Here is a 119,014-nt window from a genome sequence, read left to right as displayed (position 1 = left end):
GGACTCGAGGCATTTACTCTGAAAGCTCAAACTGCACAAGGTAACAGTAACCTTGATGCTTTCAGAGAGGCTGTTTGCTTACCTGATTGCAGTTAAGAACAATATTTAAAAGTTTCTCTGTTGTCATCAATGACAAGGGTGTAATTTCCACTAGGGATAATCCTAATTTATTTTTCAGGTTTATTTGTTAGTAAAACATCTCTGGGCATTCTTCTCTGACTGTTCAGCTGCATAGTCCAGGTGGGAGAGGATCTAAGCCGCCTTTAGTTATGACCCTGCACTGAAAGCAATAATTAATTAGCAACAGGCAAGCAATAAGCAATAATTTATGGACTTTTTGCCCTGAGATTGCCTGCAGTCTAGGCAGACCTGCCTCATTGGTGACAGCCCAACTCATAAAATATCAATGCTTGGTCAGTGGCTTATGCCGTCTGATACCAATGCACCAAATCATGCGCCATTATTAGATGCTTAGAGCAACTGACGTAGTATAAAGAGCGAGAGAGTCTGTGTTCATATGAGGGTATGCTTGATGGATGGGTCACAGGACTTTCACCCAGGAGACCACTATTGGTGCCTAGTGTGAAACCAAATCATCATTTTAACCCAAATCATGATCTTATATGAAACATATGAAATGGTGGGTTTGGAAGTCATCTGCCCGAAAATTTTGAGCTTCAAATACTAAATTTCTGCCATTCTGGTGCTGTTTTTTTGCATCAATTTACAGTGTAGTGTCTTTAAGTAAAAGTCCTGCACATTTTAAATATTGAAGGGGACATGTCCCTTGCGCAAAGATGTAAATACAACTTTATCAGTCATAAATCAGTCTCTGTCAAGGAATCTAAATGTGATTTTAGGACAGATAAAGGCATTCAAAATATGTTTTTCTTTACTACTACTATTAATGAAAGCACAGAAGACAGTTTAATCATATTGTTGTATTTGCTTGACTGATTTAAATGTAACTGTAAGTAACCATATGGACTTTTTTTGTTACATGCATGTAACATTTGATTTATCTCCCAAACACACACACATTTTTGTAAAAATGCAAAATATACACGTTTTTCTCTTTTTGTTTTACTTTATTTTGTTTTTTTGTGCATGTGCTTCACATGAAATCTTTCATTGTAAATCCAAGTACACTACACTTCTGTGAGCCATGTGCATTAACCATCAGGCCTTAGAGGAGCAAAGGACTGGAGCACACTGATTGATTTGCAGCCTTCCCTCTGAAGTTTGCTGTCTCTGTATCTCTAGCATACTGGCCTCCTGAGACAGAGCCCCCCAGAACTGGTGGATAGTCCCAGGCTGGGCTGCCACTATTTGACTCATTTCTGTATACCATGATGGCACTGAGCGGCAACCAGAATGACCACAACTGTGCCTGACTCACTCTCTGCAACAGGGGAGGAATAAGACAGAGGGGTGTAAAGGTGTAAAGCAGCTTTCTTGGCCATGATGCATGTGCAAATGCACCCCCAGTGGGATTTTCGTTGGTGGCTCACAGGAGAACCATGGCGGCAGTGGATGTTGCATCAGCTGGTGTCCAGATCCATTTTTGCTTTCTTGAACCGAGTCCAGAACTGCCTCACCACCTTGGGGTGAAGCCTCCACTCGTTAGGTAGGAAACTCCCCTTGACATTCAACATTAAATACGGATCCAGATACGGACAGAGCCTTCTGTCCGTGCTCCGTGTTCATTTCAAATGGAGCAGTACCACCGGGAACCATGGGGGCAGTGTTGCTGTCACTACCCGATACGTAGCTCTAGTGAGACACAACACGCATAAATGAGCCTTAAGGCCTCTAGTTTCGCAGACCGGGCGAGGCGGAGGCACGGTGCACCTGCGCTTCGCCAACTGGGTGTGGCCAGGTGTATTTTGCAAGTTTGGCACACCATGCGCGCTGGTGCAGCTACTCGTCTTTCCCACCTCCGTCCCTCCTACAGGCTCATTTATGCTCCCTTTACGTACGAAAATGTATACGTCTGTTTCAAACGATGTTACCGTCACTGCCCACATACTTCCATGCGCCCTTTACGTTGGCATGGATGTTAACCAATATATCCACCAGGGGGCAGCCCAGCGTCAAAAGTTTATGACAACAGCAAACTCAAAAACAAACATGGCGACTGTGGAGGAGATATTGATAATGTACCTCTTGCATAAAAGACAAAAACAGGGGCAGCGTTGCAGGAGGCGGTGGTCAGTGAGGCCGTTAAATACATTGCGACTGGATTGCGATGAAAGAAATTGAATTGTTATTTCTTCTTCGTGTCTCACTAGAGCTACGTATCGGGTAGTGACAGCAACACTGCCCCCACGGTTCCTGGTGGCACTGCTCCGTTTGGCCCGTATCCATAAGCTTTATGGAAACATGCAGAAATACGGACAAAATGAACGCAGAGCACGGACAGAAGGCTCCGTCCGTATCCGGATCCGGATCCGGATCCGTATTTAACGTTGAGCATAAATGAGCCTTACCTGTGCAAGTCGGAAAGAGGGAGGAGAGAAGGCGTGGAGTGGGTTTTACACACATCACACCAATCAAATGAGCCCCTCTCCTCCCCCTTAAATGCGCCGCGCAAAGGCATAATGAGAGTTTACTCAATTTGCCATGGCAGAAGAGAGCAGCAGCATGAGACGGCCAAACTTCTCCCAGGAGGAAACTGATGTTTTGGTCCGGGAGGTCCAAGCTCGCAGTGTACGAATATACGGAACTGTGAGCAGACCTCCACGGGTTTCCAGTACGCGTGCCAAACGTGCCAAACAGTGCCAGTCCCCTTTGATCTGACATCAGATGTGACGGGACAGTCGATATAGAGATACATTTATGTGCTGATTGCAGATAGTTGCATTGAATAGTGTTTTTTTGTGGGTATTTATTGCATTGTTAATGTGCCTGACATTCTGGAAACCGGCCTGTGAGGTTTTGATGACATGTGCGCACTGTCCGCCGGTCAGCCAAACGACACCTCCCCCTGCTGCGCTGCCACACCCATCTCAGTGCACCTTGGTCTGCCAAACTATCAAACTGAGCACGCCTCGGGTTGCGCTGCTTGAAACTAGCTCTGTGCGGGGTTCGCCACCCTGTGCCACCTGCGCTGCGCCAGGAAACTAGAGCCCTATGTGTGCACGTCTGTTTTCCAGTCCTAGAATGTGAAAGCCTTCAGAGACAAAAAATACTCTGAGGCCCACAACCACAGGCTCTATACCATCCTCAACAGAGCAGCGGACTGAACTTCACCCTGCCGTTTAATGTAGGCCACCATGGTGCAGTTGTGGGTCCTTACTAACACGTGCTTTCCCTGTGTCAGGGGCCTGAAGTGTTGGAAGACCAATCAAGATGCAACTGCCAAATTTTAAATCTGCTCTCTCCTCTGCTGCTGTCAGTTGTCATTTCAGGCAGAATTGTCACTCCACCCTGCTCACCTCCAGCCATCATATCCAGAGTCCAGGATAAGCTCAACGAAGACTCATTCCTCTACCTATCCAGATCATCAGCATTCCTCCATCTTCTCCACATCCTCCTCTGATCTCATCTTCACCCCGTCTACCACCACCAGCGTCTAGACCCCGGGGGGGGGTTCCCTATTTGACAATGGATTCATCACCCTCCTTAAATCATACCATCTCGATGTGGTCTAATCGCCAAAGACTTTTCACATTTTTCATTCTTATGTGCACGTCAATAAATATACTTTTTACTATAAAAATGAGTCTCTCCTGATTGAAATGTGTTCATTAGTGATCTTTACAGGCCAGTTTTCTGTATCTTTAGACAGAGCCAGGTTAGCTGTTTGTGCCACTTTCAGTTTTTATAAGCTAAGCAAACCAGCAGCTTCAAATTTAACGTAGCCTACAAATAAAACATGTCATCTCCATGTGATGCACTGCTGAAATACATTGCAACAAGAGGTTTATGTTATGAAATGATAGCAGTTAGGTTTAGGCAACAAAACTACTTGGTTATGTTGTGAAAAAAATATCATGTTTTGGGTTGAACTATGTGTGTTTGTTATATGATATGTAATGTGATATAAACATGTCATGTGACTGACATAAGTGCATGACAACCATTAGTAAATTATGTAACATTAGGTTAAAACGTTAATTTTTGGCTTATGCAGACAACAAACTTAAGTTTCTGGGTGAAAGTCTGTTTTGTTTGACCCATCCACATCCTTTCCTTCCAAACTTCCAAAGCCCAGTGTGTCTCATAAAGACACTGAGGGGTGCCTTTGGCATCGATATCACACACCGAGGGACGTGACAAAATGGCAGTATTTGACACCCTGGGAATGAGAATGTGCTAGCTCACACCAATTACTTCAATGCATGGATGTCAAATTTAGAAAGAGCATTCTTCATTTGTTTTTGTTTTTCATTTTAGTTTTTATCTGACCACTCTGTTTGGCAGCTCAGCTGGAGTTTGCTTCCAGTTTGAGAAACCCTGGTCCACTGCCCATGACATGTCGGTATTCTGCAAATTGTTTACTTTGAATTTAATGGAATAAAACAACACTTGTTGCAGAGTTGGACAAGGAAGTTGGACCCACTGCACTTCCATCTTTCAAACTGGCAAGCACAGAGACTGGGCTGGAGTCTGGAGTGGACACTTGAACTAGGAGGAAATTATCTTCCCCGTAAGCATGAAATGGAGCTTTTAACAGGCACATGAATTTAGTGAAATACATCAAACCATAAAGCAACATCCTTCAAGTTGTATAAGTATTGAAATAGTTTATTTTTTCTTTCTTCTTTTACATAAAACAAAGAATATCAGTAATATACAATTCTCAACTCGTACTGCTAAGGTGACAGTCACACAAGAACATCACTGTTATTATTGGGTTCTGAAAAAAAAAAACATTTAGAGGGAGAATTACTGTAATAGTTGAGTAACAATATGTGCAATAAATGGTAAATTACACTCATCAGTGCTGAGTACAAATACAGGGCATTAGAGTAAATGTTAGAAAAATACAATACTCTTGTGAGAGTGAGGCTCTTCATTATGCGAGCCATTTTAAAAACACAGACGCCATGCTCCATCTACCCGTATCAGTACAGCCAATCTGTTCCCTGATCCATTAACGCCTCTTCTCACTGTATACGCTACATATTTCATTTATTATACCTGCTTGTTGCTATTAGCATGAACTGCACTTTACAAATATTACCTTCAACATATACATGTAGCAAGTGAGTAAAGATTTAAAGAGGAGGTAAATACAGTAAGAAGACAGGACTAATGATATTGTGCAACGTTACAGTGCTCCACAGTTCTACATCACATGAAAGTGTCAACTGTCTCTAATGTTTCAAAAAGAATATGGCTATAGTCACCATGACAAGTCTGATATGTAGTTTTAGTTGCATTCATTTTCTGTATATGTGATTAGCTCAGTGCTTGGCAATACACATTTTGGCAAGTATCTACACATAAAAGGCAGGGAGCTGACAAAGGTGTGAGGGGTAAACATCGCAAAGCGTAATTGTCGGGATGCATTCAAAACACCAAAAACATTACTATAAAGGACACAGTATACGTAATAGAGAGAGAAACTGGTGAGATATTTTACAGTTAAATGTACGGACAGAAACTGACAAGAGGAAAATATTGAGTTCAGGTAATAACCTTAAACCATTACAGTGACATCTGGTGTGTTCACTGGTTGCAATGAAATGGTTTCACATTTTAAAGTTGAGGTTTACCTATTAAATCCACAGCATCTATCAAAGACAATAAATGGTATTTTCCCTGAGCTAGCACAACAATGTCCACAACGCGCCTACTAGGTGCTTTATAACTAGGGTTACATGCAAAACTCACTGCTTTGTCTTGATGTCATAACTGTGGAAATATGTAAAAAGAAAATAATAATACAGAATGCACGTCACATGTAAAGAGTTTCATACCAAGACAAGATGTGCACCATTTTCAAAACATGACACCTATCGACAATACAACACACAATTTCAGATGTCCAAGTGACACTCTGCATGATATTTTAAAAGTGATGCCAGTTTAATGTCATAAATACTGAGCAGTGCATATAATGTTTCACATATTATACGTACGTATAAGTATTTTTCCCATCTTGTGATGAAACTCTTCATATGATGGCTATCGGAATTATATGATGCATCTCTGTGGTTAGAATAAGCCAGAGGGTGGTTGCATGCAAGTTGATATTAACATTGTGACAATAAAAAAAAGTTTACAAGATAGTGCACACTTTAAAGAATCACATTACTCAGCTCATGAATGGCAATCAGTAGTTAGTGCTGTACATAAAATGTTTTCAGGATAGAAGTCTGAAGTAGTTTGTGATCTTGAGTTCAGTAGGTTCCATCTGAAAAATAAATGACTGGGATACATATTGCAGCTGAGATATTTATTAAATCTAAAGCAGGATTAGATCTTCAATTAAACAAATGACCACAGCTGGTGTCATTATGGAGGCCAGGTGGTGAATTCATGCTTGTGCAAAGGTATTTCAATGTTTAAACCTGCACTGATTTTTTTGAAAATGGAAGAAATTACAGTTTCTTCTGGCTCATTGTTTTGATTACACAGGTTGTACAGTCAGATAAAACCACTGTATGCTAACTGATGCTTACCAGATGAAAACATTTAGTGAGTAGTTGGTTGTGTTGGCAAAAAACTAGCAAGCTAAAGACCCACAACTCTTAAGAGTTGGTGAAGACCAAAAGGGAGATTAAAAGAGTATCTTGCATTTTGAATAATAAAGTGGTCAGAAACAGTCAAATAGGATGTTGTTTTATTCTGCTGGATATGAAAGTATGTACGGTAAATGTTTGCTAACATGTTAGCTATAACAGTTTTCTAAAGGTGATAGTATGTTGAGGCTGTGGCTGTGTTCAAAAATACATACCAACATACTGCTTATTACATAGTCTACTCAATCAGTGTGTACTGAATACTGCCTACTTAATTATAATCACATATGCCATTACCGGGCGGCACGGTGGTGTGGTGGTTAGCACTGTCGCCTCACAACAAGAGGGTTCCCGGTTCGATCCCAGGTGTGGGAGCCCTTATGTGCGGAGTTCGCATGTTCTCCCCGTGTCAGCATGGGTTCTCTCTGGGCACTCCGGCTTCCTCCCACAGTCCAAAGACATGCAGATTGGGGACTAGGTTAATTGATAACTCTAAATTGTCCGTAGGTGTGAATGTGAGTGCGAATGGTTGTTTGTCTCTATGTGTCAGCCCTGCGATAGACAGGCGACCTGTCCAGGATGTACCCCGCCTCTCGCCCTGCTGCCATTACCAGCAGACTGTTGACACTGAAGCAATATATCATCTCTTCATCACAACTGTATTAATCACAACATTATCGACTAACATTTGAATGAAAATAGTTTATTACAAATATAAAACAACAGTACCTCTTCCACTAAATTTAATTCTCTCCAGTGTTATTTTAAGGCAAATTAAAATTATTAAATGTTTTAGTGTTGTTTTCTACACTACATTATGTGTGTCCCCGCACTTTTCCTCTTAACTGTACTTCAACATTACTCCATATCTGTGCCTGCTTATCCTGTTAGGGGTCGCAGGGGGGCTGGAGTCTATCCCAGCTGACATTGGACAAGAGACGGGGTACACCCTGGACAGGTCGCCAGACTATCACAGGGCTAACACACAGAGACTCACATTCCCACCTATGGGCAATTTAGAGTCACCAATTAACATAACCTGCATGTCTTTGGATTGTGGGAGAAGCCCCCCAGCCTAGGTTTGAATCGGGAATCCTCTTGCTGTGAGGTGACAATACTAACCACTGTGCCGCCTTGTACTTTAACATCATTAAATTTTGGCCAGTGGTTAATGCTTTAAACAGTTTGCCTCACAGTCCATCATTGGACAGTGTGAAGAGCCATATTGAGTTTCGGGGCAGTTGAGTATGTTGAGTAAAGTCATGTCTCATACTCAGAAATTCTTGCTAATCTAGTATACATCCATCCATTTCTTGCATTCACAAAATCCCATACTATGCAGTTGGAACCAGGCCCCCAAACAGAATTGAAACTCCAGAACCCATCACATGATGCCATTGGGCCCCCCAAAAAAACGTTTTCCCATAGACTTACATTGGGAAAGAGGTGTCTGTAAATGTCTGTAAATGACACACCAGCCAAAAAGATTCGTTTCACAACCAGGATTTGATCCATTCAGTCCGGTACCATTTTTAAAGTCTAGAACTGCTAGATTATTATTATTATTTTTTTTTTTTTTAACCGTTCAAATTAGCGAAGCACTAAAATTAAGTAGCCAGCTCGGCCGGTAGCATGAGTGGCAGTTGAATGTTTTTGGCCTCATGCACCACTGGGCAACTTCCATAGGAATGAATGGGGCCCCACCTCTAATGCTGTATCCAGTTCTCTTAACACATCCATGGTTAGAATGCATTATATACTCATTTTACATCATACTTAGTATGAATAGTATGTTAGTATGCAATGTCAAACACAGCCTCTGTCTGTCATTGTGTTTTGTTTTGTCCCCTAGTGGCCAAATTTAATCGATGCAATTTTAACCACCAGGTTACAAAAGTTGATAAAATAGTTTACTGTTATGTATTTCCATGTGTAGATTATAGATGAGTAGACAAATCCTTGTTGGAGTCCACATAGTATTGACAGTCCTTTCTGTACTGTGGCAAATATTTTGGCTGTAAAAATGAAAAGATTATTCATTTGATTATACTCATCCATTTCTGCGGTATAGCGGCACTCAGTTAGTTGTATGTGAACATAATTTGTTGGTGACAGGGTTGCAATAACATTGCTGTACCCATTACATGGTGTTGGAGTTGCAATGTGAGAAGTATCTTTTTAAAGATGATAGCTGTGTGCTGCAGTGGAAGATCAATTAAGTCAGTTACAGTTATGTAGAGCTAATTCTCTGATTAGTTGTGGGGTTTTTTAGCATTCAGGTTACTGCAACACTGGAAACTGTCTTCCTATTTTTAGTTGTTCTTTTTCTATGCAGTTAGCTTAACTAGCTAACAAGTATGGTTATTACATAGCAGTATAAAAATGCAGCTGTTTAACTAAGAAAATGATGATAACAGGTAGCCATGAAAGTGCTACAGTAGCTAACCTGATACCAAAAAAAAAAAAAAAAAAATCAGTCACGTTTTAGTATGATTACTTCTATTACAGATTCTTACTCTCAAGTTCTCAAATACAGATGTTTGGTCAGTGATCCTGTGCATCAAAATGATGCTCTGGGTGTGGGTATGTCACATGATAAATGTCACGTAGTTAAAATAAGTCAGTGGTGACCTTTGGTTTCACATGGAAGACAAACAGCAGTCTCCTGGGTGAAAGTCCCCTTGCTCTTTATACTGCGTCAGTTTCTCAGAGTGTCTAATAGTGATGCATCACAGTGCAATCTCATATAGATGCTTAAGAGTGCCTTGGTGTGTCAACATCAGACGCCGAGGGCCACTGACCAAGCGTCAGTATTTGATGAGTTTGGAGTAAGAACAAGTTGAAAAAAAAACAAAAAAAAAAAAAACAGGAAAATGTAAATGTCTGTTTACCTCCAGTCCTGTGAGACAGCAGAGAAGTACATTTAGAAATTCAATCAGCTGCACACAGCTGATGCCAATGAGCTGCAGACCACCAACATGGCTGCCAGAAGGTTCATTACTACACCTCAAAGGCTACTCAGTATCTCAACACTACACTGAGCACAGGTGGAAGCCCACAATGCCAAGCTCACTTGTTGTCCAGCTCTGAGCGTTTCATCCTGATACAGAGATGCAGTGTCCAAACTGTGGGATTTCGGTATCCTCCATGTGTGTTAGAGTGATAAATTCAACTGATTGCTTGATTCTTTGCTTCAGGTTGACTCAGTCAGCTTCATAAACTCTGAAATGAGAGACATAGAGTAGAGTGAGATTCTGCAGCACAGTGCCATGCAAACATCCAAAATAAAACCTCTGCCATTTCAAGAAATTTAACACGTACTGTTATAAGTTGGTTCTTATGATACAGTATTTATTTATTTCCCCAGAAATGGTTGAATCACTTATTACAATACAATTCCTCTATATATGTTCCAATAACCTGCACATACACAACCAAGTTTATTCAAAGGGAAGTCAGCAACTCTTTCTACTGACTGCAGAACACCTTAAATTACAGTTTATGGTGATTTCAATTGTTCAACTGTTGTTGGAAGTAAATTTAACATGTATCATTTTCAGTTATACTGCATGAGCAACTACAGTTTAAATGCAAATAGAAACAGTCAACTTGTGATTTGATTGTGTTGGGCAGAGATGATATTTAAAGAAACCTGCTGCCCTGCATGTTGATGTAACGTTGCATCACTCTCCCACATAAGTCAGCTGTCTGAAGCCCCTTTACCACTGAACAAAAAACCCCACTAACACCTGCTAAAATCTGGCTTTTGTATTTAATGGGAAAGGACACAATCAGCATTCACATCCAGGACAATTGACTCTGCAGTAGTCGAAGGTATTTACTGGCTCCAGCTTGGATCGGCTTCGATTGGCAATGATGGAAATACAACTGGATGTGCTACTTTCAGACCCTTTGCCAGCGATATGTAATGACAGAAAATACCGTCCATCTCCATCTAAGCAGCTCGTGACCATCGTTCGAAATATAGTCTGCACAGAGTTTGAAACAGAGACTGAATAAGAAAATAAAAAAGTAAAAAGAAGTAACCGCCGGAACATTTTCACTGGCCTTCATGCTGCTGTCTACTGTTTACTAACCTGTTTTCCCTCCCATCCCTGATATTAAATGCAAAAAAAAAGGTAGAAAAAACAGAAAGGCACACTTGTGTGCAGAGCTGTGTGCAAGGCTCTAGTATACTGACAGTGGGAAAAGAGTCTATCCCCTATTTTTGTGGGTGTTCTGGTGTTTAAAAAGCTGCATACACATGCTAATTTGGGTGAGAAAGGGGTGTAAGTTAAACTGACACAAGGTCTGACTCAGCATACGTAGACCATAACTGTGGGAATTTGTGAATGGCATACGCTTGTACAGAATATTACAGTTGTATGAGTACATTTCTGTGAGTGAAATTGCTTTCATAAAATCATCTGACTCGAAGGAACACAGAATCTTTATGTGCATTTTGTGTATGCATGTGTGTGTGTGTGTGTGTGCAACAAACTTTACTTCTTCAGAGGCCTGTTTGATGGGTAGGACTTGGTTTCAAAATTTAGGTTAGAATAAAGTTTAGATTAGGATAACAGTTGTGGTGAGGCATTTCCCTGTAATGGTTAAAGGACACATATTGTGAAAAGTCAGTTTTCCATGCCTTAAAAGTAAAAGTAAAAGTATTAGAATACTCAAACCACAGAGAAATGTACACAGTTCGTATTCAGAAACTGTGCCTATAAACAAGCTGTTAGGATTTCTATGACTTTGTGATATCATAACTATACTATATAGACCGTTTGAAATATAAACAGTCTAATGGGTCCTTTTGTATCTCTTGTTGGAATGTTTTGCCCTGTATGTGAATGACAACAGCTGACAGAAAGTAAACATGGACCCAAACTGTTGCCGAGCAGTGTAATTCCACTGAAATGGAAACCCAACACACACAGTATGAACCTGAATATGGGCATAATATGGGACCTTTAAGGTTAGGGTCAGGGGATGGGGGTACATTTTGTCAATTAGGGTCCTCACAAAGATAGAGGTACAGGGATGTGTGTGTGTTTATGTGTGTGAGATGGGATGGTGCCTCATGTGCAGTCTAAATCCTGTGGCTGGTTTTTAACACACAGGCATGTCTTGCAATCTACGACACACACACACACACACACACACACACACACACACACACACACGTTGTAAATGCCAACGTTAATGTACTGTAGTAAGATGCAAATGATGTTTGTGTTAGTCATGTGTTTAGTTGCTACCATTAAGCTTGCTTTCTGTTCAATGAGGGTAGAAATGAGTTTTACAGGAAAGTGTAGCATTTAAAGTGTCTTTTCTAGGCAAATACACTGTTTTTACAATGTGAAGAAGTGATTGTTGCACATTTTTCATCTTTACAGCTACCACTTACAGTGTCAGTTTGGGGAGGCAAAATTTGAATATGTCTGACAAGGCTTCAGCAGGCAGATTCTAGATTTATCTTTTCAACTTTCATCACACTTGCCAATATAACCCTTCAGGGTGCAAAAATAATAATACTTATCTTGAGTATCAAACTCTTGAAACAAACTGTGACCCTGTTTGTAGTTCTCAGCAGTCTTTTGAACTCAACAGCTTTCAGTTTCTCATGCGATTTTATATTTTCCAAGGCTGGAGGTCCAAGTTAATCATACAGAAACATGTTTATGTTAATTGTACAGGTCACTTTGACGTTCAGAGGTGATATCGTAAAAGATATTTCTGGAGTTTTTTTATTATCCTAGCAAGAAGGGGCTTCTGTTGCTGGATGATAAAGTTGGAGAATGAAAATGTGTACAACTATAAATACATAAAGATAAGTGGACACAGAATATAACATGGTTTTTGGACAGAAGTGTCTTAAATAAAGCTGTTCACGTGTCTTACAGTTGGCAAGCTGGAGTCTTGTCTGCTCTTTCTGTTGGCTCGGAGTGGCTCTTGTTTTTGATTTGATGTAGGTCAACTTTTTTGGTTCCATTGCACCTGAAAAAAATACAGAATGAAACACATTTCAGAGGTTTTCTCAGCAGTCAGATTTAATTCTCCTTCCAGTCAAGAAGAAGAGTCAAATGTGGAGTTGGGAGAAGAGAGTGACACTGGCAGGCTGACATCTTCAAAGAGAGCAAGATTATCATTCTGAATTCAAAGTGCCAGGAGATCTGAGTGACACTAAAGGAGCAGCAGCTGACATCTTGGATGATGACAAATCTGTAATTCTGACCTTAAAGTGACAACCACCTCACCAAACTAAAACACTGTGCAAATGAAGCAAGAGTTTATTTCGCCAGATATGGAGTGACAGTTTAAGTTGCTTAAATCAAACAGCCAAAAGTATTCACTGGGTGTCAGAAGAAATGTCCCTCGGGAGATAAACATTTAAAGATGCATTTCACACAACAAAAAAAATCAGTCTGATGCAATTTTAGCAATCTGCACTGTCTGTGGGTCCAGAAGGGCTTCAGTGTCAGATCCTATTTTCTCCAAACTAGCCCGACAACTTAGCAAAACATGTAGAATTGATCGTTTGCTAACCATAGCTAGGCACAGCAGGCCTGTCAAGCTTGGGTTTCTCCTCATATTGAAGTGGTGTGCATGTGGCTATAGCATAGACTGTACATAAAGATGGCTAACATGACAGCTCCCCAGAAGTGAAGCCAAATTATCTTGTTTGCTCACTGGTGGCTGGCTGCAGTACAGCTTCCTCAGGCCCTCAGGAAGTGTGCCAAGCTATGAAGCCAATTTTCATGGTGGCCTAACATTTATACTGCAATTTTCAGGGTCAGTCATGTGATACCACTGGGCCCATAGACGCACATTGGCAAAGAAACGTCTATAAATCAGTGGATAATTGTTTTGAGTGCCACAATACCCGCAAAGTGATTCATTCCACTTTCAAGGTACATAATACTTTTTTTTTCTAAAGATGTTTTCTAATACTTAAGTTCTCAGCTCGTTGCTGTATGTTTAAATTGGTTTTAGTGAGTTATTTGTTGCTATAAAAATGAGGTTTGACATCATAACTGACAGCTACAGTATATGAGCCTGTAGCACTAACAAGAGTGATATACATCTTAAGAATTTGTAAGGTTGTGTCTTTGTATTCAGTCATTCCTAAACCAAAAAAAGAGAGGAAAAAGTATAAGGAATTAGGAGTTTTTATCTGCTCTATGTAATATGCAGACGTTTGCATGTCTGACAAACTAGCTTAGTATATAAAGTAGGTGCCATGCATTACTTACAAGGCAAGGAATCACATGGCAGTTTAGGCTAACACTAACAGCTCTTTCTTAGATTTGGTTTAAGTCATACTTAAGCAACCCCAACCAGACAAGATATTAATTGGTTAGTCCTCACCCTACAAGCTTTTTCTCTAGCATTGTTAAAAGTGAGACATACTGTAGTTACTATTTGAAAATATGAAAAATAAATTATTTATATCTTAAGTAACTTTGACAGCCTTCTTTATTGTTCTATTCTTTATGTTATTTATAATCAGCTGGTGATAGTGCTGATTTTTGTTTCTGGGGCATGTAGCTTCAGCCTATAAGTATATTAGTAAGATATCACATGTGTAGCCATTAAGTGCATATTTAAGACAGTCAACAGGAGACAGTGTTTAGAAAATACTTTTGGAGCTAATGTCACTTTAATCAGCTAGCTAGAACTCAAAAAACCTGCCAGTGTCACCTTTGGCCGCTAATAATTGTGAAGCTCCGATAGTCTTAAAAAAAAATGTCCAATTGAAATGAAAGGCCATTTGTATAACAGCACAATATCCTGAAAACAATTGTGCACATGGCAAATTATTATGCAGGATGCTGTCATTGTGAGGCAAATTGTGATTTGTGATATTGGGCTTTATAAATAAAATTGATTGACTGATTGATTGATTGATTGATTGATTGATGAAATGAACCAAAGTACGGACAGGAGGTGCCAGCCAGCTTCATCTTCATGTCTAACGTTGAGCATGATGAGCCATGACCCTAACCAGTCACACTCCTCATGTTTATATTTGGGATAACTGATTCTAGGACAAATGGGCTTTTGGTCCAGTGGTACATACTGTATTTCGAACCACTGGAGCTTTGGAATTATGAGCTGTTGGAAGTACCATTATTTTTGATCCTGCAAAATTGATCATTGACAGGGTAGAGAAGCAGCGGTTTCCATTCTCAAGCTTTTGCAGGCTGTAAAGTTTTTTTTTTTTAGTTTGTTTGTTTTATTGCAGCCACAACATGGCTCATGATGAATTGTGCTGTATATATGCACTTACGCATATATATACACTTCTAAGTAAGATCTGAATGGGAACAGATTGCAAATCAATTTCAAATCATAAAGTCAATGAAGCGAGACACAGCTACTTTAACTGAGCACCAACTTATTTAGTGTATGCATGTTCATCCCACTATCATAGTCCTTCTGAAACTGTGCAAATGAAAATACATATTATGTGTGTGGTGGAGAACCCTTGGGGCTTCAATCTGAAAACATGACTCATTAAGAACCACCCATATGCAAAATACATCTTTCCTCTTGACAGTGAAAATGAGTGTTTCTTTGGCAAATGCTGTGTGATTAGCATACTGAGCAGGCCATGTCTATACTGCGTCCTCCTGCATGAAAGCTATCAGCGTAGTCATGAAGGCGCTGGCTATTGTAATGACACACCAAGATCACTGCTGCTTTCAGTAGTCTATTTTGTGTAGATATATATAGAAATGTGCTCCTTCAATTTCACTAACACACTTTAAACTGAAGCAGAGAACATGGCAGGAGAGGATCTTGCATTTCTTCATGTAAGAATGTAGCTTTAGTATCTTTTTGATGTACTTCTTACTGTGGATAAATAGTAAAATACCCAAATACAACTTTTATTTTATATGTCTTTTTTTTAAAAGGAGAGTCACAGATGGCTGACAGATTTCCCACGTGTTCTATAGCTTATACAGTGCAATTTGTTATATGAAAAAATGTCTATAAAATTACTTTTTTATCCTAATTTTTAATTTTGATTGACGAGCTGAGTTTTGAGTTTAATGGAAAAGCTTTGCATTCACAGAGTTAGTAAACTCCACCTCCAGAGTTGTTTAGAAGCAGCACAGAGGCACCTACAGTAGTAAAGCATTAAAGGGTGAATCAATTTTATGATGTCATATTGATTTCAGCTCATTGTCAAATATCAATCCTTGTCTAGTAACTTCTGTCCTCATCCAACATGATGCAGGTCCTTATCAACCAACAGCCACACAACAATATTGTAAAATGTTACAATATCGTTGGAACCATGTAAATTGGAAACATTTTCTTTAAAAACTATCTAACATGGTGACAAATGTATCTTGTGTAGCCTATACTATGTATCTGGATCAGACTACAAAACTGCCATTTTGACCCTACAACCTAAAATAACATTTATCAGTGCCTACACAGAGAGGAACAGGCAGCCTTACAAGGAGGAGGATAGGATAGGATACTGATATTATGGTAAATTTAATTAATCACATTTATAGTAAATATAATAGTGGCTCTTATGTGAGCTCAAAAACCAAGCTTTCCCATTATTCATAGGCTGAGGGAAAGGACTGTTTTCCCCATCGCCAACTCTGCCCTCGCCACGCCCCCTAACAATGACTAGTAACAGACCATATCTATGTTACAGTAGGGGTGCTAATTACACAAACTCATAAAGAGGTGGTATTATTCACACTGAAACAAGCAATTTACAACACGTTTGTGCAGTTAAGAGTTTGTTGAATCTAACTTGGAATACTACAAGCAAACCTCAGAAAAATAAGAAAGTCCTGTTCTTCAGAACTGGCTAGACTAATTCAACAATTTAGAATCAATAATAATAATAGGCCCACAGCACTTAATGGAGAAAACACGTTGAGCATCGTCTTTACTTCAGTCCATACATCATGATTCTTGCTGGAAAAATCTTTGGCTTTACCATACCTGGTGGTGGTCTGGGTAGCCTGCTCTGGGTATCACACAAACTGGCAGAGGTCACAATGGGTTCAGACTGGGGTTGGATGGGCTGGAGGAAGGCCACAGTGGGGAAAGGCACTGACTGGATATGGGTCATGGAGGAGTCGGAGAGGGAGTTTGGCACCCCTGAATGGCTGCTGTCCTTAAAGCTGGAGGGTATCCTCCACCGGGGTAATGGGGAAGGAGACACATCCTCACTGGAGGAACCAGGGACACTGGGAGGACTGAGGGACTGTTCTGGGGTTGATGAGGATTTGGGGAGAAGGTGCAGGATAGAGGAGAAGAAGGAACAGGATTCAGGAAGGGGGATGGTCCCAATTCCACTGTCCAACGTTCGCATCTTGCAGCCGGAGCCTGCGGCACAAGGAGAACAGTTGAAGTGGCTCAGGGTCCCGGGAAAGAGAGGGAGAACAGGAATGAAACAACAGGGTAACCATGGTTGAAGTGGCACTGAAGAAACCTTTAAAATATATGTGCACTAACATAATAATTGACTGTTGTTCATCATATTATCTGGGCTGTAATTCTGCACCAGTATTTGAAGGAAAGTCTGTGTAAAGCTGTTCCACATGGAAAATAAACTGTTCTTTATTCTGAAGTGCTTGAAATGATAACTGAAGATTTGAATCAGTGAAAGAGCTATCAGTATTGAATGAGGGCAGCTTTATCAATCAATAATAATGGATTGCCTCTGCAGTGTCATATGATTGTTTCCCTTATGCCTCCTTGTTATTCCTGCCACATCATTCTGACTGTTTGAGCACTAAGCAGCTGATTCTAGTGTCGTGTTTTGGTCATTTCAAAGCAGACATGCAACAGATGGTTAGTCTGTTTTTTTTTTCACTCACACTTGGCTCCATGGTTTCCTCTTTAAAGCCAAGTTGAAAAATGGTGGTTCAGTACAATCTAATTACACATAAGTGTGAGACTGGGTAATGACTTTGCTAATTACACCATATGTAGCCCTGCCACAGAGAATGACTCAGCCAATGCAAATCAAGCTCACTTGAACCACTGCTTTTTAATGGGTGCGACTACTGGCATGCATTGATCACACTGTGAATATGAAATGCACAGAATGGGACATGAAATGAAACTTCAATACACTTCAAATATGTGTATTTTATGTGGAACATATCAAGCACAACTGACAAACACACATGTTGTATGTGATGTTTTCATCTTTGAGATGAAAGATGCAGAATTTGCATTGTTTAATCAAAAGTCTGACATTGCCCCTCCAGAATTACACATTATTGTGAGAGGAATAAACCTATGTTGCAGCTTACATTTCGAATATGTGGCGTTTGTATCATTTGCATTGCTGTTCAGCTCTCAGAGTCTTTTAGACTTCAAAACAAAAAGTAGAAATCTAAAACAAAACAAGATGTGTCACAGTAGTCATCCGTCCAGTGTGCACAAAATCCAAATAAGAAAAGATATCCTCTAGCTGTTGTCATGCAGGCTCATGTTTTAATATGTACCCCGTGGCAGGAACCTGCAGGCAATCTCACGCTGGAGCAAAGGCAACAGCTGCTCCCCCTTTATTAATTAAGGCGCACACACATGAGACTTTACACCCCTCTTCTGGGTTTCTACAAGCTCATTTTTCTTCACTTTTTTCTTGTTTCATTTTTAAGCTAGAGTGCTCAAATTAATTTAGTTTTTTTCAGAGTTGTCACATTACAGGAAAATGTGACAAGCATGTGGCGATGCAGCCTTATTAGGCTATGAAAACACAGACACATACAGTACAGGACCATAGGACCAGTTTTATGTGTAATGTTTTTCAGTTGTATAATCAACTAACATCATGTAACAAATGTGTTACAAATGTCAGCATATGAAGCTTTGAGAAAATCTCACTAGCTCAGAAAAGCTGCATTTAGAGCTTGAGTTGGGGACACATCCTAGCAAACACCCTTTATAGTTAAATGATGACTGCAGGTTCCATGTATTAAAAATTTAAGCACCGCTTGAGATGAAAATGGTTATTTTGACCCAGCTGAAAACAAGAAGAAAAAAAAAGAATTGAGAAGACATAGAACAGAGACTTTATTGATTAGTTTGGTCTTTAGTTGGAAGTTAACAAGAACCGGTGTGACACAGTCTTTCCTGGGAAGGCAGACTCACAGAGGCTCAGAATTGATTAGCTTCAAAAAGCCTTTAACATAGGCGGTGAGGTTGTTGTCCTCCTCACATCCCCTCTCTGTTGTACCAAGTTTAATAAATAACTGCTCCATGTCACAAGACAACACTGCAGTAATAATCTTCTGATTTCATTTAAAAAACACATACTATGTGTAAAATGTAATGATGCTAATAATAATAAAATAAGACAAATAAAAATAATAACTAGAAAAGCACTCAGAGAGTGCAGACCTCCACCAAGTAGGTGATATTCCCTCCTCCTCTGCATCAGATTTTGCAGCCTGCATCACAATTAGTTTATTTGCATCACTATCATTATTAGGTTATACATGCCTTCACCGTGGAGACACTGTGGTGTATTTATTTCATTTTTATTTTGTACCAACACAGAATATAAAATGTTTTTTGTATTTTTCACTTTCTTTTTTTCCAACACAGAACATTAATTTCAACTTTAGAATTACAACAATATTTAGCAAGTAGAACAAGACGTGCTTTCCGGCCACCAGATGGCGCTATTTTCACCGTCTTTTTAGAAATTGGAATTGCTGCTGAGGCTGTCAGACGATATACTTTATTTATTATTTTATCCACTCATCAAAATCCATTCATAACTTTTTGAGTTATTTTGCAGACAAACAAACAGATAAACAAACAGACAAACAGACCAACGCCGGCGAAAACATAACCTCCTTGGTGGAGGTAATAATATGTTGTACTTGTAGGATTATGTTGTTTATTAAATAGACTAAGGGTAGTTAAGCGAAGTCGTGTGTGCATAAATTTAAGGAATCCATGTTCTCATCTTCACTTAAAGGGCATCTTGTTAGTAGGGGTGTAACGATCCATCAATCTGGATCGATATATTGATTTAATGATCAACGATCCAATCACATCGATGCAAAGTGAAAACACTGATCCATATCGTCATCTTTAGCATAGGCTTTTATTTTGAAAGTCTGTGTCACTATCAAACAGCAGCAGGCAGATGGCAAGCAGCAAAGAGAAAGACGATGAGCATAAAGTTATTTACTCGGGAATAAATCAGCAAAGCAAAATATTTTGGATTTTGGAGAAAATACAGGATAAGAGACAAAGCACATGGCCTATCTAAACAATGACATTACGAGATAACACAACGTAACATTACCTGCCTTGAGGAGCAGCTCACTCCGCTAGCTTCTTGCTTTAGCAACATTAGCTGCTCTGTTTTAACAACATTCGGCTGAAAAACCGTGCATGCAGGCTGAAATTCAACTGAGGTGTTCTGTCAGGAGATGCACTGACTTTAACCACCGGTGAGTAAGAAAAATAATAACACTGCATGTAATCTGTTAAGCTATGAAAAGAGGAAAATGTCCGCCAGCTGAATGTTGTATTTTGTTGAATGATCTTGGAGAAGTTTGCCTTCAGGGCTTTAAGACAGATATTCCTTAAGTTTTATGAAAAAGATGATGGTTTGGGTTAAAATGAAAAGATTTCTTCCAGAAAGGTCTCTCTGACAGAAAGCTCTGATGGTTAACTTATCCCATTTGCTTTTTTATTTGTGTCAGTGGAGTCAGTTTAAAGTGAACTTTTCTGTATTTATTATTTATCCATCCATCCATCCATTTTCATCCACTTATCCGGGGTCACGCCACAGGGGCAGCAGGCCGAGCAAAGCACCCCAGACATCCCTCTCCCTGGCAATGCTTTCCAGCTCCTCCTGGGGGACCCCAAGGCACTCCCAGGCCAGACGAGATATGTAATCCCTCCAGCGTGCTCTGGGTCTGCCCCGGGGTCTCCTACCAGTGGGACGTGCCCGGGACTCCTCCAGTGGGGGGCGCCCAGGAGGCATCCTAGTCAGATGCCCGAACCACCTCAACTGACCCCATTCGACACGAAGAAGCAGCGGCTCTACTCCGAGCTCTCTCCGGATGTCCGAGCTCCTCTCCCTATCTCTAAGGCTGAGCCCAGCCACCCCACGGAGGAAACTCATTTCCACCGCTTGTAACCGCAATCTCATTCTTTTGGTCACTACCCAGAGTTCATGACCATAGGTGAGGGTTGGGACGGAGATGGACCAGTAAATCGAAAGCTTTGCTTTCCTGGCTCAGCTCCCTCTTCACTACGACGGACCAGCGCAGCGCCCGCATCACTGCAGAAGCCGTACCGACCCGTCGATCCGTCTCACGCTCCATTCTACCCTCACTCCGAGAATCGCTACCTTAACGTGGTGGAGGGGTTTGAGTGTCCCTGTGAATCTGGGAGCTGTTTTGTTCGGGGCTAATAGCCCCTGGTAGGGTCTCCCAAGTCAAAGTGGGCCTGGGGGAGAGACCAGACTAAGAGTGATTCAAAGACCTCGATGAAACAGACTTTTCAGAAGCAGAGTACACGAGTACCTCAGTATGGGGATACCGGGGCCTCCTCCTGGGCCAGACCCGGGGGGAGCTCACCAGCAAGCATCTGGTGGCTGGGCCTTAGGCCATGGGGCCTGTGGGCCCACCAACTGTAGGGACAGAAATTGGGGTTGGGTGCATTGTGTGCTGGGCGGCAGGCAGGGGCGGGGCCCCTGGCGTACTAATCCCTGGCGTTGCAGACGGGCCCTACTTATTATTTATGTGTTGTTTATGTGTTTTATGGCCAAAAGTAAAAAAGAAAGGGGTGGCAGCGTCTTTTGCAATAGACTGTGTTAAATGGGCATTTAGGCTAATATTGCCCAATATTGATCGCAGACCCCTGAATCGATATAATATGGTATTGTGATGAAACTGGTGATTTACACCCCTTCTTGTTAGTGAATATCAGGTTGCAGTGCAAAACAAAAGCAAAATCCTTTATTTCAGTGAAAGAATGTTAATGTAAAGAAATAATTTTTTAATTGCAATTAATCGCAGTGTTTGAACAGTTAATCATGATAAATCACATTTTTTTAACCATGTTTAAAATTCCATTATTTTGCATTTCCAAACAATTTTGAAGTCCATATTTACAAGGTGAAGCAAACATAATTTTTATTTTTATCTATTTATTTTTAGTGTATTGGTTGGGAATTTACTTTATGATCTTGACTTTTAGGTGTATTTCTTTCAAATCAGTGCTGCACTGCTACAACAGTGTGGTCTTTAAACCATGACTTAGAGGTACGAGACAACTTCAAAGTGCTTATTATGTCAAATTCAGTGTTTTTTTGTGTTGTTAATTGTTATTTTCTTTTGAAATGATTAAACAGTTCCACACTGAGAAAGTGCAGTAACTAATTTTGATCACCCACTGACGTCCAATAATCTCCGCTTAATGTGACAACATTTGCACTTTTTCAGGAGTTCCAGTTTAGTTGCTTTCTCTGATTCATACAGGTCCTGTGTGCATGAAACTATTGTTCCCCCGATGGTAAAGTTTATGACTGGTCACATGTCAACCTGAGGACGTCCCCTTAATACACAATATACTTGTACAATGCTGTGTCTGATCTGCAGTTACACCTCCAAAGCTAGTCAGCAGTCAAGTTTCTGTGTGCTGTTATTTGATTGATTCAAAACACACTTAAAACACACATTAAACATGGCTTCATAGAGACACTTTCAAACACAGTTACACAAATCGACTTTGTTAGAACTTGCATGATTCACATATAAAACACTTCTTATTTTGCTGTCTTTTGCTGGACAGATTTTCCCCACAAATACAACAAACTAATATCATTAGCAAAAGCCTATGGCATTTTACATTGTATAAATTAGCCTAGCAACTAGACAAAGTTCTTCTCATCAATTCCTGGAGCTACACCCACATTTCCCATCACGCCTTGTGCTGGACTGAGTAGTTTGTAATTTGCAGCTAGGTTTGCTGTTTTATGTTCCAAAACACAAATGTCACTTTTTGTTAGTGTTTATATGTGTTAAATGTGTCTGTTCTTTTATAACATGGTAGTTTATGCTGTGTTTATTTTATAATTTACACCATTAGTGAGTTGGGTGTACACTTTAACAGTCCAGCTGTAGTTTCTTTTACAGGTATTAAATTGAAATTCTTGTGTCCAATGTACAGAATGTGGTACTAACACAAAAACATTACACTGCATTATATACAGGATTCTGTTTACTCCTTACTCTCCAATGGAGCCACCTGGAGAACTTGAAAATTACATGAGCCACTCAAAAGCCCATATTTTCATCACCATGACAGTGGTAACTTGACTATAAGTGAGGTTACAATGATGGGACAAAACAGTAACACATGGTTAATGCTACTAGAAAAAATTAATGCCTTATGCTCGGACCTTAATCACATCACAATTAATGCATTAATGCTGACAGCCCTTGCAAAAAGTAAACAAGGTAGACATGTTTCTAAATACAAGCTGGACAGAAACCTACAATATGTATTAATTTTTTAAGGACAAAGGAACAAAGAAAGCCAAACAAACAGGACAAAAGAGGGAGAATATGTAAAGCTTTCATCTCTGTTTTGTGGTATGACAACACACCCCTCCTTAAAGTCCACCTGAAAACATGAATTTCGCACCTATTTGTTGTGGGAAAAAAAAAAGTTAGAGTGACCAAGCTACAAGAGATGGCTCCTTATTCTCTAACCCTCTTACTGGGTGGGCAGCGTATGTGCTGATTGACAGCTGAGCTGGTGAGAGCACCGAGGCATAATGTAAACAAACTTGTGCTAGTAAAAGCTTATGACATGGACTGACAGCTCTTGCTAGCTGTCGTGTGAATAAAGATACATCATTAAGCATCCAAACATTTCCTGATAGTTTTTTAAGCTGATCAACGTGCTGACTAGCTCAACCAATGGCCTGTCTGATATTAGCACTTTATTTTGCCGGCTCATTTGGTGAGTCATGGTCCAAAACAACATTTGCATCAATGCTTTTAGTAGATGGAAAGGAGACATTCTGGCTTTTCTCATGCACTGTTCGTACGTTAACCTACGAAAAGTAATGCACCACAAAATGCAACACAACTTGTATATAACATACAGCTACAGCCAAAGATCCACACATGTAGTTTCTCAGTATAGTGTAAAAATACATTATTTTACTGTTGGTTGAACTGTACTTATTTTTGTATTCTGTATTTTTGTTTTTAACCCTAACCCTTGTGTCGCCTTAGTTTCAAGGATCAGGTTGAAAACTGCTCTGTCAACTTTACATGAGGCCCAACAACTTTATGCCAACTCTGGATGGTATAATTCAGCTCACAGCTGAAGGCAAAGTTAATTCACTCAGCAGTGGCTTGGATGAGCTTGCTTAGCTGGTGCAGTGCTGAAATTTTAATGAGGTGATTAACCCCTGAGGGCAGGCGTCTGCCCATATCCAACACGCTTGATATTTGCAGCGCCTTGCTGATGGTGTCACTCTGGCCAATGAAATTTAAGCGGGGTCTGTCACCACCCTCTACCCGAGCAATGTGGAGAGTTTTATCTGCTGCTATTTTTTAATTTTGTAAGCGACCGCAATGAAATAAGGACCAAATAAAGTTTTATTTCCTGTTTAATTTCACCCTCTGTCTTTTTTTTTTTTTTTTTTTTGACTCATTTGCCATATCTAGTTTCAGTTATGGAAACAAGCATGTGTATGGGTTGGAGTGAGCGAGAGATATAACATCTGCAACAAATTGTCATTGAGTGGTCTGTCAACCCAAGCCAAATGGACCTCAAGTGTTTTGACATGTTTGGGATTCTTTCTGGTACAAAGTTTTGGGCAAAATCCAAAACAGACAGGCGGAAAACCTACCCAATCCTGATGTTCATGAATTAATTTTCAAAACATGAGACACAATTCAAATGCACCCAAGGTTATTTGTAACCCATCCAAAAGGGATCCAAGGACAGTCGATCTCTATCTGAAGAGCCCTGATCATTAGATCCAAAAAACTGTTGAAACAAGCAGACCCTAATTTCTCAACATATTCTGTAATTTATAATGTAGAAAAAAAAAGGAAGGAAAAATTATTATTATTTTTTTTTTTTAAACGGATGGATTTCCAGATTGAGCAGACCCTAGCCTGGAGAAAACACCAGTACTGGCAGCAGGATGATACAGGGTCTGTTTTTTTTTTTTTTTTTTTTTTTGGTTGGCATTGCTGTTTGTTATTACCTCTGCTAGGGAGGTAACCAAGCTTGGTGGACGACTGTAGCATGGGTCAAGAAAGAAAACATAACATTTTGGAGTGGATCAGAATCACAGGGCAGATATACAAATTATTTTGCACTTTCATAAACAATGAGAGATAGGTCATCTGGGCCCCTTGGAGGTCTGCACTCTGTGAGTGTCCTTCTAGTTTCATAATGTGATGGAATAATGTGTTTTTCCATTGTATTGTCTAAAAAGGGAACAAGGTGTAAATTACATGTTTTTCCATCTAAGGACCCCATGAGGTCAAACCAGTTTGCGTTTAAACCAATATGCCTGAATCTTTTATCTCTCCATTCACCTAAAAAGAATTTTCTGGCTAACTTAATGGTTAAGAAGCAATTTACCCCAAAGCATGAGGAAATTAAAAGAAAGAAGCTCGAAGAAGCTCAGGAGAGCCAGACTGCATGAGCTAAACTAACTATCATGTACGCTACAAGTAAGCCTTCTATACAGTCTAAGGTCGGCTATGAAGGCCTGTGGAGTGTGTTGCATATTACCAAACACCTGTTGTAATGCCACACTATATAAAACATACTGTACAGAAAAATGAGTGTAGTTGACAAGTGTCAGTCTTATGGCTCTCATTAAATGAGCTCTTTACTAATGATTCCATTCATACTAAAAATGCTTCTAAAGCTTAGCTTGTTAAATTGTTCTACCCCGAAATCTGTAGCAGCAGTACTGTTTGTCCATCTTTTTCAATTTAGTTAATATATATATATATGTATACTGTAAAGTTTGTAAACTTTGACTTAAATTTCAAGATGTAGCACTGTACAAAAGATAATCCCATCCTTACTACACCTCAAAATCACCAGCTCTAAAGTAACAATCCAGTCGATCTTCCTTCACATCAGTTTCTATTAGGCCAGGCCAAAAGGGAGCTTAGGCCCCCACAAGGATGAATAGGTTCATCCCGACTGGATGAGCCTGTGCATGCAAATTTTCAGTGCATGGAGCTGTGAAGATGAGCGGTCAAAGCCATATACAATATCCCCATCAAAGGGCAAAGTCGGCGTGAAATATAACCGTGGTGAAATGGTTTCTGCTTGCCTCAGTTCAAACTGCCACCCGAAACAATAAACAAATGCAAATATAGAACAAATAAAATGAACATAAATATGGAAGAAAAAGCACACACTGAAAAAATTCACCGTTTTGCATGTTTGTTTGACTGCTTATAGCATATTCATCATGTTTATAACTTACACATATTTGTCATATTTGGTCTTCACTTCTTCCTGCAGACTGTAAAATGGTAAGCACAGATAAAACCTTGAGGCTAGCATGCTAGCACAGCTAACATTCCCATAAAGTTAGCTACATTTTGTTTTCAGGTACCAAGATTTTCAACGAGGGGTCTATTACTAATTGCAGTGAATGTAAGTAATTATGGACAGTTCTACACAACAGAGAATAGAAAAATCTGACCTATTACAGCATCCTGGTTGGGGCTCTTCACTGTGGATCCATTTTCACCATCAGGTCTCAGGTTCATCATCTGCATCTTTGTGTTTTTGTAGAAGGACAAAAAAGAGGTTACCTACATATTCTTCCACACTTCTGCATATACATTGTAGGTAGTAATCCCTGTATGGCACTAGCTGACAATGAACACTTTGACCTTGACAGTGTCAGATTCATAAAGTGACAAAGTAATGAATTATTGAATCTCTCAACTGACAGCATGCTATCAACATTCCTTCTTTTGACCAATACATGGCACTGTATTTGCTCGACATCGTCTTCTACAAGCTGTCCTCTGTGGAGACATTTATGGACACAGTTTTACAAATTTTGAACTCAAACTAATAATCAAATATTCAAACTACAACACAGTGTGTCTGACTCTTCAAAACTTGATGGGTTCACTTGTTAAATTATTGATAGATTCTTTGGATGAATAAATTGGGCTCCAATGGTGAAATTATGGACACAGTGATAAATTTAAAGGTCTTAAAATAAAGTTTGGTAATAAAGGCCGAATGATGAAACTGTATGTAAGAGGGTTTGAGGGACAGTTGGTGGAATCAGCCTGAAGTACATCTCACTTGTTAAGACAGTCATGTAGTATTTTTGCTGTTTTCATTTGCTCCCACTGTATTTAAAAAAAGAAACCATTAAAGTACAATTCATTTTTTTTGTTTGTTTGTTTTTTTTGTCTTTTGTTGCCTTTATTAGTCCAGCTGAAGATCAGTCTTTTGTTGTCTTTGTTTTAATCGTATCTTTCTGGTGCACTTACGGTAATGTTATTTTACTTTAACAACCATACTTTACATAAAAATGGGCTTGGTATACACTTCTATCTACAAAGACATCTTTGTGATTAGAACTAAAACTGGCAGCATACCAATAAAATAACTGCCCTTTTGTATTAGGTAATGATTTAATCTACCTTCGGGTCCCCGATGATGTCAGTATGTCCTTGTATCTCATTCAGGGACATTCCTGGGCAGGGCATTGAGATGCATGCCCTCACTGCATCATGAGACTCTCTTCTCCCTACAGAGCTAAAAGAAAACAGTCAACAGATCACTACACACTGAGATCCTCTGATATTGACTCAACATGCCCAGGGTGATTCAGCTGATAAATTACTTTATATCTCTTGAAACCTGTGTATGAAATATGTCTCAAATGGTCTCAGGGCTAGGGAGACTGACAGATGTGTCTAGGAACACTTGATAAAAATGACTGAAGTCATCTGAGGCAATAAACTACTTCACTGGTAATAAGCTATAAAGAACTGTGTTTGAACAAACATTAAAGGTTTAGGCCTCTAGTTTCGCAGACCGGGTGAGGTGGAGGTACAGCGCACCTGCGCTTCACCAACTGGGTGTGGCCAGGCGGATTTTGCACACGGTGCGTGCTGGAGCAGCTACTCCTCTTTCCCACCTCCATCCCTCCTACCTGCGCAAGTCGGAAAGAGGGAGGAGAGAAGGCGTGGAGTGGGTTTTACACACATCACACCAATCAAATGAGCCCCTCTCCTCGCCCTTAAATGTGCCGCGCGAAGGCATAATGAGAGTTTACTCAATTCGCCATGGCAGAAAAGAGCAGCGGCGTCAGACAGCCAAACTTCTCCCAGGAGGAAACTGATGTTTTGGTCTGGGAGGTCCAAGTTCGCAGTTTCCGAATATACAGAACTGCGAGCAGACCTCCACGGGCTGATGATGCAAAGGTATGCTGGGAGAAGGTCACCACAATTGTAAATCAATGTTGCGTTTTTCTTGTGCACACGCGCTCTCTCTTTCTCTCTCGCAGTCTCACTCTGTTTCTTTTCTTTTGACTTTTCTAAGATGACAGTTGCTGAATATATACTCCGTATCTGATGCTGTGGCTGTTTGTGGTTGGCTGAGAGGGATGTGAACTCATTAGTTTGCAGCTGTGTTAATCAAATCAGGTTGGGTTTCCATTACGCGTGCCAAACGGTGCCAAACGGCGCCAATCCCCTTTGATCTGACATCAGATGTGACGGGACAGTCGATATAGAGATACATTTATGTGCTGATTGCAGATAGTTGCATTGAATAGTGGTTTTTGTGAGTATTTATTTTATTGTTAATGTGCCTGATATTCTGGAAACCTGCCTGTGAGGTTTTGGTGACGTGTGCGCACTGTCTGCTGGTCAGCCAAACTTCTACTTACACTGGCTGCGCTCTGCCTGTGCTGACAGTAGACCTGGTTTCAGCTGGCGAGCTTTTAGCGTACCTTTGGCGAAGCCTTTTGGCACGAAACTGTCACTGTGCCAAGCTGGATCTGTCGACACCTCCCCCTGCTGCGCCGCCACACCCATCTTAGTGCACCTCGGTCTGCCAAACTATCAAACTGAGCGCACCTTGGGTTGTGCTGCTCGAAACTAGCTCTGCGCGGGGTTCGCCACCCTGCACTGTGCCGGGAAACTAGAGGCTTCTATGTTAAAAAAAAAAGAAAAAACGTGATGATATCAAAATCACGAGTTAAAAAATGGCATTAATTCTGAATTTCTTACCAGTCTTTTCCATCGCTTTTTCTTCTGTCTCTCTTTTTGTCAGACTTTGTCTGTTTTCCTCCCAGAAGTGATGTAATCTTTTGCTCCCTCTTCTCCTCTTTTACTTTTGGTGGATCAGTCTTTTTGCTACTTGGAGCAGGAAGCTTACTCTTACGAAAACCAAACCAGTTTGCCAAGGTTGAGCCAGATTTTTGCTTCACTTCACTGGTTCTCTCCTGTTCCTGAGACTTGTGTAAGTTCTCCTCTATGCCGAGCATCACTTTCTCTTCGATTGTGGTTATAGTACTTTGTCTTTCTGGTTCTTCTGAAACTGGTTCACCAAAGGCGCTTGAAAACTGTTGCTCAATCTGAAGGCGCCTCGCCTGCTCTCGTTGCTGTTTAAGACTCTGAAGTCTTTCACTGGAGGACCCCAGATGTGAAGGAACTGTCAGACCCTCTTCAATCAAGAAATTGTTTAAAAGGGATCGATTCATTGGACAATGGTAGCTACTGGAGCAACTCAAACTTCCTGGAAGGACGTCACTGAGAGAGTTCAAGGAGCTCCCTGAGTGTGTTTTGATCTGGGTACGGACCTTTCCAGATCTGTTGAAGCTTGGCCTGTCCATGTAGCGTGCACCAAAGCTCTGGCTACGAGCTTTAGCCCCATTCATGCCCATTACTGGCTTAAGGGGAGGTCTAGTTGACACAGAAACAGATCGTTTAAACAACCAACCTTCCTCATCAAATCCCCAATCTAACATCACACCACTGTCTGAGGCAACAGGTTGAACTGAAGGCTCAGAGTCCAGCGAGTTACAGCGGGTCTCAATCTTTCTGCGGGCTTTGTCTTCAGCTCCACATTCATGTACCATCTTGGGATCACAGGTAAAAGTCTGAAAAGTCTGGATACTTTTTGCAGTCGAGTTTGGATCATCTTTGTTATGTCTTCCAAAAACTAGGAAGGTACTGGTGTCTTGTCCAGCGATTGCCTCATGAGATTTAGCATTTAAAGGAAGAGCCATTTTTACAGCTCTTGAGGTGGAACTCTGAGGATTATTGGTAATCCCATGGTAGTAAACATTAGAATATGCCTGAGGCAAGACTTCAGAAAGTTTTGGCTCACTAATGCTTTGTTGGGTTCTTTGTAAGATGTTCTGATTTGGAAAAATTGAGGGCATACCATTTTCATCATGGCATGTTGCAGTTCTGTCCATAGATAGCTGGACGGACTCTAAAGGTTGGGACTCTTGACCTAGGACAGGTGGCATCTTGGATGAGTGCGTATTGTAGAGCTTGGCAGGAATCTCTTTCAGTGGGTTACCTTCAGCACCCATTTGTAGGGCTACATGTTGATTATCCTTTGTTATGTTAGACTGTTGAGACTGTAAAATTGATTGTGGCTTGGTGGTGCTTGATGTTGTAGAACTTTGAGCATGACCTGCAGTTTTATGTGCTTTGGGTAAGCTGTCACAACTGGGCCTAAGGACAAGAGAAGTAGTTCGACCTGGGGGTGGTGGTGGAGATGGGGACCTATGTTCCGAATGGGAAACATCACAGTGTTGGTCTTGGCGCCGTTGTTTTCGCGGAGAGCAGGGTAAGTTGTCATAGATGCTTTCTTCCAAAGACTCATTGCTTGATTGAAGTCTAGTGATCTGCAGTGGTGATTTTGTTGGGCTCTTTGAGCTTTCATTGATCCCTGGAGGCTTAAATGTCTTTGAATGTTTCACAGGGGAAGCAAGGGGAGAGCGTACACTCTTGAGAGACTTGGAACTTGTCGATAGCACAATGTCTTCATTGTTCTCAAGGTTAGATAATGATACCTTGTTTGAACAATGCGTTTTACTGAGATTTGTCCTTTTGCTGGGAACACTGTGCCCAGGAGGGGTTGACTGTCCTTTGGACCTGTGACCCTTGATAAGCTTTTGGTGGAGAGGAGAGTGTGTATGCTTCAGTTGTTCCTTCCCTCCATCTGCACTCTTACTCCGCAGAATGAAAGCCTTTCTTGCTGAGTCACAAGGCTGAGGTTTTGGTTTCCTTTGTGGAGATTCTGAGATGGTGTAGTTCTGGCTTTCACTGCCAGCTTGATTTGTCTGGTCTCTGCAGTGAGGAACTTCCATTGAGGAGCTGCGCTGTCTAGCTACACTCACACAGCTCAGAGCTCTTGTTGCATAATACTGAATAGAAGAGCTCACATCACTTGTCCCTGCTTCAGCTTGCTTGACTGCAAGTCTGCCGTGTTGTCTTTTGACGTGATCAAGTCTAGATTTACGGTCAGTAGATCTCTCCTGATTATTGTTTCTGTCACTTAACTTCGTGCCTGAAGGCTTGTGTTTTTCTAGCGAGTCTTTGTTCTGGTCCTCCAGATGTGTAAGGCTATCTGTTGGGCTTACACCAGGTTTTACTGTGGGGCCCTCCAGAAATAAGAAGTTGTCTGTGACAGGTGAGGGAAAAAGACCAGAATTCCCTGCACGTTTTTCAGGGTCTTCTTGAAAATTGTTGTCATCATCTCTTGTGACATTCAGTGTCTTCAAGCAAACAAGCTCTTTTGTTTGTTGATCACTAGATTCCCTACTTTGCAATTTAGTTGAATCATCATCTGCATCATCAGAGTCTAGGGCAGCAGTCCCTGCTCCTGCCTTGAATGGTTTACTTGTAGGGGCTACTTGCTTGGCTGTACTCCCTTGTTGGCCACACTTAACACCAAGTGAGTATATGCCCTCGTTGGAGGTCATACAATCTTTGCAGTGTGGCACAGATGCAAGTGAGGATGCCTCTTTGGAGCTGCACATTTGGAGACGCTTCAGGCCCTTCAGAATGTGGCCTTCCTTCCATCCCAGTTCTGTCTGCTCGATGGGCGCAGAGTGATTACTGGATACTGAACCTGTACTCATCCTTTTGTCACGGCTTGTGACACACTGTGTAATACAAGACATATTTACTGTTATTAAAATGACATTTACAGATGGGTCAATTGTTTTAACCTGAAATGCCATAAAGACTGGGAATACACCGATTTATCTGCATTTGCCTTGTTGACTGTCATCAGCCTATCAGCAAATAAGATGACATTCACTGATGGCAGTGACCAATTAAATTAATGTACAGGTACAAGAAGAATACAGTGACTGTTTGGCAAATAGGCTCTGTGATCTCACTGTTGTGTAATGAGATGGCAAGTAGCAGCCAGTGTCCCATCTTCCCGAGGACAATAGAAAATGTGTTTGGGACAAATAGAGATCTTCCTGGGATGCCTTTGGGTTGAAAGGACAGAGTAAACTCACTATTGATGCGTCAGGAGATGCACCCTATTGTTTACCTGATAATGCTACTTTGTGAGCACTGAGTCTGTTTTAGAATCAGCAGAGAGCTAGTTAACGCTAGCTGTTAGCTGCTCACAAAGGCTGCCTTAAGTTACATTATGATGCATTCAAGCTCTATTCAGCAGAAATTAATATTGGGGGAAGGAAAATTACGTTCTCATGATGTGTTCAATGTAATTTTGTAAAACATAGGTTTTTTTGTGAGAAACCTAAATAAATACAGTTGTTTGAAGGGGAAATTTGTTAATATCTTCAGAGCAATAAAAAAGAGATTTTAGAGAGGTATACAATACACAGATCAGCCAAAACATTAAAACCAGTGGTGGGTGAAGTGAGTAACATTGATCATTTTGTTATAATGCAATGTTCTGCGGGGAGACCTTTGGTAATGGCATTCATTTGGATGCCACTTGACGCCCTCCACCCACCCAAACACCACTGTGGGCTAAGTAACCCTCCCTCGCGGCTATGGTACTCCCTGATGGCAGTGGCCACCCAGAAGAAAAATGCACCATGCCACACCACAAAAACTGCTCAGCAATGGCCTGAGGAACATGACAAAAACCTCAAGGTGTTGACCTGGCCTTCAAATCTCTCACACACCAATCTGACTGAGCATCTTGGGACATGCTGGTACCACACCTTACAACTGACCGGTCTCAAATGATCCGAAACCAACGCTTCTGGTGCCAGACACCACAGGACACCCTCCAGAGTTCCTGTGTCAATTCCTTGACATGTTAGAGACATGCCCACTCCAGGGAGGCCCCACAATGGATTGGGGGTACCTATGGGCACATCCCATGGATGTTCAATCATATTTGGATCTGGGGAATTTGGAGGCCAGGTCAATGCCTTTTGGTTTTTGTCATGTTCCTCGGGCCATTCCTGAGCAGTTTCTTAAGTGTGGCATGGGGTCTTTTTCTGCTGGGGGGCCACTGCAATCAGGGAGTATCATTGCCGTGAGGGAGGGTTATTTAGCCCACAGCGATGTTTGGGTGGGTGGAGGGCGTCAAGTGGCATCCACATGAATGCCATGACCAAAGGTCTCCCGGCAGAACATTGCATTGTAAAAAAATGTTCACTGTTACTAACTTCAACCACCACTGGTTTTAATGTTTTGGCTGATTGGTGTATATATGGTAAAATGACTTTTGTAGCAGTTTTTTTTTTTTTTTTAAAGATTGAATTCATGCTCAACAAAGGTTGTGTGATGAAGGGCCTTGTTATTTTTAAGCATTTCATTTATTTTTTTTTTATAGTATTGTAGATTTCTTTGTTTTCTTGGCACAAAAGGGGGAATAACTAACAACTATACAATAAACAACAATATAAAAACATGGCGATCAGGTATCAGCTACCGGTACAACGGCCATCAGCCATCACCCAAATTGTTATTTTTTAACATCAGTATCAGTTTCAGCATCATATCTGCCCAGAATTTCAAAATCGGTGCAACCCTAATTAAGACTGTAAGTATATTATTTTTGACAAATTCCAAATACTTCAAACCAAAGGATGATGAATGAAACTCACCTGCTTGGAGAATCCACGTCCTTCTGCCCACGTGTGGGAGCCACTGGAGTACTCACTACAAGCACTGGATAGAGACAGTTCACTGCCACTGCCGCTACCACTACTGCGTGGGCATGTTAGACTCAGGAGGCTGGGCCACCTTCCTGCAGGAATACCTGCTTTTCCATTCCTTTGGATGTCCTGGAAAATAAATTGTTACGTAATAAATAAACATAATTTAAGCGAACACAATAAGGAAATGCACTTTCGCTTATACAATTATTATGAAAACGGTGCAGTTAAGGACAAAGTCAGCATTGCAGGCTTACACTGACACAGCATTGGTAATAAGATAAATATTCATAGGATATACAATTTAATTTATCAGTACAACAAATATTGTAATTATGGCTCACATTTGCACCAGTGAACTCAACGTTTGTTCCTCCACCTAATCCTTGACATTATATTCACTAGATTCTCTTTGCAGTCTGAACGACAAACACAACCTAAAAGAATGCCCCATGGCTCTCCATTTGTCTCTGTCACAGATCTCAGAGAATCGATATGCTGGATACATAGCTGTCTCTTTGCAACCAAAGGCTAATTGAGGAATGCAATGACATTTTCCACTCCACTCGATAGATGGCCTCTTGTAAAATGCATGTTTTCATGTTTCTCGGGTCTTGCAGGTGTATCATGATAACGTTTTGGTAGTTGGTCAATGAGACATGTTGAAGCGATGCCTCTGTTCTAACACAATTCACTGAGCATGGAGCCTCTTGGTGTGTCTGCTGTTCATTTATATTTCAAACATAACTGCACAATGACTAAAGACTTAGATAATGGTGCTTTTGTGTTGGTCGGAGTCTACAAAATGAACCAAAATCAACATTCACATATTGTTCCACTGACTTAGATTATTCCTAATAACATCTTTCACTGGCAACCCTTTGCCCACACTGTGCCTGTTCATCATAAGTGACAGGAAAAAAAAGTGCATTGTAAGCCTCTTGACTGAATAGGATAGTGTAATGGCAGGCAAAAGTATAACTTATAAAACCTTGTAGAAACTAGATATGACAGAATATTGTCTCTAAAAATGTCTTCAGCTGATGCAAAATACTTGTATTAAGAGACACGATGACAGAGGTAGCTTTGAAAGAAAAGTTGAAAGCCTTGAGAGGACTTTCACTGCATATTTTATCGAACACATTTTATTTTGGAGTAGACTTCCTTGTTTTAAATCTGAAGAACTAGTTCTCTGTAGCGATCAAGCTGTCATCTGCCCATTTAAGGTTAACTGATTGACCAGATTAGTTGCCTCCCCAGAGCTCATAGAAATGTTTAACTCAGCTATGAGCCAGAAAGCTAAGGCTATGCTAGCAAGATTCAAGTCAAAAACATTGCGTACAGTTGACTAGCAGTAAATATAATTTGACAGTCTTTTTAACAAGACTAGCCAGGTATCTCATTGTCCCCAAATGAATATTAAGATTTTCACGAACTAACAATTGGCCGTATGCACCATCAACTGCAGCCTGAAGTAGCGGGTTGAATAGCGAATGTAATACAAAGTGTCAGTAAGTTCAGAAGGGCAGTGTATTTCTTGCAGCTTTTGTGTTACAGTTGCCATCCTGTGGTGTTTAGAGGATGAGGCACTGAAAGATTACAGTCAGTGTTGGAAATAAATCGTAAAAACGGGGGCTCTGACCCCATCTCTGTTGCTATGGTTACTCATATTATATACAGGCTGGTCAGCGCATCAGTTTAGAACAGAGAACAGACAGTTTCACTGGAACTACATGGTAGGCGTCCTCTACTGCAGCCAATCAGAATTGAATGTACACCCAGACCATGGTATAATGATTGATACTAAAGTGTTTTCCAGTGTTTCTGTTTCACAGTGGTTTATATGGATTTGCTGTAAATGAAATACAAAGCTGTGACTTCTCTGACTGTGTAATGGCCCATATAATCTCTTTAAACAGATATCCGCATATGTATACAGAATCTGTAGGTGACAGGACAAGCTTTTGGTACTGGAAGCATTCTGGCTTCCATTTGTAGTCATTTCGAGTCCAAGTAGTATTGGCCAATCACATTTGAATGGACAGTTAACAGTGTGGAGAGGCAGAGGGCATTGGCCATAATGCAATCTTGGAACCCATCTGCTATTGTCTCATAACAATTAGCTTTTTTATAATGTATCTATTTATACCAGCGCATGGAGGAGAAAGTCTTGGCTTGGATATTCATTGGCTACACCAGATCAACCCAACATATTGGCCCTCGCCCCTAGAGGCTTTATTGTCATCAGACTGGTACTCGATAGGTTCTGAGATTGTGGCCCTCATATCTCCAGTGACTGTAATGTAAAGGAGTCACTAGTACTGCCTAACCAACTGGGAATCAACATCGAGCTGTACAATTCTGTATAGCTTGTAGCCACTTTTAGCCTTTGGTTTTGGTTTTTCAAAGGTAAACTGACAGTCTTGCTGCCCTCATCAGTCCTAATGAGCTGAGTGTGCAGATTCAGCCTAGCACAAAATGGCAAGGAATAAGACAACAGTGGTAGTTGGAAAAAAAATAGCTAGCTTAAGAACCAAATATTTTATCTTATCCTGTTATGAATGACAAAAGAACTAATGGTACCAGTATACTTCTAGGTGGAAGAGGTTGTTCATAACCTTGCCCTCATTGTAACCTTGACACTTTGATATAAACTTTACTTAAATAAACTAGGTTTGCAAAAACAAACATGGTACTGCTGAGATGACTGTTTAGCCTTTCATTTTAAATGTTTGTTGTTTCATTGTTCATTTGAGAAACACTTGTTGCTGCAGAATTTTGTCCCACCACCAAAGACAATTGATCTGACTTTTTCAATGTTTATATTGTCATATTATAAATGTATTTGTGATCATTTTTGCTTTATCTTTTTTTAATGCTGCTCATTTGTTATCCACAAAACAGATTCAGGTCAGACAAACAATTTATACCAAATGCAGTACTTATATGGATCACAAATAAACCATTTTACTTTTGTATTTATATGGCCCAAACAAGTGTGTGAGAAAATAAATTTGTCCATTCTCTGTAGGTATGTAAGTCTCACAAAAATTGATGCATGGGCTCAAACAACTGGTTTGCATTTGGTCCTGATTTTTTTAATGTCCATTTTGATAATGATAAGTTGCAATGCATCAAATTGCACTGAAAAGGCAGAAGGTAGAAGAAGCCTGGATTAGAAAAGATCAGTGTTTAATGTTGTTGCTTCACTGTTTAGGGTCCACTTATCTGTGAAGGACTTGGGTCCTATATACTAAGCCTAGTATCTTACTAGGAACTGCTGGCATTATTCAATGACACGCAGCAGATTCTGTTTGCAACGATGCCATTTCCAATCAGAGGGACCCAAAGGTGTCACAAGTGTTGTGACCCCATTTAAAATAGCATTGATCGTTTGCAAGGCTGCCATGGCCAGCTTCCTCTCAAAGTCATTAGTGTCATCTGTTAGCAATAATTAATGTGAATAGGAAATAATTGCATAAGGGAGCCGGGGACTAAAGTGATTTGGTCTATTCATTGATATTCACCTATTATTTGATTATCCGTGCTAGCCTTTATTTCACGAGCACTGCGGGAGGAGGCCACATTTGACCATGCTTGTGAGGATTAATCTTGGAACTAATTACAGTTAGCATGTCGAGGGGTATCTGAGATTTGACACAAGTGATCCAGTTTAACAAAACCCTCAATCATAGTGGAGCTGTGCTTAAAGTCAAGGGCAAATTTGAGGGCTGTGGAGATGTTTTTCTCCTTCATATATTTTAATGTTTTTCCACTTTGTGCAATGAAGTTTCTCAATATTTCCTTACCGTTTCATAAAATTCAGACATGACAATTTATAGGGTGAAAGAAGATTATGATGCTTTGATTGTAACCGCACAAAAGCTACATCCAATATTTGTCATGTAAAAAAAATGCTAAAGGCCAAACATTTTTAAAATACAGAATAAATACTATCTAAATGTTAGCAGAAATCATCAGTTTTCTGGATATATAAACCATAACCTACATTTGCATTCTCCACATTACTTTAATCACAGTAATGAGACACATTGGATGTTTTCAGCATTAAATCAAATATCAAACATGTGGTAGAGATCTATTTTTAAAGACAACATCAACTGATATGCCTTTCATGTTTTTTTTCTTTTGATATTACCATTTAGTCATTCAGATGCTCAGAAGGTTCTGTGAAAAGAGAGATCACAAAACCATGATTCACCAGACATTTAAAAGCTCAGCGCTGGCTTTTTCACCTTAAAAGTACATCTACGTCTTGACTAAAAGGAAAAGTAAGTGAATAAATAAATGTATGACACATCTAAAAATGTAAGTGCTAAAATGACTTGGTTTTGTGCAACTGTTCGCGTAACTGCTCACTGTCTGACTGTGGAAGATCTGAGACAGGAGTGAAGCAGATTATACTGCATCCATTTGTGTGTTGTACTATATGTGTAATTATTTTTCTTCCTCTTCTTCACATTACAACCTCACTACTGTCATTATCTATAAGTAGCCATGATGTAATCAGATTTTTAAGGGGGACAACTATTTTTTAATAGCAATCCTTTATTACAAAGAGGGGGTGTAAAGTGTTAAAGATGTGGGTGCTTACCAGGGTAGAGGGTACCACAAAAGATGCTATCAAGTTGCAATATGGGATAGGTTTTCACAAATTTATAGCAAAATAGTAAATTACTGGAATACTCCTTAAGAATGAAAACATAGCGTCATGGGAGGGACTGTATCTACTTATCATGAAGGCCTTAGACACACCCTGGCATGACTTGTGTAAATAAATCATATCATCCCTGCATCCATCCAGCCTTCTCAGTCAGAATAATACAGTAGCATGTCAGCTGGTGGGTCTACAGCTTATGAAAGGTTCTCCACAGAGAATATGCTATTAAGATGAGGCTTTTATCCCAGGCACCTTACAGCACCATGACTTCATACATTTTTATGTTGGATTTCATAATGGAAATCTAACCACTAACCCTGGCAGTTCTGGAGATTTCTCCGCCAACTAAACCGTACCTGCAGTTCACACTATCACAGTATACTTGGAGTACACAGACATGCATCTGGCCAGCAGTGGACAGCACTGACAGGAGGGGTCCAACTTTCCTGGTGTTTGTTTGGAATTGTTATTTGTGTTGCAAAGGAACTTTTCGGAGCACCCGAGCAAACGGACAAAGTTGTATTTGTCAGGACGGTACTCTGTATTTCATTTTCTGAATGTAAAAATGGTGTTCATTTTGCATTCAAGCAATTGACTCAGACAGTTCTGTCTGGGAAATCAAAGTTGTCTGATATCAGAAAGAACTGTCTACTTGTTACACTATGTTTCCATCTTCATTCTGAAATAGGTGATAGACTTGTTTTTCATAGCCCATAGACTACAACTGTGTACACCGCCTTACAGTGGACAAACATGCCTCTCTCTTTTTGTACTGGTGTATCATGTTTGAAGTCACGGACAGGCCGGAAAACAGGTTGTTCAACAGTAGAAAGCAGCATGGAGCTCAGTAAGAATGCCATGGTGGTTAAATCACTTTATGTCTGATAATTATTCAGTCTCTTTCAAACTGGATGCCAACTATATTTGGATTGATGTTCAAGTGCTGCTTGGGCAGAGACAGACGGTATTTAGTGGTGGTCCATCACTGCATTGTGCTGGTAGAGGGACTAAAGGCAGCATGTCCACCTGGGTGTTGTATTTCCATCAAAGCTGATCGGAGCTGGAGCTGATAAATACCTGTGACTACTGCAGAGTCATCTGATCCCAAGAGTGAATGCCGATTGTAACCTTTCCCAGTACATTCAAAAGCAAGATGTTGGTGGGTTTAGTGGGTTAATAGTTTTTTTGTGTTGTGGGAAAGGGGCTTAACTGTTTCTGGGGGGAAGGGGGAATCATTTTTCTCTAACTTACCACTGGAGATTAATGTATCCGCCTGGGTTTTCAGAGTGGAGTGGAATGAAGTAAAACAAACTATGACGTCAAGCAATATTGAGAAGAAATGTCCATTTAGATCAACCTCGATGGCAGTATCTGTCTTGTCTATACCAGGCATCATCTTTGTTATTACTTCTCATTGGTTCTGGCGCACTGCATGACAATGCTCGACAACAGCTTGACAACACCATTAGTCACCGATTAGTTAATCATTAGTCCCCATGCACACTCACTGGATTGCTTTTTTATTCTAACTGAGGAACCGTTGGTTCATTCCACAATACTAGATGAGCCAGTGAACATAGTGGGTGGATTCCAAGGTCTGGACCCAGGCAATGATTCTGTACCAGTACTGGAAGAAGTATTCAGATATTTTACTTAAGTAAAAGTACCATTACCACACTCTTTTTCTTTCATTTTCTTTCTCTTAAACTACACCCACCAACTGTATCAGTGCATAGAGGGAAGCATGCATCTACTGCTGGCTCACCTTGCACCTCTGAGCCAACAAACATTACAGCTAAGCTGAGGAGGACAAGATTAATGTTTATATTTCACTCTATTATCAGCATGAGCCTCTTGTCCATGAGTAGATGCACACCTCCTTCTGTGCGGTGATACGGTTGGTGGTGTATTTTGGTAGAAAAGAAATAGTTTCTACATGAAGCAGCTAACAACAAGATCTATGGATTATCCTCAGTAAATGGGTCATGATTTCTGTGAAGAGACATTGCTGTTGAGTTTTTTGAATGTATTTTTTGGTGCTTTGAGCACCATCTATTTCCATTATATTTGAGAGAAGGCAAGCACCTCTACGGCCAATATCCCCAACACTCAGCAACTCACACCTAAACAATCTAGACTGATAGACAGCACAACAAGTAAAGGGCAAAAAATATATTTTTTTGACTTGAGGGAGAACTGTCCCTTTAAAGCGCCAGTAATTTCCTCTAACAGCTGGGCAGTGTAGTTTTTAAAAAGTACTTCAACTTGCATTACTCAGAAGTGTCAGTAGAAGTATGCTTTTTAGAAACATTCACAGTGAACTCAGCTTTCACTCTCCTTTTTTCTGGATATAAAACCTGAGAAAAACAGTGTAGACTGTCCTTGATATTAAAGTGGTAATGCACTATTATGATATTTTCAGATTCACTGCCATTGAACCAGGTTGCTGATCAACAGACCATTCAGACACAAGGACAATGCACTTTAGCTTCCATGGAGTTCACTTTAAATTTCACAATCTCATCAAAATTCATCCATGCGTCCCGCTGAACCGCCCAAAGCATGGTTACACTAGACTCTTCAGACCACAGTCTTCTCCGGTCTAGTCTTTGAAACAGTTACCATCTTCACTGCTCTCACCTCATCCACAATCACATGCACCGACTACCACCACATCCACCTCCTTGTCTTCAGGTCTCTTATACTTAATATTTCTTGCTCATCTACACCTTAGCTGTCTTTCTTATTTATGTCACCTTTGCCTCCTCTGCCCTCTTTCGTCGCTGCTGCTCAGTGTTTTGCCTGCTGGGCTGGGCTCTAACTAGATGCACTGCTGTTCACTTTGGTGTCAGCATACAGAAAGAAGAGGGAAGCAGGGGTAGGTAAATGGTAGGAAAGAAGCAGACCTCGTAAACTAGTAGCTCTGCATTGTGTGCTAAAGAACTTATTGTTTTAAATCTGAGCTTAGTGCAAGCAGAAAATGTATGCATGTGATCATCATATATTGTGACTGTGTTATAAATAAGGAAGGCAAAAACAAATGCACAGCAAATACATTTCCAGACACTTCAAAAGGGTAAATAAATGTGACTTTGTTATATGAGTTCACACAACAACAAAACCAACTGATGTTTTCAGTACTTCAAAGGGGCAAATAAATTTTACTTTATTATATATTTGCCTTTATCTTTGACTGCAGCCCTCCCAGGAAGTTTATCTGAGCCAAGAGGCACCTGCCGCTGTTTAAAAACCTTGCAGTCCCGAGCCTCTCGAGTGTCGCTCTGCTGTTGAATTCCAATAACATCGTGACAGACGACTCTGTCACAGAGCCACCAGACTTTTAACAGCTAGGACTCTTTGGCACAAAGACACAGGAATACAATGCTGCATTTGTAAATGGTGTGACCATTTACTGAAACATCTAAAGTCACAGTCTAATCACAGAAATAAAATAACACATTTTCAGAGCTTGCCTTATAATGCACACTCGATTTCAGACAGAAGAGCAGGGTCCTCATTTCTAGCAGCCAATTGTTAATTTTGTTGGTTGAAATGACAACAGCGATAAGCAGATTTTTATCAGCATAGCCATTTTATTCTTTTTATATATGCACTTTGTATATTTTCACTCTTCCCACTTTGTTTTGCAGCAATATCCCTCAGGATTAATAAAGTTTTATCTTATCGTATAACTTGTCAAGCTAACGTTTATGTTATCTTCATGAGTTGGTTAAAAAAATATATTTTTTTACGTTTCCAGCAGACTCATTTTGAAACCTGTAAAGGACATCTGGAACATGCTCTTAATGGCCACAAAACATTAAGGCTAAAGTTGCATGACCCAGGAGTACCAAAAGTCAGCATCCTCACCAGTTGGTGATCCATGTAGAAGACATGAATATAGATAAACAGCATCACTGTTGTAAAGCATTGTAGAGTTAGTTAGTATGAATTTAATTTAATTAAATTTTTAATTTTATATACTTTTATTAATCCTCCTGAGGAGAAATTCAATTTTTTCACTCCGTTGTCATTAACACACAGTTCCAAATAACACACGCATGCACAAACAGGACCTATACATGCACAAAGTGGAGAGATGTCAGAGTGAGGAGGCAGCCATGGTCAGGCACCCCGAGCGGTTGGGGGGTGCAGTGCCTTGCTCAAGGGCACCTCGGCAGTGCCCAGGAGGTGAACTGGCACCTCTCCAGTCAGTCCATGCTCCGTATTTGGTCCGGATGGGGGCTTTGAACAGGCAACCCTCTGGTTCCCAACCCAAGTCCCAATGGACTGAGTGGACTGAACTACTGCCGCCCCTATTCATACAGGACTAGATTACCATAGGACCTCATGTGATTTAGAAATTACCCCCCATATCTGTGTTTCATGCGGCACATTCGATTAGCAAAGTCTTTATTTTACTAAAATGTATTGACATTACCCCCTGCATATGGTCATAGCAAGATTAGCCTGATTTGCGCCCAAAATGCTGTCAAACTTTCCTATCTAATTTCAGCCTCCACAATTCTCGACTGGGAAAGAGGCAGAAAAAAGGCACAAAGGAAACAAAAAAACTCTCAAAAAAACAAATAAACAAACAAAGAAAAACATCCCAGATCCCAGAGAGGAGATGAGTAATATCACAAAACCTCTGTGTCTGGTGGAATATATAGGTAATTTGCAGTGGAAGTTTTACTTTACAAATTACAGATATGACAGATTTGTGAGAGATTAAAATCACAGATGATCTATGCAATTATTACTAGTAGTGTCGTAGTAATGCTAGTTCTGTGCGAATACATGAAGTGAATTATAGGTGCGGTAAAACTACATACAAAGTAAGTGGAGGGAATCGAAAAGACTATCCAGGGCAGCGTTAATGTAAGAGTGTATCACTAAACTGTTTCAAACTTGACAACATAAACATTCTAAACAGGTCCCTTCATATTTCCTGTTGTAATGATTGTTAGAGCAGCAGCTGACAAGCAAAATATAAAAGACAAAAAGGACATGAGGTCAGTGAAAGCATTCAAATTTTGCATTGAAACCAGTTTGGTGCAATTTCTATTAAAGTCAATAGGGTGGGCACGGCAATGTACTATAACCCATCATATTTTTGTTGTTTCAACCTTGACTGAAAATCCTTTCATCAAATTAAAAAACACACATTACATGATGTTGACTAACATTTTTTATCTAAATGTGCATGTTTGTTTTCTTAGTTATTGATCTCTGAACAGATCTTGGCTCTGTCCATCAGCTGCATATAGCCCAACTCAAGACCTCGTTGGATCCAAGATATCTGCTGTTAACAGGTGGGCTAGTATTGTAGGCTACATGTTTCTGATTATCAATAACAACCCTCAAACTATTAATGATATTTTATGATAATCAGGAGGGCTAACATTAGCTAGCTCTATAATGTGACCTGATATAATCTGGAGGTGGCCCTAATCCCCAAATTATTATAAATCTGGACTATTCCTTTGTTTGTCAATGACCTAAATTAGCATTTGGACCTTGTTTAGCTAACGTTAGCCAGCAGATGCCCTACATTAATCAGGAGATAAAACAGTAAATATTACAAAAGAAATAATCTTTATGAAGGTGTTCAAGGAAAAGAGAGTTGCAAGGTGTTGTACCTTAGGGTCAAGTCCCAGTTTGGCTGATATTTAGCTAACTCTTGAGTCAAGCCATAATAATAATCAGAGCCACTAATAAGTTGATCTGGTTACAACTGAAGTCTGGTCAGTGATAATAGGTCAGACCTGGCCTGTTTGGTCATGTATTATGATGTAGCTTGGAGTAAACACAGCAAACACGGGCTTGAGTTGAGCTATATACAGCTGATGGACAGGTCTGTGATCTCTTTGGACATCAGTAACAAGGAAAACAAACATGCACATTTAGATAAAAAAAAAGTTTTTCGGTCAAAGTTGAAACAGCAAAAATATGATGAGTTATAGTGTGATTCGCCGTGCCCGTCCCATTGACTTCAATAGAGGTGGCACCAAAGTCTGGCTCCAACGCAAAATTCAAACGCTGTCACTGATGTCATGTCCTTTCCTTCTTTTATTATTTTCCTGGTAGCTGACAGGAAGGAAACAGGGACCAAGGCCTTAGCAACAGAATAGCAATGAAAAAGTCCAGGCTGGCTTGGATAAATGGGGTATAAACTTCCCAAACTTCACTAAAGAGGTAGGCAGAGCCACTACAGTAGCCTTTCCGTTAACTCTGTTGGCATCCTAAACCAGCTCCCACACAATGGGGAAATACAGCACTAAGTAGTGGATGTGCTTATTGTGTACAGGGCTTTTTTTTAACGTAACCTGTAGTATTTCCCCACTGTGCACCTTATACTTGTGCTCACTTGGCTCTATTTTTTGACACATTCCCTCCGCACAGACTCAAATAACTACATTAAAAAGAGAGCAATGTTCCCACACACACTCTGTCATGTAATGCAGTGCATGACAGCTTGATGTAACCTTGCTTGGAGACAACCTGACCTGCAACAGGTGTGCTGTCACAGAGATGAAGGAACCTAACAAGCATAACTCACAGTGAAAAAAAAAATCCATTTCAGTAACACATACATAATTATCTCTGTGTTATCTGGCAAACACAACCACAGTGTCATGTCTCCTGTCTCAAAACCCTCCATCACTCATCTCTGATGGGGACAATGAAATGACCTGTGTTCCATTTTTTTCGAGTACACTCTGCACCTGCAACAGAGGGTCGAGCCTAATGGATTTTGGCCACTTTGCTCCCACTCTGTGAAAGTACAAAGGCCAAGATCTCTTGTTGCGGTAGTCATGCTGCTCATCTGATCTCAGAGGTGAGGCTCATCACTAGCACAGGTGGGCAGCTCAGGGTCTTTAGAGTAAAGGGGCTTGTAAGGAACAACAGTCTGCCACAGTACATGTGTTCCATGTGGGAACCAATAGAAAGATGATTAAAGTAAGACACCAAAAACATGTTAGGAAGCTACTACAAATCATTTCAATATGCTGAAGTCTATAAAGTGTTTTATAATGTGTAAAGATGCACTAATCAATATTTCCATATTAACAATGAGTCTGATCACTTGCTGTAATGTAAAAAAAGTTGTCACTTGTGGTGGTGATCCCACAGAAAATTATGACCAATCTCTGCAATTCCCTTAGGTAATGCGGCAGATGTTTTGTTACACAGAACTACACTGCCTGGCCAAAAAAAAAGTCACCACCAAAAAAAAAGGTCATACACTCTAATATTTCGTTGGACCGCCTTTAGCTTTGATTACGGCACACATTCGCTGTGGCATTGTTTCGATAAGCTTCTGCAATGTCACAAGATTTATTTCCATCCAGTGTTGCATTAATTTTTCACCAAGATCTTGCATTGATGATGGTAGAGTCTGACCGCTGCGCAAAGCCTTCTCCAGCACATCCCAAAGATTCTCAATGGGGTTAAGGTCTGGACTCTGTGGTGGCCAATCCATGTGTGAAAATGATGTCTCACGCTCCCTGAACCAGTCTTTCACAATTTGAGCCCGATGAATCCTGGCATTGTCATCTTGGAATATGCCCGTGCCATCAGGGAAGAAAAAATCCATTGATGGAATAACCTGGTCATTCAGTATATTCAGGTAGTCAGCTGACCTCATTCTTTGAGCACATACTGTTGCTGAACCTAGACCTGACCAACTGCAGCAACCCCAGATCATAACACTGCCCCCACAGGCTTGTACAGTAGGCACTAGGCATGATGGGTGAATCACTTCATCTGCCTCTCTTCTTACCCCGATGCGCCCATCACTCTGGAACAGGGTAAATCTGGACTCATCAGACCACATGACCTTCTTCCATTGCTCCAGAGTCCAATCTTTATGCTCCCTAGCAAATTGAAGCCTTTTTTTCCGGTTAGCCTCACTGATTAGTGGTTTTCTTAAGGCTACACAGCTGTTCAGTCCCAATCCCTTGAGTTCCCTTCGCATTGTGCGTGTGGAAATGCTCTTACTTTCACTATTAAACATAGCCCTGAGTTCTACTGTTGTTTTTCTTCGATTTGATCTCACCAAACATTTAAGTGATCGCCGATCACGATCATTGAGGATTTTTTTCCGGCCACATTTCTTCCTCGAAGACGATGGGTCCCCACTATCCTTCCAGTTTTTAATAATGCGTTGGACAGTTCTTAACCCAATTTTAGTAGTTTCTGCAATCTCCTTAGATGTTTTCTCTGCTTGATGCATGCCAATGATTTGACCCTTCTCAAACAGACTAACATCTTTTCCACGACCACGGGATGTGTCTTTCGACATGGTTGTTTAGGAAATGAGAAGCAACTCATTGCACCAGTTGGGGTTAAATAACTTGTTGCCAGCTGAAAGATAATCGCCCATGCAGTAATTATCCAATAGGAGGCTCGTACCTATTTGCTTAGTTAAATCCAGGTGGCGACTTTTTTTTTGGCCAGGCAGTGTATCTGAGAAGCTGTCACTGGAAACTGTTTGGAAAAGGGCACTTTCAAAAATTACTTGACAGGTGATTGGATGAACCATCTGTCTATCACCGTCTATCACAGGCCGGAGATGAACAAAAACATCTTTTCCATCAAAAAAATCCTTCAGTGCTGTTCTTTGGCGAAAACGCCTAAATGGCACTGTGGGGCCGTAGGAACACTATCAATGAACATTTGTTTCAAGTCGGAAGAAAATTGCTCAAAGTATGACCATTCTACAGTGTTTTTTCCATGAAAAGATCCAGGCGGAGCTCCAAATGACAGAGTGCTTACTCCGCTTCAAAACAGTACTGTCAGTGATCAAACAACACTCAGCCAGCTTCAAACATCGTACCTTATTGAAATCAGGTGTGATTTTGATAGCTGATGTTGTTTATGACAGAAACACCATAAAATATCACCAAATAAAGCCATATGAAATGTGAAAGTTGTGATCCCACTTTCTAGGTGGTATGTCTCAGCCAAAAATAGTGGTAGGAGTCAGATCTCAACTTTTATAAACCAGCTATGTATTCCCCGGATGGCTCGGCATGAGATCGCGAGTAATCCTTTAACTTTTCCCCTCAAAAAACGGCATAACATGGCTTGTCACCACTCATCGCGATTATGGACTTCGTGTATTTAGGCTGCTCTGGTGCGAAAACCATAAGGAATAAAAGAAAAACAATGACGGATTCAGGAAGCCGAGAGCTCCCTGAATCCGGTGATACCAAGCATCCGAACGGAGTTAAAGAAGTTAAATGAGTAAATACCATAGGCGTTTCTAGCCCACCCCTAAATTGAATCCCAGCACCCCTTAAATTTGAGAGATTTTTAAAAACTATTTTTTTTACTGTATGTCCTTGTTTAACAAGCTAGAAAAGTGTCAAAACCATACAGTACTTGTACCTAACCCTTTAACAACAACAATACAGCAGCAGCACCCCCCCCTTCCCCTTGCCTCAAAAATGGTTTGATCCACCCCATCCCTCCCACCTTTCCCCGACTCGGGCTCTGAGAGCAATGCGCTGCCTTCCAGAGTGGGTGGTATGCAGTAGTGGTGTAAGTACCTGGCTTAAACCAGGATATGTGGCACATTTGTATCGTATTTGTATTATATAATACAGACAAGAAGGAAAAAGGCAGAGACAAACACTGAAAAAGTCAATTACTGTTAATGTGTTAATGTTACATGTTACATGCATTGCATTTCAAATAAAAGTCCAAAAAATATGTCCAAGGTCCATTTTTGGTATTTTTGGTACTCACTATAGGGGGCTGTTTACTCCAGAAACATACATACTGTTTATGTGTATGTTGAGGAGCTGCTGTATCAAAAGGAGTTATCCTCCCCCAGAAATTAGGGTTACGATATGTTTCTTTTATGATTCCAATCCATTACTCTTTTGTTGTGGCTCAGCATTTAAATAACCTTTATCACATTTGATGGTTTAGTCACAGACTTTCCCAAAAAGCGTTGTGCTTTTCTTTCACAAATGTGGGAATGAAATTGCGTTAAAATGTACAAAACAGTGAAATTTATCTTAGCCTGGCCGGGCAGCTCTCTGGGTGCTAAGCACCCCTAAACCTCTGATCCTAGAATCGCCCCTGGTAAATACTCTCTGGTTCTGATATAACTAATGCTACTGCAACATCTACACTAACCCTTTTTAGGGACAGGCTTTGTTGTTTTGAATGAACAGTTGCTCTCCATCACCCACACCTAAACCTCACCTGTAGCTACCAGTGGCTCCTTATAGGTTGCTGATTGGTCCACACCACTGGTATACTGACACAAACCCGCAGGAACAGGGCAGGACTTTGTAAACCAATGTGGCATAGTCGCCAAACCATTGAATTACATCTTCTGGGTATGTCACATGATGCCATTAGACCCAAAAGACTTATTGAAATTTCATTGTGAGTTAGCAAATGGTTGGCTCAGCTGGCAGTCGTTAGAAGCTCAGCTGTCAAAAATCTCTAATTCACTTGCGCTATGATCCCAACAATGTGGAAGATCCGGGTCATTATATACCAGGTAAGTCAAACTTTTTTTTGGCTTCATGTGCCACTGAGCAACTTTCATAGGAATGAACAGGGCCCCCAGCTTCACTGTTTTGGTCATTAGTGACCTGTTTCCAGTTGCAACAGGCAGATGTTTTAGTGAAAAAACTCTAATAAACCTCCTGTAGGACACAACAGGCCCAGCAACAAACAATAGACAGAGAAAGTTAGTGATTAGCTGGTGAACATAGTGGAGCATTTAGCATTTGGTGAAGACAAAAACAGGGCTTAAAATAAAAAAAGAATATTGGCCTTATATTTGCCAGGTGGACCAAAAACAAAAGTGAATGTCGGCCGCATCAGTAAACTGGCATCTGCTTGCTAGCATGCACAACATTATTATCTTTTCAAGGGGATAATATGTAGTTGTATAGTTGTATTTACAGCAGCCCAAGAAATCACTAGGTACTGTTTTAATTAATTCAACATCTGCACCACATCATATGAACAAATCATAATCTTACCAACAAATTCCCAATCATCTCTATAAACTGGTAAATTAAAATTCAGTTCATTCATCTTTTACTCATAAATACGAACAAAATGTTGCTTAGCTGCACAGCAGGTGGTCACAGCCAGAAATCACATCTGTAACCTCTCTCAAGAAGAGAACAATTAAAATCAGAATACCCCAAACTTTAGATGCAAGGCTTGCTCTCCAAACTTTTGTTTGTGACTTTGCTGGAGACAAATATAACAACTATAGTTAATATTCAAGCTTTAGGCATGAGATAATTATCTTACACTACTAATGTAGCCTCCTGGATAACTGGGAATGCTACATTAGCAAGTCAAAGGCAGCATTTGGCACATTGCTGCTAGCAATGTTGTGTTATTACCTTTGTTTTTCTCTACTGTAAAAATCTATCTAGCCTGGTGAAACAGTGACAGATTTGGATTCCACAGTAACAGATGACAATAAAGTCTGTTTTCTAATGATCTCATAACTATTTCACTGAGTGTTTAATAGGAGGAAAGAGTTTGTTCAGCAATCAGAGAAATCTCAGATAAAATGTTTTGTGGAGGAGTGGATCAGACTGCAGATCAAACAGTCTCTCCTTTGATATGTAGACCAGTATGCAGATCTGAAAAATGACATAGCAGCTAGGGATGCACTGATTATGAAATTCCGGGCCAATGGCAATAATAATGTGTAAATTAACATATTGGTCAGTACCAATGTTTTGGTTTTGTTGTTGTTTATTTTGTTTTTGTTATGTATTTCCCTTTTTGTGCCAGAGAAACAATTAAATCTTAATTATTAAAAAAACAGTTTTGAAGTCATTCAGTCCTTCATCTTTGAATGAGCACTAATTCAGCCATACAAATTTATATTGCTGTGAAAACATTTACATATGTCTCCTTCAAACAACTGTATTTATTCAAGTTTCTCACCAAAAACGACATTTTTCAAGATTACATTTAAACACACCATGATAACATGAGAATTTTCCTTTGCCCAATACTCATTTTAACTGGATAGAGCTTGAATGCATCAGTTAACAGCTAATGTTAACTCGCTCTCCTCTTGCTGATTTCAACGCAAATCTGTGGTTAACAATGTGGTATTATCAGGGAAACAACAGGGCGTGTCCTCTGACGTGTCAATAGTGTGTTTCTGTGCCCTTTCATCCCGTAGGCCTCCCGCAGAAAATCTCTGTTCATCACAAACATGTTTTCTATTGTCCTGAGGACACTGTCTTGAGCCCTACTTTTTAGCCTGTGTAAAATCAAAGCAACACAACAGTAAAACATCAGTCACTGCCATCAGCATCGGTGAATGTCATCTTATTTGCCGCTAGGCCAATGACAGTTGCAAGGGCGAATAGTGAGCGAAACTGATATTCAGCCAAGAAATTGGTGCATCCCTAATGAAGCTTTAGCAAAAGTTCAGTCAGAAGGACAAAACTTTTCATGCTTAGGCTGTAAGTTTTCTTTCTCACCCCGTCATTCACTCCTTGTACTCATCCTCACTCACTGTCAGTGTCACCATCCAGATCTGTCAGTCACCAGCTGTTCTTTTAGCTGATTCACAATCAACCAACAGCGACACACCTTTTTGTCAGCCTATTATCCTACTGATCCTCATTTTAAATATGATTCTTTCTTGCAGCACTCATGTGTGCCCTCCACCTCCCCATCACCACCTTGTCTTTACAAATTCATCAGCCTCATCTGCATCAGCAGCCTTGGAGTCAGCAGCCACCTGCACCAGTGTCTGGACTCCATGGGGGAATTTATCTTGCTGCCGCTCAGGTTGTCCTTTGATCACAAAATATCTCCCTCTGGTGTCCAAGCGCCAAAGACTACTGTTAAATCTTAATCAGCACCATCTGATCTGACATCAGCATCATCTGTTCATCTGTACACTCATATTCCTTATTAAATATTATCTTTACTTTATTCTTCTCTCTCTCTTGATTGAAATAGCAGCTATGCCTCATTACAAGTATAATTACAATTACAAGTACCAGAAACCTCCCAGAAAATGACCACACACATTAAAAAATTCAGTGATCTGATTAATATCAGGACTGTGTCAAACTCCAGAATTTGGCCAACTAATTATAGTTGTAAGTCAACAGTAAATAAATATTGATACTTTGTTTAATCAGGCTCTAAGGAAAAATGTCAGCATGTACAAACTTCTTTCTGGCAGAAGCAGCAGGGCAGCTCTGCAGTGATACATTCAGTTCTCCTACAAGGACAAGATCCCTCTTTCAGCGGAGTCTGCAAGTTTGACCTTTACAGAAAAGGTTAAAGATGAAGGACAGCATTTCCTGCTCTGCTGGCTCGCAGCATTCTTAATTACCTGGTGTGGGAATTCCTACACTTTCCAAGACAACTTCCATGAAGATGGAAAAAGACATATTTGCAGTGTTCAAACAGTTTATCCAAGATTTTTGTTAATTACCAATTCTGTCTGTGATATCAAACTGGTCCCCTGAATACAGAGAGCTTGAATTTGTCAGAGGAGAGGAATCATGCTGAGAACCCTGACAATCCAAAGAGACCTTTAGAAACAAAGCAACTTGAAACTTCTCGCCTGCCTTCTGCATAATGATTATGACTCTCTGCAAGAGACAGAAGGGTCATTTCATTAGAGTTTGAGTAGTTTAACAAAGTTTTGGCTGAAATTCTACCAGCACTCGAGTCAAGACCAATTAAGGATCTATGTTTAAGATGTGGAAAAGACGAAGAGCCAATACAAATCTAAATTTAATATGCGGAAATCAGATATTTTATTGGCCAGATACACTACATTTTACATTTAAGCCATAACTAAAGTAAGTCTTAGCTGTCAATCTAACATCACAATAAAATGTCAAATGAAGCCTTTGATACTCATAAAGTTAATAACAAATCATGTTTAAGTAGCCTCATGCACTCCATCATGGAGTTTTGTCAGACAGCCAGTCTAAATGACATTTATCTGATTGTTAATAACTCTTCCTTTTTGCATTAAAACCTGCATTTTAATGGACATTTCAAGCTGTAAAATAGACAACGTTTGGAGTTAAGAGAAAGTGGAAAATGCAAACATACATAAAGGTGTGTGTGTGCATGCTTCTGCCACCGAAAGCCATGAAAATCGTGTCTCTGTAATGTACATGGAACACTTTTGATGCTGATAAAAAGCCTGATGTTCATAAGTTATCCTGTGTAGCAGTAGCTTTTATAACTTATGTACTCTAGGTTTATTTTTCATCAAGGAATGGCTTTAGTGCTTTCTCTTATGTGGCATTATACTTGTTTGGTCAGCAGTTTGAGACAATACCTCAAAGGAGGTGTCCAACACCAAAAGCATTAGAGTTGGCAACCCTGAACTCATTCTGAATGATATTCAAAGACACAGCAGATCTGTAAGCTGCCAGCTCAAACCTGCCACTCAGAAGTTGATGTGATTATATGACCAGAATATGGCATTTAAAGAAAATGTTTTCCACAAGTGCATGCAATGTCCAGCTGTAGACAATATTTCTTAAGTGATGCAGTATATGAGCTGACTTTCAAGACCAACAGACCTTTTTAGATACCAATCATGGGTGTTTTTTAAGGATCAGTCACAGTGTTTCCAGTGGGGATAATGCCACAAAAAGTGGTTGCTTTCTCCAAGACATCACTGCTTTACCTGCTGTGATTGTGAGATAATTTGGTGGTTGAATTTCTTGCCTCTGGTACTACACCTGCCAAGCTGCAGACCACTACAGACCACTGGTCAAGACCAACAAACAACAAAACTGGTTTTTAGCAAATCATCACTGTGTTTCCCGGGGGTTTTAAGACATCAGTAGTTGGTGTTTTTTTAGTGATCTATCACTATGTTTCCAGCTGGGATAGTGCCATGAAAGGTGGTTGTTTTTTCCAAGACATTGCTGCATTTCCTGCTATGATTGTGGGATAATTCTGTGGTGACTTTCTTGCCTCTGGTACTATGCCTGCGAGACGCCTGCTAAGCTGCAGACCACTATCAACCACTGTTTGAGATCAACAAACAACAAAACCAGTTGGTTTTAAGCATGTCATCACTATTTTTCTAGCAGCTTTTTAGACACCAATCTTGGGTGCTTATAGCATGTTTTTGCACCACAAAAAGAGGTTCTTTTTTCCAAGACATTGCCGTGTTTCCTATTGTGATTGTGAGATAATTTGGTGGTTGACTTTCTTGACTCTGGTACTACATATCTGTTTTTGTTGCTGCTTGCCTTCTGCCTAAATACAGAATAAACACACCAAAGCTAAGAGGAGTGAAGCCTACTCAACAAAACAACAAATTATATTAAGACTGGACCCAGGATCACATGCTTGCAGCCTGACTTCAAATAATGAAGGCGTGTGGACAAGCAGCACACTGTACCAGTATTTGCAGAGCTGTGGCTATTCAACAGCACAGCACACACTTACAAAGTGTCGTATCTTTGTAATTGGCTTCAACAAGTATGTGTATTCCCGCTGGTACAATGACAGTGAGGGATCTTCATTGCAGTCCAATAACCCAACATTTCTGTCAATTACAGCTTTCACTTCTTTGAAAATGAAGGGCTAACAAGCTGGGCTCCACCATCTATTACATGAGTTTTCTTTCAATATTCAGCTCAAAATTCAAAAAGAATCATCCGTCCATCAAAATTATCATCCATCATCAATTATTCATGGTAGATCTTTACAGCTGACTTTAGAGTCATGCAGTAAGTTTCAAAACAGAACACTTATTTCTATCCTTTGCAACACAACCCTGTTGTAGTTATTTGCAGAACAAGTTTGTTTGCTCTACAGTTTCTGTTTTATGATAAATGCTTGTTTGGGAGATTGTCACTTGCTAAACCCTCAAAATTTGGGAGGTAGGGTACTCAGTGCTGAAATATGCATAAATATAGCATATATATCAGTTTTGGAATTTAATACCAAAACAAATCTACTTGTATTATAAATGGATGGAAAGTATGACTCAGCTCACCATTCATATTTTGAAAATACTTCAGATCTAATTGGATTTGATCAGTTTAAAACGTGTCCATCCAGCCAGCGCATGAGAGCAGCGCTGCCTCATTATTGTTGGATGCCGATCAAAGCTGCCAAATCCAGCCCCTCAGCAAGGTCACATAAATAGACCTCAAAATACTTAAAATAATTCTACAAAATGAATCAGCCAACCTGTGGATCAAAGGATTGCTGTAGAAAAAGGTTAAAAGGAAATTTAACTTTATAGAGTACTGTCATACTGAATATCAGTGTTGTTCAAAGGAGAAAATGCATATAACTGCAGTTTACTATGGTGTCTTATAATGTGCATAATGAACATTTTAAAAGAAACATGAGCATCAACAAAATGGTAAAAAAATAAAATAAAAAAAATAAAATAAAATAAAATAAAGATGGTCAACAGTAAGTGACAACAGCATTTAGTAAAGACTTTCTTTTTTAGTATCATAACATTCTTCAGTACTAACTGTTCTGACTTTTCCTGTCCTAAACAGACTCTTTGCTACAAGATTTTATCATTTAAATAACTCCTTTGTAATGCCTAATCCTGTCTTGGTGACATATCTGGCAACCAAAGCACCTTTCTAAGGCTTTTGTTATCATGAGCAATGACTAACAAGTTTCAGACAATAGCTGATAAGAAAACAAAAATTAGCACGTATTAATGTTGTGTGAGTACCATAGTGCTGAAAGAGTATGTTACAATCATTGTTCATTTGCTGGAGATATTAAAAAATTACTGTGTAGCAGCGGTAACAACCTAAATCTAACCTAAAAGTTGCCATAACTGTGTTTTTGGGGAGGGCAGTGGAACAAGCTAAAAACAAAACACTGTAATCATCACCTTAAAGAGTGCTGCAGATAGCTACAAGTTAGCCCTGGTTCCCTTAACAAGAAGTCAGTGAGTTTTTCCATTGGATTTTGAATTATTTCAGAAAATAAGCTCTGTGGCAAACAAATGTTTATGACAGTTACATGGTTAATTCAGCAAGATAATCTCAAAAATGAACACCACTGTTGTGATTTTTAAAGTGTAAATGAAACCACCAGAAGTAAAAAGCTTAAATTGGGCTATAAAAAAACTACAACACCGTCACGTGACTTCAACATCGCCAATATAACAAGGCCGTTAAACCGTGTTCTGTGTGATGATGCTCTGTAGTTTCATTTAGCCACTTGTTAGCAACCGCCTTCTTAAGACTCATAAAAGTTTCAGTAGCCTATTAACAAGTGGGGTATTTACTGATGTAGCCTATTTTATGTCATAGAACAAAACAAAACCACAGACCTTATTTCAGGCATTTAATAAAAAAAACATTCAAAAACCCACTGACTTCAAGACAAGAGAACTGGAAGTGCAAAATGTTTACTCATTTTTGAGTTTTTGGACTGCACCTCCAAGTTTTTATGGCTAAATGTTGGCAAACAGTTGCCTATTTACACATCCAGCAGAGCATTGTTAGTACTCATTTTCAGTTGTGTTTCTGGCCACTTGATGTTTGTAAGTCCACTATTCACTTTTAGCTCTGTTTTTGATCTCCTTTGAGTTTGAATGATGCTGCCCTTTAGCCAATCACAATGGAGGGGGCGGGGCCAAGACGTGCAGGTGCAGGTGTACCTCCGCGTCAATGGCGACCACTCCACCCAAAACACCGTCTCGTCAACGGGAAAAAAAATTTTTTTCTAGCGGATGTCTTACTTACAACATGCTTAAGCTAACTGGAGTAGTTTCATGTCAAATCCGACAACGGGAGGCTTTTAACAGATGACGTCCTGATGTTAGCTTTGCTGCTGCTGTTAGTTGTCCCTGTCAGCTACAGCCACTGATGCTTTCTCGACATCGTGATTTCACAAAACTGCTTTGCTAGCTCAATCGTGTTGTAACTAAGATATCCGCTTATTGAGTTACTGAGTAATTACAGACACCGCTAATGGGGCTAACAGCTAATGGTTAGCCCAGCTAATCTACGATAACCATGTTAGTACTTACAAAACGTGCACATAGAAATAGTAATGTTTGTTCAATCATTGTGTTGATAGACTTTACAAATATCAGATTAGTCTTAACGGTGATATAGTGACGTGAAAAATGTGAGATAGGCCTATATATATAGCTAGCTAAACTCTGCTGATTTTCTACCTAGAAGTATTTGTAAACAACAAGCCGATTCCCTGGGGGCACCGCCGGAAGTGAAGGGGGTGAGCGATCCCCGAGGCCCCTGCACTTCCGTTAGTCGAAAAACTACAGGCAGTGCCTCCAGAGGTAAAGTACCGATGGATTTCCAGATTGATTGTAAATTGATAATTAGAAGGAAGTTTGCATGCCAGGAAAGCAAAACAGTCAACAAAAAGATCCTAAAATGCTTCGAGGAGCTGAGAGGAAATGCAGAGCAGTGTGATAACACTCTATGGATTGTCAGTTAATCTTTCTTTCTTTTCTTTTTTTTGTATGAAAACATTGATTAGTGCAGCTTTAAAGCTCTACAGCCCAGTTAGTGGTGAAGCTCAACAACTGAACATGATGGCTAACAAAACTACAAGAAGGCTCAAGTTTTAACCAATTATCCCTCCCGCTGTATGGTTGAGAGCATTCCAATTAGAGGAACATGTGCAGCTCTGCAGCTCACTCTCCAGCTACAGCTGGGTGGCTCACTATTAGGCTCAATTCTGACATGATTAGCATAAAGGAAGAGTGGTAAGGGGTGGTAATGCCTGTTTGATGGCCCACAGTGCAATTTGAATATGCCAATTTGACACTAAGCACACTGGTTAATAACGTACAAAAAATAAGGCCCAAATGGATCCATTTCCAAATCTGTACATCCTAACAATTTAAATTCAATTGCACCCTGGGTAGATTTCTCCCTCTTTGTGGTCCTTTTCAAAGTTAGTAACCTTTAGAAGTAGAGCACTGCTCATGTAAAATTCAAACAGCCTTGAAGCAGGTTAGGTCTGTCAGTGCCTGTTTGTATCCATTGTGCCATGTGTTCCTACCTGAGAGACAGGAATCGTGGACATTTTGACACGTTGTTGAAACAGCACACTCAGTATGCGGTTTTGCTGCTCCAAGTCAAATACACGGGTCCGCAGCTTCACACATTCCTCTTTCAAGTCCTAGAAACCCCCCCAAAGAGGAGAAAAAATGGACAGATAACTGCAACTGACGGGGGTATTTCAGAGAACTACACGTGTACCAGATGCTAATGTAACAGAAACACGACACAATGCACAATGTTTTCATGCAAGATGTATCCTCACACTGCAAGGTGTGCTTTCTGTGTAGAATGTTGAAAATATGCACTATCAAGATTGATATGTGGTCCGACACATAAATTAGTGCAATTATCATAAACAAATGACTCCATATTCAAACGTGTGAAGTAAATAAATGTATGTATGTAATTATTGTAGCAAAGTCATTTTGAAGTGCTCATGTATTTCAGTAATTAAATTTATTGAGGTTTCTTTCCTTCAAACTACCTCCTCTACATTTATCTGATGGCTGTAGTTACCTTGCAGTACAGGGTTCAAATGCTTACAACCAACATTAGAAACAAAATGAACCTTTCTTAATGATCAAGACTTTTATTTAATACTTACATTTTGCCAAATGCCTGTACTCTTATCAGTCCACCGTTGATCCAGTATTGAATGTTTAAGTGTTACTTTCATTTATTATTCCACTTGGCTATTTATGTGAATGATTTAAATGATAGTACTCTATTGAACTTTTAATGATAGTAGCCTCTTAGTTGTAACATTGGTCACAAGATAAGGACTACATTTTTCAAAACTCTTTCAATCCCTCTCCATCTTTTTTTTCTTTCACTTTGCCTTTATGTGCAATTTTGATCAATACTTAAAACTTTAACGCTGTTTTGTAGTAAAAAAACATACCAATAGATTCCTGTGGAATCCATACCATTGGTTTATGATGAAAAGTGGCATGCCATAGAGCAGGGGCAGGCAACCACGTGTGGCTCTTAAGCCCCTCAACTCTTACTGTAAAACTGTGAAGCCTATATACCAATATATTTATTTTCTTTTCTTTTTTTTAACATTTCAACAACTAAACTGAGTGTAATACATCTACTGCCTGGCATCTGTTCCTCGAAATTTTGCAGGACCTCAATAGCAGCAGTAGCTAGTCTTGGACCTCCCTAGCTAGTTAGCTATGGATGCCAAATCCAAAAGGTTAAAAGTCTTGGAATAAAATAGAGAATGGACAGATTTTTTTGCTTTCACTGCCAGCTCTCCAAAGTTAAGGTACCAAATAATCACTAAAAGTGGCCTGCGCAGTAGCCACCTTGTGGTAAAACACATAAATAAATGCTCATTTAGACTATTAATATAGGCTAATTTAGACTTAATAGGCTGTTACCTTCATTGTAAGGCTCAAATATGTTTTGTGCTCCACACAAATTTTATTATTATAATTATTATTATTATTAATATTATTATTATTATTGGTCAAAAATGGCTCCTTTGATAGTAAAGGTTGCTGACCCCTGTCCTAGACAGACTCAGATTTTAGTTCAGTTGACATTTTCCAAAGGATATTTTATTAACTGATTGACTGATAGTGAGAGAGATATAGAGGGAAGAACCTGCAGCAGAGGGGACTGGACTGGACTCAAACCCAGGCCTCCGTGGTGAAGTCTCAGCCTTACAAAATACTTAACCCACAAAATGACCATCTGTACATTAGGTACTTATTGGGTGTTGCCTTGAATTTGTGAAGAAAACGTTTTTCTTGCGTTCCTCCACCGTGAACAGAGAATCCATAAAAGCCGAACAATCTTCATGAACTGAAATAAAGAGGGATCTTATTATATCATATTTGGGCAAGAGGCTGTCGCTGTGGAGGAGCAAATAACTTCCGCCTTGTCTATTTCTGTGTGTGTGTGGTCACAGAGTAGTATCATAGAGTAGTATAATGAACCTTTCTATTGTGGTCATTACTTCCTGTGGTATGTCATTTGCGGCTGAGGACAGTTTCAAAAGGGTCACAGTGTCACAGCCCATCAATGCATCGAACATTGGTTGTGCACTTGCTTTCTCAGGCCCTAGCCCTGCTGCAGGTTCATGGGCTGCAAGGTATCTAAAGTTCTTCCCAACATCAAATGCCAACCAAAGCTCATGTTCTGGCTGTAAAGTATGCAAAAGGCAATTCATAATGGTATGGTAAATAAATTTAACAATATCCTCAATATCAAAATATATCCATCACACATAAGAAAACTTTTTTTTTGCTGGCGGCCATTATGAAAAATGGCTGCCATGATTCAAGATGGCTCCATATCCAAATATTTTCAGAATGTCTTTGGCTATAAGTGTGCCAGATTTCATGCTTTTATCACGAAGTGCACAATTGTTTTGGTTATCTGCCCCACTATTGGCACTTCAGAGTTTGGCTTCATTTTTCAGCCATGGAGGTTGCCGCTTGGTTTGAACTCTGCTTAAGTGGAGCTTATATGCACACACATGCTCGGGCACACTCAGGGAGCACTTCACGTGGGCGGAAGTGTTGTATTCTAACATTTTAGTGGCGATGCATGTTTGGGAAGTACTGAGCATATGACTGGGTGATTGAGACTTGTATTATACTGCACGAGTTATGTGAGAGTTTGTAAGTGGATGTTTTGATATAGATTTGCTGTTGTTAATAACATCCCCAGTGACTTCAATTCATGAAAAATATCTGCCTTTTTTAATTCTTTGTTCACCATGGAGGCATGTGAGAAAAACAAAGTTTTTGCCACAAATTCAACACAACATACAGTAAGAAAGTGATAAACAACTGGCCATTTTGCAGGTAATGGAATGCGCTCTACCCAGTAAGCTACAAGTTGACAAATTATTAAAGCAGATGCAGGAAGTCAGTGTTTTACATTTCACAGGTAAGACTTAAGTCTTGGCTATAAAGCCCCAAGTCAAGTCCTGAACTTTATCTCTAGTGCCCTAAAGAAGAAAAATTCTAATCAAAGCTACATTGTAATTTTATAGATTAAAAGTAGTATTATACTAGGCTACTAAACAAAAGGCCTCACTGAGCAGGCCAGAGTGTGGACTATGTTAAGTGTGGACACCGTTTTGTTTGTCTGTTTTTCTACTGTGTGTTTCAAAATGTGTGTCTTTTTCTGTTCTGTGGTGGGCATTGGGAATGGAGATGGTGCTGTGGAAAAGAATTTCCTCAAGGGGACAATAAAGTCTAAGTCATACATTTAAAAAAACATAGTCAACATTTTTTGTACTTCTGTTAAATTAACTTTGGGACTTTTCAAAGCAAACTGATCAGTTGTACTTTACACAGTTACAATGTAGTTCTGCCTGAGCTGAATGGTTTCCATGTTGCTGTCTGTTTTTTATTAAACACAACAGTGTTTACAGCCTCTGTGCTAATCAGAGCTATCCTCTTTTCCATGTCTGCTGGTTGACATGGCCACTGGCTGCTGTTGGATTGAGTCAAAACATATATGTGAGGAAAATGACTAGATTATTAATGTGTCAATACTGCACAGACAAAGACAAACCTTCTGTGTGAGGAGGGCCTGGACCACCTGGTTAGCGACCTTGAAGAAAAGAGAGTAAAATATGTTAAAATATCTTAGGAGTTTGGTCATTGTTTTAGAGTGTATTTCAGAACTTTTTGTAAAGCTTTGAGATGCAGAGAGACTGTAAATGAAAATGACCCAGTACAAACTCCATCAGAGAGAATCTAGAGACATGTAAGATGCTGTGAGGACAAATTGACAGCATATTGCATCACAAAGTCGGATTTTGTGAAATCACACAGCAGCTGCCTGCAGTTAGTATCTCTAACTTTATTCTCAGCACATAAATAAACCAAAGTCTGAAAATCTGACCAAATGTCTTTTTAAAAGAATGTTTCTCTTAGTCCCTATACAATATATTGCCTGCCTTGATGTAACTGATATCAGACTTACCAAACTTTTATATTCAGATTTTTTAGAGAAAAAATAAACATTTTAGTTTTCATTGTGAATATAAAACACCATAATATGAAATGCCTTCTTTCTTGCTTATTTTGATTTCTGAAGCAGAAGCATACATTATACCTTGACACTGGAATAATAACTATGTTTCCACTTTTGTGTGCCACAAAATGATTTCCCTCCACCTCTTTCATCTATCAAAATGACTCGCCTCAGCTCATTCAGACCATGACAGAAAGCCTCCTGAATGCTCTCCCCAAAAAGATTAATGTGCATAATAAGACTGAAAAGCAGGAGAAGAGAAATTCATCCCACAGCAGAAACTCTGAAATTTCTGTCCTCAACCAGAATATGATAAATTCTCATGGGCAGCAATCTCCATGGTAACAAGCCCATTAGTGAGGCCTGTTAAAAAAAGAAACCCAAAGTGGAGCAGTCCAGTCGTGCTGGCTGGAGAGAGATGAGGGAAAGACAGAGAAAGAGATGGAAAGACAATCAAAGTGTTGTCAGGGAGAATAGGAGAGGGAAAGAGAGCTGGGAGTCGGTTCTCCTGAGTGGTAAGGCACACTGCTCCAGCTCTCATTCTCATATAGCCCAGGGCTCTGTTGTCTATCCACTTCAATTAGAGACGTTCCTTTCTCTTGGCCTCCTCTATGGATTTCACTAACACTATAGATAATAGTCTGAGTGTATATGTGTATCTCTTAACTACCTAGAATCTGTCTGAGTCCTGACCAAATGATAACATTATCTGGCCTGAAGTTAATAATTTAGTTCAACATTTTGGGAATTTTTATTAGTGAGGGGAGAAAATTGATACAACATAACTGTGTGTTAAGAAAGGAACTGGAGTCCGGTCAGCCTAGTTTAGCATAAAGATTGAAGGCAGAGGGAAACAGCTAGCCTGTTTCTGTCTAAAGTGACAAACTCCACCAACCAGCACCTCAAAGGCTCTTAACTTTACTGAATAACACATTGTGTCTTATTTGTACAGTAGCTAGTCAAATAAGACATGTAGTTTGGCACAAACTCCCCCTTTAAAACCACAGTTTTTTAAATTTTAACATTAGGGTTTTTGTACAGTACAAATTAAAATAACGAGATAAAATGTGTTTAGAAGTCCGTGTATTGTCCTGCTGCCTTGAATCTTTACGCTAAGATAATCACATTCTGACCCTACCTTACACTCCCTTTTTTATTCTCATCAAGAGTCAAATGAGAAGACTGATACCTCTCTCTAAATAAGCCTAAATGCTAATTTAGTAGCTACAGTGAGGCGGGTTAATTTAGTATAAAAACAGGCAGGGAGAATCAGCTAGCTTACGTTAGCTTGGTTCTGTCCAAAGTGGATACAGAAAAAACACACACTTGTAAAGCTCATTTATTTGCACATTTCATCTCATTTGTTTAATTTGTACCCCCCAAAAATGAGGTATATAAATCTACGACTTGTCATTTTACACTTTGGCTTTTGTACAGAATAAAGAAATAAGATACAAGCTGATGTGTTAAAGGGGGACTTCACTGACTTCACACATGTTAAGTCTGTAAAGTCTATTTCTATCACAAATTTGCCTCGGGGGGCTTTAAGAGTCCATCTTGGGGAGTACTAACTTTACTACAACTTTACTACAAAAAAGTAGTATAAAGCCTTTTGTGGTTCCAGAGTGAGCTACGCAAAATCTGGTGAATTGCCTCAAGTGATGTAACTCCAAGCTACATTAGTCAATGCTAGCATAACCCAGATCTCAGACCAAACTGTTAGTGGTCACCATAGACCAATGGCTGTAGCTACCATGACGTCACCCATTGGTTTGTGGACTACTGTTTTGAAGCTTCTTTTTTTTTTTTTAGCCAGAAATGACCATATTTGGATGAGAGGTAGGAGCTGTGGAGGAGCGAGGGGTGGATCTGACTAAGAAGTTGAGGTCACTATCGGCACTCAAAGCAGCCCACCCTTAATTACGCAAAACTTTAAGCCTCAATGAAGTGCAAACAGAGAAGTCATATTAAAATTAACCCCCTGTACAGTTGCCATGAATGTTGAAATTAGCTGTAGGGACCAAAGCATTTTTTTGTACCAGGCCATCCGTTAGCCGAGCGTGCTACTTCCGTTTCAGCCCTGCGCTAACTTGAATGGGGATAAAATTATTTAATTGTGTGGCTCTTCTAGACTTTGTCATGGGAAAAAGTCTTTTGGGGCCTGATGGCATCATGTGACTGACTTGCAAGTTGTAATTCTATGATTTGACCACTATGACAATTACCTTCAAAGCCTGGTGCACTTCCTGGTGGACTGGTTTTAACTAGGAAGAAGAATGTTTGGAATAAAACAGACTATCTGGCTCTGCTGTGTCAATTTTGATAGTTAAAAAAAACTGTCCATCATGAGTCCAGCAATAGTATAGAAGTGTAATGGTAAATCAGTGGAATAGGCCTGCTCCTTTAATTAATGAACTGTAAAGGTTCTGGTGCATTATGCTGCCTTTGCTGCCCCTAGTCGTTATGCTAATTTAAGTTAACTACATCCTGGCTCAAGCTTCATATACATGAGGTTAATATCCATCGTCTCATCTCACTTATGGGAAAAAAAAAGCAAATAATTAATAATTTTCATAATTCTTTAGAATCAGATATGGATATGTGTAGGATGAAGTTAATGTGTAGCTCTTATGATGATTTTCTTATTTTCACTTCTGTTGAATGTACAGTATATCCATCCAATTGGACTACAACAAAGAAAAATAATGGTCAAATTGGAACAAAGGCTGCTTCCTAGAAGTCTACACAATACTGAATGCTCATAGAATTATGCTGACATTGTGGAAAGATGACAGCAGTGGTATTTTATACAGTGACAGTGTTTGCTAGTGCAAATCAGTACTGACATTGGATACAAACAGGATTTCCAATACAAGATAAAATAAATGTTTCTGTAGTAAAATGTATTGTTGGACTACACAGTTCAGATACATAGGATGACACAAGACATGTTTGTTCTTTGAGAACAGTAGCACTTACCTCATCCAGACAGCGTTCATACTGCTTCCTCTGATTGTCATTTTCTATTGACAGAGCTGAGTTCTCAGCCTGTACAGACAAAACACAGACAGATAACCTGCATGAATTACAGCAATTACTTCCGAATGCACTCTCATCTCAATATCAAAATGGAATTTTAGAAAAAGTTGTATCAGTAAGGTTTCATGTCTCAGTTGAGAGTAAAATATGCATGGCAAAGAATAAGGTAATTTCTACAAAAAACAAATGTGCAATATAACTAAAGCTTTTGATGATATTTTCTGCTCTTAGACAGACAGAGAAGCAGACAGAGGGATAGATCAAGAGGTTCTCTCCCTGCAGCACTGTAGGATTAGCAGGTTCACTGGAGAGAGATGGTTAAATGAATGATGCTTTAAATTTCAGGCATCCATACTCCATCCTGGAGCTCTTTGCTGTGACTGTAAGGCGTTCTTGAGGTACCCCAGGTATAATTCAATTACTGACAGAGGTTTTGCACAACGGGGGAACAGAAACCATTCTGGGAACTCAGGAGGTGATTTTCCACTGAAATGATTAATCCAGTAAATCTTAAAGGCTAGACTATCTGAGATGGCTTGTTTTCACTTAGTGCAGTGGGCAACTCCTCTGAACAACACGTTCACAGAAAATCACAGAAAAGGCTGATAAGGCCAGGAGTGAGAAGAGTTAAAAAAGTGGCCACCTCACACAGCTTGACAATGTCCTCAAGCTAACCCCAAGGTGATAGCCAAAGATAATCACCACAGTATCTCCTAGTTAAATGAATGCTGCTGAAATTATACTAATCAATAACCTAAGACTGATCACAATGAACCACAAAAGAACACTATGCATCGTTGTGGCTCAGTCTTTTCTTAGGAACAAATGTCGGGGCAGTGGTTAAAAGGCCACAGATCAGCCCAAAGGCATGCAGCTGGTGTGTGTAAAGGTCAGGGAAGTCCAAGTTATGACTTTGAACTTTGAGTGTCTGAGCCTTATATGGTACTGTACTAAGTTAGCCTACTGTCTTATGTTAGCGCCAACATATCCTCATACAATGGTTTGTATGATATCATATGAATTAGCATCATATGAATGACATTACGTACTTAACGTTAAGTTACGCATTTAAGGTTAATTTATGGAGGTTTGGTTTAGGCAAGTTAAGTTACTGAGGTTAGGTTTACAAATGGAAACATGGTGAGGACATATGTTTAAATGACTCAAAGTTCACATGGTTCCCAAACATGGTCTCCTGGGAAAAGACTCAGGGTATAGTCCTGTGTTTTGTGACCCATCCACCACCCCAACCTACAACCTTAGAGACTCCTCATCGTTTTATTCTTTACGCCCATCAGCACATTGGTCACACGGTCACAGCCTGGCTCATCATCACGTGGCATATGTATGAATTTTGGTGCATTACTTTTCGTAGGAAAATGTATAAACTGTGCATGAGAACAGTCTGGTGAGCTCACACTTGCTATTGATGTGTCACATTTACAGATGGACATATTCAATTTACATGTTATACAGCAGACTGCAAATTGTTGTTGTTTGTTTGTTTGTTTGTTTGGGTGTGTGTTTGTTTGTTTGTTTGTTTGTTTTAAGGCAGATGCTATTAGCACCCAAATGTCCATAGTCAACAATGCTATTTGCACCAACAGTGTAAATAGCCATTGTGGCAATCAAAAAGTCAAATCAAATTCAATCACACAAAAGCTTGATTGGGTCCAGTCAGACAGCTGAGAGTAATACTCTATATTTTTTAAATGGTCTGTCATTTTCTTAGCTCTTTACAAATACATGGTTGTTTTTTGCATTAAGGTTTTGCAAATGTTTAAAACAGTGTTTTTTTCGTACATGGAGAACAAAACTGAAAGAGCAAAAAGAGACGTATTAGAAGTATAGAAGAAATCAACAGCATCAACATGTGTGCAGATTAGGAACAGGTTTTTGTTTCAACGTCAAGGGCACAATAATGCTTGTAACAAGCTGGAATTAACAGGCAACATGTTCTTAAATTCACAATAGGAATAGGTTAGTCTTAGGTTAGGAAATTGGAAGCTGAACATACTGTGGACTGACAAATCACAGTTCAGATTTATTCAGTCTAGCCAATGAGTAGATTGCAGACGGCCCAAAGAAAAATGGCTTCCAAATATATTTTGATTTATTTATATTTTTGAATTAATTTGTAGTTCCATAATGATCGATGGTCACTCACACTATCTGGACTGGACAACAAATTCAAAATCAAAATACCAATGTATTCTTCCATCATGCACAACTGTGGGGACGTTTTAATTAGGGATGGGTCACGATTTTCGAATTTCGAATAGTCGTTTTATTTTTGAAAAATCGATTTTTTAATGCGACTATTACTATTCGCCGTCTTATTTCCCCCCTTTATTTGACATGCAATTCAGCTCCTAACCGCACAAGGGCAGTATAGGATTGCTGCAGCGGTGTGAGATGGGCTACCAGCTAGTTTGATGCTCTTCTACAAACAGGAGAAACATGCAGAGACTACTACTCCGCGAGGAATGTCCACAGTCATTCGGGCTTTCATAGTCGAGCGCACTTCTGCGTTATAGTTTCCTGTAAAAATGTCCGTGAAAAATCCTTGCGATGTGAAAAATACATGCAGAGCAGTCACTGGTGCGCGAAGCTTTGTGCGCACAGGGCTTGCGGACGTCTGCTTTTTTTTTGAGTCCGCGTGGAACTCCGCCCGAGTATGTTCAGGCATTTAATGATGAATGGATCTCTCTGTGTGCGTGGCTCCGGGGGGGGATTATTCGAAAAATTGTCAAATAGTTGCCACGATTTTCGAATAGTGTTTTTGCTTGTGCTGCCCATCCCTAGTTTTAATCATTCATTGTCTATGGAGCAGTTCCAGATTTAATATTCAATGACATCACAAGTTAAATACTTACTTCTCTGGCTTCTGGCTTTGAAAGAGAGTAGCTCATGATCATAAATAATGATTGAACTTTCCTAGGCAGTGGAAACATCATATTGTAATTCTTAATTTGTTTTTTTTCCACTTTTATTCTTCTTCTTTTGGGGCCGAAACTATTTCAAATGTAAATAATACATTTGGTGCCTGAATTATACTGGTTTTATCTCTCTCAAAGAGCAATTATTGAAGAAAAGAAGGAAAATATTATTATAACGGGTGATTCCAAAGTTTTGAACAGTGGTGTATGTCATTGAATTTTGTATTTAATCTTAATTCAGAAAATGCTAGGAAAAACACTTTTTTGCATCTGCATAATGTAGCGCTTCCAGAAAGCTTCCATAGAATTATCCAGAAACCCAAAATAAATCACTTGCAAAGATGTAAATCTCTGGCAGTGTGCTTACTGCCATGCTCCCTCATTCTTGTTTTGCACAGTCAACATGGTTGATCTGCAGTGAGCATTGCATCAATCAGTGTTTTAGCCTAAACTGTCAAATTACACTGAATATTAGTTTTTGGTTGAGGAGCTGAGAGGAGTCAGCGACTTCTCCTCAGTGAAAAAGCCCAGCAAGCTGAGTTTGTTTTTATTATTCATCTTTTCACTTATCTGTGGTTCTTAGAGGGTTTTGGTTTTTTTTTTTTTCATTTTTCACGGTAGATTATATGGAAGGTACCCAAGTGTGCCATGACTGGAAAGTAGTTTCCAACTAAATGGAAAACCTTGTAATGTTTCTCCAGTTCAGCGTTAAAGTTTAATTACAAATGTGGATAAAATAAAGGCAGCCACCATGAAGAGGCAATGGCATGAAAACCACAAAATACACTCAGAATGATCCATTAGGGTCAACAAAGTAGACAAGAAAATTGATGTAATTTAAGGTGACACTTTATTCTGAAAGATCATCACTATGACAAAGTGGTTATGCAGGCTTTCTTAAGTACTGGACCACAGTTTTAACACAGGAAATTAAATATCACTGAAATATCACTGAAATGGTGATATGGTGGATAGTGAAAATTCAGTAAGCATCCATGCTGGTAATTACTTGAACTTGCACACAATTATTGGGACGTTATCAGGATACAACATATAAGCCTTTGCAGTTGATGCGTATATGGTTAAGACTGAATATGCTGCATGCAATCATTTAGGAAAATAATGAAATTCTGCCAATGTATTTGCTGTTTCATCAGTTTAATTTGACCCCTTTCTTTTTATTTACAGGCTTTTAGCAGAGTCACTACATGTCTTTGCTGGACATGACATACACTGATCAGCCAAAACATTAAAACCACTGACAAGTGAAATGAATAACCAAGTACCAGTTTGGTAGTTTGGCAGACCGAGGTGCGCTGAGATGGGTGTGGCGGCGCAGCAGGGGGAGGCGTCGACAGATCCAGCTTGGCGCATTGACAGTTTCGTGCCAAAAGGCTTCGTCAAAGGTGTGCTAAAAGCTCGCCAGCTGAAACCAGGGGCTCTAGTTTCCCGGCGCAGCGCAGGGTGGCACAGGGTGGTGAACCCTGCGCAGAGCTAGTTTCGAGCAGCGCAACCCGAGGCATGCTCAGTTTGGTAGTTTGGCAGACCGAGGTGCGCTGAGATGGGTGTGGCGGCGCAGCAGGGGGAGGTGCCGACAGATCCAGCTTGGCGCAGTGACAGTTTCGTGTCAAAAGGCTTCGCCAAAGGTGCGCTGAAAACTCGCCAGCTGAAATCAGGTCTACCGTCAGCGCAGGGGGAGCGCAGCCGGTGTAAGCCGAAGTTTGGCTGACCGGCGGACAGTGCACACACATCACCAAAACCTCACAGGTAGGTTTCCAGAATATCAGGCACATTAACGATGCAATAAATACCCAAAAAAACACTATTCAATGCAACTATCTGCAATCAGCACATAAATGTATCTCTATATCGACTGTCCCGTCACATCTGATGTCAAATCAAAGGGGACTGGCACCGTTTGGCACGTTTGGCACGCCTAATGGAAACCCAACTTGATTTGATTAACACAGCTGCAAACTGATGAGTTCACATCCCTCTCAGCCAACCACAAACAGCCACAGCATCAGATAGGGAGTATATATTCAGCATCTGTCATCTTAGAAAAGTCAAAAGAAAAGAAACAGAGTGAGACTGCGAGAGAGAAAGAGAGAGCGCGCGCACACGAGAGAAACGCAACATTGATTTACAATTGTGGTGACCTCCTCCCAGGCTACCTTTGCATCATCAGCTCGTGGAGGTCAGTTCCGTATATTCGGAAACTGCGAGCTTGGACCTCCTGGACCAAAACATCAGTTTCCTCCTGGGAGAAGTTTGGCCGTCTGACCCGGCCACACCCAGTTGGCGAAGCGCAGGTGCGCTGCGGCTCCGCCTCGCCCGGTCTGCGAAACTAGAGGCCTTTGAGTTCTTTGTCACATTCCTTGGGCCATTCCTGAGCGATGTTTGCAGTGTGGCATGGTGCATTATCTTGCTGGGGGGCTACTGCCATGGGGGAGTACTGTTGCCATGAGGGGGGGGTTCTTGGTCTGCAACGGTGTTTGAGTGGGTGGTTGTCAGTGGTTTTAATGTTTTGGCTGATTGGTGTATATTGTTATATTCAGAATGAACCTGGCTACTCACAAATGCCATCAACTTGTATGTGGGTTGTATTCAGTTCTAGATGTTTCAGGACAGAAAGAGTTAGAAGGGTTCATTTTTTTTCCAGTATTTCCTCCTCCTCCTCCTCCTCCTCCTTCTCAGAAGATATATATAAATATATGTATATATTATTATATATATTTAAGATAGTAAGACATTAAGAAAGATATAATTGAAATTATATGACAGATATGTTTTTAAGGGAAACATAATAAAAAGCAAATTAAATGTTTTATCAACACTGGGAGGAAATAGCTGATTAATGTATCTTGCAAGTTGCAAAAATGTTGATACTGAATGCATCAGCAAAATGTTCAGTGACAACATATTTCATTTGTTTTACATCAGAATAGGCAGTCTTGTAATACACTTTCCACTTGTAATGACTACATTATTATTTGTTGTTATCATTTTTTTTATTAACATTTAATATAAACCACAATCTTTCCCATACCCTTAACTAAAGTGCCTTAGTTGCCTAAACCTAACCACAGACAGGAGCCTGGAAGTGAACACAAGATTCTGGTGTTACAGTCCTGCAATTTAAAACTGAAGAAGTTCTGGAGCTCTTCTGGAGCCCCTGAAGATCAGCAATAAAGTGTGATATCCAAACACCATCCCCATTCACATCTGCTCTCACCTAACACCACCTACAGTAACACCACTACCAACAATCATTAAAACTGTTTCTGGGTTTATTTCAAGGCAGTAATTGTGATATATATTGGGTGGACAAGCCCCCCCCATATTAAAAATACGCTCAAAATGTGGAAGTGGTGTTGCTGTACCCTGTGGATAGGTACAATCAATGTCAAACACTGTATTCTGTCACTATGTTATCACCTTCAAATGCACTACAAAGTGGAAAAAACAGAATGTAACATTCATGTTATTTAAGCTACATCAGTGTCGACTGTAATAGTTTTTGTTAGTTTTCCGAAAATGATAATTCCCCTTTGAAATCCCTAGCCCTGTTATGCTCACTCCGTGGCTATGGCCTTGCATTGAAACAAAACATACAAAGCAGAATTAACAAAGTGAATTCTGTTTTTAGGTGGATTTTACCTTTAGGCTTTGTTTTGCCGTAGATATAAAAGTGCAATCAATAATGGCTGTGAGACCTCTCAACAGATGGTATGTCCTATTACCTTTAGCAGGGAAGGTGTGACAGATAGGCACAATGTACATTCACTGGAACACTGGCTGCAAATGTTAACTACCCTGTCAGCATTTTAATTATCACCTCCTGGATATGAATAACTCCTTTGTATCCTGATGTTTCTGCCTTGCCCCTTGGACTGCTCTGCAGCATAATAGGGTCTCATTTTCAGTGGGCTCATTTTCAAAGATGGATAGAGGCATGATGAAACACTGATTGCGCTTGTTTCTCATCTACATGGCTCACTGGTATTTTCAAATGAAGCTACGCAGACTCGGCTGCTGTGAATGACACGTGACAGTGGTTAATGATCACTTCATTCAAACAAGCTTTTAAATTCAAGACAGGTTCTATGTTCCAGTGTTCTTGAGGACTTCATTATCTATTTACCTTAGGCAGCACATGAATTGTTTTTTTATGCATCCTAGATTTTACTAATGATTTAAAATAGCCTAGCCCTCAGCTTGCAATTTCCACCACATAACCCAGTCTGACACAACAAAAATAGCAATTGAAAGCTGGAGCTCAGGATTCTGCAGCAGAATTCTGCAGCATGCCTAAAGGTCTTGATGAAGGCCAGCAAGAAAAAACTAAATTTTTACTGAGCGGGCCAAATGATGTTAGTGGATGGCCAGATTTGGTTCACAGACCACAATATTGTGACCTGTGTTCTAGCTAAAGTGAGTAAAAGTGATCATTAGTTAATCGATCTGTGTAACAGCCTATCACAGTCAAAGTGTTGGGGGGGTGAACTAACACCATGTCACTACTTAAAAAAACCCATCTACCCAGTAATTCTTCTGAAAGAGCAAAAAGAAAAACTTGTAGTGAGCAGACATACTAATAAGTAACCAGAACACTCAAGTTCAGTCCTTGGAAAAACAGCCCTGCGTGCTGTCCTTGAGCTGCCTAATTATTCCAAGTCTCTATGGATATCTGGTGAAATACATTTAATTGAATGAAACATATAGTACTCAATATATCGATCTATCTGATGTTTCAGGCATGGCGAACAAGAAGAGTGGTGGGGAAAAGGGAAACGGGGGAATGGTAAGAAGTGGACCATGCAATTGACTTTACCTCTAGGGCTCTGAGTCGCTCGAGCAGGGGATTGCTGTCCTTTGAATTTTCCTCCGACCCTCCGCCGGCCTCAGGCGAGGCAGGCATCTCTGCTGCCACTGTGGCTGTGGGACCCTCCAGACTGTCCTGCTGCTTCCACATTTCCTCTAGGAGTTTGTCCTGAAAAGTAGAGAGAGCAGATCAAAGATGCATGCCTTAAAGTCACAAAGAAATGAAAAATAAACTCTTTATCATTGTGGGCTCCAGCTATAATAGCAATAACTCTTGATAAACAACTCTCTGAATGCTGCCACTACTTAGGCACAGTAGTATAAAACTTTCACTTCACTTCAAAGCTTAATTAATCCATATTTTTATTAGTAACACTGAATTAGTGTGAATGACACACTGGACTGGTCAAACAAACACAGGACTTTCCTCAGGAGAAAAGTGTTCAGAAATGTGTGAAACCAAATAACCTTTGAGTCATTTTCAGGTATGTTATGTCCATAGTTCTTTTCCTAAACCTAACCTACTCTATGTACTTTATGTTAAGTACATAATTTACGTAAAGTACGAATGTCAATCGTGGGGTGCTAGTTCGTTAGATATCATACGAACTGTTGTATGTGCAATTTTGAATGATACCATACAAATCTTTGTATGAGGATACGTTGTGTCTGTATTGTATGGAGAGACACAATGTGATCACACAGCATCACAAATCTGCAGTCAGAAGCAGATAGTGTGGGATTTTTAAGTTATTTAGCAAATTGAAATAAACAATAAATAGTTTGGTGAAGCAGGTTATATGTTTGCACCAATCTAATGCTATTCTAGCCATAATTCTACTGTACTTGACATTGTAAATGGTACTATATTTTAAAATGTACTAACGTTGCCTCATTCTGCATTTTAAGATGAAACATCAATCACTGATTTCTTTTTTAATGTTGATGCATGGTGTTAATAAACCAGGGTAATCTGACGTCAACGGAATTAACAACAGCATACCGACTTATAACTGACCTCTGATGTGTGTAGAGGTGTGTGGTTATTCTGGAGTAGCCTGGTGTCATTTGCATGTGATCTGATGAAGGTAAATACAGTTTACAGACTTATATAATGGCAGTACGCTCTGCTGCGGCACCTCTCAAATCAGAGGCTGTAGATTTATCAGCATATGTGTCCTGCTGCCTTTTAATGAACTCAAGGAGAAGCTCTTCATACAGTATAAAGCAGCAGTGGACAACAGATACTATAAGAATGAATAATATTTATTTATAGCCTAGATAAATTCAATTTTTCAACCACATCAAAAGTTATTTTTGATGCAGATTTAAACACGTCTTTATAAACTGTTTATTTACATTCTATGCACGATTCAATTATTGCTGCATATTTGCTCAAGTTTTAAGTTTGCTTTGTTGATAAAGTCACCAGTGGCAGCAGCATGATGAAAAGTGATGAACAGGCGAGGTATTGAGACGTCTCAGGGCAAACAATTTTTACCAAAATCCCAACAACTTGCTTCACACTGCCTCACTTGAATGAACCTCCAACATGTTTGCGCCTATGTTCTCGCCCGTGTGCTCCGTGCCCTCTGTGCCCTCTGCTCGCTCAGTGCTTGACAACAAAATATTACACAGCTGGGCAAAGTGAATTCAGGAAAATAACAAGCACGGTTGGAGTATGGTTTATGCTGGGTTTTTTTGCCACCACCAAATTAGGGCTCTGAGAGTCTTGCAGCTATCCCTTCATAGGTAGACTCCTCATTTAAAAAAAAACATCAGGAGCTGTTGAGTTTTGTTGAAGGTACCTTCACAGATTGATCGGACCTAATTATAATAAATCCCTCTTTCCATTAAAAAAGATAAAACTGAGAGCAGCACAGTGCTACATATAACATGGCTCTGTTGTTGTACTGATGGAATTAATGCTGTGGAAATGCACATTATACTACATTTACTGCTATTGTAATAGGCTACAGGTAATTCCATACCCCTTAATATTTATATTTTATCATTCTTTTATTTTTGTGCCATCAGCTACCAAACTCTGTCATTATTTAAATATCGGCTTAAACTGGAGACTTCGCAGCACATTTTATGTCAGTGCCATCTAAAATTCATCCAAAATAGTGTAATATCATTTTTGGTCTTGTTCTTTATAACTACACTCTGGAAAAGTTTAGCTTACTAAAACCAGACAGGCTATTGTTAGGAGAAGGACATCACCTGCTACCTATAGAGTTAAATGTTGTTGTATCCAACAGCAACACTACACACACTGTTTTTGTCTTTGCTACTTAGTGAGGACAGTTATATTTGCACAGTTATAAGAGGTCACTTGTAAACATGAGGGGAAACATAAAGGAAAACATAATAATCTGTATTTTCAAGTGTTTGAACAAATGTCCATATATCCGATGTCTTTTCTGGTGAGAACAGTCTCTCTGACTCACAAGCTCAGACAAGCTGGGTGCACACTTCCTGCCCAGTGTGAAATGGTAGAGAGACAAAGTTAACAATTGGCTGGTGAAGAGAGTGGAGCATTTAACAAGCCAAAGAGAGATAAATATTTTCCTCAGAAGCTTGTGGACCAAATGAAAGCTAAAACAAGTGAATGTTTCCCCCAACAAGTGGCCAGAAAAAGCACTCCAAAATGAATGAATGAATAAATGCTTATGCCCCTCTGTGACTGCTCAATTCAGCTGTGAACTCTTAAGTGCAGGGATATGTAGGGGATTCATGAGATGAGTTCATGTAATGGTTTTTAAAGTGAATGTATTAATAAACAAAGCACTGGGGCAAAAGCTGGTGGTGGTATTGAGCTCAGTGGAGGGAGGTCAAATATGATTTTTACATGTCCTTGTGATTATGCATTTGTTGGAGAATGGTTCAGTTGAAGTCTTGACTTTCCTTCAAATGGTTCTTGTATCTTTTTAAGGAGCTGTATACAACATTCAGAGCACATTTATGATTCAGAGTCTGAGTCGGGATTGGATGCACTGATGTACACTGCTCTCAACATGGAAGTGGCTCAGCCAGTGGCTAGCAGCTACAGCGCAAACAGCCTGAACAACACTTACAACAGCAACAGTGCTGACAGTGCTAACGGTATTACACAGGAACTTACATGCACTAAAATGCACATGCAGCCATACCAGCCACCACAGCAAACAGAGAAGCTCAGATTACAACACACACAAAGGAAGCGTGACTTTGTTCTCTGCTCAGGATGCAATTACTGTATCATTACACAACAAATAGTTGTTTGTTGTCATATGAATGCTCAGACTGTCACAGGCAGAATTTTTAAGGTATTTTTTAAAATATATATCAACTACGATTACTGATTTTGACTCTAGCTTTTAAGTGCCTGGTTTTATAGTAACTGGTTTTATAGTTTACTGGACACCAGTGTAAAAATGGCAAAAACAGTACAAAATAAACAGACTTTGTATTGAATCAGTAGATATTCAACATTACAAGCATTATTGTTTAAATGTATTAAGCTCAGTGGAACGTGGTGGATGACAGCCTTTCAGGTTTGCTCATCAAGCAGGCAGATAATCACAACCAGCGGAAAGGAGGTACTCTCATTGTCTGATACTGTAGATTGAACTTAAATCAAAAGCATAACATAGGCCTACTGTAAAGACTGGGCTTACTGCACCTTTAACATAATTCATCTCTATTCTTTATCTCTTTTTATTTCTTTTCTTTTTTTACACATTTATATAATACCACATGATGTGTTGAAATAACAAAATAACTTCTCTAATATCTGCTCTTTATTTCTGTTGGTGTTTTTTTTTTTACTGTTTTATCTTTTATATTTGTTTGCATGAGGTTAGAGATGAGATGTTTGCCGGGTGTTTATTAGCTTGTGATGTAATTTGCACCAAAATATTAAAAGGCCTTTATTAAAAAAGAGGAAGATGAATGATAACATAAAACAATAGGAGATAAATAAGGCTGCGTTACATATTACCACCAACTAATCAGTATTGTGAATTATGAGCCTTGTTTGTATTTGGTATACCAAATGATGAACCACATATATGTGGTTCATTAGTTCTTATGTTTTGCATACTATCCACACCAGCACAAATAATGAATTACATCAGAGTTGATCATCTGAAGTGTGTGGGACAAAAACCTGTTCTTGTAGTCACATTGTGAGGACACATCTCCATCTGGGGACAGGTCCCACAGACCTGTAACCCTAACCTTAATGCCATACTGGAATTTTCAATTAACCTTTTAACATTAACCTTCTGTAAACTGCTTAAAAAGCTTTGAAGAAAGCGCTCTTTCTTCTAGTGTAATAAGGTCATGTCAAAACAAATGATTTTTCTTTAATAACAATTAAAGCAATGCTAACTATGTAAACAGACGCTTACAGACGCTTGATCAGTGGCTTTAAATGTCAAAATATGACATGCTAGGTACTCCTCTTGTGTTACTTTTGGACATTCAGGGGCAGCATGTCAATTTACGCTTGTTACATGGACTGTCTCTATGCAAAATAAACTTCCATTTTAACAGAAAATGTATAGTTTCTGTAAATGCATACTGTCTTTTCTAAATAAGCTTACAATATAGGTAAAAAAGGTTGTTTTTATGTTTACTTCCTTAGATTTAGGCAACAAAAGTATGTGTTGGGTTGAGAGAAACACATCATGGTTTGGCTTAAAACAGCACGTTTGTAACTAATGTAATAAAGGCTAATGTCACATGACAAGTAACTCAACTGACTTTTGGATTCACAAAGAACACCAGAGTTTGATGCATGCACCTATGCAGACTTCCTCACTCTTTATGGTAAGTGGATCTATAGACTTGCACTTGTATAGCACCTTTATAGTCTTCTGATCACTCAAAGAGCTTTTACACAATGAGTCACAATCACCCATTCAGACACACATTCACACACTGGTGGCCGAAGCTAGTATACAAGGTGCCACCTGCTACTGAGTTTTTTAGACATTCACGCACCAATGGCACAGCTATTGGGAGTAATTTGGCGTTCGGTATTCTCCCCAAGGATGCTTCGGCATGCAGACTGGAGGAGCCAGGGATTAAATCCTAATCTTCCAATGATCTTTGAATTTGTGGATGACCTACTCTACCTCCCACCACAAGACGCCACAGTCGTCCATAGAGCCACAGCCGCCCCAAGGTAGTCAGTCAAAAAATGCCACCATCTGTTGTGTCTCATACCGCTGCTTAAGTATGCCTCTGTGGGTCTGGGTCTGATGCTGAGGGCCACTGATTAAGCATTGGCATCTGACAATTTGGGAGTTGGACCAGGTTGACCCTATACACTTAAATAGCTAAATATTGATCAGTAACATCTACAGTTTTTGAGATCATGCATCACTCTAGAAGTCAGTCTTTAAAATCTCCAGAAATACCATTTTTTAATGTCTTATAGATACACATTACAACCTGTATGAAAAACAATAATCCTGCCACTTATATCATAATCTTGACAGAGCACATTATAAAATACTTGAAAATCCATTCCAAGGTGAGATCAATAGTATGTCTAATGGCAAATCATCTCTAGGGTTTTCTAAAGTTATTGTTATATCTACAATCTGAATGATGAAAAGTGAAAAAAATCAATTGTTCACATATTTTCTTATTACAGTTCTGTAGGACATTAGTAAAAATAATGGTGCTCAAACTACTGTTTCACATTATCATATGACCTTTTTCCCGCTTCAGAACAAGTTTTTCAGTTTCTAGTCAAGATCTCACTTGACTCAGATCAAACTGATAGTGGCAAAAAACACCATTAAGATCACATCAGTGTCATAGAAACAAAATAACTTCAAAGGACTAAAACATATGTTGTACCTTGTACGCTTTCATGAGATCCAGTGGGTCCACCTTGGGCCCCTCCAGAGAGTCCTGGTTCTGTAGTAGCGTGCGCACCGTCTCCTCCATGCTGCGTTCAAGAAGAGAACAGGCAAATAGGTCAGAGTAGCTGAATGGATGGGAGGGGTGCTGGAAAATCAAAGACTTCATTAAACTGATAAAAAAATTTGGGTTAACATTTAAAAAACAATAAAAGGTTAACCAATAATTTTTGACCGTATACTACATTGTATATTCTCATATAAAGTTAGATGATTTCTGTGTTTTTTTTTTAAGCTGATCACAATTTAAAATATATAAATACTTATATATGCATACATATTTTGATGATGCGGAAACACCTTTGTTTACACTTGGATCACTGACCAAATTTGTCTTTATGTAACCACCTATGACAAGGTGTACACTGAATGGTGAAATTACAAATGTCTGCAGTACAATGTAATTTTTCCAGCTCAGTGAGAACAGTAATGGAGTTGCTAATTGGATGCAAAGTTATAGAACCAAGGGAGTGTGAAGCTGACAAACCTGTTGATGAAGGTTCTCATGTTATAGGGACATTTCACTTCTAAAGAACGTCTCAACATTTCTTCATTGGATTAGCTGCCCCTGAAATGGCCTGACCCACAGTGTTTAGACTTTTCCATATCCATACCCAATTACATAATGTCGACTGATGACAGAAAACAATTTAAGGTTGATAATGATTTGAAAACTGCTGTTAACAAACACCTCATCCACTGAATGGACAAGCCAAGCTACTTATAAAATGTTCAAAAAACATCAAATCCTGGAAATACAGTCAGTTTATCTGTCATGAACATCCTATATTGTTTATCTGTCTGTAGTAGTTTTTTTTTTTTTTTTAAGAATGAATGTACTCAAAAAGAATCCCTGCAATTTGCCATCAGAAGGATCACTCATAACTTAGAACACTGGCTTTAACAAGCTAATTTCTTGGCCACTTGGGGGCACCAGAAACAAAATGCAAAGCACTCTACTGACATATTATCAACTTAGAATGTTGTTATGGCAAAAGAATTAGCCAAAAGTTTATTGCTCCAGGAGATAGAAAGCAACTTTAGGAAGGAAGGAAAGTGGAAGTGATTGGTGGGTTTATAAAAGCTTTTTTGATCAGAACAGCTGCCTGCTGCAGCTGGACCAACCTATCACTCCACAATTTCTTAAATATGGCAGCTTGTTCAAGGGCCCTAAGCTTCAAACTGTGACACTCTTTGTATCCCTCTAGCATCCTGTTTGGACATGTCAGTTTCTGTGTCAATTTCCACTCGTTAAATGCTTCAACGTTTCTCAAAATAAACTTCCATCTTCAAAGGAAACGTAGGAAACTCACTATGGTTGTAATAAAATAACTGTTCTTTTACACTTGCTGACATTGATTTCACATGACCTATACCAGTGACTAGATTACCTGGTTAAAAACTGGACAGATTAAATTACATTGGACTCAGTTAAAAGCCCGGTACGTCTCATACAGATGCTGTAGTGTGCCTTGTGTTTTGGTAACAGAGGCTAAGGGCCACTGACTAGGCTTCCATATTTTACTCCCTCGGAATGAGCACAGGTTATCTGGACACAACAGTGATAGGAGCGGTGAGAGTTAATCAAGACAGTTGGGTATTGGGCAGGAAAAGCAAAACAATTCTAAAAAAGATGCTAAAACAATTATGTGGGATTATCTGAGTGACCTCTTTCACATTGAACTTATTTGTTTGAGCTATTAGAGTTAAATTAGTAGAGTAGCTTAAATGTGTGATTTCAGGTATTATCTGACTGAAATTAAATGTAAGCAATTTTTTTTAAATAATGCCTAAAAATCATGTACAGTAGACCATGAATGTTGCATAGTGTAAATAGACTCCTGTGTGCAGTATGTTCACAGAAAAGTACATCACAACCATCAAAGCTCTGTTCTCTTATTATTCATTGCACAGAGATTGTTTGTGCAACTTCACATTGTCCTTAACCATATCATACTTCCACATATTAATAAGGCTTCAAAATGGCTGACATTTGTCCAAATGTCTTCCACTGTATCAGTGCAGTCTCGCCTTGTGATTTTGTAACTGTTTTCCCTCTGAGCTGTGTATGTTTGATAGACACTGACCATGTTTCTCATAATGTTGTACGCAGTGACATTTTTGCCCTGTCACTTTCAGAGCAGCTTTCCCCCCTGTTTAATGTGTGTAGCACAGCCATTAGCACTAGCTGCTGACTGTGAGCACACATTGGCATTCCTGCCCCAAGTCACTGCCACTGACCTGAAACAAACCCGCACAAAGTGAAATCAGCGGGTGAGGTGGTGGTGGGAGGGGGAATACCAGTCTCAAGTAGACTTAGAAGTTAAAGTCCAGGAAAAGGCAAACTGAGTCATTTGATGTGGATTTGTGCAGTCTAAGAGAAGTAAAAATACTGTCACTGCTGTGTTTGTAAAATCTGATATGATGGCACATGATAATGCTGGAAGTAATCAGTGAAACAAATCTAAACATGATGTCTTATTGAGCTCCATTCTCTGTACAAAAAAACTCTGTCATTCAACAAAAGCCAAAATGTGATGCAAAAATTCAAGCTGCAGCCTATAATCAATAATGTTACCTTCAATATCAATCACATCAACAGTTGTATGTGACTCGTAGGGGTTAACCAAATGCAGTTTTCATCAGCTGTATAGTGTAGTTCAGCTTGTTGTTGTTTTATGAGTCTAACTTTAGCAGTTGGTTCATTCTCACCACTCTCATAGCCACAGCAGGCGGCTGTTTTCAGCTTGATAAATCCACTGTATACTTATCTGTTCCGCACCAAACAGCTGACAGACACTATTAGCGACTAGCTGGTGAACATAGTGGACTATTTAATAACTAAAGAGACAGATATTTTTCCCAAGAGATGGTGGAGACCAAAACAGAGCTACAAGTGAGTAAATATTGTGCTTACATTTGCCAAAAACACAACTTCAAAGGAATTATTATGTTTCTCAGTTTCTCTGGATGTGTAAATAGGCAACTGTTTGCTATTGTTTATTTTTTATTTATTTAATGCATTGCACATTATTTGATATATAATATATATATAATATTTACATAAGTTGTTGTTGTTGCTGTTGTTGTATTATGTTAATACTTTTTCTTTTAACAATACACGTATTGTGCACTAAAAATGCTCCAGCTGCTAAAGCTAGCTTGTATGCATCTTCGTAGAGTTGAAAGGAGTTGTAGTACTAAGATTGGCCAATCCGCTCTTTTCCACAAAAGATATAATAAGGCTCAGGACTTCAATTATCTTCTGGCTTATTATTTATGGAGGCGGAGACTCCATTGCAAACTGCCCTAAGTGTTAATTTCACACATCTGTTTTGCCAAATGGAATGCAACTGCATTGGTCATTTCAGTCCATCTATGAGAGCTGGATGGATATGCACTGTACAGCATCACTGGATGTCTGAGCTAACGCAGGACAAGGACGGGGATTCATTGAGGCAACGTGTGTCACATTACCTGGTGTATTCTTCTTAGCCTTCATGCATTCATCATACTGCAGTTTGTAGTATTTTTTCAGGTGTTTGAACACATTCGTTGTGTTGCTTTGTTGCACAGACACACATCTGATGCAGTCTAAATCTGAAATACTTCCAAAGAATGGATGATGATCTGTATAGAGGGACTAGCTTTCTGCATTCCGTCTGTTTTCTTTTGTTTTTTACTCTCTTAGTCTACTCTGGACTACATCCACAACATTCAGTAAAGGTTAGGCTAGGAAGTGCTTGATTTGACATGCAGTGGATTTTTCTCAGAGTCACGCACACATTTTTAACATCGATATTGCATTGGATCATATCTTACTATATAATGACGAAAACTCTGTCTGTGGGTGTGTCTGTGTGTCTGTTCCACATTTTTCTCCTCACTGACTTGGTCAATCCATGTGAAATTTGGCACAGTGGTAGAGGGTCATGGGAGGATGCGAATGAAGCAAAATTACGTCAATTGGCCAAAGGGAGCGCTATAGCAACAGATTGAAATTGCAAACTTTGAATGGGCATATCTCATGCCCCGTATGTCGTAGAGACATGAAACTTTGCACAGAGATGCCTCTCCTCATGAGGAACAAATTTGCCTCAAGAACCCATAACTTCCGGTTGTATAGATTTTTCGCCATATTGAATTTTTTGAAAAACACTTAAAATTGATCTCTGCCTAGGAAGTTTAACCGATCTGCATGAAACTCGGTGAACATAATCTAGGGACCAATATCTAAAGTTCCCTCTTGGCAAAAGTTGGAAAACTTACTAAAACTGAGCTTCTATAAGGCAATGAATATTGCGGGGCGCGTGGCTCATCACATAAAGGTGTATAACATCTCAAGGGTTTCACCGATCACCACACAACTTTGTAGGCATATGACCACACATAATCTGAGGGGACCCCTCCATTATTGACCCAATCAAACAAATGGGGGCGCTAGAGAGCTAATTTCTTATCTAGGCCTAACCGCCATATCAATTTTTACTAAACTTGGTAGATATGTAGAACAGGATGCCTCAAGGTGACTGGAGAAATGTAACTCTAATTGGCAACTGGGTGGCGCTATAACAACAGAAAAATGCTTAAAAATGGCTAAAATGCGACCGATCGCTGTGGCTCCCCCTGTGGCCCAATGTTTTGGGTGGTTTTTTTTCTAATTTTTGGTATGACTAAGTCATGGTATGGTATGCTGTGCATAACCACGGAAACTGTCAGTGTGTCATTCTGTCAGTCATTCTGTCTGTCCCACATTTTTCTACTCACTGACATGGTCAATCTATGTGAAACTGCACATAGGCATTGAGGATTGGCATAGGTAGAAGGTGACAAAGCTACCAATGGGTATAGTTCATTTAATTTTGAGAAGCAAAAATTGTGATCGAGACTAATATTTGATTAATTGATCCTTTGCTAAGCCCCACCTCTGTGTAATGTTCCATCAAGCTGTCGGAGCAAGCATGGAGCCCACAGTGAAACTACCTGTACTCCCTGAAAAATTATAAGCAATTTTTGGAAAAACGAAAAAGCAGTTTCAAAGAGAAGTAGGCAGAGGTGTTTGAGGGATGTATCCAGGATGTCAAATTCATTCAGCAGCAAAAACAGGTAAGAAAGAGTTAGAAGCTAAAGCCTAAGTATACAGATCACAGTGTAAAAGTGATATTACCTGGCCATCAAGACTGAAGACAATAAAATAAAGGGAAAGTCGAACGGGGAAGAAATGTGTATCTCCTTCTAACCTCTTTGGGTACTGAGTATCACTATTACACGTGCCCCAGACACAACATTCAGTTTGAAGTTTGAATTCACAAAACTAGTCTGAAAATGCAAAAAATCCCCTTGTCGGAGCTGGTCAATGCTACACTACGATTGGCATGTCTGCATTTGAGTGGCAGGACTAAGCAAAGGGTGAATTTTGCAGCCCTAGTATCCATATTAGCTTTAAGTAGCTTATGCAGTAGTGATGGTCAGTGTGGCACTGCTTCTGTCCCTTGTACCCCCATCAAACTGAACTTAAACTAAGGGCTTGATGCTGCCCTCTTTTACCACCAATACTTACTGTAGATTCATTTTTCATCTGTAAAGTAAACCCGTGCATTTTCTTACCACCCAAGTTACACTTGCCTACCCCCAAAAACTGAAAAATCTACATACAGTGACGAGTACAGAGGTCAAATCTACAGCATCAGCTTCATAAGAGGGTATGAGTTACAGTAACACACCTTCCTGTGTGTCCTGTATGAATAATGCAAACTCTGATAGGAAACATTACATAAATCATTTTCTGCATTTTTTGGTTATGTTTCACAGCATCTGATCCTCAACATCACAAAGATCAACTGTCACAGTGCAACATAGATCATTTTCTCACACCACTAGAGCCAGTCCTCCTTAAAGTTTTGGCTCATCACACTTGCTCCTCATGAAGTCACACAAATCCACCTGAATCCCATCAAAATTCATGTTATTCTCAGCAATTTTTCATTCATTGCCTACACTTTTGTCCCCACTCAGTCATCACTCACCCCATGCTGCCTCACTACTGACTCTCACCGGTGCTGGTCATCTGTAATGAGGCTAACCACACAGGTCCTCAGCTTCCTCAGCTCTGAGTTAGTCACTGCTCTGTGTTTGTGATTGGACACTGAAGGGAAAGTGGGTCTCCTGATCTCCCTGTGGACCATGTGGGGAATAATGTGCAGCTGAGTGCTCTCAGAAAGGGGAAAAACAAGCTCCAACCCTGTCTGGCTCTAACCTAACAAGGCCTCATACTCTCCTCACCACCCCGGACTCATGTCTGCAGTCTGATTGTCCCTCTGTGTTTAACCTCATTTCAGATAATTTGCTGAATGAATACTACATTTTTTTGCTCTTAGTCATAGTAAGACACATGATTGGCCAAAATGTTATGTCCTCATGACTATTACAATGACCTTCATATGGAAAATTGGTGGAGTTTTCCTATAAGACAAGATGCTCAGTATACACAACCGATATATTTACGACAATCACACACAGCTAAATAGCACAGGACATGGATGAACGACCTTAAAAAATACAATAAATAATCCTTAATGAAGCATTTTTAATGTTCTGTCAAATGCCCAATATGTTAACAGCATTTTCAACTGACGTTCATCATATAGATTATTGTACAAATATGAGAAGACACTTGCAACGTTTAGCATTGACTCTGAGACATTGAAAAGTAACCTTCAAGTTGATTTTGTATGATCCAAATACTTTTTATTTAGAAATACTCCATACTCCTTTTGTGCCGTGGCATCCCCTAGACAAGCTAAGGCTATAATTAGCACCGATTTAGTCTAAGTACATCTATGATTAGTAATATTAACTGCAAAATGAATAAAAAAAAACAAAGTATATCAGTATGTGACTTCTTAACTCTCCATATTGACGCGGTTTTGAGTCAGCCTACTTCACCAGCATAACAGAATTCCAGAAATTCAGTTATGGCTTTTGGTTATGGTGTGCCACCACAAGATTTTCAGTGGCCCCATCAAGCTATCCCTATGAAAAATTGCTGGTGCAACTTTTGTAAATAATAAATATGATGGTGATTATGCTGACAAACTACTTTTTTTGATGAAGACACAGTCAACCTAAATTAGTAATTATATTTTAAATGTTGTAGAAGAACATTAACTATACTGACCATGTGAATTTGATATTAGCAAACTTACAAGCTGCTTGTAGTTCCACTCATGTAGTTACAAGACTGAGATTTAAATGTGGACTACAAGTCTCTGGAATTGTGTAAGATCTATTTTATTGAGTTTTGTTGTTTTAATTAGGTAATCTTAAAATCATAAATACGTGTATTACGCGTTATTTTTGACACATAACATTCCTGCTTTCCTTCAAATGTGGATGATGTGTCTTGTGAAACCCTTTATTGTTTTCAATATATGTACTGTATGTAGACACCAAACCAGTGACCAGAATAAAAGTTGGCATTTTCGGTTCCTGCAAACCACGGATATGTTACATTTGTACATTATTGTGTGTCTGCTGGAAGATGTAGCTTTAAGTCACTAAAAAACAAGTGGGTTTGTTGTTCATTAATCTTGAACAGTGGTCTACAGCTTGGCAGGTGTCTCACCTCAGTGCCACGCCACCCATCACTTTAGAAACATGATATGATACTTTACTCATGGAACCTACAAATGTAACGTATGCCTGGCTTGCAGAACCGTACAGTGCCAACATTTTTTTAAGGTGACTGGGCTGTAGACACAAATGTGCACCCATGCATGTTTTTTTTCAGTATGTGTATGACATAGATATTTGTCTTAAATGGAAATGACCCCTTCCTTCTAACCTAAGGGGTTTCTGCTGCTCTGTGACATTTTGCCACAAGCAAAACCCTCAGCTCATCATGCACAATAATGTATGAATGAACGGCCTAGTTTCCCCCTTAGCTACTGTAGTAAAGTGACCCCTTTCCCCACTTCAATGAAAACTGAACCAGAACCATGAACAGTACAGGGAAGCACCCCACTGCTATTCTTCTCAAAAGGTTTTCATCTCTATTTGTTGACAGCACTCTGACCCATTTAGGTGGATTTGAATATTGAATCCTTATAGACATGAATTCTACATTTAATCACCGTCAACAGCAGGATCATTTGGTTACACTGGCTGTCTGGATCCCACTGCAGCCACTTTATCAATGTGTGGATGTGAAGCAAAGGAGTTTTGTTTCGACAGCCCATATAAAATCCATTTGTAATGCTACTACATATTGAAAGTAAATCCTTAATTGCAGTCATATATCTTTATTTATTACATTTACTTTCAAGTGAAGAGAAAATTGTCATATATTTCAGTGATAAATGACTCAACTGCTCTGCACTGATTGTGTCGCTTGTTGTCTAGTATTCCATCCTTCTATCCATTTTCTACACATCGATCAGCAATGAATAAAATCTTGTAAACAAACTGAGTAATAGTGTTTGATTTCAGTTCAAACCTGATTTCTTTTTAGTTTAAAGAGTATCATTTAAATTTTGTTTAACATTTTTCCAATCACCATCTACCCAGGATCTTCCTTGCTTTCAGTGTTTTTTTTTGTTGTTTTTTTTAATTTTATGAAAGGAAAAAATAATAACGTTGATTAAATCAGAAGTAAACAGGTAAAAATGAAACACCAAGTATGGTTTACATTTTGTTTTACCTTGTCTTTTGAAAGTGCCTTCAGTATTTCAAGGGTTAATTGTAAAGAGAAATTATACACAACATTTTAGAGTAACAATCATACAAAAGGCAGAAAAAGTGATTTGCTTGTCAACACACACATCTTTGCTCTTCTAGTGATGGGACGTTATGTTTATGTAAGTTTTTCATTTATTTGGATAATACAGTATTCCACTGTGAAGTTTATTTGATACTGCCCACAAATAACTTCTGGACTGTAATTTAGGTATCGGAGTTTAATGTGCATAAAGGCAATGTGCTTTACATACAACCCATTCACCAGAATAAACGTTGGTATGTTTCTGCAAACCACCGATACATTACATTTGCATGTGATTATGCAGCTAAAACATTACAACTTAAAATTTCAACAACAATGTGGTGAATGTGTGGTTAGGTTTAGGCAAACAAACAACTTGGTTATGGTTAGGAAAAGATCATGTTTTAGTTTACAATATCCAGTTTTGGGTGCAAAGTCTTGGCTGGAAAAGCAGCATCTTGGTACAAAAAAAACAACAAAAAACAGCCACTTCTTTTGGCACTATCTCAGCAGGAAAAACAACAACAGGTCACTACAAAACACCATTGACTGTAAAAATAATAGGGGTAGCCAATTTGACATTACCCACTTGTTTTTTAAGCCTCAAGCTCGGCATTTTATCCAACACTATCTTGGTTTTTGGAGACAGAAGTAACCATATTTGAGTGAGAGATTGGCACTGTGGAGGAGCAAGGGGGGAGAACTGCCGCTTGCAAAACACCCATATGTGGTGCCTAAAAAGCTGCTGGAGACACAGCAATGACTCCCTGAACTGTTTTTGTCTTTTGTTGGTCTTGAACAGTGCTCTGCAGTGGTCTGCAGCTTGGCAGGCATCACACCATCCACCATTGCATCCACCTCTTGAGGACAAAGTCAGCTCATATACTATGTTACTTAAGCCACGTTAATGTGATTCATATGAAACATGCATATGTAATGTATTTGTGGGTAGCAGAAATGTACAATGTCAAATTTTTCTTCTGGCAACTGGGCTGTAATATATACAAATATACAAAGTTGTTTAAAGCTTCTTTAATGGAACTACTTAAAAACTTTTTTATCTATGTTTTTTTTCCGCCCCTCTTATTATGCTTCAGCAATCACAGTAATCACACAGATAAAAGAACTGTGTTTTTACACTTACATAAACTCATTTGTTGTGAAATAAAAAATAAAAAAAAGGAATTAAGACAGAAGTAGCATCTTACGCCAACAAAATGACTCTGAGATGATTTGGTGTTTGTTGTGAGTCTAAAAAGTAGTAATTGACTTATGTAGTATGAAATTGAAATTACCCAGATCTTTTCATGCAGAGAGTATCAAAAACATAATGTCAATGTCAAGTTTTTAGTGATAAACTTCATGAATAAATAGTATATGAGACAAAAAAGTATCATCCAGAGCTTCACCAGTACCACTTAAGAGTCCTTAGAGGCCAATGTTTGAAGGCTTATTACCAGCAAATTTCATCAGAGCTCTGACAGTCATGGTTTGGTTATAAAGGCTGCTTTGGATGAGACACTGCACATAACAAGATTAAATGGACCTTAAAATATGACGCAGTGAATGAAACAAAATAATTTAGCGAAAACTTTAACCACTTTCTGAAAATTCTATGAAAGTATAGTTATGTTTTTAGTTTTTTTTTTTTTTTAAATACAGTTCTATGACTGACTGACACATCACCCTGTGTTAACTAGCACGGAGATAAAAACAAACCTAATTTCTAATATCCCTAAATATCATGCAGCGGTGCAGATATCTTCTGCATGGCAAGGGTGAATTAACTTACAGTCACAAATCATCGGGCCCAATCTCACACCTCGCTGAGCACATGCAGATGGGATCGAACTTGGATCATGAGGGGCCGTCAGCAGCCTAACAGTTGGCTGGACATAATGCTTGGTTATTATTTCCCTTTATGGCATGCTGGGAGGAGAGATCAATAAGTGGGGGCACAGTGGTAGTCTCTCACTGCAGTAGGTTGACACTTCATATCAAGTTTAAGTGTTGAGTCCTCCAATAAAACTGAGCAGATTTCTTCTTTCAAAGCCAATCTCTACGTGAAGTGGGCTCTCAAGTTAATGAAAATGTTGGATGTCGCCACAGAAGCCCAGCACATTTGGTGTTTGGCCTTTGATGGATGTGTGCTATGCATTATGTTTGTTGCTCGCTTGGATGGCTTGTCATTGACTTGTGGCCACTGGCTTTTAATCTACCAAGACTGTGATACAGGGGGAACTTTGTGAAACATTACACCTCACAGAAAAACCTCACGTCACCCTAACTGGCAAGCTGTAGTGCTGCACAGGTGATGGCTTGAGTGTATTGAGGGCAACAGTGTCTCACAAATTTCATTAAATACGTAATGAACTATGAAAACATCTTATGTGAACATTTTACAACTTCAAAATCAGCTCCTACACTACATTACCAGATCGTAAAGGTCTACAAGGGAAATTACTTACATGACAACTCCAAGAAAGTGAAGCAAAAACATCCCGATCACCCCCTGGTGGCTGTCTGCATGAGAGGTCATAAACCCTAACCCCTCTGTGTTAGCAGATAGGATATGGGCCAAACTAAAAAAGACAATGTCAATTATTTTTCTCTCAAAGTAATTTTAGGTAGCTCGTATCGTGATGATGTGTGTGATGATGTGAGCATTACCATCTTAAGAGACAGATAATTTCCTTCAGGAGGTGGTAGAGACCAAAAACAAAGTTAAAAGGAGAATGAATATTTGACTTACATTTATCAAGTGCCAGACATACAAGTTGGCTTAAATGTTAATGTTGCTCCATGTGTGCTGGATGTGTAATAGGCAACTGCAGACTAACAGGTATGCCATACTAACTTTCTAAGGTGATAATAGCCTTTGTCAGTGCTGTGTTTTCAGCGTGGGCAGTTTGCCCACAAAGAGCCAAAAATAAATAAATAAATAAATTTATTGCAGCTTAGTAAATTTATCATTGCATGATTACATGTCATATATGGGGTTACCAAGGGCACAAATCAATAGTGTCAAAGGCAAGGCTACCAGCTTTCATTCAAAAGATAAACTATCAAGGTTGAAATTTCTGAAGCTAAATCCTGGATAATTCTTTTTTTGCTACCACTGTTGCCCAGAGCCAGGAAAAGACAGGGAGACTCTCTCCCACTCCTATAACATTGTTGGAATCATGATGAATTGTTTAAAAAAAGGATCAAAAATCAATACAGTGGAACCAGAGACGTCATATCTTTTATTCTGTGCTTTCTTCTTACTTGCCAAAAGCTGGTGCCTACAGCAATGCAGTTTAACCGCTGTCAGTTTAGTTGGAAATTTGGGTGTGTTATGCTAGTAGCAGCAAAGGTAGCTTTGAGCCTCTAGCCTTAATCAGAGATGATGAGCTGGCTACAGAAGTCTGGTAAGCCAACCCCTTCTCATGCTGGTTACATACTGTTGCTTTGACTGTGGACCTAAACATCAAAAAACAACGCGCTAGGTAGCCTCCTGCTTTGGTTAGGACATTCACAGATGGTGTCTCAATTGATGCTTGCTAAATGTATTGTGTCTTTTCAAAATACATTTCTGTTTTCACTGGAAATATACAGGTTCTGCTCATTACAGTCATTCAGATACACCCACCTCCAAACCCACCCACCCTCTGTGAACTTTCTCGCTCCTTACACTAGGGTAGTTGCTGATGACATCAAAAATGGCCACCACCTGGGGTGTCGGTAGCGTAGTGGATAGTGCCGGCGCCCCATGTACAGAGGCATTGCCTCACTGCAGCGGCCGCGGGTTCAAATCCGGCTCTCTGCCCTTTGCTGCATGTCAGTCCCCACTCTCTCTCTGTCTCCCCATTTCACTCTCTGTCTTGTCATTAAAGGTAAAAAGCCCACAAAAATAATCTTAAAAAAATGGCCACGGCCTACTGCGAATTATATCGCCACGAAGAGTGTCTTGATGCATCGGTGTGTGACGCTGACATCCACTGACAAAGCAGCGCTATTTGACGAGTTCAATTATTGCCAGCCGTGTCAGAAATAGCTGCCACCAAATGCATATCTGACCACCGCCAAACGTGCCTCTGTGTGTCTGTATTTGATGCTGAAATCAGTGACAAAGCAGCTGTATTTGACGAGTTCGGAGTGACAGTGGGCGGGGTAAGCACACCTTTTTCTAGCTCCACAAAATTCATCAAACTTTGTGCTGCTCTTTCTGGAGCCACAAGAGGCTTTATACAACCTTTTTCAACATATACAGTAGTACTCCCCAAAACCTCAAACAGACTTTGATATGTAAAATCATTGAATTCTCTTTTAAGCTCTTAAATATTGGCATTGGTATTTGCCTTTAAAAATAAGGCTCTATTAGAGTATGTCAATGTATTTCAGTGTGTGCAGCTGGTTGTTGGTGTGGTGAAGGTGCTACCTGGAGAAGTGCTGCTGCAGTGTCACCATCTGCCGCCAACCCTGCTGAGACTTCACCCTCTCCCTTCTCTCCACGCCCAGATGTTGTTTGTTCTCCAGCTGGGGATTATTATTATGGATCAGTCTTAGTGGCGTAGCTGCAGGGGAGAAGAGTAAACACAGATAGTTTGTTGTTAATCTTGTATATCATAATCCCACTGAAGATTTCAAAGATACAGTACATCTGTTCATTTCCCTTTTCCCCTATTTTAAAAGGACAGTTTGGGGTATAGCAGGGCCGATGGGCAGCCTCACCTCACCTTACACGCTGTAGTTTTGAATTAGCGTCGACGTGTGTGTTTTCTCCACAGCTGACAGGTTCTGAGTTAGGAAAACAGAGCCTGAAGGTAAACTGTCATTTTGGAACCAAATACCTGTATATCTAAATATCCAAGAATGGCCTCATCCTGCTGTGGTAGCAGAGGTTCAGGTGTTGTTAATATTATAATGACCATATTACCTCATGGCTTGTCCTTTAGGTGTTTATCTGTCTATTACTCAACTGAAAAAAACACACAAAAAATGAAATGTTTTTGTGGTATATTTTCCTGACATTAAATGTGAATTGAGAGCACAAACTTTGTGTCAACAAGATGCTCTCGATGACCCCGATAAAACTGCATTAATATACTAGAGCGATTTCAGCTTCCTTTTATGAATTACTCTGTGCTTGTTAAGTCCTTGCTTTGCATCAACTTAATGGAGGTTTCTATTCTTTAAGTGTCTATGGAGGAATATGAAGAGGCCAGCAGAACTGCCAATCAAAATGATAATGGTTACCAGTCTATTTCAGGAATAATCAGTCTGAGTTTTTTTTCTTCAGCTTGCTCTGACACTAGCCTCCAGCCACAGGTTTGTGACTCAGTGAATCAGTTCTACTCCACCATGCATTGCTGTGGTACAGGAATGAAAGCTGTTGAATTACACAGTGGCCTGTGACTAATTCCAAATTTTATTATTGTGGTATTTCACTTGAATATATTTTCTTTTTTCTGTAACACTTTTTTTGTCTTACTGTTTTTAAGTCATACTTACAGCAACATCTGTTTCAATTCACACTGATGGTTTTTGTGAAGAACGTTGCGCACTAACAATTAACATGATTTTAATCTTGTGTCTGATTGATTATAAACTTACATCTGCAAGTACTACCACAACTATATCACTATTGGTATTACCAGAGGCAGAAAAAGGGGGTGTCTTGTGGGGCTCTAGCCCTGAATGTTTTCCCAAAAACCCTGTATCTTTTAGGTTTTAAAAATTCTTCAACTTTTTGTCATTCATATAATAATATAGGCCCATGTTGTTTATCCTACTATGCTATTCCCAAAAGAAAACTAATAGAATTGAGTAAACATTCTTCTGTTGGCTTAGCATTTAATTCAGAGTATTGAAGACCACATTTACTTGCATTGTTGGGGATCCTTGGCCATTACAGCAGCCTGGATTATTATGGCATGGATTTAAATATAGCAGATTTATCAATTAAACATTCAGTCTGTGCACTCTACTCCAGCATACAGTGTAAATCCAAAAATATCTATGACACAAAATTTTATGGTAAAGTCTACACAAATGCCCTGGATTGTCAAAATGAAATAAAAAAATTGTGTTCACTTGACACAAGATCTCAATCCTTATGAGCTTGACAAATCTTTTAATGTTGAGTCAACAATTTTTGAGTTAATTTGAATGAAATTTATGAAGCCGATTTTGCCTAATTAGTTTAAGGCCAATAAACAACACTATCACTGTGCACTAAACATGCTGCTGGGGCAAAATACCGGTAGGTGTTTTTAGGGTTAGTAATGCTGTTTAAGCCAGATTCCTACCCTAGCTATATTATGTGACTTAAAAACAGGGACATCAGGCAATGTTTGCCTCTTTTTAGGAGGCGGGAGTGAAAATAAGTTATCCTCAACATTTGTTATGTTTTTATTATGCTAAATTTTGGCAAGGGAAAAACAGCATGGCAAATCACAGGGGTCTCTTGACCTATCACCTCAAGATTTCCAATTGAAAATGGGTTCTGTAAGTACCCACAAGTCTCCCCTGTACAGACATGCCCACTTAATGCTAACCCCATACAGTTTTGGGGAAAAACATGCAGTTTTTGCATTCAGTATAAATGTTTTATTTTTGCCTAATGTTTTTATTTTTACTGCCTACTGGGGTCTCCAAACAGTCTTGGAAATGCATAAATTGGGTCTGACTGGAAAGCTGAGAGTCTTGTGGATTCAGTGAGCCCAATTTTTTTTCAGTAAGACCATTTCTTGAAACGGACATCACTGTATAAAATGACCTATAGTGACCTCTAGGATAATCACAGCCTTGTAAAACTTCACAACTACAAACTAGAGATGTCAGGCATTTAGAAGATGGGTTGCTTCTTAGGTAGACTGACAATAAGGGGTTTCTAAACAGTTTCAAGAACAGAAGTGTTTGCCATCGAATCAAATGCAATTTTTGCAGAAATCTCCAAATATAAATGTTTTTGAAAAAAAAACCCACTTACTGTCTTACTGTGGTATTTTGGAGGGATTTTTGACCATGAGTTCTTGAGAGGTCAAGCATACATAAATTTAGCACCAAAACTGTGTAACAAATGGTATCAGCCCAAAAATTGCTGCAACAACTTATGAGACATAATAGAGCATGAGAATGGTTATCATATACTTCCATCATAATGTTCTCCCTATACACTCTAGACTTTCAAAATTTGAATAAAACTTAGTGTCTATCACATATTTATGACTAGAAAACCTTTATACGCCATGCTAAGCTGTATTTCAAATTAACCTTCAGGTTCCCTGCATTCAAATGATGTCTACCACTTCTGTGTTTCACATACTGTTGACCTGCTATCTCCCCTGTCCCTCTAAAAAAAGATAAAAATGTGTCTATGTGGGTACCAGAGGGTTTAAAGGGCTTGAAACGTAGTTGCTGTAAATAAGAACAAAATCTCCAAGGCGGAGCATGCCCTCGGAGCCTTAGGTTTGGGCTGATAGTTACATCTAGCTGTGCTTCTGGGTATCACCACAACTACACAACAGTCACAGCAGAAATTTTGACATATAGCAAGTAAAGTACAGGTGCAGCTAACATTAACAATGGCTTAGTTTCATCCTGTCATAGAAAGCCATACAAATAACCATATAGAGCTCTGCTATGTATGGTTGATATGTAAAAGGTCTACATCTGCTACTAATATTGCTGCTATTACTGTACAAAACAAAGTGTATACCCAGTGACATATACATGGACCTGCATAGTTGCACATGCATAGATACACCAGTACACACACCGAAATAAAAACACTATGGTGGATACTGTGCACATATAGAATACTACACACATGTCAACAGAAAGTTAAACTGAATTAAAGACATTTTCCAAATAATTGTAGAGATTTCTTTTAATTAAATGTGGTTAATATGCAGAGCTGTCTTACTGTTTTCAAGCTACAAAAAAAAAGATGCCTAGTAGATCTTTGTCAAGAAGGTCACACCTGCTTACAATCCCAATTAACATTGTTATCCAATAATAAAGTATTCTGAAATGTATTCATCATTTTTCAATCAGGTTACACAGAAGACACCCACACTTGGCAACATCTCCTTTTGCTTTGTATATTAAAACTGAGACATCGGGGTCATTACAAAAGGTCATTCAATTAACAATTACTGGATGTGTTGAAAAATTCAGCTCAGTTGAATTTTACAAGCACTGATCTTTAACACCCATCATACCAGTGACAAAATTGAACTAACAATTATTTATGAATGATTTTAACATCGCTTTATATCATTTTTTTTTCTTTCAGATAATGTATTATATCTGATTTTCCCTCCTCTTTCTCTGTCCTTCAGGCAAGAGGAGCAATGAATGAGAGCAGATCTGCACTGGAGCTGATAAAAATAAGTTGAATATTTTAATTCCTTACGTGCAAAGCAGTGGACAAAACCATTAAATCATACAAAGAGATGAAAAAAAAAGAAGGAAGAAATTTGAGGGACCTGGCAAGCATGTGAACTTTGAATCAGCACTGCCATCTAGTGATGTTTGCAGATTACTACCAGAGTCAGGCACTTGTATGTTGGATCACTGCACAGTTAAAAAATAGATCGATAAAGATGAAAGGTTTATTTTTGATCTTGGAAACAGACGTCAGCAGAACAATATCACCACAGGGTCTGCGGTGATGTAAAGAAGGAATTTGAAACTCAACTCTGATGCAAAGTGCCCAGAAAATAATAAAAGTAAATTTGAACATTAATAGATCCATGACAACAGAGCAAACTCTTATCTGCTAACAAAGGCTGTGTGTTACTTTTTCTACTATGACTTTAAATGTATTGTTTTCTACTCCTTTGTTTTCTATTAATCCTTTATACTGAGCTTTGGATTATATTTGAATGATTATCCACCTGTTGTCCTCTCCTGCTTTCAATCCTGAAGACCCAAGAAGTTTGAAACCAGGCATTTTTTCCCCCTTTTAGATCATTACCATGTTCAATACATTATCACAATATCAGTCCTAACAGGCCAAAGCTAGCCACGAATCCGGTGACTGTTTTGTTTGTTCTGCCAACGGCAAGTCACAGTGTCTGCTGCAAAGTAGCAAAGGTTGTCAGTTTTCTAAATGAGCTCAGTTAATCGACAACAAGCTTTGGCATAAAATGTAGACATGTAGACCCTGCTGCTCTGTCTGCCAGAGCTGCTGTTGTTCGGTTTAAAGGGATAGTTTGGATTTTTTTTTTAAAGTGGAGTTATATAAGGTACTTATCCATAGTCAATGTATTACTTATAGTAGATTGCAGTTGGGAGTAGCAGGCAGGAGTCTGACACCGAAGCAATGTAATGTACTGCTGTGGAGGGGTTAGCAACAAAACATACTTAAGCCACCTTAGAAAAAGTCCCACCTAAAAAAATCAATATCAAATTAAGTGCACACTATATTAAAAGTATTTTCTCAGCTTTACCTTTTTATCAGACAGTGATTTCCGACAAGGAACTGAAGCCGTTACATTGCTTTCTTCAAAGCCAGACTCCATTGAGAAAAAATTCACATTTACATTGCTGAACACAGGAACTGCTGGTCTACCACTGCCTCAAACAGTGCAGGGTTTTTTTCTTTTCTTTTTTTTATTTGTGTCATCATGGGTGACCGTAGCATTTAAAAGAGCTGGTTTGGATTCACCGAAATCACATAATAACACAAACTAACTATCAAAGCAATGGTACCCAGAACCTCCCGAGTTCAGCAAACCAAAATCACTGTTTTAGTCAGTGGAGTCTTCTGGCTTTCATGTGAGCATAAATGTGGAACTGAATCTTGGAACTTCCTTGTTGGAGCAGGTTGTCTGACAGAAAGGTAAAGCAGTAAAAATACTCTCAATAAGGCATACACTAAAACTGCTAAGATTTTTTTTAGGTGGCTACAGTTTTTTTGCTGACCCCTCCATACCAGTACATTGTTTAGCTTCTGCTTTTCCAAACTGGGGTGTGCCGACTGACATCAAAGTTAAGTAATGCTTACTTTGTGGTCACTGCCCTAGTTTGAGTAACTAATCTTATATTTCACAATAACCACAGTTAGTTGATTGACTCAATCAACTATTCTTCAATTCTTGTGGGACCACCAAAGCCCCTAGACAGTAACGTTAGTTCACTATTCTTAGCTATGTTAGCTTAGCTGATGTTATTTAAAATGTGCCACAGCTGTTGGAGCAGCTAAGAACTGCACAGGTTCTTCCCAATGTTGTCAAAAGTAGCCTTACATAGATAGTAAAGTTTAGAGTAGAAAACTGTACGCTGACAGCTTGCATTCAAACATGCATGTATTGTAGGCAGATGCCACCACAGTTGTCTTACTGTCTTTACTTCTGGTACTTCCCTGGCTTTGTCTATAACAGAAAAAAGACAGAAAAGAAAACTGAAAGAGAACAAATCTTACACGCCTTTATACAATATTTCTCAATTACCAATGTTTACAGGCAAATCCACTTGTGATATGTTATTATTTCAATAAGTGGGCAAGTAAATTATCAGAGACTGCCATACATACATTAAGCTGCTTTACAATGGAGAGGTTCCACCCTGTTCTCATTCCAGTCAAATACTGCCATTTTGTCATTGATTTTGGCATCAGACACTGACACAAAAAGGCACATTTTACGGTAGTATGGAACACTGCCAATAATAATATAATATACGGAGCTGTAAAGTCCCTGTAGGGCAGGCAGGAGTGGTGGTAGATGGGTCCAACAAACCCTGGCCTTTCACTTGGGAAGTCTGTCTGTTTCCCATGTGAATTTTGAGCCAAACCATGATGTTTTGTCTAAAACAACCACGCGCTTTTGTTGCACACAGAAATAGACGTAAATAAGAGGTGTTTTACTGATGTAAGTTAATTCTGAAAAATATTTTATGCATGCAAAAAGCAGAAACTGAACATTTCCTGTGAAAACATAAGTGTTGAAAAGACACAATGGATTAACAAGTGTAAATTGACAAGGCATACTGGAACATCAACAACAGACACAGGAGGATACTGAGTGCGTCATATATAGATGTCAAAGTCCATTGACCAAGCAGCAATATATGATGAGTTGATGAGAACATGTTGGAGGCTCAGTGTCAAAATAAGTCTCTATATAGCCTAAACTGTGTAACAGCAGAAGGTTTTTCATAGTTAAACATTTTCTTGCTAAGAAAAAGTCTGTCAACTGTTTTTTTTAATTGTCTCATGAGAACCTTTACTTTACTTTTTTTTTTTTTTTTTTGTTTACTCTGAAATTCCACAATACTACTGATTTGTTGTAGATACAGTTTTCCAAAACACAAATAAACCCTTTTCACAGCAGATATTTTGCCCTGTCATTGTAGGAAGTATTGTGAAAAAAACATGTACTCTTTTTAGACCTCATTTTGATGAATAATAGTAAACCCAATGAGCCTCCATTGTTCCATATGTAAGTTCAGTTAAAACACAAATCTGCTTTTGGCACTATGCGTGCAAGGACAGAGACATACCAGATACTAATAGTATAGAACAACCATTTCAACCTTGTACTGTGACTGTCCCACATCAATCATAAGAGTTAGACAAAGTGTGCATATGTGTGTGTGTGTGTGTGTGTGTGTGTGTGTGTGTGTGTGTGTGTGTTACTCAACAAGGATGACCTCTTATCTTCCAGACAGGCAGGAGACTCTAACGTTACATTAAACATGCTAAGTGTGCAGTACACTGATGCTTGTCAATGTAAAAATAAACATTCTTATGAGACACAGAGTCAAATATTACTTTTATTCTTTTTCAGGAAGAGCTCAGGTAAAATTATTAATGTTAATAGTCCTGTAAGATTCACCTACAACGCCTATCCAAGGCATACCCAAGCATACCGAAAGCTGTTCTTATTCCATTTTTTTTATAAATGTGCATGCATTGCCTCATTTGAAAGGTTGCACTTTATTTTTTCCCCATCGGTCAGAATCATTGTAAGTGCTTCTGTCATTGAGTTTTATCAGTTTCAATACACTGAATAAAAGTTGTTGTTTTTGTCTTTCCCTGAATATTTTCTTGAAAAAAGATGCTGCAGATGACTAGAACTGGGACATATTAGCTGGAAAACCCAAGGTTAACGTCATAAAGCCTCACCTAGTCCAAATTCAAAGTAGATAACAATATCACAGAAACATTTTGCACGTTTTTCGTTTTTCTCCATTTTTAAATACAGTCTATGGTTCCATCAGTCACTGTTGATTGCAATGATTCTAGTTTCAGGTGATTATACACTTAGTTGTGAATATTATATTCCATTTCTGCCAGTGTATCCCCCTAAATCCTGCATGCTGGAACTTTAATGGGACAGAGCAATCGTTAAGTGTATGTGTTACAACTGTGTTTTTCCTGCCATGATAAGTAGAAATGTCTGCTGTGGAAAGGGTCTAAATGACAGATATTGTATGCACAGACTGTAAATCAGGTTCCCTAATCTTTCTTTTTTCTTTTTTATCTTATTGCCTAAAGGTAATGCTAAAGTATGCTCCCCATATACTCTTATGGAAACTTTGTAATGTCATAGCAATTTGTGCTTTACCTGATATTTTGTAACTTTTCTTTAGAGGCACTTTATAAAAATGTTTAGAGGATAAATTGCTCTTAAAAATTAAAAATTATTAAACTGGAATACTGTTCTTTAGAGACACGAGGTTTACATAGAATGGACTTTCATAAGAACATATATTTATTTCTGTCTGCCAAGGACTTGCAACACCTTTGGATGCTCCCTTTAAATTTTCTATATATTTTTTTTACATTAGAAATAGCATCTTTTAAGCATGAATGTGTTTCTCAATAGTTGGCCAGCAGATGGAGTTCTTCATTCATTTTCCACAATAGTCTTGCATAATCTGAATTTATCACCTGCCTTCTCATATGTGTCTGTTCACTATGTCTGTCCTCCTTACAGCCACACTGTTATATAGTTACAGCCACACTGTAAGGAAAGACAGAGAAAAAGAGGAAACAGGAGAAGTTGCATCTGCCTGACAGTGAGATCACACCACAAGTCAGAGGTGTTGGTTTAGTTAACAGAGTCACATGGTACCTGTAGATGACTCATGTGATATTCTCTCCACAAATCATACATGTATTGTGTAAGGAACAATACCACACTTTTAAGCAGAACGTCTTAGCTGAAGAATATACAAATCTAACTGCAGTGAAAATCCCAGCAGACAAAGGTTTAGCCTAAAAGATGCATTTGTCTGGGTTAGTAAATGATTTGTTATAAAACCATGTAATTGCTCATTTTGTACTGTGAATCATTAAAGAGTAGGTGTCTTATTTCTCAAATAGCTGTGATCTCATTTAGGAAGAAACCTTTCAAATATACCCATGGTGACGCTGTTTCAATAAATCAACCTCTTGTATGTGTCCCTGGGGATGAATCAAAATGTCAAGTACACATGTACAGATTGTTCATAATACTTTACTACAACAGGCTACTGTAAATGCACAGCATTTTGAGCTCATGACACTAAAGAGTCTCTGTTCTCAGACTTTATCCTCTGAACAAACTCAGTGACAAGCAGTTCTTTGGACAAGATCTCACCAGTGTACTAATTTAACAATTACCAACAGAGGTCAGTTTTGTTTTACTACGTACAAACAGTAGTAGGTTTCATTCTTTCACACATCTCAACTGAGGAGTGAAATAAAGACTTTCACTCTCAACAGAGATATAAAACTAAAGGATTTAGGCAGTAGTGTGGAGTATTCAGATCAGAAAACCACAGTTTATAAAAAGGATGCAATAGTGTGCCTGTAGTCTGTAAATAAATGTAGTGGAGAAAAACAGCCTGTTTTCATTTCCAACTCATCTAATACCACCACTTTGTCAGTGATCTTGATACCAATACTGACGCACAAAGGCACCTTTTGTGGCATTCTAAAGGGTGCCGCCGGCAACTACCATAGTATAAACAGCAAGAAAGTTGCTTTACAAGGATGGGTCAAACAAATGGCATACTTTCACCCCGGAGTCCGCCGTTATTTTAATAAGAAAGTGCCATAAAAAGCCGAGTCCCAATTAAACGCTGTTACTATGATGTTACTTTTTTTAAGTTACATAATGTAGGTAGGTAGGTAGGTAGGTAGGTTGGTAGGTAGGTAGGGTAGCATTGCCAACCATAAAACTTATATTTGGGCAGTGAAGTTCACTGAATTAATGAATCTGCTGCCTTAAAATCCATGCCATAATACCATGGTGTGCTTGTACTGTATGTGTAGCATGCTACAGTAGTGAGTACGTCATGTCATGTCATGTGACATTACATGACGTTAGTACAACTGTAGTTCAGGACCTCTTTAGTCAAAGAAAACTTTATTTTCATTTGCAGTATTATATATGGCAGTATGACTCTAACAGAAAGCCTAAGACAAAGAGAGCACACCTCTCTGCCCTTCCATGCGCCTACGTGGAAAGCCTTAAGGCAGAGAGAGCACAACTCCTTGCCATTCCATGCACATACACAGAAAGCCTAAAGCAGGGAGAGCAGCAGCAAGACCCCCCGGAAACAGAACAGAGCAGCAATGACAAACAGAAATGACACTGGTAAGTCAGACACAACATCATCAAGGAGGAGCTGGAGTGGAGGTGGGTTGCAAAGTGGCTTGCAGAGGAAGCAACAACAGTAGGCGGGACAAAGCAGTTTAAATAGGACACCCTGAATGAGATTTGCCAATTGGCTGCATAGTAACAAATAATGTGATCTATCAGCTGACTCCCGTAAATCATCAGCCGATCCATTAGTTGATTGGGCTGCTTGAGATCAGCTGATGTAGCTGGTATGTGAGCTGAGCTTGAAATCGTGTCCTGCCTGAACTAACGCTGTGATCAATCTATTTTAAGCCAAGCATTTTTTCTAAACCTTACTATGGACTTTTGTTGCCTAAACTTAAGGAAATGAACCTAAATAGGAGGCATTTTACCTACTTTGTAAATTTATTTTGAAGACTGTATGCATCTAATGAACAGAAAACTGTATGTTTCCTATGAAAACATAAATTTATTTCGAAAAGACACAATGCATGTAACAAGCCTAAACTGACACACAATCCCAGGACGTCCAAAACTGATACCAGGGGGTACCTTGCATTCACTGATAAGGCTGCGGAATTTGACGAGTTGTAATGAGAATGCATTGCAAGAAAAAGTACAATATTACCCTGAATGTAATTGAGTAGAAATCTAAAGTAGCATAAAATAGAAAGAATACCTCAAAACTAAGCACAGCCTACTTTTAACATCTTTAGATAAAGCTCAACTTAAGGAAATGGAAATGAAGGAAACATCTTCACAACTTTCATAAGATAAAGGCCTTCCTCACATTTGTTAATGAAAAAGAATATAATGATGGCTCTGATCATGACAGTGTAACAGTGAGCCAGCGTGCACAATACCAGGACCCTGAAATTAAAACAGCTAAATGCAATTCAGCCATCATTCATTTTTTTATTTACACCTGGGCTTTTCCTACTGTAACATGCTGCTGCGAAAGAGAGGAAGAAACTACTAGTCAAAGGCTAAGACTACATCTAGCCAATGTCTCAAATAATACAGAGTGCTGCAGAAAGATGTTTTTTGAGAGCCGAGCCAGGAGTTTGCGTCACCCTGGTTTCCTTGTCAAAAACCCTATGAGTTTTTCCATTGGATTTCGTAATATTGCACAAAATACGCTCTGTGGCAAACAGAAGTTCATGATACTTATATAATACATTTGTTCAGCAAGATAATCTTAACAAATTAGCACAAATGAACATTTATGATTTCTGAAGTGTAAATGCAATGACCAGGAGTAAAGAGCTAATATTAGGCTACAGTATCTCACATAAGTGAAGGTGAAGGTGATGGACTGGCCCAAAAGGGTTAAGGCAGTGCTAGATAATAATGGTTGGCACACAAAATATTGACACTTTAGGCACAATTTGGACATGTTCACTATGGGGTGTACTCACTTATGTTGCCAGCTGTTTACATGTTGATGGCTGTGTTTTGAGTAATTTTCAGAGGAAGGTAAATCTATACTACTATACAAGCTGTACACTGACTACTTTAAGTTATATCAAAGTGTCATTTCTATAGTGTTGTCCCATGAAAAGGTAAAATGAAATATTTTCAAAAATCGGAGGGATGTACTCACTTATGTGAGATACTGTATAAAGGGACTACACTATAGTCACATGGCTTAATTGTCACCACCACATCAACACTGTAAAGCCATGTTCAGCATGATGACGTTCTCCCATTAAGCCACTTGTAGCAACCGCCTTTTTTTAAGACGCCTATAAGCTCCGAAATTTTACAACAGGGGTTTTAGTGACATATTTTATGTCATAGAACAAAATGTGAAAGTCTCTTAAGCTTGTGTTATCCACATACCTTATTTCAGACATCTAACCAAAAACCCATTGACTTTGAGACAAGGGGACCGGGAGTGCTAAAATGCTGACTCATTTCCCAGTTTAAGCACTCATGCACCACTCTATTGGAATCACACATTCAGAATGTTAAATTTGCAGTTACTGATTTTTTTGGCCACTTGGGGGAGCAGAAACAAGTTGTGAACATAACATCAATATAACACCAGTTATTACCTTGTGAGCAAACAGCTAATTTACACCTCCAGTAACATCATCATTCATTTGGAGTCATGTTTGTGTCCATCTGTGAATGTAAGTCCAGTATTCGCCCTCTTTTTGGTCAAATGCTCCACTATATTCACTAGCTAGTTGCTAACTGTATTTTTCTGCTGTTGGTGCTGGGCAGAATGTACTGTGGGTTTTTAGAGCTTTGTCACTGAAAGCAGTTGCCTGTGGTGGCTGAAAACTACACTATGAGAGCTGTGAAAATGAACCACAGCAGTACAGTTGATGTGCAGGCAGATAAATGATGAGCTGAAACCCACTATAAAACTCTGTAAAGCTGACGGGAGCTGCAGATTCAGGTGATAACTCTGTAGGTTCATCTCTCCCAGAGACGCCTCTGGCATTCTTTTTACAGTCATTTCTTATTATAAAAATAGCGATTAAAGCTGCTTTCAAATTGAAATAAAGTCATTTTTCAACATCACTGACAAACAAAATGAAAAAAAAAAGCCTACCAACACCTTTAAAGCTAAGCATCTTTAAAAAAAAAAACACAGCACATATCTCATTTGTTAAACCCACCCACCAGCAACATAAAAACAATTTGTGGTTTCAGGGGAAATGACATGCTGTAACTATTTCTTGATGAACAACAGCTGAGTGCAGTGTTTGTGCACAACTTCCTACAGTCTTGACAAAGTGAAGTTGCAAGGTTTTGTACCATCGTACCTGTAGAGAGACCTTCTGAAAACCATATCTATATCCATGGACACTGCACAGAAACACAGGTACTTCAGCTTTAGAGGTGTTGGCAGGTGTATTTTCTGTCTTTATGCTAATCTAGGCTCACACAAGAAATGAGATAGCCCATTTTTACATCACAAATAGATAGCAAATAAGTCCACTTCTCAAAATGATGCTGTTTTATTTTGCAGCGTTTTTTCTAAATGTGATGTATGTGTTGTCAAAATGGTGACACAGCAATAATATCTGTTTAACAAATTGAAATACTTTAAATTACCAGTACAGTGATTTACAATGGCTTTTTAAATATTTTGTATTGTTGTCTACAATGTAAACAAACTGATCTGAATCATCTATGTTGTCATTAATACTACAATATGATACTGATGTGACAACACAGATGTCACTTTATGTTTAAAGTGGTGGGGTCAAAAGGGCTCAGATGAAAATAAAAGGTCTTCAATATATGTAATTTTAGGCAATGTAATGGCGGGATTTGTATAAGGGGTCAGTGAAGACAATTACAGCAGGTCGCAAAAGTAATGACTTAGCTTAAGTAGCTACTACCAAAGGTTTAGGTTTCATTTCAACACTGGGTCAGGGGGGCACATAATAAATGGGGCTATGGGGAAATTTTGAGTGTCCTGCATTCTGGTGAATTTTTTTGCATCAATTTATGGTGCACAAAATTCAGGCAAGTAACATTCCAAAATATAAACATATAATGGAATATAATGCAGTAAGGCTCTCAGACATTGTGTATTGATTTCAAATATTTATTCTGAATTTTCCAACCCATTCTTATCCTCACTCGTCAAATACCGCTGTTTTGTCTGCGTCCTAAATGTCAAAATATGACTTGCTAGGTACCCTCCTGCATTGGTTTTTGACATTCATGGACGATGACTTAATTAATGCCTGTTAGATGCACTGTCTTTTTAAATTATATTTCTGTTTTCACAGAAAATGTAGTTTATTCTCGTTACATGCATACAGTCTTTTTTTTTAACAATAAGCTCACAATGAGAATAAAGATGTCTTTGTTTTTATGTTATTTCCTCAGGCTTTGGCAGCAAAAATCCATGGTTAGGTTTAGAAATAAAAACAAACTCAATATCAATCATATCATATCATTGTTCAGATAATCTAAAAGCATTCTCATTTGTTCATCAACATTTCCAAGTGCAAGATATTTTGTTAGAACATTTTTAACAAGTTAAAATTGCTAATATTGTCCCGTGTCATCAGTGTAAATGATACCTAAGTTACACTGATCACTGCCTCCCCATTAGACATTATTCTGTCCATATTAGAGCCTTTGCTACAGTCCTTACACATCTGAATGGACTATAAGAAGTGTTAGTGTGTTTCTCTTTAAGAGTCACAGGGACAAACAGTTTGACATTTACTGTATTTTTTAATCACAATGACTCCAACGCAGAAGTAAAACAAAGCAAGTTTGTGTTTACTTGGAGACCTTTCAGAGAGGAAAGCACTCCAGTGTAAATAGTGTAATTACACGTCTTCCTTTTGGGTGGGTGGGAGGGTAAATTGGTGTAATCAAGGCAGCAGTTCAGCCTCTGGCATTGATGTTGGAATGAATTAGGACAGGAGCTTGCTGAGATTTTGCCCCCTGGGTATTTAATGAACACATACTTCTACCCCTAAATCACATCCTGCTGATATACTGGCTAGCCAGTCTTATGACTGTACCATACAACCCACACTGGGAAATGAGTAGTGCAGGAAATGTAGCTTTAACAGGCAACTGTGGGTACTTCTATACTTTTAAATATCAAGCTTGGATTGATAAACCAGACAACCTATAATGAGTACACTGGGAGAATAAACACACTCTGCATCACTTTTGTTAAGTGTAGTTTTTTTATACATTGTTTATGTACATCTCTATTTTCTGCTACCACTTGTATACAGGAGGCTACTACAATTCAAAAACAGATTTACTTTTTAATGCATCACTTCTCCCTTTTTATGTTCATGGACTTTGTCTAAGTTAGTGGTACTAGATTGGGAAACTGGGGGGCATGAGTATTTTATTTGACCTACAGGTCCCACTCATGAGATCTCAGAAAGAAATGTTGGCATTTTACATTTCTGCAACACGCTATTTGCACATTTTATATGGACCATATCAACATTTTTAAAGTGACATAAGATATAACCTGACTTTGTCATCAGGAGGTGGAAGGGATGGTATATGGTGTGTAACCTTGGCTAGACGACCTGCTAAGCACTGCAGACCACTGTGCTAATCGAGACCAACAAACAACAAAACCAGTTGTTTTTGGTGGCCCTCCATGTTTCAAGCATTTCCACCAGTGATATCAAACGTGGGTGTTTTTAGTGGCACATTGTGACTTTTTCCAGCAGCTTTCAGCCACCGAACATGGGTGTTTTTCACCAACCCATCCCTGCTTTGGTGTTTTAAGCCAAAACACAATCTTTTCCAAACAATAAGCAAGTGGTTATTGTGCCTAAACCTAACCACACTTTAAACACAGATTGGTACAAAATAATGTACAAATGTAGCATATCTTTTGTTTACAGAAACGTACAATGCAAGCATTTTTTCTGGCAATTAGGTTGAAGATCTCGCACCATATATGTGCAAGCCTGAAAACACTTGGCGAGTAAAAGTGTAATTATCTTTTTTGTTCACAAACCAAAGTATTGGACGCATTGTGTGTTTGACTTGACCACAATTTATCCTAAACACGTGTGTACCAAATCCATTGCAAATCTTCCAGTAGGTGTGGAGATATTTCAGTAACAACCAAAAAGTCAATCTTCCAGTGGTGCAAGAGAAAAATTCACGTGATGACCAAAAAAAAAATCACAAATTAATAAATAAATTTGATGCCCAGTTGATGGTAAGATGTTTCATTGAATAAGCGCAAATGTCATTTGGACATCACCAAACTTATTAGAGTTCATCCTTTGTGGACCTGGAATATCTATAGCAAATGTCATGATTATCCATTTAGTAATTACCAAGATTTTTCACTTTATTTCACAAATGCCTTCATGACTTCATGACGGCAAGAGCAGAAGTCAGAATACCACAAAAGTCAGTAGGCTTCATTCTGTTGGGATTATGACTGTCTGTATAAAATGTCTTGGCAATCCAACAGATATGCAAGTCTGGACCATAATGGTGACCTGACAGATACAGCAACATTGTCATCCCTAGAGGCATGTTGTTAGCATGGCTGAAGGGACAGGTTCAATAACTGAGTATGTGCAGCATAAAAACAACACACATATCTGCAATAACATCTGTCATTATCTAAAAGCCAAGAATACTCAGAATTCAATAGGAGAGATTTGTTAACTCAGAGTATGCACAGAAGCTAAATAAAAAAAATACTAACAAATAATGCATCATGAGCAACCAGTAAGATGATGAAATGTTTTAAGCCACTTTAAAACTACCTTACACCCCTGTAGCTTGTAGCTGAATTGTCCAGAAAAACTATAGAGTAATACATTCATTGTGCCAACTCACATAGCCATCTAATTCAGTGCAGTGTTTGAGAGGGTTTTAATTTATCTGGTAAACATGGAAATTTTATGCGTCCCTCTCTCCTTTCATTCCGTAAATAGTCTTTGGATGAGATATTTTTAGCACAAGGCTATTTTTTATGCGTCCTTGATGTTGGAAAGGTTCTAACTCACTGTAATGCTGTTACCATTCTGTCGCTTCCAGTCTCTAATCTGGTTCTGCAGCAAATCTTTGATAAAGAGCTATTTATTACAGTTTTTTATGTTAACTTTTATTTATTCAGAGAATGATTCAGCTCTTTCTCAGCACCAGCTCCCTCTAAGCCAGCGGTTCTCAACCTTTTTTCATGTCAAGGACCCGTAGATCAATACACATTAGATACCGGACTCCCCAGTTTATACGAATTTTATCTCACGGATCTACATCTGAAAAAAATGTGGGTGTTAGACCACAATTCTATAGTTGTCAGCCACAGTTGAAGAGATAACCATGGAGGAAGTAAAACCTATGACCAGGATAGTCACTTTTATAACTCTTACTCACATTGGATTCACCTCTATAGTGAATTAAATAGCGAAAATAAACTATTCCCCATTTTTCGGGGACCCCCTGGAACTTCCTCAAGGACCCCTAATTGAGAACCACTGCTCTGAACCCATAGAGGAGGCCAGTACTAAGGGACTGTTTTTTACTTATAAGGGGAGAGAGGGTGGTGCAAAAGGGAAGGGGCTTACAAATTGAAATGGTTGTCTTTTGAATTTAATTTACAGCTGATTTTTCAAGAAAACATGCCTTCTAAACCCACAGGCAGGCCTAAACTACACCATTTATCCTAGCCAGGAACTGTAAAAAAACAAATTATCGATGGATTTTCAATTTTCTGATGGTCCTTGTGCAGATCATGTGCGAGGAATACTTCTGCCAGAAAAAAAAAACCCCAACACATAACCAAATTTGAGCTTTGCCAAAATTGAACCATCTGCACAAACTAACCAGCATGCACAACCAAGGATTTTTTCAACTCCATGATTTCATCTTCAACTTTTAACTTTTAGAGTAGATCTATGTGTTCTGCTGCTCATTGAGGTCTTTATGTAATTCCACAGAATACCAACATTTTACATTTTGTCCAGAATTTTTCTCTTGCCATTTTTGGAACCCCCCTAAAGCAGTGTTTTGACCATCAACTAATTCATCATTTTAAATAATAATAATAATAAATTAACTATGGAAAGAAAATTAAAAGTTACTTTTATCAAAAATATTTATCCTAACACTCAGTCAAAGTGGTTCATCACAGTGAAAACACACACTTAATTATCATCCAACTCTGCAGCACCACTGAGCTTTTTAGCCCTTTTTAGCTCATGGTTTTGTTTTCTTGGCCCAATATATAGAGAATGGTTCAAGCTCCAATATTCACATCAAACAGCCGGCCATTTACAGCCACCAAAGTTCTTATAGGCTATAAACCCATTGTGCATTTTTTGCTCAGCACCAATTGGTTTTAGCCCTCCAACTCCTGACCAATATTAAGCCTAATCTTACCAGTTGGTAAAGTATGTAAGTTATGCTTCAACATATAAAAGCATAGCCTGCATATGATTGTTTTTCAGCAAGCTGAACAAACGTTATGGTTATCATCTGTATTAAGCAGTTTTTGGGAGCAGAAAAAATAAACAACGAAATAAGCAGACACACTGCAAAAACATTTCACCTGCTAGTGAGGTTGTTATAACACTCTAGCAAACAATCAGCTAACTTACTAGCAAACAACAGAATATTAACAAATCAAATAGACTCAGAGCAAAAGTGGAACAATGTTTCTGGCAACCTGACAAATGTAAGTACAAAAGCAATCCTTTTAGCTCTGTTTTGTTCTAGTAAAACTTTTAAGAAAAATATCTGTTTATTTTTAATCATTCAGATCATAAAATTGGCAGCAAATGACTATTTGCTAAAGATACACTGGTGTAATTGCATCCTGAGCAGAGCATGAAGTCAAGCTTCTGCTGTGTGTGTTGCAATCAGAGCTTTTCTGTTCTTTGTTTTTGTAGCCTGGCTGGTCACATGGCATGTTAGTGCATGTCAGTTTCTGCCTTTATGTTCCACTGGCTAACTAAGTGGTTACTGCTGATAACACCATTCCGACCAACACTGGCAGGACGGTCTTGTCAAGGAAGCATAACGCCCACCTCCAGTCCCCCCCAGGTTATCACTGTTGGCTCTGCCAGCCTTTGTTAGCATTGTTAGCAAAATTAGCACCATTTTGGCTCTGCCACCTCCATATTCATGGACTGTGTGCAGGGAAACCCCAGCCTGTTCTCATCCCGAACTCAGCAATTACCGCCGCTTTGTCAGTCAAATGGGCATTAGATACAACGCACAAAGGCACTTGTCGCAGTGGTATAATACACACCAGGTGGCAGCAGTTGATGACGCAGTGACCACCAACCAAAGTCATCAAACACCAGCACTATGTCAGTGGATGTCTGTGTAAAATACTGATGCACAAAGGGAACTTTAGTGATGTTATGAAATTGCACCAGCCAGTGGTGGATTATAACGCTGCCAATAGCTACGCTATTTAGGGAGCTGGAAAGTCCCCATAGGGCAGGACAGGAAGGGGATCAGTCCAACAAACCCTGAACTTTCACCCAGGAGCCCACTGCTCACTTCCTGTGTGAATGTTGAGCCAAACCATGATGTTTTTTTCTAAACTTGACCACATGTGTTTGTAGCCTAAACCTGACCATGTGCTATGTTGCACAAGGAAATAAAATACGAGGTGTCCAATATTGTAATTTTATTTTGAAAAAGACTATGCATCTAACAAGCAGGACCTGTACATTTCCTGTAATAACTGAAGTGTAGTTTGAAAAGACACAACGCATAACAAGTGTAAATTGACCCAGCATCCTAAAATGTCAACAACAGATGCAGGAAGATACCTAGTGTGTCAAAGGCAGACGTGAAAGTCCAATGACAAAGCAGCAATATTTGACAAGTGGGGATGAAAACATGTTGGAATCCCTGTCAATGAAGTAACACCTTTGAAGATGCTCAACCTTATGGTTGCAAAGTTTGTCTGCCACGTTTGGTGATGGGCAAGTGGGGTACAGTGGCTTAATCTGAGCTTTTTTGTTGGATGGTAGCTAAACAGAGGGAGATTGATAAGAGCGAATCAGACCATACCATCCATACCATAAATTTGCATACCTTAAAACCAGAGCAATAGGCTAAAAGAAACAAAAATAATATCTCCATAGCATCACTGATTATTCCTAGGAACTACAATTGACCCCTCTGATATTATATAAAGTAATTTGATTCTATGCTCATTTCAAAACTATTGATTACTGCAGGTCCAAAGACTTCTCTACAATGGCTTCTGAAAGAGCGCATTACCCACCACTTACCCATGTTTTCCTGACCAGTATGGAGACTCAAGCAACAGCCCTCCCTGTGCAAGCCTTTCTTTAACCTTTAGGCTACCACTGACCCCTTTTATGCGGCAGCACAATGCCATCATCCAGCCTCCCAATCGAATGCATTAGACTATCTGCTTCAATGCACCAAACATGGAATAGATGCAGCAACAGACAATGGTTATCCCCTTGCCCAGAGCTACTGTACATCCACTCCTGTTTAAAGACCTTTTCTACATTGAGGTCAGGTCAGCCCTGTTGCTACAATAATGTCAGATGTCTTCTCTTCTTGAATGAGGCAGTTGACTCATAGTAGCATGATATATAAAGGAGAAAGTGTGGAAAGATGGAGTATTATAGTTCTCTCAGTGGTAACAGAGGCAGGATTGTGCGAATTAACAAACACTTATTTTTCGAAATGACTGTCATAATGTGACAGGTCATTCTGTTTTTGTTTTTTGCCATGAGGGACAGGGCCTAGTTGTTCACTGCAATTCACAACCATCACATTTTCAACTCTCTGTTGAGCCACTTCTGCTGTCAACTCTCTCTGCTGGAGATTTCTGTTGAGCTACAGCAGCATGATAACCAGTCTGTCCCAACAGTAACCACTGGAGCCACTGCTGTTTGTACCGCTGTCATTAGCACTACACCTACACAATAAACAAATCTGGGCCACATTTGGATTCAAGTTGCTGCTGGCATTTAAATGGCAGCAATAAGTCATAAGTGGCATTAGCAGTATCATCATTAACATAACAAACATTATATTCTCTGATTATTGATGTTGGTATTTGGGCCTTACACCGATTAAGACATTTGGACCACAGTATTCAGTGACTTGACATGCAGATTCATGTAGGCATACGTCATTGTCTTCAGAGGTGAGTTTGGAGTATCTAAGGTGTTAAAACAAATAACTTCCTCCAAGAGGGAATAATTAAGCACTCCTTCCAAATGCAGTTTAGAAGAATCACAAGGCAATTATTAAACACTGTAAAACGTTAATGTGAAAGCATATTGAAAGAACTGACTAAAAAGTACAAATTGAAATTGAAGAAAACTAAGGTCCAGTGTGTAGGATTTAGGGGAATCTATTGCACCCATTTTCAAGAATTGGGGAAAAACCTTATTTTGGGAGGGTTTTGATTTTTACTGTTCAGTTCACTCTCTTTTTTCAGTCTTGGCAAAACTATTTCTCTCACTTAAAACTGAGTGCAACACTGTGAATGACTGTCTGAAAATGTGCGCCATTCTTTCCCATATTTCAAGGATGTCACGTCTCCCTACTTCTATGTCAGCCAGCTTTACACCTCTTTAAATAAGGCAGTTTGGAACAACTATAAACTCTTGTGATTTTTGATGTAGATGGACAACATGTTGTATGACCTAGTTCTTTTCTAGCATAACCAGGCTTTAAGTGTGAACTACTGGCCAATGTAAAACAAACCCTTCCTTCAGTAGATTTCAATTTAAATTGTGATAAATATACCTTTATTCATTTACATAAACCTGCTGGAATTACAAATGTCCTTCTCAGGCTGATGAATCAGAATCCAAGGGAAAACATGAGATATGGAATTGCAAGTAAAAGGACTAAAGTAAGCATCCTATGCTAGTACAGATTTGCTATTTGTTACCCTGTTGACCTCTGTCTGACATCTGATCAAAGTGTCTGATGTGTCTCAGACCAAATAACATCCACTACTTAGCCTTGTGGTAGAAGACATGTTCATCTGTGATGTGTCTTGAGCCTGTTTACACCTGATACTAACATGCATCTTGGACCATTAGATCACAAATGGACAGAGCGAAAAACAAGTGTAAATGACCACCTATTTGACTTTTGTAGTGTAAATGCTGATGCTTGCTGATGTGTGCCTGGCTAGGACTACGTCATCAGTGCAGGACGTGGTGGTTGTTTTGATGCAGTGTGCTGACACTCTATGACTTGCCCAGTTTACAGCGATTTGGACGAAGTGTTGCATGATTGTCGATCGTTTTGCCCTATGGAAGGAGAATGTTGAATTTGGGGTGACTGTGGCTCAGAGGTAGAGCATGTTGTCCACTACTCTGAAGACTGACGGTTTGATCCCTGGCTCCTCCAGTCCACATGTCGAAGTATCACTGGGCAAGTTACTGAACCCCAAATTGCTTCCGATGGCTGTTCCAAGGGTGTGCAGTGAATGGTTACTGAGTAGCAGGTGGCACCATGTATGGTAGCCTCACCGACTAGTGTGTGACTGTCTGTGTGAATGGGTGAATGTGACATGTGTGCGCTTTGAGTGGTTGGAAGACAAGGAAAGTGCTATAGAAGCGCAGTTCAGTCATTCTTCATGCTGACAGCGACATCTCCAGCTGTACTGACACAACTGCTAATGTGACAAGTGAGCATACTAGCAAGCAGCTAGCGAAAGTGTGAATGTAACAAGTGTACACGGGGCCCTTTGACCTTCTAATGTAAGTGACGATAACGAAATCTGAAAAAAGTGGTCAGCTGTAGACGCGTGACCGACAGAGGTGTCAAAGGCGATGTGTCTCCACTGTCCACTTATGTTTGGATCACCGAAACACATGTTAATACCAGGTGTGAACAAGTTCATTGACTTATTAAGGATGCTGGACTCCATTAAAACGAACTGAACTAAGCTGACCTGAAATGACCGGACTGAGGAGGAAGTCACTGGGTTAAATTTGTCTTTAATAGAACAGTTCAGATGGGATCCAGCTGAATGAAATTGCTTTATCTCTCCCAGTGTGAAATAACTAAATCTCCTAGTGTCCATTTTTCCCTCCGAGCAAAAAGAAGCCAAATGCTTTCAGAAACCAAAAAGACTTCAATAAATTATTTATTCAGGTCTTCTCTATCTGTGCCATCATAGCCTACTTTTCTTGGTACTTTGGGGGAAGCGCAGTTACTTGTTGCTCACCATGATATCTCCTTGGTCATACATTATACATGGAGCTATTCTGCACAGTGCATGCATACAATATGGCATCATCAGCACGGCCACACTGTGGTACTGTCAGAAGCCTGTGGACAAAAATCCATTTTTTTTTACTCCATTTATATGTTCAAAAGGAAGAAGCCACGCGTGTGAGAAATGGAAATTGGATCTACATGGTCGCAGCGATTTGTAATGTATTCACACAACACGCAGGCACGTGCGCACACAGAACCCATCAGCCTGACATTTGTGCGTGCAAGTCAGAGCAGTGCATCCTTACCCTGCCAGTGGCTGTGTGTATCCACGGAGACAGATGTCAGCAGAGGCAGCGGGCTGAGCGGTCACCGCCGAGGTGTAGAGCATTCCTCGTGCGCATCACATTCACAGACCACCGGAGGAGCAGTGCACAGCGAAGAGCCAGGACTCCACAATCTGGGTCAGTGCCGCTGGAGCCATCCTTATGGGGAAGAAGGTAGCCACAGAGAGGAGTGTAGACGTCACAGGCCCACATGGATCCTAGCATCCAGCCACAGTCGCATCCTCCGTCTGCAGTTGTTTTGGATCCAGATGCAATGAATTCCGCTGAGACTCAGGCGGGAGCAAATCCATGAGGTTCTCACATCCGCATACGACGAGAGCTCTCTGCTACGAGAAAATAACCTTGTCTGCACGAAGCATCACCGCCTCACTGAAAGACTGTTTTTCTCCTCCTCCTCTCTCTGCCTCTGCCTAATTCACTGCTTTATCGCTCTATTTCTGTCTTTCTCTGATGCTCACCCATATTTCCACTTCACTGCTCCCTCTCCCTCTCTCCCTCTCTCTCTCTAATTCTCAGCTGTGTCTCAGTGCTCTGCTCAGCCTGTGCCCAGAGGATGTTGAACATGTGTTCAGGGTGGGGGTTGGGGACTGCTGACTTCATAGGTGGCACGCTTACTTCCCACACTGATAGGTTAGGGAGGACGACACTGTGCGCTCACATTTTGGGCACAACAGCGTCTAACTGGCAGTTGCCTTAGATAAAATCAGCTTGGCCTCTGTTCCTTGTAAATGCTCCTATTTTTGAATCAAACATCTGAGCAGTCGTAGATGGGATTAATGGCAGTGATTAACCGTCACGCTGTACTTGATTAGTGGAAATCTGTAGGATAGAAAAGTAAGGAAGGGGAAGAGGAGGTGACTTCTATATGTGGCATGATAATATAACTGTCAGCTTACTAAACAGCCCTGCAGGACTGTCACAAGGGGGGAAAACAAACCTTACAGGCTCAGAAATGATATGCAGCACGAGTGTTTTTGTTCCCGCTTAACACAACTGCTTCTTTCTAGACAGACGAGACACATTTCTCCACATTGTATGACAGGAGCATAGGGGAAGAGAGGATGTGGGAGGCAGAGAGTGTGTAGGAAAATAAATGGACAAACAGAGAGAGGGGGAGAAAGGGAGGTGGGGGGGGGGACAGAGAAAGCAGCAGGAAAGAAAAAAGAAAGAGAGAGGGAGAGAACATAGAGCTTTGGAATATTTATAGAAGGCTGCAGACTGATGTAAAGAAATAAGCTCCTCTATTTCTGTGCTGTGACACACAGTCGCATCTTGGATGGTACGCTGTCAGGCTAAGTCATATCAAAGGGATCCTATGGTGCTTCTGCAGCAAGGATGCATATAAACTGCAGCAGCATGCAGGAACATCCATGTCTTCAGTGAAGCAGATTGCACACACACACAAAAATAGATTTAGGCTCTAGTGGGAAAATGTTTCTTAAGTGGATATTAACTCAGTGATCTGCTGCAGGAAGTGCACTTAATGAAGGAAATGATGGCCTTGTGACAATCATAAGAGCCATTAGTCACATAACCAACAAGGCTGTCTGGGAGGTGGATGGAGAAGATGGGGAGGGGATTTTTGGAAAATATGAAATTCACTGGTTTTATTTATAGTCCTCTTTTTCCTGGGAAGTGAGGTGTGTCTGTTGTCAAACTGGAAATCAAATGCTTTTCACTGCTAGCTGAGGGAAAATTAGTCGAGTCAAAATGGATTTTATACCCAAGATGTGATTTCGCTTGCAAATTTAAAAACGTGCGTGCAGACGAGAGTGTGTGTCTGTGTTTGTGGAGACCAGGATACCTCTGGGCTTATGCTGTGACCTAGATTAGGCCTTGATGCTCCCAAGCCTGGCAGGCTGAGCGTGTGTATTTGCGTGTGTGTGTGTGTGTGTGTCATCCATAGAGTAAATGCATGTGTGTCTAGATGCAGAAGAGAGAGTAAGACAGCAGAAAGGAGAGAGAAAGAATGTGTGTATGTGTGTGAAAGGGAGGGAGAGAGTTGTGTATGTACGCATGAAATGAAGCTGCACGGCTGCGTTGCTAGTGTGACTAAGAGCCTCAGCTGGATGACATACAAAGAGGTGAATGTTCACGCAGTAAGAGAGCTTATCCAAAGAGGCGCACACACATTGATGAAAATTGCACAGCTTCTGCCTCAGAGGGTGACTTTACGTAACTTCAAATGCAGAAAAATGAAAAATTACACAACATAATGAAAGGACAGTGAATTCAGAGGCACACCAATCTCACTGGAAAATTTTGTGAATCGTACTACCTCCGTTTGTGCGTAAAGCTTAACAGATTAACTTCCACTCTCTGCATGTAGATAAGCCAGTTATTGGCTCTGGAATCACTAATGTTCTGTACATATGGTTTAAAATGATCTTATGATGCATATATTTAGCTTTAAAAACTTACTCTGACCCTGCCTTTGTGCCACTACCATATAGCCTCAGTTGTTATTACCTAATGACTCAGATCTATACTTCCTTACTCCATGAAATGTGCTGCTATTCAATGCATTATACTGGCCTTATGTAAGAAATGAGTGGAATCATCTCGCCCCAGTTAATTCCTGACCTGTCCTGTGGCCAAATTCGCCTCTATGCTGTTAAATAGTTAATCATGTGCATCATGAGCTCAGGCTGTGTGTAGAATTTATAAGATGTTTAACTCAATGGTAAACAAGTCTAAAAAAAAATGTTTCCAAACTGGGATGCACAAGTTGGTTAAATTTACACTAACATGTTCATAGAAAGGCTGCCAAAGCACTGGATGTTTCTGGAAGATTCAGTCCATGACTTGTGATAAAAATAGCTGTTTCACACACAGATGGTGACTCTCCCACAGAGTCATGCATGGTAAGACTGATGGTGGAAAATGATGGGAAAAGACTCATCAGCAGAGACTCATCAGTAAACACAAGTGTCCCATTTGCTCCAAACAGGAAATGACACACACATAAGAAAATTTAAATTCCACCCTGGAGGACGATATGCTGGGATTTATGGTTTTGTTCTCGGCTGGGTGGGGAAGAACTTCAGAAATAAAAAGCTAAATCTCTTTTACTGCAAGTGTCAGATTAGGAAGGCACTGAGCAGACAGGTGTGTTATAGAGCATGTGGATATATTGCCCCAGTTTAACTTGATGCCCCCCTCATGAACATAATACCAGGAAAAATATTTAATCAAAGAATTATTTATTTAATGTCATATTTCTGAAAGATTATCACACACAATTGTGCATAAAAAACAGACTGAAATGGCTATAAATGCAGTTGTTAGTGATCTTAATCAATGCTAGTGATATTAAGATCTACGTTAGGAAATATGAATCCATGTGTAAATTTAGTGAAATGCAATGAACAAGTAAACAGGTCAAAGGTTCCAGTTAAGCTTAATTTTAAAGGGATAGTTCAGATTTTTTTAAGTAGGCTTGTATGAGGTACTTTTTCCAAAGACAACATATTACATACAGCAGATGTCATTCAACGCGCCTCCAGTTTGGAGAAGCGGGTTGGAGTGTGACACGGAAGCTAAACAATGTACTGTTGTGGAGGGGTCAACAACAAACCTAAAAAAAAATCACTATCAGTTAAAGCATACACTATATTTAGATATTTTCACTGTTTCAACTTTATGTCAGACAGTGATTTCCAACAGGAAAATGATGCAGTTCTATCACTCTCTTCAAAGTCAGACTCAATTGAGAAAAATCGTAATTTAACACAGCTGAACACAGGAGCTCCTGTTCTACCACTGCCTCGATCAGTGATTTTGTTTGTGTTATTGTGAGACTTTGGTGTTTAAAGTGGTTAGTTTAGATTCACCACACAACTGAAGCTGTTAACAGCTTCTGCATTGGAAAGGGCTGTCTGACAGAAAAGTCAAATGGTGAAAATACTCTCAATATAAGTGCAAGTAAACTGATATCGATTTCTTTAGGTGGGACTTTTTTAAGGTGGCTATAATGCATTTTGACCCCCCTCCACAGCAGTTCATTGCTTAGCTTCTGTATTAGACTCCAGCCTGCTTCACCAAACTGCGGCTGTGCAGACTGACATCTAATGTGTGTAATACACTGACTGTGGATAAGTACCCCGTGAAACCCCACTTCAAAAAGTCTAAACTATTCCTTTTGGTGCAATGCTGTAAACAATCAAATGAGCATTACACTAAAACTTTTTGATTGACTGTGTGGGAGCCAAGATGCTGTTATATGAGAGTTTAGGCTAACACTAGCAGCTCTATCCTGGTCTTTATTAAAAGCTAAGTTTACACTCTACCAGTCCCAGCCATACTTCTCCAAGACGGTGTAACATTTTTCAACACACTGGTTTGTCTTTAAACATACTGCTTGAACATAAACACAATAAAAAGC

The 119,014-nt window shown here is 39.5% G+C and overlaps 2 protein-coding genes across 8 annotated transcripts in view; both read right to left on the bottom strand.

Annotated features, from left to right (window-relative positions):
- Nucleotides 1–4,722: 4,722 nt before the first annotated feature.
- Nucleotides 4,723–115,543, bottom strand: LOC117251514 (nck-associated protein 5-like). Of its 3 annotated transcripts, XM_033617901.2 has the most exons (14): nucleotides 114,592–115,186; nucleotides 91,477–91,612; nucleotides 78,237–78,327; nucleotides 72,388–72,546; nucleotides 64,555–64,623; nucleotides 61,111–61,149; nucleotides 57,572–57,691; nucleotides 33,811–33,990; nucleotides 28,976–31,869; nucleotides 27,380–27,494; nucleotides 26,416–26,491; nucleotides 16,671–17,057; nucleotides 12,597–12,692; nucleotides 4,723–9,914 (listed from the first exon to the last, which is right to left on the bottom strand). In XM_033617901.2, coding segments are annotated over exons 2-14 (4,257 nt in total). In that variant the 5' UTR covers nucleotides 91,506–91,612; nucleotides 114,592–115,186; the 3' UTR covers nucleotides 4,723–9,912. The 3 variants fall into 3 exon arrangements, with proteins under 3 accessions (XP_033473792.2, XP_033473793.2, XP_033473794.2); XM_033617902.2 differs by lacking the exon at nucleotides 16,671–17,057 and having other exon boundaries at nucleotides 114,592–115,542; XM_033617903.2 differs by lacking the exons at nucleotides 4,723–9,914; nucleotides 12,597–12,692 and adding an exon at nucleotides 26,194–26,232 and having other exon boundaries at nucleotides 16,934–17,057; nucleotides 114,592–115,543.
- Nucleotides 115,544–117,816: 2,273 nt separating this feature from the next.
- The window catches only part of ftcdnl1 (formiminotransferase cyclodeaminase N-terminal like 1), a 10,799-nt gene continuing 9,601 nt past the window's right edge, over nucleotides 117,817–119,014 (bottom strand). For 4 of the 5 annotated variants that reach the window (XM_033616765.2, XM_033616777.2, XM_033616772.2 and 1 more), the window contains exon 6: nucleotides 117,817–119,014. This exon is cut by the window's right edge and continues 2,100 nt beyond it. The gene's annotated coding sequence lies outside the window, so the exon portion shown is untranslated. The other variant, XR_013493257.1, reaches the window with a different exon arrangement.

This window comes from Epinephelus lanceolatus, chromosome 14 (genome assembly GCF_041903045.1).
Source record: "Epinephelus lanceolatus isolate andai-2023 chromosome 14, ASM4190304v1, whole genome shotgun sequence".
Taxonomy (NCBI): domain Eukaryota; kingdom Metazoa; phylum Chordata; class Actinopteri; order Perciformes; family Serranidae; genus Epinephelus; species Epinephelus lanceolatus.
This window is presented reverse-complemented; position numbering and strand designations above follow the sequence as displayed.

Excerpts from the sequence above, each read along its gene's own strand:
- LOC117251514 (XM_033617901.2), bottom strand. The coding sequence starts at position 91,505 with ATGGTGACACTGCAGCAGCACTTCTCCAG. Across the intron at positions 78,328-91,476 it reads CTGCAGCAGCACTTCTCCAG|CATGGAGGAGACGGTGCGCA; the intron begins GTAGCACCTTCA and ends TCTTGAACGCAG. Across the intron at positions 72,547-78,236 it reads ATCTCATGAAAGCGTACAAG|GACAAACTCCTAGAGGAAAT; the intron begins GTACAACATATG and ends TCTACTTTTCAG.